The 144,179-nt window shown below is 38.9% G+C and overlaps 3 protein-coding genes and 5 long non-coding RNA genes across 9 annotated transcripts; 3 read left to right on the forward strand and 5 right to left on the reverse strand.

Moving 5' to 3' along the window:
- Positions 1 to 8,372: 8,372 nt before the first annotated feature.
- On the reverse strand, positions 8,373 to 10,014 carry LOC135764997 (uncharacterized). Its single transcript, XR_010540383.1, has 4 exons — positions 9,434 to 10,014; positions 8,795 to 8,888; positions 8,567 to 8,700; positions 8,373 to 8,484 (listed from the first exon to the last, which is right to left on the reverse strand). It is a non-coding gene; the product is annotated as an uncharacterized lncRNA (long non-coding RNA).
- A 4,654-nt stretch (positions 10,015 to 14,668) lies between these two features.
- Positions 14,669 to 26,421, forward strand: LOC135767140 (CD48 antigen-like). Its single transcript, XM_065276770.2, has 5 exons — positions 14,669 to 15,105; positions 21,573 to 21,884; positions 22,538 to 22,792; positions 22,958 to 23,094; positions 24,583 to 26,421. Exons 1-5 carry the CDS (start codon positions 15,054 to 15,056, stop codon positions 24,628 to 24,630), a joined length of 804 nt encoding a protein of 267 aa, XP_065132842.1. The 5' UTR covers positions 14,669 to 15,053; the 3' UTR covers positions 24,631 to 26,421.
- An 8,356-nt stretch (positions 26,422 to 34,777) lies between these two features.
- LOC135767141 (CD48 antigen-like) lies at positions 34,778 to 65,380 on the reverse strand. 2 transcript variants are annotated; one of them, XM_065276774.1, is made up of 5 exons: positions 65,012 to 65,380; positions 64,068 to 64,325; positions 63,761 to 63,892; positions 62,873 to 62,913; positions 61,215 to 62,378 (listed from the first exon to the last, which is right to left on the reverse strand). In XM_065276774.1, exons 1-5 carry the CDS (start codon positions 65,364 to 65,366, stop codon positions 62,295 to 62,297), a joined length of 870 nt encoding a protein of 289 aa, XP_065132846.1. In that variant the 5' UTR covers positions 65,367 to 65,380; the 3' UTR covers positions 61,215 to 62,294. The 2 variants fall into 2 exon arrangements, with proteins under 2 accessions (XP_065132844.1, XP_065132846.1); XM_065276772.2 differs by lacking the exons at positions 61,215 to 62,378; positions 62,873 to 62,913; positions 63,761 to 63,892; positions 64,068 to 64,325 and adding exons at positions 34,778 to 36,620; positions 37,328 to 37,639.
- An 18,671-nt stretch (positions 65,381 to 84,051) lies between these two features.
- Positions 84,052 to 86,812, reverse strand: LOC141282337 (uncharacterized). Its single transcript, XR_012336939.1, has 3 exons — positions 86,675 to 86,812; positions 85,778 to 85,818; positions 84,052 to 85,287 (listed from the first exon to the last, which is right to left on the reverse strand). It is a non-coding gene; the product is annotated as an uncharacterized lncRNA (long non-coding RNA).
- Positions 86,813 to 86,868: 56 nt separating this feature from the next.
- On the reverse strand, positions 86,869 to 96,767 carry LOC135765005 (CD48 antigen-like). Its single transcript, XM_065275691.2, has 3 exons — positions 96,635 to 96,767; positions 87,930 to 88,238; positions 86,869 to 87,239 (listed from the first exon to the last, which is right to left on the reverse strand). Exons 1-3 carry the CDS (start codon positions 96,687 to 96,689, stop codon positions 86,869 to 86,871), a joined length of 735 nt encoding a protein of 244 aa, XP_065131763.2. The 5' UTR covers positions 96,690 to 96,767.
- LOC135765001 (uncharacterized) lies at positions 94,860 to 95,330 on the forward strand. The gene is made up of 3 exons (XR_010540385.2): positions 94,860 to 94,981; positions 95,133 to 95,221; positions 95,311 to 95,330. It is a non-coding gene; the product is annotated as an uncharacterized lncRNA (long non-coding RNA).
- A 2,109-nt stretch (positions 96,768 to 98,876) lies between the features above and the next one.
- Positions 98,877 to 100,831, forward strand: LOC135765015 (uncharacterized). Its single transcript, XR_010540390.2, has 4 exons — positions 98,877 to 99,983; positions 100,082 to 100,214; positions 100,297 to 100,395; positions 100,506 to 100,831. It is a non-coding gene; the product is annotated as an uncharacterized lncRNA (long non-coding RNA).
- A 3,505-nt stretch (positions 100,832 to 104,336) lies between these two features.
- LOC135765021 (uncharacterized) lies at positions 104,337 to 107,806 on the reverse strand. Its single transcript, XR_010540395.2, has 5 exons — positions 107,634 to 107,806; positions 106,822 to 106,973; positions 106,250 to 106,314; positions 106,025 to 106,123; positions 104,337 to 104,433 (listed from the first exon to the last, which is right to left on the reverse strand). It is a non-coding gene; the product is annotated as an uncharacterized lncRNA (long non-coding RNA).
- Between the last annotated feature and the right edge of the window lie 36,373 nt (positions 107,807 to 144,179).

Consider the following 144,179-nt stretch of genomic DNA (forward strand, 5'->3'; position numbering starts at 1 on the left):
ACACGTCAGTGCCGTTTACACTCGGGTCCAGTCTCGGGTCGGGTGCTAAGGGAGAGCGACACGTCACCTCTGCTTTCAGGTTGCAATGTGTGTCTAATTTGGCAGTCGCGTGGTTAACAAATATATATAAAGTGTGTACTGCATGTTGCCAGTACTACTGTGTTACTGCTAATTTTGAGGTTTGGAGCTGTATTGATTCATCCTCATCACTTTCACACTAGCTATCCTGATGAGCATCTTATGTTGCGTCAGCAGTTGCCGACCACCAGTATACTTGCATTGTGCTAGGTAATTTGTTGCATTGTGCTTATCTGCTGCCCTGTGTAGTGCGGCGATAAGGCTTATATGCTGGTTGTGTCTGTATGCTCTCTGTCCTGGGTTGGGACAAGTTTCTTATTGGGTCCCCAGAGACTTAGGCATCCAATCTTCTTCACGTTGACTTGCACCGACTGGTTGGAAACTGTGCTACGTCCTACTGCTACGTATTGCAGTGCATGGGTTTGAGTAAGCTCCACTGGGGCTACTCTTCGCTGTTCTCACGGCGCAGTTCTATACTCCCTTAGCGTCAGTCTCTGACATAATGTCGAGAGATTTTCCTCGAAAGGGAACGTCTCGGTTTCTATCATAACCTCGGTTCCCTGAGAAACGAGAACGAGACATTGCCGTGTCACTGCTTAGATCAGCTATCTGGGGATATGCCTTCAGATGGACGTTATATAGCAACTGAAGCCACGCCTCTATATGGCATGCATTGGCCAGTACACTGCCGTTGTTATATAAAAAAGCTTCAGAAAATCTGAAAAGGGAAAACCTTTCATAGCACCAGCTTCTGACGCAATGTCTCATTCCTGTTTCTCACTCATTTATATGTGATCGTGACATCTCACATGATGCTTTGACCTGCATGCAGAGATAATTACAATATCGTATATCACAATTTATCCCAAAATTGCCAAGATTATGAATTTGCATGTCAAAATGCACTTTGCTATTACTTTCTAAGTAATCCTCTTTTAATTTCCTCTTCTAAAACCCTTTTTCTCAAACTCTTACGTGCACGCGCATCTGGATCTTTGCAATGGCTCACAAAAGCCAATGCAAGTCATTCATTCGCTGTTGCCAAAGTTAGGTATACTTTTATTGTCCAGTAGGAAATTTGACTGCTGTTAATTAATGCATTTGATCAACTAAAGGCAAGGCATCTCCATCAGTCAGGATTTGGCCCAGAAGTTAATATTGATCAGGCCACAGCACTCTTCAGAGGTTATGAAGAAGGGTAAACACTGTAAATATTGACTCTTTGAATATATTGAAAGGTTTTGCAATTAAAGCCTTTTATTGTGAGATAAGAGATTGTTACAATAACTTCACATGAGGTCTTTTCTGTTTAAAAGCAGATGCTATTAGAAGTCTGTTTGTTCGTGAGTTGTACATCTCAATGAAGCATATTGTCACCAATGTCAGGTAAAGATGACAGCTTTCTTTTTTTGATCAGACAGCTTTGTGTTGTGTCCAGCCGGACCGTTAAAGAACGCAACACACACATCTTCCAGAAATGCTGTATAATTCAACCAATCAGACAACAACCTGCTGAGGGTTTCCTGTTAAGTGTACTGTACTGTTTACATCAGACGTTCAGCCAACAGCTCATGGACATGACGTCTGAGGCTGACCCAGCTATGGCTTAAAACAACTCAGCATTTCTTGTGTAAACCAGCTTCCACTGCGTCTGAAATACATTTACTCCATACTCTACAAGATTTTTTACAAACAATGCCTTTTTAAAGCAAATGATTTAATTTAAGTGCAAACAAGCAATACTTCAAATCTAAAAAAAATCATCTCAACAAATTCAATGCAAAAACAGTTGAGGAATCAACAGAATCAACATTTTCTTAAACCACATTATGATATTATGAGACCTATACTGTAATAAATGTTTATATGTCTCTAGAGGAACATTGGTTTTATATAAAACATACACTGAACTGCATTTATTTGGTAAATGGACTGCATTTATATAGCGCTTTTAACAGACCTATGGCCATCCAAATCGCTTTACAATTAGACTCACATTCACCCATTCACTCACAGACAACGGTGTCAGCCATGCAAGGCGCCAGCCAGCTCGTCGGGAGCAGTTGGGGTTAGGTGTCTTGCTCAAGGACACCTCGACACTTGGTCCGGTGGAGCCGGGGATTGAACCACCAACCTTTCGGTTTGTAGACAACCTACATGAACCACTAGGCCACTGCTGCCAAAAATTTAGCTGTTTTAATGGAACAGTTTTCTCTTTGTTATCTGTGTCAGTCATCTAAAACAGTTGTAAACCTTTCCTTTACAAGTATTTTTACAAGCTTTTAGTCTGAAGTTTATCAACCGTCATGATGAAAGCATTAAGGTTTGAGATGTTGTCCTACTGCATGGTGCTGTATGTAACTGTGGTCCAGATATCTTCTGTCATCTTATGTATGTGATTCAGAGTCTTGAATAAAACAAAACAGATTTGTGTGTATTACTAAAGTGTGTTGCTGTGTGATAAAAAAATGTTTCTTATAATGTTTAATACTATAAATTAGATCAGTACATATTCAATGATATCACAACAAAACCAGAAAATTTAAGCTTAATAAAGGTTTTCCTACATCAACACAAACACACTGTAATTTATAACATTACAAAACAATGTTACATTTATTTACCAGTCCTTTATTAAACAATTTCAATTTAGACACCAGCATGTGTTATCTGTAAACAATGATTTTTTTCAAACAATGAGGGGTTATTTTAATCTTACCTCAACATCATCATAGTCTTTATCATCATCCTTATGAATACCTGCGAAGTTTAAAATGAAATGTAAAATTACTTCACACATTACAGCTTGTGAGGAAACATTATGGGGTGGTTTCCCGGACAGGGATTAGCTTAAGCCAGGACTAGACCTTAGTGTAATAATATAACTAGTTTTAACAAACATGCCTTACTAAAAACATTACTTGTGTGCATTTTAAGGCAAAACAAAGGGCACTGATGTATTTAAAGATGTCAATGCAAGTTTTTTTCATTTTGGACAGCTCTTACATTTATTTTAGTCTAGTCTTATCCCTGTCTGGAAAAGCACCCCTATATGTGTTTTTACAAGTTACAACTTACAAGTTGTTGTTTTTTTAAAAGAAAATACTAAATATTTGTATAGGTTAAAGTCAGCTAAAATTGGGAGATTTTTTTTAGTTAATCATGTAAAACGATCAAACTAAGCATGTACAACATCAGATTGTGTTTCTTTTTTGTTATGTCAGATCTGCTGTATCAATTTATATATGTAACATTTAATACAAAATATTGTTTCTCGTCTAAAGCAATTTACTTGTCAAAAGTAAATCTAGATTACAGCTGCACTATTATTAGTTAAATGGGCAAGAAAAAATCTGAACATGCAAATGAATAAATAAACAAATGATTTACTTTATTCTATTAAAAACATTTAAACAATACTAGTTACTGTATGGATGTCTGCTTATAAACATAATATTATAAAAAACGTTTAAACTTTTGTTTGGAAACTTTAGCTTAAGTGTCTTATTTTACCTGAGAAGACCTGAGATTTCAGGAGAAATCTCAACAATGTCACAAACTGAGCTCAGATTTGTCAAATCCTCAATTAAAATTTCAATATGAACTCAAACATTTCTTATCAAATTTACCCAAATCCAAAATTTAAGAGAAACATCTGAGACTTAAGTTTATACTTATTTAAACACAACTGAGAACGTCATTAAATCTCTTGAGCTATAAGAGCAACCACAGAGCAATAATATTTTCCTTTGTGCACAAATGTAGAAATGTCTGGAAAAAATAAACGTTTACCTGCTTATGCACATTTTCTACTGTACAGTGGTTTTATCAGACACTTGTGTGAGCAAATACCTCATAAAAATTAACAAATGTTTTGGTTTCTTAAAGACGAGGAGAGACATTGATCATGAATCACCGCTATATGAAGGGAGGTTTGGCAGCAAATCTGTAGTAGATAACCTTTAAAGTTAAAAGCATATCAAAAGTGCCAAACACCCTTTGCACAGCAGTGATGCATGCTCACCGTCTCCATGCTCAGGTATTTGTTCCATAGGTCAGTTCAGACACTAGCCAGACCAATAAACAAGCACAGACCAGAAGTTAATAAGAAATAATTTGGTGTTTTATGTTTATTTTTTAGTTTGTTAATTACTAAACTAAACTAAATTTTGCTAACAAGCTAATCAATAACAAAGTGCACTAAAAGTCAAATTGAAAAGTGGTCCTTAAAGTTAGTAAATCATTTTAGCTTCCACATTAAAAGCATTTCCTTATAAATGTAGTGATTTTATACAAATTAAATATTGCATTTAGTATACCCAAACACTCTTAGTAATCTGTAACTTCAGTGTCTGCTTACAGAGCTGAGAGAAAGATTAAATTTGTCGCACCCATTTAATCTACATTTGAAGTCCAGCTGAACCCCTTTTTAGCAGACATATATCTATAAAATCACTTTACACATCAAGTAGTTTGTGGTAACAGATTGCAAGGGATAGTTCACCCAAAACTCAAAATAGTTTTCTTTTGCTGACCCTTATGTTGTTACAAACCTGTATACTTTTCTTTGTTCTGCTGAACTCAAAGGAAGAAATTTTGAGCAATGTTTGTAACCAAATCATTATTGAGCACCATTGATTTCAGTAGTAGTATTTTCCCTAATATGAAAGTCAATGGTTCTTCTGTTTCCTGTTTGATTACAAATAACTCTGTTTGTGTTCAGCAGAACAAAGAAATGTATACAAGTTGGTGACAACATAAGGGTGACTATCCCTTTAACTTCTTACAAGAAAAATATGACAATGCAATAATTGTGTACCTTAGATGGCCCATTTGAACTTATATCAAATTGGAAATGCTACGTACCTGTTTTATTCTTGCAGCAACAGTAAAGGAGGAAACCACAAACCACCATCACTCCAGCAACAACCACAACCATCACACTAATAAACATAGATGAACTTTGATTGGGATAAAAGGATAAAATTTCATATCCTGCAATGTAAGAGATCAATAAATAAATAAACTGCATTCATCAGTCTGTTCATACTGAATAAGAAAGTATTTTGCAGTTTGAAGAGTAGTAAACCAAAGAGAGATCTGATTTGTGAGATACATGTGGTTTGTTGGGTCAGCAGAACATTTTTACCTTGACACAGCTGTCTAATGTCTATTCTGTCTGTCTCCCAGCTGACAGGGTTGCTATGGTTACAGATGATGGTATCATTACTACAGATCAGGATGAGAGTGAACTTCTCATGTGATGTCACTTCCTCTGGAGAGCAGTTATCATTATTATAAGTGGAGTGAAGTGTGAGGTCATGAGCTCTACATGTGAAGTTTACAGTACATGAGTCACTGCTGGACCAGTCAGAGATGACAGTCAGCTCAGGAGTCTTCACTGGATCTGAAACACAATTACTTTATTTTTACAACATTCTGTAGTTTAGAGTCTGATAATTTCAAAAGTCATGTTACATTTAAATTAATGTTTTGTTGACAGTAGTAATGCAGTACCTACAATTTAAAACGTATTTTGTATTTTTAAATAATAATCATAATACCTCCACACCTTCATCATTTAACAGACAGAAATTAAATTTATTTAAAAACATTAAGACGAGATAAGAGCTTTATGACAGCACTAAACTACTTTTTACAGGTTCAAGGCAATACCCATATTTTTAATGATATAACATTTTTAACTATTATTTCAGATTGTTACCTAAAGCACATCATTGATTTCTATGGTGGTAGTGGAGGCAGAAGAACCTAGCAAGATAACCTGTTTTATTTTTATTTAATTGTATGAAGCCGGTTGTTATTTTTAGCAAGGATTGCTTTTCATCTGTAATCACTGATTTCTTTATCTCTCAATCACAGATTTACTAAAAGGTAAATATTTAAAAAACGATTTAATCACAACGTTTTCCCCAGGAGGATAGGGCACCACTTGCTGATGTTTATTAGATTTACCAATTTTTATTTCAGTGAATGTTCAACTGTATTGTATGAGATAAAGAAATTAAAATGAACATAAAATAAAATAACTGTCATGCGAAATACATTAAATTATAAACAACACTCACCTATAACAGAGACTCTGTGTTCAGCAATAAGTGTATCAAATTCTCCAGCTGCTATTGCTGTGTAAACTCCACTGTCTGTCTTCTTCATGTTATTCAGTGTTAGAGAGAAACTTTCAGTATTAAAATCCACTCTGACCTTGTAAGAAGAATGAGGTTTAACATATTTTGATACAGAAATATATCTCACAACATTTTCAGATTCTTAATTTCTCCAGGCTATATCATCAAACTCTTTAGGTAGTTTATATCTCTGTATATTCAGATGTACAGGATCTCCTGTCTTTACAAACACAGTGTCTTCAGTACTAAACCCTGCAGAGATAGAAAATAAAATATGTTAGTTTTTGGTTTAATAGTTGTTTTGGTTTAATAGTTGTTGGTTTATATTTTTCCAGTTTTATACCATCAGTTTAGTCAAGTCACTTTATTTATAAATTCATATTAAACAACAGAGGTTGATCCAAAGAAAAAAAAACAAGAGTTGGTGAACACAATATAATTTAAAGAGCACCAATTATGCTAATAAATTAGCACGTTAGCACGTTATTGTAATATCCCATAGTACATACATGTTATTAAAACTTGAACTAATGCACTGTGAGTCTTATAAATTGCTTACATACCTCACCGATTTCTGCATGTCTGGAAAACGCTCGGTTTAGTTCCTGTCTCCGCCTCCCAAAATGTCTAGTGTATTCGGATTGGTCAGATGACTACTCAACTGTTATTGGTCAGCTGGGTTCGGCGTGTGTTTGAAAGGTTACGCCCCTGACTACGCGTGGATTTTCCGGTTCTGACTGAGAGTCACAGGCAACGTAAACAAGCGCTATATTTCTCTATAAACGATGGTGTCTGACTGTCTGTACTGCCTTACCACTTCAAGCTCGATCCAGAGAGTTCAGACGGCCGTTACGATATAAACGATCTCCGTCAATGAACGCGATTGGATTTAACTTTTTTAGGTGTCCTTAGCTCTGCCAGAATGCTAAACGAAGACGAAAATGTGTTGCAAAGACATCCAAAATGTAATTATAACGTACTACATTACTTTGCAAACTATATGGAAACACCAAATGTAGCACATAGAAGGTTTTATTTGAAATGATTATAAAACTATTTCACTTGTTAACATTATTTTACTATAGTAAACTTTATTATAAAAGCCTGCTTACATACTATATTACTGTGCAAACTATATGGAAACACCAAATGTAGCACATAGAAAGTATTTGTTGAAATGATTATAAAACTATTTCACTTATTAACATTATTTTACTATTGTAAACTTTATTATAAAAGACTGTTACATACTATATTACTGTGCAAACTATATGGAAACACCAAATGTAGCACAAAGAAAGTATTAATTGAAATGAATGTTCTACATTATTTCACTATGGTAAAGTTTATTATGAAAAACTGCTTACTTATAAGTGCTATGTTTTTACTTATTAGGTTTTAAGGAGAATGCAACATGTTCCAGGGCCTCTTACCTGCGTGATTCATCATCCAGGTTTTGCACAAATTGTCTAAATCCCTACACACAGAACATTTATTGTACCGACTATAAGCCTTTGAGGTGCAGGACTAGAGTAAGTTTTATTACATTTTTAAACCAATAACACTAAAGTATCATTATAGTAACAAAGTACCCAAAAGAACAAAAGATGTAACTTTAAAGAAAATATAAAAGTCAGTCAAAAGTTTATTTATTACAAATATATATTTAAATGTTAAACAATATACAAATAAACATACTTTAGTAACCATATTGTGCTCTTGTTTCAAAAATTGTTCAATTCATTTCTAACAGCTATCTATTCAGATAAATGGCATATCAAAGCTTTGTCAGCTGGTGCTATCTAAGATGACACTTTAGGGTTATCATCCTGTCGTGTGTTGTTCTCCAGATACGCTTGGAGCTTCCTGATCAGATCGGTCACAATTTTGGCTTTCGACGACCCCTGCACTGAAGATGGCATGCAATCACGTCCTCCTTTGAAGGTCTCTCAAACTGTGATGCCAGGTCCATTGGAATCGGGGTTTCCTTCAGCTTATCTTCAAATACCTCATCAAACACAAGCCTGATCACATCCTCCACATAACTGTAGAAATATTGCAGTCAATAAATCTTTTGTTTTGATAATTTATTTCCCTGCTTCATACATTAAGTTTTTAATTATGAATGTATTTGAAATAAAACATTACTGCTTATGGTATGTCATTTGTGTTTTGGGAACATAGCCTTGTACTTTCCCTCTCCTGCTTTTGTTACGGCTTGGTGACATTGTAATGGATGGCTGCAAGGTACAAATACCTGTAAAATATAAACAAGCAATTAATTTATTGTAAAAGTAAATACTACTTTATTTAACACAGTTACTAAAATACTTAAATACCTGCACAGCATTCCAATAAATGAGAAAATCATTTTTTTTTTGCTGCAAATCTGAAATCTCAGGCTACGGATGGCAAAGGCATCCACTGATGATGGTGATGGAAACATTGTGAAACGATGCTACTGCCTGGGTTCCTATGATTATGCAGAGAAAAAAAACTTTGTCATCATCAGTTATACATTTAAGACCTAGGTTTCACTAGGTAAATACATAATATGTGTTAAACACCTTTGCTCCTCATATGCCAGTCTGACTCCTTGTACTGTGTGTAATGATGTTGCATGTTTGCATACAGTGTAGAAGGATGTGTACAGCTGCGAATCTAGGATATAGACAAATAAAACAAACATGTATTCAGTCAAAAAGACATATTATAACAATAGAGTACAACGACTATAAATCGTTAGACTATTCATTAAAACGTAAATGTATTACATATTACATGGCCCAACATTAGCAACACACATTACGTGTTTACTTCGTTTCAAAATCTAAGAAAGCTTCAAGTAAATACAACAGTAAAATACATATAGCCTAACTTTAAACAAATCATCTGTACTTAGAGTTTCTTGAGTTTGATCATGAGAACAAATTTTACCGGTAACAGTTTAGCTGGCATTTGTATTTGTATTTATCTTAGCAACTTAGCAAGTTTGTAAACATGTCTAAACCAACATCGATAAAAAAACGAAAGCCTGCATAATTCAACATACACGTGTGTAAATATGGTACGTTGTTTATGAAATACAGTATTACAACACAAAACAATTAGCTTGCAAGCTTAGCTCTACACGCACATTATGTTAATCTCCGGTTACCGGTTACGTAATGTACAGTAAAAGGCAAATAATAAACATGAATACTTACAGTCTGTGATCCAGAAGTGCACAGTAATCCAACTTTCAAGAGGAGACGTCGCTCAAATCCAGCTTCGGTTCATGAGAAGCAGTTATTGTGAAAACTCCGTGAACAACTTCTGACTGGATTTTTCCGGAACCGTATTAAACATGATGTCCTCTGTGGAAGTCCATAAAGTGCTATTTTGCCCTCGCATCTAAAGAGACAGCGTCTACTCGAGAGATTTAATCGCTTAAACGATGAAACAAGAGTTTGCAAACAGAGTCAAAGCAGGGACTCCCAACCTCCGCCATTTTAGCTCTCTTCTGACTCGGCGCTCCCCACCCCACCCTCGTCTTTGAGGGCGTACCCAAGCAAAGCAGAGAGGGCTGAACTATGATAATGTTGGTCTTATCTACGTCACTAATCCCAGGAAGTAAACTGTTGCCTACAATCCGAGTGTTTTTTGTAGTCCTCGAACGTTAGAGACGATAACTCGCGTCATCGTTTTCTTTGAGGTATGTACTTTTTGAATATCGTTAGCATGTACTAATGCACACTTACACACAAAAGGATGTTTAAAAACGTGTATCCCATAATAGGTGCTCTTTAAAACTCAACTGATCTAAAAAGTAAAAAAATCTAAATAAAATAAAATCTCAAAATACAGTCTAAAATAAAAAAGGCCTTTAACCTGCCACATCATGTGGCATTGTTTTTTTAGTTTTTCTAAGTGCAAAAATTATGTACAGAATTTCATGAATGATGAACTTGTTATAAGTAAGCAGATGTTTTTACTTCTTGTTAAATATGACTGTTTGTCAGCAACCGAGAGGTTAACAGGAAACTGTGGTCAGTTGCAAAAAAAACTAGTCTTAAAAGTTTTCATGTATTTTTCTCTTCATAACTAATCATACCAGTTTTAAGCTTGTTAAATAAAATGACAGATTAGTCTAATTTATATCCAAAAATTGCTAGTTGGTGAGAAGTGGCAACCGGACGCTTTTTCACATGGCAAGAACACAGATACCACAAAATCATGTAGAGAAAAATATTTAAACAACTCTTATTATTGATCAAATAAACACAAATATAAACATTTCAACTTTTTTTATACAATACATAGGGCAATATATGCCCAGTGTCTGAAGACTTAACTGTATGTTTACTTCATTTTGTGATTATAATCATTAACATTACATTTAATTTAACATTAATTCATTAAGTAAATTAGATGTATTACCAGTGTTAGAGATGAGAAAAATTATGAAGAAAGCAAGAACATTATGATCTTCTGCCATGCTAATGAACTGAAATGAACTTCAGTGTTTGAAACTGTCAGTAGATCAGGAAGTGTTCATCTCCATTCACTGCTTGACCAGAAATACACGCTCTGCTTCCTGTATGCAAATTTTATTAGGGTAAAGTTAAAAGGTAAAAATTTCCCCCATAATTGTGACTTTGCCTGTGAAAGTAATTTTTTCTTAATTTAATGTTTTCTACATAAACTCATCGTACATAATGTAAATAATTTTTTGTGACTATATTTTGTGAATATGACAATATATGAAATATGAATATATATGATATATTTAATATTGACTGAGTAAGGCTTTGTCAAAGATTGAAATCCTAGTAAAATGAATGGTTGAAATCAAACTTTGATGCTTGTTATCTCAGAAATAGATTTTGAAACTTTAGCCTTGTTTTCACAGACAGGCCAGGCAGTGCAGAGACCTTTTGAGGGGCAGGTGCTCAAAGAAAAATGGCACATTAAACATTCCTTGCTGACACACATATCAATATGGATAAAAAAGAATAAAAAAAATATATATATTTTTAGACCATTTTAAATCTAAACTTTTTCTTTATTTTCCTTGCAAATAGAGTGAAACAAAAACATCTAGAAAGAGTTATGTGTGTGTACAATGCAGTTTAATGATGATATCATATATTGCATTGTGACTATACACTGTCAGAAAAAAAGGTACAAAGTTGTTCCTTTTTCTGTCGCTGGGGTGGTACCCTAAAAGGTACCTTTTTGCACCTTTATGGGTATAAAACACATTGAAATGTTGTACCTTATGGGGTACAATATTATACTCTAAGGACCTTATGTGTACCTTAAAGTCGCCATGAAACAAAAGTATCAATTGCCTAATTTTCCCAGTGGTGCCGTATATCCGAGTAAAACCGCCCTCTGAAATGAAATAAGGCAGGGCTGGATTTGAATTTGTTCATCGAAATCTGATTGGATCATTTGAAGTTGGGTCGTGTTGCTAATTGCTAATCGCAGCGATATTCTCCCGGACTCCACCCACCTGCCATACATTTTGACCGGAAGTAAAGAGAGATCGTTTTTAGGAGGGGGGGGAGATTTGCATTTTTGATTAAAGATTATGAGGGCACGTGAATTTTTAAAAATCAATGAAGCTCACAGATAAATCATTTGTAAAAAATACCACAATATTACAAAACAAATTACAGTTTTTTATTTTACTTTTCATTGCAACTTTAAGGAACAATTTTGTACCAGTTAAATTTTAGGGGTACAAAACAGTTAACTGTACTTTTAAAGATACAAAATAGATCCTTAAGGAACAGTAATGTGCCTCAAAAGGTACAACATTGTATTATGTACACCCCAGCGACAAAAAAGGTACAGTTTTGTACATTTTTTCTGAAAGTGTTAAGATATTATTAAGTTTACAGGCTATTGTGGATATTTTTTTTCATTAAAAATATAATTCTGTTCTAATTTTGTTCTGAATTTATCTTTCTTTTATTTGAATAATACAATTCAAAGAATTAGAAGATCAGTACAAGCCAGTTTTTAAATTTAAAAATTTAAACAAAAAAACTGCTATAGTAATTCAAACATAAATAGTTTTTAGTTTAGTAAAATAACATGAAGACCATACCTCTTGAAGCCTGTGAATTTCAATAGTTCGCCTGCGCATTCAGGTCTTAATGATTATTGGTAAACGAACTTGGCTTGCTATCCTCGAAGGAAGCTCTGTACCTGAGCTCTGAACCTTCAGAGAGAGCGAACCTGAGGCCGGGGCTCGAGCCTCAAGATCAAACCCCTGCAACAGAAACTGCAAAGAGGAAGAAAGAAAGAGTAAAGGAGGAGATAGAGGGATGCATGCATCATTGTTTATTGTATGCTGTGTGTATTAACCCTTATGGGTTGTTGAGGATGTTTCCATCCATGTGTCTTAAATTGGCCACAACTTTCTCTGTTTCAGCAAATGGAATGATTTTTTTTTTAAATCTTATGACACATATTTTCAGAAAATAAGTTCACCATGGGCAAATTTAATACCCTTTTGTGCTGTTCGTGGATGAAACCATCCACTAAATTAAACAGCTGTAAAAATTATCAGATTAATATTTTTTTTTTTTTTTTAGCAAAAATGTGTTAATCAACCTCAGTTCTGATCAAAACTACCAAATGTTTACAAAAAAATCCATGATTTTAACTCTTTAATTGTCAAGTTCATAAGTGATGTCACTGATTTAAGAAAAAAACTAAATTGCCCTCATTTATCAGAAGTGCATACACCAAATTTCCCCACCGCTCGCTCAACTCAGAACGCCCTTTGATAATTTGCTAGTCCGAGAATCTGTGAAAACGTCTAGCAATAAATTATGGAATTCAAGCCCTATAATCTACTTGTTGTTTATTTTGCTTGTTACAAGAAATAAACTATTCTAAAAGGACTTTGTTGTTATTGATTCTTAGCTGAGTTTACCAGAAGTTGCGTTTGTTCCACAAAAGCCTTTGTTTATGTTGTTGTTGAAACCGTCTTTACTAAACAAATCCTGTGTGTCAAGACATTGAATTCAATTTACAATGCTTATCATGGTACTGCTCATAGGAAGAGATTTAGGATAATAAATGAAACTCTTTAGAGCAAGAGTTTGGTAGGGACAAAATAAAACGTGGCCAGTGCAAGCAACAGTAACAAACGAACCAGGATTATAGTCATTTAAGCACTCTGAACAAGATAAACTTCTACAAAATGTTAATTCTTTTAAAATTGGTCTTAGCTTGTCAGGCTGAGAGGACCAGCAAAAACCCTACTAAAACCAGCTTAACAAGCTAAAACCAGGCTGGAACACCATAAACCAGTCAACCAGCATAGTTTTTGCTGTTATTTTTTCTGCAGGGAATATAATACATTTTGTTTATAATACACTTTCTTGAACTCAAAGCACCATAATATAAGAGATTATCGATTCACATACAACAGTAAACAAGTTAGTAATAATTAATCAGCAATAGTAAGCTATTTTAAAAGGATAAGTCTTTAAGGATCACTCACATGCTTTCAATAAATTCAATGAAATTAACTTAATTCAATGTCTTTATTCAGTTGCTGCCACTGGCAGGGGTGATATTTAAGTTAAATTACAGGGTTTTTCAGGGAGACTACTTGAAATGCCTAACAATGTTGAAACAGCGCCATCTGCTGTTTTGGATTGCATGGTCACATTTGTACGAAACTCATGGACGTTCATTGTGTTAATCTCTGCTGCAAAACAAAGTACATATTTGTAACACATCTGCATTTTCTCTCAAATTGCCTTTTTCCTTTGCAAAGCAGATTGAGATGAATAAGATTGTTTGCAAAATGCTGGATATGTTTGTATAATTATGGCACAAAATTCACTATACAGCTACCCCAAAAAAAATCACACCTAGGGAAAAGTTTTGTACTTTACGCTATAAGAGCACTAAATTCACTGAATGTATAAATTTCTTTATGTCTTATTAAGTATACAATTATGTTTCTAAAATGACCTTCTGAAATTTAACACTGGCTCAGTGCTGCTGCTCTGCTATTTGCCTGATGTTCAAACATGAAATATTCCCTTTGGATATGTAACTGGCAAATTTATTTATTTCTCATTATTACTCAAGCCTGTTCTGTGTTAATATCGTTTTAACTGATGTTAAGTTTCATAACTTAAATCACATATATTTTCTATAATCTTAACACTAAAATCACTGCCTTTGTACATTAACTGGATTTTATTTAATGTTGTACAAAAGTTTTTAAGTATAAATGTTTTGTATTATATGTATATTTAATTTTGTAGTAAATACATTAAGCAGCGTATGCATTTTATATTCGTTTTACTGTAAAAATAAAGCCATAGCTGCATTGATGAAGTGCTGTTCCAGGAAATATAATCAGACCCACCAGACGCGTGTCCTCCCGTCCCGTTCTGAGTCTGAACTTGCAAGTCCGAACGAAGACACAGTCCGAAGTTGGCGTTATTGGTATTGAGAAACAGCCCTCCTTATTATGCATCCTCGAAAAACTGGGCGGATCAAGATCACATCCGGGGATGTTATGCGAACTTGGCTTGATGTGAACTTGGATTTGGAACAGTACTTTGGGCGCGACTAAAAAAAATAAAGTACTGCAGCCTACAGACAAGAACACATATTGAGAAACGACCTCTTGTTAACAATCCACAGCGGATATCTCTCCGTGTACCTGATATTTGATCTTAAAGGAAAGTTCAAAGTATGGAGTGAAGGTGACATCTTTCTGTTCGAGAGTGGAGCTCCAGCTCATGGACTGCAGCCAGCAACATCTCGCCATTTCACAGATACAAATATTTTCATTCTTTAACAATGGAAGCATGTCATTATTTAGCTTCCTTCATACTTCTTATCTTCATCCCAGGTAATAAACTGTACAACTAATTGTTGATAATGTAATAATTTTATCAAAACGTAATAAAATCTTTAGACTCATGTTATACATTTGTTTATCAATGTAATTTTTTTACATAATGTAATGAGAAATGTATTACGTTATGAACACACTGTGGCAACTACATCGCAGTTTATAAGGTACCAGCAAATAATTAAAAACAACATTTACAATACAATACTTATTTTTCAATAAACAAATGTTACATCGCGACTTGGATTCATGCCATTCTGTGTTCTGTTTTACCAGATGGTCATGAAGTTTTATAATACATACAGTTTATTTTCCCAAACCCTTACTGTCTCACCCAGGGCCGTAGGCACGATTTTATCAATACCGAGGTACAGGGCAGGACTTACCAGGGTGGAGGCCCCTGGGCTTGAATAAATTTTGGGCCCTACACTCTCAGAACAAAAGGTACAAAAGCTGTCACTGGGACGGTACCCTTTAAATGGGTCCTAATGTTTACCATTTAGGTACAGATATAGGTACATTTGTACCCATTATATTTAGGTACAAAGGTGTACTTTCAAAGGGTACCACCCCAGTGACAGCTTGTGTAAATTATCTTCTGAGAGTGCACAGACAGTAAACAACGTAAAATAAAAAATATCATAGAACTACATTTTAGGGAAGTTTCCCGACAGGGTTTAGATTAATCCAGCACTAGGCCTATTGCTAGGTTATATTAGGGCATTCAAGTAGTTTTTACAAACAAACCTTACAAAAAACATTACTGGTGTGCGACTTGAGAGGCAAAACAATGGCAATGAAATATGTTAAGATTTATCAGTGCAAGATGTGTTTAAATTAAGACAGATCAAACATGCATTTTAGGCTTGGACTAGGATAAAACCTGACTAGGAAACTGCCACTATATCTCTAAAGCAGAACATAAGCCCACTGTAAAATTAAATCATGTATTTTTAGGGATGTCACAAATCCACATTAATCCTGCACATTAAAAAATACCCCATAACAACATTTAAAATCATTGTGTTAGACTTAGCTTAAGAAAAGAATGATATGTCTTGATAAACATTCACCTTATTACACACCATATAACGTTATAAACATAATCAACAAGTGTATTTTTTGCATATAGCCTACAAGTGGTGCATTGTTTAACAATGAAAAACAAAAGATTTTAGGATGTTATTTAATAATTATAACAAGACCATCATGTAATATTAGAAACCAAAATCCAAAGTGGAGAAGATGATCATTAATTAATTTTTGCGTCTGATATGAACGTAATACATTAAAACCTTGAACGTAGATATAAAAATGAACACTTTTCAGAAGTTTAAACTGTGATTCTGTTAAGCACAAGCAAACATGCTGAAAGAGAAACTGCAGGTAGGCTAGCTACTGGATTATATCAAAAACCATCAGGACATCAACATGGCCATAATTTAGTGCATCCTCACCTCCAGATGAAGTAATAAACTGGACTGATGATTTAAATGTTGACATAATCATATGTGCGTTGTTAACTCTCCGGATTTTGTTATGTTTCGTAGCTATGCTTCGAAAACTATGGTTACAGTGTCGTGTGAGCTGCAAACTGCGAGCAGATTGGATTTCATTTGGCGCTACGCAGACTGCTTGGTGATGAATACACCTGTCTGCTTTACAGTCACTTTTGCGCCGTGATAATTTGATTTCATATAATGATCAGATCGCGCAGTGCCGCATGAAGTCAAATACACCAAATACCAAATAGCCGACTGCATATGAGGTTCAACCCGCCAAAGTAGCAAGTGGAGCATGCGAATGGTGAGTTATTCAGATGTCAATTTATGAATGAAAGTGTCAAAGGTTTGTCAAACACTGTTAAGTATCCTCACGCTTTTTTAAATGGGTATACGGAAGTCCTTGACCATTCCTAGTGGGTATACTGTGTATACCGGCGTATCACGTTCAGTGGCGGAACTAGAATTTTTTTAATGGGGTGGCCAGGGGGTGGCCAAAGCTACTTTAGGGGGTCCATAGTCCATAAAAGAAAATGACGTGTAACCATGTATCAAGAAAGAAATTAATCTTTTGATCGCATTAGATGTAAACATAATCAATCTAAATAAAATCTTTCTACTGTATTTCTTACATCTGATTTACTGTCTGTAAAAGGGATTCACCCAAAAATGAAAATTCTGTCATCATTTACTCACCCTTATGTTGTTCTAAACCTGTATTTTATTTTAATAAATACAAAAGAAGATATTTTGATAAATGATGGTAAGCACACAATTAATGGTATATCCATTGAATTCCATCATGTTGTTTTTATTCCTACTATGGAAGTCAATGGTTAACAGCTCTGTGCACACCATCATTTATCAAAATATCTTCTTTTGTGTTCATCAGAAATAAGAAATTCGTACAGGTTAAGAACAACATAAGGATGTAAAAATTATTTTCATTTTGTGAACTATCCCGTTAATGAAGCAAAAGATCAGGAAATCTAAACTCCATGATAAACCTTAAACTTACTTCAAATAGCAGAGCTCTACACAAGGATGTTTATTTACGAAGATACAGAAGATGCAAAAGTTTTCTTTTTTCTTTTGATATTTAATTCACTTTAATGACAGAGAGACTTCAACAGGTTAGGCTAAAACCGAATGCAATACAATGTTTATTCGTTTAAGACGTACAGTAACCAAATGTTTAGTATGAAAATCACCAAGACAGCTATTTTGACATATGAGCATTTGTCCGTTTAAGCCAAAAAGACGCGAAGTTGCGAGCATGAAGGCGTTTAAGCTCTTGCTGTGCACGCGCTCTATCAGATATGCGCAACGCTCTTTCAAGTTCAATGTGGCAATCCAGTCGAATTAACAATCATACAGTAGCCTATAAAGATCACGTCAAGAAAGAAAACATGGTGCTGGGTTTTGTTGTAAAAAGAATTGGTAATCTTAGACTTTATTCAGTCCACAAGAAAATTACCACACTTCCAGCATACGGTGAAATCATGTAGTATTAGCATTAGTGAAGTACGACTGCACTTACATCTTTTTAAAGAGATTCCAATTATGTAGACATGACATTTATCTTCTGATGGTATGAAAAGTATTCGTTAAGTTACAGTAATTTTTCTGACGTGTTTTTGAAAAGACATCACGATGGAGAGATAACAGAACGCGCAGTATGTATATTTTCTTAATTTTGTGAAAAGCACAACATTCAGCTTTTATAGAATTACAAAAAATGACACCTTAACGTTTTAAATGATGTATAAATTATATCTGCATGTCCAAAATCAGCAGAGTAATCCAAGTCTCTTTGCGCAGTGATTGAAAAATAAAGAGTTTGTGCCGCGACCGCAGGGAGGGTTAATATTCATAATGTTTTTAACAATGTGCTGCGCTGCCGCATGTCGAAAATAAACATAGGGATTAAGTGAAAGTAGCGCATTAAATTTGGGGTGGCACACGGGGTGGCCAGTGACCTGTCAAGGGTGTCCAGTGCCACCCTGGACACCCCTCTGGCTCCGCCACTGATCACGTTAGATTACAAACAAACAAGAAAAAACAGAGTTACAAGACCATAGCCTTCTCTAGTAATCTTTTTCATACTGAGCGCTTCATTTTCGCGTTGCTCTTTCTCGTTACATGTAAAGCTCATTCATGACTCCCATTTCGCGTTGTGCTATAGCATCTATGGGTTTCAAAAGCAGTAAACGCGTCATATTCAGCACCAAGATGACTGACATATATATATTAACGAATTAAATGCAGCACCAACCAATAGGCTGTAAAATAAAAAATGAAAACGACTGAACAAATCAAACGAACGCAAGCAAGCACGGAGGCCCCTATTGGCCGGGGCCCCTGGGCTCAAGCCCAATCAAGCCCAATGGTAAGTCCGGCCATGCCGAGGTACATGTATTTTTCTAGGGCAGGCACCACAGCAAATAAAGTCTTAAAGAAACAAATAAATATAGTAGGCTACACTGAAAAAAAATCGGTAGAAATTACGTGTTACTGGCAGCTGTTTGCCAGTAACTTATTGTAAATTTAAATTTATGTTATTTACCTGCAACAGTTTGTTCAAAGTTAAATGAACATTAAACAATAACCTTTGTCTTTACAGAATATAACTATAAAATAACAGCCTCATGCCTCAAGCAGGAACCAGATTTCCTCATCACCCTTTTCCTGTTTTTTTTCCTTCAGATTTTTTTCCCCAGAATGCTTTGCTTGAGGCTGTTATTTAAGTTTTATTCTGTAAAGATAAGGACTTGCTAATGTTTCGTGTTCATTTAAATTTAAACAAACTGCTGCAGGTAAATAACATAAATTTAAATCTACAGTAAGTTACTGGCAACCAGCAGTAATACTGTCATTTCTATTGAATTTTTTACAGTGTAGATTTCAAACCATCTCAGTATGCAGAAGACTTGTGTTGGTCATTAGGAATACATTGTAATAACTATTTTACCATCTTGGGCACACTGGGCTGTGTCAGTAAAGTAAACATAGGCTAACCGCCTATAGAATAATTTAAATGAATTAACAGAATGCTACCAAGAATTAGTTTATTAATTACATTAATTACATTCACAATATGCACACACTCATTATACACTAAATAAAACATCAGTAATGCTGTGGCAGAACTAGAATGTGGCCAAGGCTACTTTGGGTCCATAGTCCATGAATGAAAACAACATGTAATTCTTAAAAAAAGCATGAATAAATCTATAATTGCTTATTACTTCACATTACCCAAAATTAGATAAATATTCCTCTTGCCCTGCATGCATTATACTAACTGTAAGATATAAACATAACGCAAGGGTGAATTTTAAACTTCTGACATCTGATTTACTGTCTGTTAATAAAGCAAAAGATCTCATGTTAACTGCAGTAACATAAATGGTTCAGGAAATCAATATCCCATAAACTCAATTCAAATAGCAGAGCTCAACACTAAGGATTGTTGGCAAAAAAGTAATTTATTTAAAAGTAAACGAATGAATTAATCTTTTTTAACGAGGTTACAGAAGTCAGAGTCAGGACCAGTGAGTGATTTTCTCTTTTTTGTTGTTTAAAAATTTAACTTCAATGACTTCAACAAGTACTGTTTATTAATCTTTAAGACTGAATGCAATCAAATGTTTACACTCGGTTAAGACGATACTCACTAAGACAGCTAATTTTACAAATGTTATGTAAATTTGTCCGTTTATTGTATATCTGATAACTTTCTTGCACTTCCACTAATTGATGTATTGCGTACCTGTCCTCCTTGGAGTAGCACCACTGTTTGCCTGGTTTAATTTGATTGGTCAGCTTGAAGTCATTTTGACCTTATCTGATTTGAAGGCGGGATGCATGATCTCTGAAAGCCAATGTTGACATTTGAAATCACCTACTGTATGGGCAACGATGTTGGTTAGTAGACACGCCCCTTACTGCTGATTGGCTACAAGTATGTTTTGGTACTTGGCCCGACTCCCTTTTCCAAAGTGTTTTTTAAAATCATGCACCCCGCCTTTAATGCGGCGCAGCACAGACTAGTTGGCTTGTGACATCACACTACCATGAGATGAATTTGAAAGCATACTGAGCCATTTACTGTCGAATCGCAATGGCGGTGCTAAGATGTCACATGTCGATCGGTCTGTGCGGCACCTCAGGAAGCCAAGTGAGCGCTAAGTGTTGAGTCAAGACGAGCTTTAGAAAATTACTGAGGTCCAGCCCTCGACTAGGCTAGAACTTCTCCAGCTCTCTCTCTGTCTTCTAATTAAACCCGTGCGGCGCGTCTTGTGGGGTTCTGAGTGAGATGTGTTGAATTTACCCGGGCTGTGTCGACCAATCGGTAGATTCAATCGAACACATGTTGACATAAAACAATTGACGTGTCATGCAAATGAGCACTAAAAACCCGATCGCCCATTGCATTTTTTGTCATGGGTGCTCACACATGCCCGGGTACTTGTAAAACAAAGTGCTCGCGCTGTGTCAAAAACTTAATTTGGTCTGGAGCCCTTGGTGCCCCCCTATTGCCTGGTGCCCCAGGGCACTCGCCCAATCCCGTCTATGGATAATTTGGCCCTGACTGTAATGTAACCTTCTAAGTTGTTAAATGTTACATTTACCTGTCAGGCTCCACATGTTATTTATAATAGTCAATTAAAACAGCAAGATGAATTGCTTTTTTAAATAAATTTAGCCTAGTCCCAGACTAAACTGCATGTTTGAGCTGCCTTAATTTGCAATGACATATATTAGTGTCTTGTCTCAAGATGCACACCAGCATGGTTTTTATTAATGTATGTTTGTATAACCTACTTAAATGTCCTTATATAATTTAGGCCTAGTCATAGATTCATCTAAACCCTGTCCAGGAAACAGCCCCTAAATGTTATTGAAGTTAAGTGGTGTTAAAACCAGCAACTACTAATCTGTGTTTCTTTCTCACCACAGGGTTCAGTACTGAAGACACTGTGTTTGTGGAGACAGGAGCTTCTCTTGAACTGAATATACAGAGAGATAAACTACCTGATCAGTTTGAGGAGATATTCTGGCAGAATGAAAAATCAGACACTATAGTGAAATATTATATTCAATTTAAAGCAGTTAAAGTTTACCATGACTACGAGGACAGAGTGGATTTTAATACTGAAAGTTTCTCTCTTACACTGAAGAACATGAAGAAGACAGACAGTGGAGTTTATACAGCTAAAACAACTGGAAAAATAAATAGAGATGTTGCTGAACACAGAGTCTCTGTTATAGGTGAGAGCTGATTAATGACATGAAATGTAGATTTGTTAGGGGTTTGCAGTCTCACAGCATTTAGAATTGAGCACCATGAATCCAATGCAATACAAAACAATACAATACAAGCCTTCATTTATGCTAATATTGTTGTTTTTATCATCACTGTTGGTTATTTGTTGTGTGGTGATGTTTAAACTTCAGCTTTAATTTATTTAATGAGGTTTAATGATTGTCACAGAGTAATGTTGTCTACTACAATAATTTGTACTACACTACATACAAAAATATAGCTTCACTTCTTACTACTTTTTTCCCATCAAAGCCTGATTTCTAAATTATAACAGTATGCTACAGGTTAAACAGTGTATTTCCAATACTGTTTCATGGCAATTCATATTTTACAAGGTGGCTAATTTGGACCACATTTGTACATTTTTGTACACTTTGCTTTTGCCCCTGTGACTTTGTGGGTTGGGTATTCTCATTGTTTTTGTATGATTCATTACGTATGAATTAGCCAACTCATAAAATACTTATGAATTATCATGAGGTCAAGCTGGTATTTCTATAACTATAACTGGATAGAAAAGGTTGATCTTTCTGCAGTTCGTTAGTTCATACTGTGTTGTGTATCTTTGTGGGTTTATATTCTTTCATGTGTGTTTCAGATCCAGTGAAGACTCCTGAGCTGACTGTCATCTCTTACCCGAGCAGTGACTCCTGTACTGTAAACTTCACATGTAGAGCTCATGACCTTACACTTCACTCCACTTATAATAATGACAGCTGCTCTCCAGAGGAAGTGACATCACATGAGAAGTTCACTCTCATCCTGATCTGTAGTAATGAAACCATCATCTGTAACCATAGCAACCCTGTCAGCTGGGAAACAGACATGATAGACATTACACAGCTTTGTAAAGGTAGAAGTTTCCTCCTAGACAACACACACATATACACACACACAGCACAATGCTTTTAATAAAGATGCAACAATAGCAGAAATCTGTTGAATCTAGCAGGATCTCACAGATAGTGAGGTTTATTAGCAGTTTTAGTGATTTTAGTTTGAATTTACTGTGTTACAGTTCATCCAGAGAATCTACATCAACCAAACAATTTCATTACTCCCATCTGGATGGTGGTCTGTATAGTGGTGGTGTTGGTGGTGGCAGTGGTGGTGGGGTTTGTGTTTTTGTCCCGCTGCAGGAAGAGACACTTTAAGGTACATTAAAGATTTTACCATTAAAGCATTCACTACCAATTACATGACTATAAACTTGATTAAAATGTAAAATATAATATAATATATAAACTTGACAACAATACAATAATAACAACAATACTTGAGTACAACACAATGATTGCAGACCTTGCTTGACCTTGTTAGCAGTGGCTGCCGTGGTGGCGTGAATTTAAAATACGTGTTTGTGGTGTCATGTGTGTTGCTTGTCATGACAAAATATGTGTTTGTTGCATAAACATACTGTATGTGCATCATGTGTCATTTCAAAATTTGTGTCTGCTGCACACACAGCGAAAGGGTTTATGATAAAAGAAACGTTGACAAAATACTCACAAAACACTAATTTAACACTAACACTTAACTCTGATTAAACATGAGATTAAGCGAGTATCTGGAAAACATGAGGGTCTCTTTTATCATAAACCTCTTTGAAGGTTTATGATAAGTGTCGTCCACTGAGGCTCGCTCTGAATAAATCCTCTCGTCTCAGTGGAAGATTCTGGCAAAATCAAGTGTCCAAATTCACTCACTCGTTTTCATTTACTTATTTAAGTGAACTATATTAGTGAACTAATGTAAGGAATAGTGAATGAGGGTAAGGGGGCTATTTCATACATTGTCATTGTTTTGATTTACTGTGTGTACAAGCTGAAAGTGACTGAAATGAAAGTAAAAGCGATTCTGATGCCTCTACACTGTCAAAAAAATAAAGGGTCAAAAGCTGTCACAGGGCAAATAATTTAATCTGCATCAATGTGTTATATTTTCTAAAATAAAACAAAAAAATATCTGCCCCCATATGTAATTTTAAGAGTCTGATAGGTCTCAGCTGTTGTGTTCTGCTGACAAGCGGAGTATGAGGGAACAGCAAGTGACGCAACTAGACGTAGGCTAGACCATCTCATTTCAATTCGCTTCTTTGCCTTCAAAGTCTGCTGGCTTAAAAGGATCCAGACCCTGAATTGGGATACACCCGCTTGTGTGACGAATTCGGACTGCCTTCCTTGCAGCCCGGTGATGTAATTTGTCTCCAAATATGGCCTTGGAAGGCTGCAGTCCCTGAATTGGGATGCACCCATTGTGCTCTTTGCTGCCTCCTTTTATTCTGTCACTTTCTATTTCCTGTCAAGTGATTACTCAAATGACAGGTAGACCATATAAAATAAAAGACATACACACAAATAAAAAGTAAGAGATAAAATGTCTAAGACTATAATATGTAAAACCTATTAAAACTCAAATATACATAAAACACAATATATGTATAGAGAGCGGTTTACCATAAAACTCATAAAACATGAGTCTTGTGTTGCAGTGTCACAAATGTTTACTTGCACATTATTTTCAGTTTTGTTGCTTTTATACGCTTATAGGCTGGGACATTTTCTTTCAAATAACTTATCGGCTATAAGCACTTTAGGAAGTGATTTTCTAAATACCAAACTCTTTTATAATATCCTCTTTCAGGCACAAGATGCAACAGGAGAAACCAGCACGATCTTCATCCAACCGTGAGATCAAACTGAAACAACAGCTGGCTTTTATGGAGATTATACAGCAGTTGTTCAGTTGCAAAAATATAACATTTAACCTTTAAAAACAAAGAATATACAGAAATGTACATATATTTCATTCATTGATGGTTTTGCTCTTGAACAAGAATCTAGTACATTTCAAGTTAAGTTGATACAAAATGTTAAATGCAGAAAACACATCTTTTAGCAGCACATGCTTACTCCATAAATCTCTTTACAATTTATTTAGCATCAAGTATTCAGTTAGTAATTATTCTCTAAACAATTAGTATAAAAAACTTGCACCTTTATGTCTTACACCACGCCGTCTCTTATTTAATCCTTCTACCATAAAGGACTTTACTGAAAAATCATTCTGCCAGCAGCATGGTATTTCTGAATGGTTTGAGGCCGGGATTAAGCAGATTTGAGGTGAAAGTATTTGACTAACATATAATATGTGCTGACTGAGAGCATTCTGTCAATATCATTATTTCATTTTTGATGGAGGTGGAATTTAGTGGCTTTTGCATCTGAGCTCTTTATATTTTGTCTGACTGTGCTGAACTGTAATCTGTGTTAATTATTAACATATTGTTTTGTGTTATTCTAAACATTGTGTCATTTTAAAACATTATGGGGCAGTTTCCAGCACAGGGTTTAATACAGGCCTTAGTTATAGTTATATTTAAGTAGTTTTTACAAACAAACCTTACAAAAAACAATACTGGTGTGCATCTTGAGACAAAATAATAATAATGGCGCTTTTCCATTGCATAGAACCCATGGTTTGGTTTAGTTTGGGTCGGGTCAGCCTACTTTTGGGAGCTTTGAACAGAACAGAAACTGTCATATGAGACAGAGGAAGTGATAAACGCGATGTGCAAACAGAGAAATATGTATGTGAATGTACAACAACGCTCTCACTTGTATGATGTCACAGCAGTAGGCAGCGCAAATATAACGACACGCCTATAATCCCTCCCACTCTGAAGTATTACTAAACTCGAATTGATGGAAAAGCTAACCCCGCCAAAGTGAGGTGAGCTGACCCGACCGGACCCAAACCAAACCGTGGGGTACTGTGCAATGGAAAAGTGCCATAACAGTGATGTATGTTAAGATATGTCAGTGCAAGATGTTTTTAAATGAAGGCAGCTCAAACATACATTTTAGTCTGGGACTAGTCTTAAACCCTGACTGGGAACCTGCACCATTATGTCAAAATGTTGTATCCAATTTTGTTGATTTGCAATCTTAAATAATACTTTCAAAATCAATTGTTTGAGAAATTACTTGAGAAAATCATATAGCATTTGGTGTGTTATCCTGAAACATGTTTTTTCTTAATTGCGAGGTTTGAATTTTCTATTGCTATGAAATTTCTGCATTGATAAATTCCTAGGACCCCCATGAAAATGAGATGTTGGATCTCATGGGGTTGATCCTCTAATAAATGTTAATAAATAAATAAATAAAATAAAAAATCCCTGTTGCTCTTTCTATTTTTTGATGAAGAAAAGATTAGTTTATTTGGAAAAATAAAAATATTTGTTATAAACAAACGTCCCATTTTTTAAACTGGTTTAGGAATGGGATCAGTTGGTTTAATCAATTATTTAATCAAGATGTTTACTTACCAAGAATCTCTCTCTTGTTTTAATATTTCTGTTACTCCAAAACATTATGCCATTGTATTTGATGCTATGCCTAGTGGTGTCATTATGTTATTTATGGGCAACAACCATATTTTAAATAATAATAAAAATATTAATTTTCTTTTTTCTGTTGATGACTGTTTCCACTTCTCTTGCTATCATAACATGAAACAGATTATATTGCGTCAGCTTGAAATGTGAAGCCCTATTGGCTTTGTGAGCGATTGTGTCATGCTCTTATGTTGTGCTTTATGTTTGAATAAGATAAGCAAAAACTGACATAAATAATCTGAGTGTCTATTTACACTAAGTGCAAATATGGTCCCTTATTGTCAATGTCTGTCAGTAGCGCAACGAGCCAACACCGGGCCCCTAAGCAGGATTATCAAGGTGGGCCCTCTATTACAGCACGTGATGACGCAATGTCCACAAGCAGGCTACAATGAATAGGACAGGATAGGATCATAGAGACACAGCATAAGAGATGAGATGACTGACAAAATCAGAAATAGACTACGTGCACCACAACAAAAACAAAACACTGGTGACGGCGCACCATAATATATGAAAAAACACTGCTCGTACACACAAATACGTCTAGGTCTAAATGCATAAAAAAGATGCTCACTCACATTATAGGCTATAGCGTTACATTATTACCACATTAAAATTAATAGCGGCATTTTCCGGGCTTCAGTTCTGGATGGCATGATGTAGGTATGTGACAAAATTTTGAACATGGTCAAATGCTAAAACTAGTTGTTCAGAAAGAAAGAGCTTGAAAAAAACTTTAAAACGACACCAAGTCTATGGGTTCAAGAATAACAAAATACTGGCCATTTGAAACTCGAAAATCATCTTTATTCACAAAAACACAGCTCAATCATTACATACGCAGAAAGATCGATCCATACGGGTTAAAATCATCTGTTTACTTACTGCTGCACTTTTGTGCTTTGCTTCAGGTGTCTGGTGTAGTGTTTGAGTTTTTAAAACGTTATTGTTTCTTGTTTGTGTTGAGAAACCAAAAGATACAAACCAGCCGATTTCAAACGTGCACAGAAACTCTGGGCTCTGATTGATTAGGCTCTATCGCTAGCGGTGATTTCATTGGGCGATGTAACCACACAGTTTGCACGTTGCCAAGCATTAAAAACCTGTGAGAAAACCCGGAAACAGAGGATAGTGATGAATATGCGATAGGGCCCCCTGACTGTCAATCAAAATCTTCCAGTTGGGCGGGCTCCTGATTGGTCAGGGCCCATAAGCACCGCTTACCCTGCTTACCGATAGTTATGCCCCTGATGTCTGTTTGGAGCAGTAACATTTAAAAAAGACATCAACAGCTTCAGTAGTGCAGGGATTAGTGTGTATGGCTCGTGGGACTGACTTTTGGCGGGATGTCGATGTTTCGTATCCGCCTTTTGTTGACCTCACTCTTCTCCCTTATTACATGTAGCATCTGTTGCTAAGAAAATATCACTTAGTGTTAATAAACGATGCCTAAATTAATATGCTGGGCTATATACATTTTGTGTTGGATAGTATGCTATTTTCACATGTTATGGTATACTGATGCAATTAAACATTTCATAAGTTTTAAAGGCAAGCAGAAATGCACAAATTGTGATCATCTCAAGGCAAGAATGGATCTCCATCACACAGGATTTGGCCCAGAAGTTAATATCTATGTCAGAGCAAATGCAGAGATTACAATATAAGATTTTAAACAAATGATTACACTTTACTGCAAATGATTTATTAAAACTCAAAAGTGCAAGCAGAACTTTAAATCTAAAGACAAAAATTAACAACAACAACTTTGTTAATGCAAAAACAGGTGGGAATGAAACAGATCAACATTTCCTTTAACAACATTACACTCTTAAAACGAATGTGTTAAAATAACACATCTTGTGTCTAGTTAAGGACAACACATCTAGTGTGTTGTCCTAACTTAACACATCTCTGTGTTATTTTTGTAACAACACACTTTGTGTTGTTTTAACACATCTTGTGTTGTCCCTTCTATTTATTTTAACTCAAAATCAACACAAAATGAAACATAATGTGTTAAATAGGATAACACAAAACACTGTTAAATTTACACATCTCTTAGTGTACTACTGTATGTGACTTGTAATAAACTTTCTATATCAAACGAACACTAAAAACTGCAGTTGTTAAACATATATTGAACTGGCTTATAGATTGACTTAGTTTTGCTTTATAAGAATGACAGCAAAGAGAAATGACAAGCCATTAATATTTATAATTTTTTTAATTTCTATGTAAGTATTGAAGTCCTGAAGTTGAAGTTGTGTTTGTGAGCTGTTCCAGAAAGAGGGCGTGAAACCAAAAAAGCTTTTGGTTTACTTCAGTCTGATCTTTATCAACAGTCATGATGAACACATTAAGGTTTGTGACGTTGATCTACTGTATTGTATGTAACAGTGGTCCAGATATCTTCTGTCATCTTATGAATGTGGGTCTTACAACAAATAAAATAAAACAGATGTTAGTGTATTACTGAAGAGTGATGATGCATTACTGTTTAGTAAAATAATGTTTAATAATATTAGTAGATATTTAATGACACTACTGGAAACAAGCAACAAACACTTTATCTGTAACACTGAAACATTTTAATTTTGAAATGTACAAATTTAGAGACCATGACAGTGTGTATTATCTAATGTTAGCTGTCAGAAGAAAATAATCCCAAGCTGTCACTGGAGTTTAAAAAAGTCCTAATATCTACCATTTAGGTACAGATATGTATACATTTGGCACCAATATGTAACTTTGCGGTACTAATCTGCACTCTATGGTTACCAATGTGTACCTCTGAGGTACTGATATGAACTTTTTTGGTGTGATGTGTACTTTTTGAAAGGGTACCACCCCTGTGATGGCTATATAGGGAGCACTTTTTGAAAAACAATTCTGACAGTACAAGAAATTATATGAATCTTACCTCAACATCATCATAGTCTATATTAGCATCCTTCTGAACACCTGAGAAATATAAAATAGAATTACTTTACACGTTACAGCTTGGAAACATTGGAAACATTATTATGATTGTATGACTTGCACGAAAAAACTGCCTTTTCTGTCCCTGCAGGTACCTTTTTGTACCTTTATGGGTATACAACACATTGACATGTTGTACATTTTGGGGTACAATATTATACCCCAGGACATATTGTGTAAAATTGTTAAATTAGTAATTCTCGTCTCCTGTGTCTGGTAACGCGTGACATCCTTTGTATCGTTAGAACCCCAGTCATGTTTTTGAATGGTCGTGCATCATTCCCCCTCAGTTTCCCCTGTGACTGGAGAAATACAGATTTCAGTGTTGCACTTCCTTCTTTCAATGATGTAAAAATTGTCATTTTGCGTCGTTGAAAAAAGGAACTGCTGTACTTTTGTCGAGGGTCAAAGACTACAGACACTCATTCCTCATTTTTCCATGGTAGGGCTATGGGTGGGACACACTCACGTTAAACACCTATTACAGATCAGTGGGTGGGACTTGCGAAAACACGAACATCCACAAAAAGAAATGATCAGCCACCATCTTTCTGCTAGGCTAAGCTAACAGACGTTGTGGAGCGAGCCAAACTTCATGTTACAATAATAGCGGAAGGTAATCGATATAATATGGAAGAGGGTGATTTCGCAAGCGTGATGCTCTAATCTAACTTTGCGATACTAATCTGCACTCTATGGTGTGGTGAGGAACAGCCAAAGCCTGGAGGGATAAACGGACATCTGACTATAAAGTGAGTGTTTCTATATTCTTTGTTTTACTAACGTGGCATTTATGTACATTATAGCATATCTGAGCGGTGTTCCAATTAATAGGAGTGGCTTGCAGAGCTGTGCATAGTGTTGCATTGTGGGAGTTGTAGTTTTCCATACAAATGTTCCCAAAAGTCACGTTCTGTCTTTTCTCTGTAAAATAGGCACAAAATTCTAAATTCATGTTACATTTTGACTACAAATATGATCAACTTTCAATAAAGATGAATGTTTCTACAGATGAAATGGCCCTTTAAGGTATACAATAGGTCCTGTTGAATGCTTGAATCTGATGAACATTCTTAGGTGTGCAATTATTTTCTGGGAAACGCATGGCAAACATAGTTGCAGGCAGCTCTCTTGACCGCATTACAATTACATATCACTTCGCATAGTTAACTGTAATAAAGGACTAAGGGACTGATCACACCAAAAGCGTTTATGGCAGGTGCAGGCGCCTTTTTGAATGATATTCTATAGGCAGGGAGCATTTGCCGAGCACCTTGCGTTTTTTGCCGCCGGCCGCAGCACGCGCCTTTGAAGGAACGCTGAGAGCAGAGAAGCGCCCGACGTCATTCGCGTCTTTCCATTGTCCAATCGAATGAGGGGAGAGGCGGGCCTTACGTTGTGGTGAGGGAAGTTTACAGTTGCTTTGAAGAACCGGACTACACTCACTCACTCTCTGCTGCGTGTTTGTGCACCTCTCACCCTCAAACAAGGTCAGAGCAAGCGTCCCCTTTTTAAAGTTTCTGCTAATATAACAGTTAACAGCAAAAGAGCGCCCACGCTTCAATATTTGATTGACAAGACAGCTGACTCGGTGGTTGCCTAGCAATATAAAAAGCAGCACTGCACTGCTCTTAAAAAAAAAGGCAGTGCAACGCGCCTTGCGTTTCCAAGGAGGGTTTAAACCGCTTTTGGTGTGATTAGCCCCTAACACAACCATTATGACAGATGATTTTCCGAGGCAGTAACAGCACTGTTGCTCCCGCTCTCTTTGTAATAACTTCATGAATAACTGCATTAGAATGCTATCAACGGCTCAAGCCTCCATTGACAGCTGTAAAATGAAGTTTTGGAACAAGCAAAAGAGCTGCTGGATGAGACGTGGAAGAAATCGTCTTACTCACAATAGCGATTTAAGTACAAAAACCGGACGAATCCCTTTAAATATATCATGTGAAATAATTGACTTTGGGCCGTTGAATTATTGAAAAACAATGCACACCTGACGTAACCCGACGTGTAACATTACCACCTTGGGTGTGCATTATTTTTCTAATAATTCAACAGCCCGTCGTCAATTATTTCTTACCCCCAAAAGGTACAATATTTCAGTGTATTGTATACCCATCAAAGAAAAAAATTCACCTTTGATGGTACCACCCAGAGGTGGGACAAAGTCATTGTTATGCAAGTCACAAGTAAGTCTCAAGTCTTTGCTTTCGAATCCCAAGTCAAGTCGAGTCAAAGATGAGGCAAGTCCAGAGTCGAGTCACAAGTCAAAGCCAACAAGTCTCTAGTCGAGTCCAAAGTCCTACCATTTTAGTTTCGAGTCATTTTAAGTCCTCTTACCACAGAAATAAAATGTGTGCTGTGGACAGGTGGAGGGAGGCCCCTATATTGCATTGCATTTGCAAAAGATCAAATTGGCCAAAAGTCTGTCAGTCATTTGTGCGCGATAGGGACGCAGAATGATGCCACCATGGCTGAAAACTCACTCCACTGGAACACTAGAAGCAAGCACTGCTAAGACTTGTATGGCTACTTGAAAGAGTGAAGGAAGAGTGCCCAGAACAAAAGGGCATTCTGTCCTTCTGCCATGTCAATGTAGTGACTTAGCTGCAGTGGTGTAGTCTAGATTTTTGTTTTCCCTCTCACCCTTATGCTCACTCGTCCTAGCCCATAAGCACCACCACACTCACAGATGCATACAGTATGGATCTTCATGTAACTAAGAGCATTCTGAAAGTGTACTCATGAACACATAAACTGAATGTGTTATCAACATGTCAGTTTATTATAAGAAAAAAAGACTTTAACAGCCAATGGGTTTACAGCTGGGGAAACTGGACTGATTTTTAGACTGGTTTAGTGTTAATTAACATCTAACTCAGAGCCAAAAGTTACTCAACTGTTAATTAAAATTAAATAAACTGTTTACAATCTTCAATCTGTGGCTAACACATGCATTGAAGGAGAAAAAAATATCCACTCTTTCAATAGATATTATCTGACAACTATTGATAGCATTACCATGTGTAATTTAAAGGGGCCATGACATGAAAATCTGACTTTTTCCATGTTTAAGTGCTATGATTGGGTCCCTAGTGATGCTATCAACCTACAAAATTTGAAAAAGATCAACCCAGTAACTTAGTTTTGGTAAACCATTCTCTACAAGCACATGAAAAAATAGGTCGTTGAAATTTGGCTCTCCTTATGATGTCATAAGGAGCTCTTATTATAATAATCCAACCCCTTAATCCAACCACAGCACTGCCATTTAGTGCAGAGAGAAAATAATTCACAGAACAATTGAGTTTCAATTTCAACAAACCACCATCATTGTGATCAGTGTTTGCACTTGATCTGCACATTGTGCATTTTAGAGGACACACCCAAAACGCCACATTTTTGCACACACCTACAAAGTGGCAATTTTAACATGCTATAATAAATTATTTATATGGTATTTTGAGCTAAAACTTCACACATGTGCTCTGGGGACACCAAAGATGTATTTGACATCTTAAAAAAGTCCTGTGACATGGGCCCTTTAATGGTGTAAATGTTTTTAATTAATACACATTTAAGATGACCATGAAGTAAGTCGAATTTGCAAACTGTAGTCATTGATATAAAAAGCTTATTTGCATATAATACAAGCATTGTCTAAAAATGAAAATAGGCTTTTACTTAATTATTATTACAAGATTATCATATTGCCTAATATTAGACACCCAAACCAAACAGAAGTTTAAGATCATATACATCTTGAACGTAGATATTAACACAGAGAAGGAAGTTTAACACTGTGAAGCACAAGCAAACATGCAGCTAAAACCATCAGGATATATTATCATGGGCTTATTTTATTGCATTTGGAGCCTTACCTCCAGATAAAGTAATAAACTGGACTGATGATTTAAATGTTGTTTACTCACATGTTCGTTGTTAACTCTCCAGATTTAATGTTGCAGCACTGCTCCACACGTTCACTTCTCCATATGGACTGTTTGTTTACAGTGTCGCGTGAGCAGCTACACTCCAGGTTCGACTTCATTTGGCGCTAAGCAGACCTCTTGGTGATGTCAAAGTACCGCGAGAGCGATTCAAAGCAGATTTCTCCATGTGATAACTGGAATCGCTCTCGTGGTACTTTGCTGTCACTCGCCTGTGGGTTCTTGTGGTGCCACACCAGTCTGCTCCAGTCACTTTCGCGCTGCTATTGTAATTTGATTTCATACGCCGATCGGATCGCGCAGTACGGCAGGAAGTCAAACACCAAATATATAGCCTAATATGTATATGCATCAACCCGCTAAAGTAGCAAGTGTAGCATGCTAATGGTCAGTGCTTCACATCTAAATTATATGACTAAAAGTTTGAAATGTCACAAAACCATGCTGTTACGCATCCTCACACTATTTTTAGTGGGTATACGGACAGGGACGTGCACAGGGGGGTTGCTCAGGTTGCCCGGGCAACTGCCCATATGCCCTTTTCGACTCAAGTTGCCCTTCCGAGGTGGAAATTTTTTTTTACTTTTACTTCGTTTACACTATGCAGCGTTCCTTCGTTACTGTATTTTAATTAATTACGAAATTTGTATTTTATTTTTAAATTGCTATCTTGTGTTTCTGGCGCATTCGCGAATTAATGACTCGTTTGAGTCGATTCCTTACAAAGTTTTGCAAATAAACGAGTCTTTTGAATCGATTCTTTACAAAGCGAATGGGCCAAACATTTAAATTGATTCGCGAATCAGTTTGAATGAATTGTTCAGATCGCTGCAAAAACAGAATCGTCCGAAGCTGTTTTACTCGTAACCTATGTAGAAACACGCAGAATATAACTATTTTTGGGTGACGTGGAAATGAATTTACCAATCTTTTAACTAAAAGCAAAACTTCACACATGTACCCACGCGACCTGTTCGTCGTCAGACACAGTTAAACGCGTGCAACCTCCAGAAGCATAGTAGCACAGATTGAAGAAAATCCATCGATGATTGACATCTGATTCGCTGTATACTGTACTGTATATGATGTAAGTGATTCTCACAAAACACACATGACATGACAACGTAAGAAAACATGAGTTTTGTCTAAAATAATTTTTATGTAAGTGTAAACTGTCAATGTCCTCAGACCATCTTAGGAAATTTCTAACTTTATACATATGCAAAACTGTTGTCAGCTTACTTGTCTGATATTTCAGCTATAAGCTACATCAACATTGAGACTAGAGTTAATTTGTTAATTTGAAATGCTTGTCTATTCTGTGTTTGTATTCTTTTTTCTGTACTGTTTGTGTATGTTGCAGTTTTACACATACTGTAGAAGTGCCCTTCATAAGTATTCTTCTGTTTGTTGTGGAGTCAAGAAATGTCTAAACATTAAAAGATGAACATGAGACAAATGTACAGAATCTGTCATATTATTTTTTTTTAATGGTCACTGAGCTGTGTCCTGATTGTTTACACATGAAAAGCATAAAATGTGTAGGATCAGTTTGATTCACTTATGTGCATTTGTGTACAACATACATAAGTCAGCATTTAATGCTGTTGTTCTTTGTTGTTAAAGCATGTATGTGTTGAAACATAAACAAAGGTTAATAAAATGTGACATTCTAAACTTCTGACATACTGATACTTATCTTACCAATTTCTGGTCTCCACAGCAAACAGAAAAATCTTGTCTTTACAGTTCTGATACTTATGGAGGGCACTGTATTGTGTGTGTGTGTGTGTGTGTGTGTGTGTGTGTGTGTGTGTGTGTGTGTGTGTGTGTGTGTGTGTTTGTGTGTAACTCGCTTCTTGAGTATTATTTTCATTGCATACTTTTTACTTCTACTTGAGTAATTATTTATTTAGTTACTTGTACTTTTACTTGAGTAAAGTTTTTGGCTACTCTTTCCACCTCTGTTAAAATCTTCATGAATCTAGGCTGAGTTTGCCACGTTTAAGCCTAAATAATCAGACAGATAGCAGCTAGCTACAGCTTGCAGACAAGCAGCCTAGGCTACAATTTTTTTGGTAGGCATTAGGCAAACATGTTTGCTGATTTTAATAAAGACCCTGTTATTCTCAATCCTTCATATAGGCCGTGTTTAAAAAAATATTTAGGGGGGGGGTGCCCTTTATTTAGGTCAGAGCAACTGCCCCTAAAAATTCCTGTGCACGTCCCTGTATACGGAATTCCTTGACAAATCCTAGTGGGTATAAGGCGTGTACCTGCGTATCACCTCATAGACTACACCACTGCTGAGCTGTACTGCTGGTACGGTCCCAATATCCAAACCAACATGGGACTACAGTGATTGGCTGTCGTGCAGGCAGCGCACGTGCTCTCTGCACGCAGGTGGTGCAAATTTTTTTTCATGTGAAGTAGCAAGTCTACTCGAGTCAAAAGGCGCAAGTCCAAGGGAAGTCACGAGTCATTGATGTTAAGGTCCAAGTCGAGTTGCAATTCTTTGTACATTTTGTCGAGTCGAGTCTGAAGTCATCAAATTAATGACTCGAGTCTGACTCGAGTCCAAGTCACATGACTCGAGTCCACACCTCTGGGTCCACCCCAGCGACAGAAAAGAGTACAGTTTTGTATCTTTTTTCTGACAGTGTGCATTTGAGGACTGAGGGGATTTCTCTCAGCTAAACTCATGTAACACAAACTAAACACTTACTGTACAATATTACAATATTTTAGTTTCTGAAAAGAATACATACCTTTTTTATTCCTGCAGCAACAGTAAAGGACCAAACCACAAAACACAATCACTCCAGCAACAAGAACAAGCATCACAATACTGAACACACTATACATTTGTCTGGGGGGGAGTAGATTGTGTCCTTCAATCCCTACTAGAGATTATTAAATAAAAAACTGCAGTCATCAGTCTATTCTTCTTCAGAAAATATAGTTTTAAGATTAGTAAATCAAGAAGAAAGCTTTGTTTTGTGAGACACATGAATAGCAGATAATCTGTGTATATTTGATTGTGTCTGTGGTTTTTGATGATGGGCCAGCAGATAAATATTTACCTTTACAAAGCTGTGTAATGTCTATTCTGTCTGTTTTCCAGCTGATATGGTTGCTATGGTTACAGATGATGGCTTCATTACTACAGATCAGGATGAGAGTGAACTTCTCATTTGATGTCACTTTCTCTGGAGAGCAGTTATCATTATTATAAATGGAGTTAAGTGTGAGGTCATGAGCTCTACATGTGAAGTTTACAGTACAGGAGTCACTGCTGGACCAGTTAGAGATGACAGTCAGCTCAGGAGTCTTCACTGCGTCTGAAACATATTTACTTTAGTTTTACAACATTCTGATAAGAACTGTAGTTTGGGTAATGAATCATTGACGATGGGCCGTTGAATTATTTGAAAATAATGCACACATAAGGTGGTTATTGCACTGTGGGTGTTTATTGTTTTCTAATAATGTAAAGGACCAGAGTCAATGATTCCTCTTATACCACAGTTAACACAGACATTGCTCTAGTGGTTACTTTAAGACAGGTCAGGTGTGCGTTTTACAGAAAAATAATCAACACCAATTAAACTTTTTTTTATCAAAATAAAGCATGCAACAGCCCGTGGTATAAATGATTTTAACAGTACACCTTACATTTAAAACAATGTTTTGTTTAAAAAATTGTTTTTTTTTTTACACTAATATGACTACATATCATTTGAAAGCTTTGAGAGTTTAGTTTTTATATTTCACCCATTTTGCCAAAAGAATAATGTAGTGAGAGTATTTTTGAAAACGGTCACTGATCCACATGTGGGCCATTTGTTGGAGTGGGACAGACACAATGTTTCACCATTATAATAGTTTTGTGTTATTTTTGTGTAATTTTTATAATTTCAAACAGAGTTTTGTTGATCAGTTATCAGTTTCAAATTGCAAGCCCACTGCCATGCTTCTGCGGTCTTAAAGAAAGGCCCAAACAAATGCAGTAACATTAAATCACAACAGACTCTCTATACTCACTCACCTATAACAGATACTCTGTGTTCAGCAACATCTCTATTTGTTGTTCCAGTTATTTTTGCTGTATAAACTCCACTGTCTGTCTTCTTCATGTTCTTCAGTGTTAGAGAGAAACTTTCATTATTAAACTCCACTCTGTCCTTGTAGGAAGGGTAATCTTGTACTGCTTTAAATTTATTATAATATTTCACTATAGTTTGTGATTTTTCATTCTGCCAGTATATATCATCAAACTTATCAGGTAGTTTATCTCTCTGTATATTCAGTTCAACAGAAGCTCCTGTCTTCACAAACACAGTGTCTTCAGTACTGAACCCTGATGTAAGAGAGGAATACAGATGAATAAATGTTGGTTTCATTAACCCTCATGTGTTGTTGGGGATGTTTTCATCCACTACAGAGTTTTTTTTACTCTTAATTTGGCCGTAACTTTCTCTCTGTTTTAGCAAATTGAATGATTTTTGGTGACAAATCTTATATTTACATATATTTTAAGAAAATGCTTTGAATTTTTTTTAAAACTCAACGATATACCGTGGGCAAATTTACTACCCTTTCGTGTTGTTAGTGGATGAAAACATCCACTAAATTCAACGGCTGTAAAAATTTATCAGATGAATATTTTTTCCAAATTTTTTTTCATAAATCTGTTAATCAACCTCAGTACTGATCAAAACTACCAAATCTTCACAAAAATTCCATGATTTTAACCCTTTAATTGCCAAGTTTATAAGGTGTGTCACTGATTTGGGGAAAAAACACACACAAAATGACAGATTTTCAATATAAAAAGTGATTGTAAACTGGATTTTTGTTTACCTTTTTCAGAGTCTTGAACATGTCTAAGATCGGTAAAAACATTGGCTTTGAAACATTTGTAGTTTTTGTGTAGCATCAGTTTTAATTTTTTTCTCCCTCATTTATTGTTATTGGCTGTTTTTGCCCCATTGACTTCCATTATAACCACATTTTTTGATTGCAGAGCTATGACACCTTTTTATGATGCATTTTTGAATGTTGGATTTTTTTCCTTTTGCTAAGAGGTCAAATTTGTAATTTTTACAGTTTATCACCATGTGGCACTATTAACCCTTTAGTAGCCCTGTGCAAAAACAAAGCTTAATTTCTGACTTGTACATTGAGTTATATGGAGTGTAACTCCATAATAAAAGCATATTATTGTGTGCGTGTGTGTGTGTGTGTGTGTGTGTGTGTGTGTGTGTGTGTACCTGGTAATTATCACGTTGTGGGGACCAATTGTCCCCACAAAGATAGGAATACCAGTGTCTTTGTGACCTTGTGGGGACATTTTGATGTCCCCATGAGGAAACAAGTTTATAAATCAAACAAAATGATGTTTCCTGAAAATGTGAAGTAGGAGAAGGGTTTTTGTGATGGTTGGGGTTAGGGAAATTTTCTGTAAAAACCTTCTCTGCATCGGATTTATGAACATCATTTATTATGAACACAAAAACAACTTCAAATAAATTGAACAATGAAGCAAGAGTAGAGGATGGATGGAGAACTAAACAATCAAACTAACTTTTAGTGTGTATGTGTGTATGTGTGTGTGTGTGTTCAGTATTTCCAGCAGGACTTGCAGCATATCACTTGGTGCTCTCTGCAAGTGTGTCCACCACAACAGATACAAGTGCTGACATGTTTGTTCTTTGCACCAATTGCATGTTCCCCTCTTCACTCCTGAGCTGCTGGTGCTGCTGGTGTCTGTGGGTTTGTGTCTAGAGAGACAGCTGCAGGAGACTGAATCTCTCTCACCAGTGCAGTAGCAAGTGGTGTGCGAGGGTGATGCTCTCTCCTCAATATTGCTGCAGAGATTTTCCCAGGTCTTCTAGGAAAGCCTTCTCCTAAACAGCTTTTCACCTCCCTCGTGCATGAGTTGCTGTCCCTCCAGACAAACTTGCAGAGAGCACCAAGTGATATGCTGCAAGCCCTGTTGGAATGACTAAACACTTATGTGTTCATAATAATGATGTTCATAAATCTAATGTCTAATGCAGAGAAGATTTTTACAGAATATATTTTTTTCATGCACATACACACACATACGCACACATACGCACACACACACACACACACACACACACACACACACACACACACACACACACACACATACGCGCACACACACACACACGCACGCACGCACACACACACACACAAATATGCTTTTATTATGGAGTTATACTCCAGAAAACACAATGTACAAGCCAGAAATTAAGCTTTGTTTTTGCACAGGGCTACTAAAGGGTTAATAGTGCCACATGGTGATCAACAGTAAAAATGACTAATTTGACCTCTTAGCAAAAGGAAAAAACACCAACATTCAAAAATGCATGATAAAAAGGTGTCATAGCTCTGCAATCAAAAAATGTGGTTATAATGGAAGTCAATGGGGCAAAAACAGCCAATAACAATAAATGAGGGAGAACATTTTTTTAACTGATGCTGCACAAAAACTAAAAATGCTTCAAAGCCAATGTTTTTACCAATCTTTGGCATGCCCAAGACTGTGAAAAAGGTTTAAAAAAATCCAGTTTACAATCACATTTTATATTGAAATTCGGTCATTTTGTGTGTGTTTTTTCCCCAAATCAGTGACACCACTTATAAACTTGGCAATTAAAGAGTTAAAATCATTGAATTTTTGTGAAGATTTGGTAGTTTTGATCAGTACTGAGGCTGATTAACAGATTTATGTAAAAAAATTTGAAAAAAATATTAATCCGATACATTTTTATAGCCGTTGAATTTAGTGGATGTTTTCATCCACTAACAACACGAAAGGGTAGTAAATTTGAACAATGCACAAGGGTTAAGCTTTACAAGTTTTACACAAGCTTAAATTAAATATAACATGGATTAAAATAGTTACAATGTTTCATTCTCTGCTTGGTTCAGTTCCCTTTCAAATGGCAAAGTTTTAAAATGTGCCAAAATTTGTTAATAAAACTCACGTGAGATTAAAGTGTCATTTTATTGGTTAGAATGCACTTGAGTATGCAAAGCATATATAGCTCTATTCAGGGTGGATTCCACTTGAAAGTGATCATCGCCCTGTTCCCTTTGAAGATTAAAACTCTTAATGTATATATTCTAGGGGGAGTTGCCCAATTGTGTCTCATATTGTGACTGATTAACTGTATACTTGGTGAACAATAAGTAGTAGAACTAGAAGAAACTTAATTTCTCTATATCCAGAGTCAGTGTTTATGTGGCGTCCCCTTCTCGAAGTGCCCTTCAGAGGGGAAAATATCCCTTTATGTATAAACTTTAGAGGAAGTTGCACAATTGTGTATCATGGTGTGGCCAAATTCACTTGGCAAATAGAGCAATGAAATAAAACGTCATTTTCTTTTTATTTAAAGTGACTGTTTTTGTGATGTACTCTTCCTGTAGTACCCATCAAGGGGGCATAAACACCATTTGGACTTCACCCTAAATGTCAAAACAAGTGAAAGAAGGTAGTAGTTACTGTTTGAACTGAGCGCTGACCATCAAAGAAAACATCAAGTTACGGTTTGCGTCTTCAGCTAAATGCTTCAGCATGTGAGTATTTAGTTATATCTTAGTCGTAGTCTGTTTAATGTTTTGAAGAGTTTGTTGTTAGTTTTGTTAAGTTTAGTGTTGTATTTTCCTTGTCTTGTTTTGCTCCCTCGTGGGTTTTGTTTTCCTTTTTTCCCCTGTTATGTTAATAAATTCCTTTCGTTGTCACGTCTGCATTTGGGTTCGTTTCTTGTTAAAATCCCTCACACCCTTTAAAGTATTTTTGAAAAAAGTTGACCTTTATTCGTTTCTTTAGCCCTATTTCTTTAATTTTCTCTTTTTCTCCCAAGTATCTACAACGTTTGATTAGTCCCGATGTAGTCTGTGTTTAAAATTTAAAGGGACAGTTCACTCAAAATGTAAAGTACTGAAATTGTTATCAAATGTTTTGACAATCAAAATACATTGTAATACATAATAAACTTCTAAACACAGCTACAACTAATACATTTAGTAATAAAATTACGCAGCGAGGGCGCCCTAAATAAAATTCTCCTTAGTGCCCCATAAAGGCATGGGCTGGCATTGTGCATATTTTGGGGGATTCTGCTCATTGTAATCTGTCAGATAACAGCTGCAAGTTTATTGTTTTGTTTTTTGTAGCTGTCCTTATATTGTTTAATGATTTTAATAGCAGCACTGTTACACTGAGTGATTAAAGCTCATCTTCTCAAGATACTCACTAAACTCCTTGTAAATTGTGTGAAGTATGTATTTGCAAAACACACTGCTTGTACCCTTACCCATCATATTCAGCCTGGTTTGTTTGTCCATTAGGTCAGATTGCTTTCTCACCACAGGCTAATCACTTTGTTTGCATTTGGGGTGAGATATTTGTACACAATCCTTTAAACTTTACAAAACTCATTGCTTTTAAAGTATTTTTCCTCAAATTTTTACTAGTCATTGCTCATATTATGACTATTTTTCTCATTTTCTGGTTTGTTTTACTGGAAGCATACATACAGTTCAAATAAACTTCCATATTTTCTGCGAACAAAAACAACAAAACAGTACAAAATTATAGTTTCTTCTGAAGTTATAAAAAAAGTTTCAGGTCAAAATACTCAAAAGATAATTTATTATAACATGTCCAAAATGCCCCTATTTGGGTACAGTAGGAGCAAAAAAAAGCGCTGTTTTCATGTTTGTACCTTTTAATGCAAATTCACTTAACACTTTTGGTTAAAAATATATCTGATTCAGAATTTTATACAGAATTTACAGAAACAGCGCAGTTTACCTTTACTTCCTACATGCACAGTATTCACTGAGAAATAAAATAGGTTTATACTAGTTTACTTTATTGAATATTTAAGTTACATGACTTGATGAATTTCTATAAGAAGGCAGATTTTTGACCGCTTCTTATTGAAAAACTAAAATGTTAACGGTCATTTGTCAACAACTCACATATAAACAGGAACCTGCTTTCACTTTACAAGAACATGGAAACTACGTTATTATGCACTGCAAAATTATTTTAACAAACCTCATTATAGATAAAAAAAAATGGAAACAAACATGGACATTTAATTATTTCATATAATACATACCATAGCAATATATGATAAGTGGTGTAAACACTGCTGAATATCGCCATCAGTGTTATGATAATCTTTAACAATATTTAGTTTATTAACATGTCTTTAGTCATTAATTAAATAAAGTTTATTACCTGTGTTAAAGGTGAGCGATAAAGAAAGCAAAATACTGAAGATCACCCATTCTATCAAACAGAAATGAACTGAAATGTCTGATTCTGTCAGTAGATCAGGAAGTGTTCAACTCAATTCACAACTTGACCAAAAACTGTCAGACTCTGCTTCCTGTATGCAAGTGGTTTAGACAGCTACTTACCAGTTGAGACAGCATTGATGTGCACAGACCTCTGCTGGGGCATAAACTGATGTAAATAAACCATTGGGTGACATAAATTTTGTGTTTTGCAAAGTATGCTTTTTCAAATGTATATATTTAAGAGAAAACAATGAAGCATTTCAAAAGTTTTAAAGGCTTTTATTGGCCATAGAGAACCTGTGGTCAGACCTCAAAATGTCAGTCGACAAGCAAAAAAACACAAACTGTGATCATTAATAAATCAAGAATGGATCGCCATCAGTTAAGATCTGGCCCAGAAGTTGAGATCCAGCCTGCAAGAGCAAACTACAGAGGTGATGAAGAAGAAAGGTCTTTACACTTTAAATATTGACTCTTTGAATATATTGAATGTTTTTGCAATTTTATTGTCAGAGTCCAGCGATATGAGGAATTTAAAAGCATGTAGCTGCTTTCATTATGTGTGCTTGTTCATCAGATAGACAATAAAACAGCCACAGTTTAACTGTATAACATTTTAAACAAATGATAACACATCGAACAATAGCATAGTCTTTTTTACAAACAAACCTTACAAAAACTACTGGTGTGCATCTTGAGACAAAACAATTACACTGATATGTGTTAAGAAACTTTACAGTACAATAAGGTTCATTAGTTAACATTAGTTAATGTATTAACTAACATGAACAAACCATGAGCAATACATTTGTTACAGTATTTATTCATCTTTGTTAATTTTAGTTAATAGTAATAAAGTTTTTAATTGTTTTTTGATGTTAGTTCACAGTGCATTAACTAATGTAAACAAGATTTTAATAAAGTATTAGTAATTGTTGAAATTAATATTAATAAAGATGAATAAATGTTTTATAAGTGCAGTTCATTATTAGTTTGTGTTAACTAATGTAGTTAACTAATGTTAACTAATGAACCTTAATGTATAGGGTTACAAAGATGTTTTTAAATGAAGGCAACTCAAACATGCATTTCAGTCTGGGACTAGTCTTAAGCCCTACTGCACCATTATGTCAAAAATCAGTTTTTATCCAACAGCTTCAGTAATGGGGGTATTAATTTATTAGTAAAGCTTTATTAGTATGATCTATGATTTTCAAAAACAAATTCCCACAACCAATAATTTTATTTGTAATAATAAGAATATTTGTTATAAACAAAAGTCCCATTTTTTAAAACTGATTTAGGAATGGGATCAGTCGGTTCAATCACTTATTTAATCAAGATGTTTACTTACTGTCAGGATCTTGTCTTGTATTACATCTAGTTCATTGTGACAGGGTTCTGACAGTAACATGTTTTGTGTGTGAACAATTGGCTATGAATTATTTATTATCAGGTCACGTGTTTTAATTGTCCTGTCACTTTTTACCCGATCCCTTACCTGTTATGATTTTCACCTGTTCCCCTCATTAGTTCTCTTATTTAAAGTCCTTTGCTGAGTCCCAATTCGCCTACTTATACTACGACCTAAAAGTATGTACTGTTTTTGTGAGGAAAGCGTAGATACTTTTGAGTGTGTAGCAAAAGAGTATGCACGTTCTGGGACATACTTTGATGACGTCATGCAACGTGAACGAAAACGTGGTTGCCTAGTTACGCACACCACGACTGTTAACAATACTTCATTCATTCTTATAACTTATGTCCAATATAATTTTATTTACTATTACCATCTTTTTTAAAATGTGTTCGATCCAAATTGAGGAATGAAGCAGACCGTCATCGTAGAACCAAACACAGGTCGTTTGTGAGGCGGCTGGTTCTGACGTTCATGTGCAATGTATGTAACGAAAGCTACTTATTTTAAAGTCAAAATATTTAAAGTTTGTAGTATAACTATTGTTTAACGTATTTTATACTTAATTTTATACTTTTGTATATAACTCAAAAATATCTAGATTAAAATGAATCATGCTTTTACTATAGTAAAAGTGTAGCAACCATGTTTCTTTTGTTGGACATTTGTACAGCTACAGTATTACTACAAATACACAAGAGGGTCCGTGTGGTTAAGCTCCTCCCTCCCGCACGCAATGGGTTGTGGGCAATATTAGCCATTAGAGTGTGGATTGATCTGCACTTCGAATTCTAAACGGAAATAGTAGACCGTCCGGGTATCTTTGGGATACTCATTTCAACATACTATGATTTGGGACGTACTGATTCTAGTTTCTCATACTGTTTAGGACGGATAGTATGCAAATTGGGACTCAGCACATGACTTGTGTCTGTGCCCGTTGTACATCTTGCTGTAAGTTGTTAGTCCAGTGTATTCCTAGTCTAGTCTGTTTTTGTTAATTGTAAGTTCTTATTTATTTTATGTCAAGTTTAGTGTTGATCGTGTCTTGTTTTGCCCCCTCGTGGGTTTTGTTTTCCCTTTTGTTAATAAAGTTCCTGTTTTGTTCATCCCCTGTCTGCATTGGGTTCATCTGCCCCCAAATCCTCACACTTACTTACCAAGAATCTCTCCCTTGTTTCAATATTTCTGCTACTCCAAAACAGTATGCCATTGTATTTGGTGTTATCCCTAGTGGTGTCATTATATTATTTAGGGGCAACAACTGTATTTTTAAATAATAATAAAAATATGAATTCTCTTTTTTCTAATGACTGTTTCCACTTCTCTTGCTGTCCTATGGAACAGATTAGTGGAAAATATTTTATGTAAGCTTGTATCATTACATCAGCTTGGAATATGAAGCACTATTGGTGTCATGATTTCGGTCTTCCCGGCTGCTGGGTTTTTGTTTCCCTGTGTTTTGTGTTCTGTTTTGACAGCTTCACACGTGCGCGTCTCTCACATGGGTGTCATCAGTGTGATTTCATTCACGTGTGTCACTTCACAGCTGCCCCTCATTTTGATGCCCAATCGGTTTGCTATTTAATCCCTGCGTGTTTTGTGTCTCGTTGCAAGTTCGTCTTTGTATGTGCTCGCCAGTTTCTAGCCCCGTCTAGATTCCAGTCCTGTCGTGTCGTGTGTATTTATCTAGTCTGTTGATTGCTTTTTCCAGTTTACTCTGTGCTCTCTGCTGATCGTGAAGATTTGGATTACCGTCTCTGATTTCATCTGATGTCTTCTGCATTTACCATCGCACTAAAAAAGACTGCCTTTCTCTCCATCTCCGTGCAGAGGAATCCCACGCGGCTTTGCCGCTGCCCAGCTGGGCGGTGCTTCGCCTCAGGAGCTGTCCAGCTTCTCTCTGTCCAGCACTCAGCACCACTAACGCTCTCGCTCTCTCTGCCCGCCACAGGATCATTTCTCACCCGCCGTCTGCCGAGTGTGGTGTTGTGCTCAGACGTGTTGTGGATTTATCTTTCCCAGTGTGTATTCTCATTTCTCACCTGCCGTCTGCTGAAGTGTGGCTTGTGCCCTGACGTGTGTGGATCTCTCCCTGTTCCAGTGTGATTATCTCCTCTCACCCGCCGTCTGCCTCGGTGTGGCCTTTATGCCCAGACTTGTCGTGGATATTGACTTTCATTAATAAACATTTTCTGATTATCTGCACTGGGATCTCTCTGTGTTTTCTCTGCCTAACAATTGGCTTTGTGACTGATTGCGTCAATCTCTTATGTCCTGTTTATGTTTCAATTAGACAAGCAAAAACTGACATAAATTAATCGTGCAAATAGGGTCCCTTGTTAAATGTCTGTGTAACCCCATCATCCCACAAGGGGATGAGGAGAACATTAAAATTAAGGGCAATTACTACAGTGTGTTTCTTTGCAAAAAATGAAAAGGTTTATTTTACAGCATTCAGAAGTCGCATCACAGACAATCAAACATGGCAAAAGATCAAACAAACAAAAAAGAGAAAAAACTACCTTGTAACCACTACAATACACAAGGGGTTCAATCCCATCCAATTGTTATTACTCTGCAATTAAGTGCACACTCAAATTACAAATAAAACAAAAACCTGTTTAATCTGCACTCCACACCAAAAGTAAATCACCTCAAACCACTACAAGTTGTTTCCACCCACATTAACAGAGTACACCATATATGAGGTAAAGGAAACCCAACGGTCATTAGTTGGTCCAAGATAAATAAAACAAGAAAAACAAATAACAAAACACACTCTCCACAATAAATCACTTTGCCACTTCAAAATACAAGACCCAATTCAACATTTAAAGTGATCTCTCAAGCAACCATTAAGCCATCAATTCTTTCAATAACAGTAAATGGCAATCATGCATCATCTGTAAAAAGACAAAGAAAATACAAATTTATGATTGCCCTATACCGGCCATTCCCAAACTGTGGTCCCCAGACCACTAGTGGTCCGTGAGGGTACTGCAGGTGGTCAGTGTAAAGGCAAAATAAGAATCTGTATATTTTAATATACAAACTCGTTCATATTTTGGGTGAACGTGAACTGAACGTACTGTATTGCTGTCTAATGAACGTAACTGTGAACTCGTTTATTCTGGTGCCTGTGAACGGCCCGCTCTCTCAGTTTAACGTCGTTCAATAGGGTGCCAGATTTTTATATTCTTCCAAGCGAAAATCCGACTAAAGGCCTTAATGTATAGCGGAAAAAACACCCAATCTGGCAACACCGCCACCACTCGGTGTTCACCAGTCACGCTGCATGCATTGCGTCATCAAAACAACACAGACGCTGCTGAAATTCCTGCCACGGCACTCAAATAGTTTAACATTAAATAACATCATATTTGTCTTAAATCGTTAACGATTAACATAGGCTGCTAACGCATATTCTGGATCTTGAAATAAACTTTGACTAAGCTCACGCTATTTAACGTGCACGTTGTCATACACGCAATACCTCGCAGCGCTTCTCGCCCGGGGTGCGACCCCCACCCGACTAGCCTTTCAAGGTATGTACAAGCAAATACAAAATTTAAAAGACAGTCAATGCTAATGTAAACCCTGGTTGGATAAGTATCTAAAGTTGGATATGAAGATGAAATCTGACACATTTAGCTTCAGTGTTAAAACTGATCAAATAATTGCTGTCTGTGTTGGTTCTATATGGGCTATAATGGCAATCGTTTAAAAAAATTATAATTAGTTCATGTAGAAAGTGAACTTTCCCAACACTGAGAATATGTATATAAATAATACTGATATAAGGTTAAGAAACCTGTTGTACTGATGTGATAACCAGTTATAGTTTTAGTGCTAGTAAGACTATAGATGTGCACAAGGGCGTAGGTTTGATTCTGGCATTGGTGGGGACATAAATAAAATGGTTGCATTGCAAAAACTGTTTATCACCGTTTACTTGACACAAACAACAGACAACTCAGTATGCACTTTACTCAGTAACATCTGACTCGCCACCCCCGGCCATCCCAAATTTATAATAAACAATTCGTTATGTCCTAGAGCCTAATAAACAGTAACTGTTTAAGTCTTTGTCAAAAAAAAAGAAAATCACATTGTAAGATATAACCATATTTACTTTATAACAATGAAGAATATGCAATTAATATTTAATTCTTAATTTAAATTTGCCAAAAAAATCCCAGTGTTGAAGATGGTATGTATAGACCCTTTGCACGTGACGTCACGGTCTACTCGCGCGAATTATGGACGCCATGACGGACGGCGGAAGTGCTATATTGTAGACGGACGGCAAGCCGAACAAGTACGTGTTTGTGTTCGTTAGGGTCATAAAATGGTTATTTCGTGTTGCTATGATGAACCTACCATTACAGAAAAGTGGCATAAATACATTATTTTTACATGAATGTTATTGTTTAATGCTGCAGTGACACCATAAATCATAGCTGCTAACTCCCACGCATCGCAATTGACCCCATTCTCACGCCACACATCCATTTTCACGATGTAAGTAGCTAAACCAGTGCTCGCAGTACTGACACTTTTATATTTTAGCATACCTTCACTGTCTTTTGCGTGCCACCACTTCTCATGTTGCTGGTACTTTGCTGCAAAGAGTCAAAGAGCATTTCACTTTATGTGGCGCTGCGCAGGAAGTTCGGCAGCGAGGACATCAGAGTACCGCGAGAGCAAGTCGAAATGTTACAAAAGGGTCCGCCTTTACCTTTGCTCTCGCGTTACTCTGATGTCATACGCCGATCAGTCAGCTCCGCACCAGTCGAACACACAAAGCGTCAAGGTCTGGATGAAAAGCAGAGACCTGCCCGGATTCCACGCACGCAGATACCCTCAGAAAACAGCAATTTTAAGCAACCATCACTCGCGTGTGCATGTTTGCAAGCAGTACAAGCCTGCGTGATGTTTGCGGTGACAGGTTTTAATAAAAAAAGTCAATTGATATTTGACATCTATAAACAATAATATATACGAAATATAATTATATGGTCTTGACATACACATTATCTGTTGCTTTAGTTTAATATAAACTACTCATTTGGTTTATTTGATTTTGACAGTCCCTCTATCACAAATCATCACTTTACGCTTCTCTTTCTCAGTGGATAAACTGAATCAAAGCTGCTGTTATCTGCAGTTATACATTTTACAGAGACCAGTAGCCCATTCATTAGATTTTATCAGAAGAAAAGCATAATAGAAATGTATAAAATAATAGTAAAGACTCTAATCTCAGGCATTTAAACTCAGTAAAAGCTTTTATTTCAATTTAATTTCTAAAATATGATTCGATTTGTAGGCTACTGTGAACCATTTTACCGCAGTCTTTTCCAACTATTTAACACAGAAATAGCTAAAATCCACACTATTATCAATTGGCAAATGGTTAGGACTCAGAAGTTGGCAGCTCTGCAGACTTTTAAAAGCCTTAAGATCAGCACCAGTGTATGGGGATATCCCCTTTACCACATAGTGGTACAAATCATGCGGGCTGAAGTCGGGCAGATTCGGCGATTTAATGAGGTCCGTGAAAATTGAAGGAGGAAGAAGGTAAGGGTCGGTATCCAGTCCCGCTATCTCTAACTTCTCTAAATAGCGCTTTTTGTGAGGACCTACCAAATGCCCTACCTCGACCGATAACGGCACAACAACTTCCTTAATATAAGAAGCCATGTATTTTAGTGTAATATATATTTAAACTGTTTAAAACTAATCAAAAATCCCGCTCGTCTATTACTAATCAACCTAGTGCGCCAGTGATTTTGCCGTCCAGCATGGCGTCGTCACGTGGTCTAGGTCACGTGTTTGCAAAGGGCTGTTTCCTGAACAACGTTTATTAACGTTTCTGTAGTTCACATTAAATCTTCTTTTCATTAACAGACAGTTAATCAGTGTGAAAAAAATAATTTTAAGTTTAAAATGCAACCTTACATTATGTCTACATCTGTGCAAGTAATGACCACAGTGCAGTAATGTAAAGTATTCAGCAATCATGACATGAATTCATGTTTTTACCATGTTGGGGTTATTTTCTTTCATGGATTAGGGACCCCCTAAATAACCTTGCTACCCCATTTATAAAAGGTTGACAAAAGTTTGCAACTCCTCAGGTTAACATGGGATTGTCGTGTATTGGTGAAAATACTTTCCTTGAATCATTATGTGACACAACTTGTTCCGTATTTTGTGAATGAAACAGTTACAGTGGGTATAATAATACTTTCTTCCTCACTTACCTGTAGCCCGAATAATCACGCGCGTCTTGTTGAGTGAACTTTGGCGCGTTGTACAAAGTGAAACCATTGTATTACACGTAGCGAGTAAAGACAAGCCCATAAAGTGATGTGATTTAGAGAGGCGGGACTCAAGAAATGCTAATCCAACCATATTAGCAATAAGATTAGAGAGGCGGGACTAAAGAAATGCAAAGCCAATCATATTAGCGATGTGAGTTACGGAGGCGGGCATTGCAGAGAACGAAAGCTGTTAACCGTTTGTGTACCACATAGAGCGTCATTTTTACAGAACGGGATTGCAAAAGATTTCTAGTCTCATTTAAATGATTCCTGAAAAAATATAATAAGTAACAAATAGAAAACACAAGAATAAGAAGGACATTAGTGGTTATATATAAATACAGATTAATTGTTTGGTCGAAATTATTGCTAGGGACAATTCAGTCTTCCCTGAATATTGCTAGGGACATGTCCCTAGCGTCCCACCCTAAATCTACGCCCATGGATGTGCAGATATATTTTATAATAAGTATTATGAGGTGGTCCGCGAAAATTCTTGATTACAAATAGTGGTCCACACACACAAAAAGTTTGAAAACCCCTGCCCTATACCATATTTACCAAACATTAAAAACACAAATTACAGTATAAAAAGCTTAAAACCAATTCTCTCCACCAAACATTTGCTCCATTAGTCATTGAAAAGTGCTTGGTCCATTCCAAAGGCCAAAAGACATCCGGAAAAATTCAAAGAGTCCAAAAGGAGTACAGAAGGCAGTCTTGGTGCAATCAGCTTCAGCCACTGGCACTTGATTGTAGCCACTTGCTAAATCTAATGCAAAAAAAAAAACATTTTGCCCCAGTCAATGCATCTAATGACTCCTCAATGCGAGGAAGAGGATAAGTGTCCTTTCGAGTTTATGCATTAAGCTGGCGATAGTCTACGCACATTCTTAAGGAACCATCCTTTTCTTTACCAGCACAATTGTAGATTAATATGGACTACAACTCTCCTTGATGACCTGGCTCTCCAAAAGCTGCTTAATGTGAGTTTTCACTGCTTCCAACTGACTAGCGGGAATTGGCAGAGGTGGAATGTAACGAATTACATTTACTCCCGGTACTGTAATTGAGTAGTTTTTTTGTGTACTTTTACTTTTTTGAGTAGTTTTTAAAATCTGTACTTTTACTTTTACTTAAGTATGTTTTATTTAAAGTATTGTATTTCGCTATATTTAAATCATATCCGTTACTGAGTAAAAAACATTTAAAAAAGCAAGGTGATAAAGACACGCAACAGATGATTGATGGGCGGGGGAACGCGCAAAAAGAACCATGGAGACGGACAAAGCAGGCGCACGCTAATGCAGACCCGCCTCAGTTCAAATCTTATGAAAGAAACCCCTGGTCATATTTAAGCGACCACTTTCCACTGACGCGAAGCGAGGGTTTCTTTCATATGAAAGGTATGATTCATGCTTTTGCCGACCGGGTTTTAACCGCTCATTTGCACGACGCGTTTTTAATAACATGCGCATTATCTTCCGAGGTCTAGTAGCTTCGCGTCAAGTCAAACACAACTTAAGAACGTCCTCGAGAATGCGCAGGTCATTACACATTGCAGATAGAGCGAGAGAGAGAGAGAGAGAGAGAGAGAGAAAGAAGAATAAAGGTCTGACATCAGGTACCCAGGTCAGGGAAGCTAGAAGACAATAAATGTGACAAAAGTATATAGCCATGGCACTCATCTCATTATATGCTCATTTAAACTATATATAGTTTAATAAAATAATGTATGTTACCAGCAATACATAAATTACAACCTTACTATAGTGATTGTATTTACTAGCTGCTGACCTCATATTATTTTTGCTTTAAAAGTGCATAACTCACATGTAAAAATCATTAAACATTTCCATAAATGTTTCTTAGTTTAAAAAAGCTTTTTATTTCATTAACTTTTTGTTATTGCACTTTAATTGTAAAGATATTCCTACAATTAAATATTTATATTTCTATACTAGAATCCTCCACCTCTCCCCGCTGTAAAAAAAGTAACTTTTACTCTGAGTAAAGTTAAAATGACTTTTTACTTTTACTTGAGTAGATTTTTAGACAAGTAACTATACTTTTACTTAAGTAAAATATTATTAAAGTAACTTTACTTTTAATTGAGTACAATATTTTATTACTTTTTCCACCTCTGGGAATTGGTGATGACGCTGATGCAATGGAACTGTTATGAAGTGTGAAGGACGAACCCAAATGCAGACACCAGTGGATGAACAAAAGACTTTATATATAATAAACAGAAAATAATACCCACGAGGGGGCAAAACAACATACAAGATACAATACAGAGGATAAGATAACTAAACAGGACAAGAACTATACTACACTTAAACACTAAACAATGAACAAGACTAAATACATTAAACTCTACTAGACAAGACCTTTTAACCCTCTGGGGTCTAAGGGGTTTTTAGGGCCCTGGGGAAGTTTTGACATGCACTGACATTTGTGCTTTTTTCAGTTGCTTGAAAACATATTAATGGCAAAAGTCTCATAACACTGTGTTCATCACAAACTGGGCTACAATATCATATAATCAACATGTATGTACATGTTTGTATTTTTGAGAGAAAAATGTTTATGCGTGGTTTTTGAAAAAGCAAAATTTTTAAGTCACTGATATAACACCACAAAACTCATTCTAAACATGTTTTCCCAAGACTTTTCAAAATAGGATCTAGTAGTCTAGAGTTTTTTCTTCAAAATGATGTGAAAATCATATGGCCTACTCAATCACATAAAGCAATACATTGATTTACAATTTCTAAGACACTTTTGCTTGGGAAAGGCTGTATGCGTGGAGGCGGGAAAGCTCCTGAATAATCAGTGATTGACAGCTGAGAGACAAAAGAGTTGAATAATGAGCCACATAATGAGCCTTGTGGGGATGTTCAACAGGAATGTAACTTCCTCAGTAGTAAAACCATGATAAGGTTTACTTTTCAATATAATGTAAACACACACACACACATTATATATATATTTCTATTGAAATATTTTCTATTAATATCACAAGTATAAGTTACCTTTTAAAAACCATAGTAGCCTAATCATGGTAAAGGTACTGTTTGGCCATCATAAAGTGAACACAGGGTTTGTGTTTGGTTGGCCAGCGAGAGGTTTACTTTTGTGCAGTAAAAAGCTCAAAAGAACAACTGCCTATCGTTGTCTGGACTCCTATTTGTGTTTTTGTAATCATTATAGTAGAAACACAACCAGGGACACGCGTGATAAACTTATCAATGTTTGTTTACAGCCGCCGCCATTACATTACCTCACGTGTTGATCATGAATGCAAACGTGTGCACATGCGAGTGATCCTGTGTTTAATAAAATTGCTGTGCGGAGATATGCGCTTAGACGCAACTAAAAAAGGATTGTACTGTTTGCAATCGCGTATTTTATAAGAATACCAAAAAGCGCGTAGAGTTTCCTGAATCGCGTGTTTGTGTATGTGCGTTCCCGTCACCTCAGCTGTTTGACGGAAGACAAAGAAAACACTCGCGTCTGGAGAAACTGACACACATCCGCAAGTAAATAAGGATTTAGATGTCGGACATCGATCCGGTCACACTGACGAAGCACACACACTCGCGTCTGTCTGGAGATATAGGCGCAAGTAAACAAGTATGTGATGTGTGCAATCGCATCTTTTATAATGATACCGCAAAGCGCTTCAAATATGAGGCATTGTGTGTTTGTGTGTGCGTTTGGACGTCAATCGAGTCACACTCGCGTCTGGAGATAACTTTAGTTACAGTCACGAGTAAACAAGTAGATGTCATGTTTCCAGCACTCGGATTAAAACTTAACACAGCAGTGAATGGCTGCAGAGACGGAATGTCCATTGACTGTGGGGTTGACTAATGAATATGGATGATCTCTGCTCTTTTCTTCAATGGAGCGGGGCGTGGCTCATTATAGATAATGAAGCAACAGAAGAAAGACGGTACATCTCTCTCTTCTAATACAGTTAACAACAAATTACAATATTTGTTTTCGATTTCACTTACATCTTCCAAAAGCAGACATTCCAAGCATTATGTAGACATTTATCTTTTGTTTATATGACAAATATTCGTTAAGTTACAGTTAATTTTTTCTGACGTGTTTCTGAAAGGACTTCACTGAGGGAGAGAGAACAAAATGCGCATCATGTTTATTTTCTTAATTTTGCGAAAAGCACAACATGCTGTTTTTATTGGGAGTGGACAGAAAAAAACTAGACAATTTAACGTTTTAAATGATGTATAAATCATATCTGTATGTCAAAAATCAGCAGAGTTATCCAAGTCTCTTTGGGGAGTGATCGAAAAATAAAGAGTTTGCGGCGCCCGCGCCGCAGCCGACCCCAGAGTGTTAACAATGTACTTACAGGTATGGACACACAATGCACAAGCACAGGACAATGAATACAAGAGGATTAAATAGGGGAGCAAATCAAGAGGGGAACAGGTGATATAAATGAAACAATAATGAGGAGGCTAACAAGGGACCGGGGTAAAAGAGACAAGACACAGGGAACACGTGGTCTAGTAAACCAATACAGAGACCACGTGAACCCACACAAAACATTGGTCTGTCATGATTCTGCCACAAGACTAGATTAAACAAAGGACAATATGGCAGAACCATGACAGAATCCCCCCTAAAGGAGCGGCTACCAGACGCTCCCCAGGGGAACACTAGACACGGGACAAGACAGACTGACAGACAGACAAAAAAAAGAAAACAGACGGCGGGGCTGCGCAGACGGCAGGGGCTGCAGCGGGGGCTGCGCAGACGGCAGGGGGCTGCGCAGACGGCAGGGGCTGCAGCGGGGGCTGCGCAGATGGCAGGGGCTGCAGCGGGGGCTGCGCAGACTGTGAGGTCAACCCCCTTCTCCTCCTCTTCTTTCTCAGGCGTGGTGCAGAATCTGTGGCAGGTGAGGTGAGGACAGTGGTGGGAGCAGCAGGCTCCAAAGAGGACCCCTCGGATGGCGACTCCCATGATACCCTCCTCTCGCGCTTTCCAAGAAGGGGCATAGGTGGGGAGGAGCTCTCTGGGGCTGGAGGGGAACGTTCTGGGTCGATGCCCTGGAGGATACCTGAAGCTCCTCCCAACACAACTTGTCCACCACCTCATGGAACGGGCGGCGGATCAGCTCCTCCCGTTCAGGCAAGGGAGGAGGGACGTTGAGCCCCGCGATAAAATAGGAGTTGAGGAGGGTCTCTGGCAACAAAACCCTCCTCGCTTCCACCGCCTGGGCATACCCCCTCAGGGACCTCTCTTGCTGGGGAGGAAATGGGGTCTTGCCCATCTTCATGTCGGCGGCAGTCGACTGCCACCACAGTTCTAGGTCAGCCGACTGCCGCCTGGCGGGATGACACGGGTTGTCTGCTGGGTTCTTTTGTGGCTTGTGCATTCTGTTGTGAAGTGTGAAGGACGAACCCAAATGCAGACACCAGTGGATGAACAAAAGACTTTATATATAATAAACAGAAAATAATACCCACGAGGGGGCAAAACAACATACAAGATACAATACAGAGGATAAGATAACTAAACAGGACAAGAACTATACTACACTTAAACACTAAACAATGAACAAGACTAAATACATTAAACTCTACTAGACAAGACCTTTTAACAATGTACTCACAGGTATGGACACACAATGCACAAGCACAGGACAATGAATACAAGAGGATTAAATAGGGGAGCAAATCAAGAGGGGAACAGGTGATATAAATGAAACAATAATGAGGAGGCTAACAAGGGACCTATGGAGCGAGATATGCGTCTTTATTAAATGCGATAAATTAAATGATCTGAGAGAAATAAAACTATTTGAAAGAAAAAGTTATCACACTGATAGCAAAGAAGCATTTCATGAGAAAAAAAAGAATATTTGAGAGAAAAAGTTTTCATACCAATAGCAAAAAATTATAATATTTGAGACAAAAAAAAAGTTTTGAGAGAAAGTATTTTATCATGATAGAACATAAAAAATATAAATTTGAAATTTTTAAAATTATTTCTGAGAAAAAAAATCTCTCAAGAATATGTTTTTTGCTATTAGTGTGAAAACATTTTCTCTAAAAAAAAAAGTGTTTCTATCAAAACGCTTTTCTTTGCTCTCGATGCAATTTCTTGCTCTCGTGTCAGGATTTTGCTTTCTCTGTGAAAATTGTGTCATGGGCGGGGCCACGTTCCTATTGGCCAGTCGGGTAAGCATCGTCTTATCTTGGGAATCGAACTGAATCATTACACCGTTGTTCGGTTCACCTAGATAGGCCCTGTCCCAAATGGCACACTCCGGACTTGTGGTCCTTCTCAGAGTCCACACTTTGATGACATCACGTAGTCCAGACTTTAGGGACCCTTGATGCGAGTCCACGTGGGTGCACCGGAGTCGTATTTTGGGACAGACTCGAGCATCACACCGGAAATAGGTAGAGAGGTTGCCCGTCAGTGTGAACTCCTCCCTTCCGTCGTCTGATTGGTCTGATTGCCTTTTCGCAAGGACTTCTGGGTTGGCAAAGTGCGCAAAGCCTGCTGCAGTGCGGGCTTCACTGAAGACCGCATCAAGGGGGCAAAGGAGGCGCTGATGAGCACACTTCAAAGCGTAAAAATGACATATGGGACACCCTACGGACTCGTAGACTAAGCGAGAACGCGCAATTTAAGGCCACGAGACCGAAAGTCCACATGAAGTGCGCCATTTGGGACAGGGCCATAGATGCCTTCTCTGCTTTTAGTTGAGCACGGACACTCTAATGTTTGAGTAAGATGACAAACACAACTCGATGGATAGCTGGCTGAGCAAGTTCACATCACTGAAGATTAAACATTAAAAAATGAAATGGTACTCTTATTCATGAATGAATGTGTATTATATTATTAGCTTGCTAATCGCTAGCCATCATGCTATAGGTAAACTTGCAAATTCCAAATGAATGTTTTGATTCACTCCTTATTTAGTGAGTAGTGATCTAGTTTCTACCTTTGCACTTGCTAGCCTCAAAGCACCTGAAGAGTAACTGCTTGTTCATCATATAAAACCTCCTGTATAACTTTCAACCAACGTAGTGTGCATGGAGGAAGTACACGCCTAGCTGCCGCAGCGCGGGGGGCCACACACGTCGGGGCTACGGTGATCACAGTCCCGATGTCGTACGTGCCAGTGGTGGTATATCATAACTTAAATGTGTTTTTTTGTTTTCATAAAAATATTAACATTGATACCATTATAATAAGATAGCTGCCTATTGAAATCAGTGTGAACAGATGCACTCAGTCTCTCAATATCACAACTATGGTCATATTGAATACACAGCTATGACAATAAATAGGGCAACAAAGTAATAATAATAATAATAATAATTTGTTACACTTATTTAGCGCTTTTCTGCAACACTCAAAGCGCTTTACATATAAAAGGGAGAATCTCCTCAACCACCACCACAAAAAATAAGCTTTGGAGGAACTTGTGAGATGTGAACCATATTTTTATTAATTTATTAAATTAACAGATCCATAACTTAGTAATTATAGATTAAACATATGCTTTGATACTCAAAATAGTATTGGGGAAAAAATACTCGAGTCACACACGCATTTCAGTCAGTTCACATGGTCACACACCACACCTTGTATTTCTCACGCTGAGAAGACTTAACTTTTCCTGCTATATACAATTAATGGACGAGGCGCAGGTTCTCTGTCAAGTTCATAGCTGCCTCGAATTTTTCTTGCGCTCCTCTGATGTCATTCACTTGGACTTGATTTATTCAAAAACTCCCCAACTGCTTTGCAATAAGAAGCTTAAGCTTACCTGAAACTATAAGGAAAATAGACTATAGAGGCTTTCTGAAATGAATGAAAGGAATAGAGATGACTATTGGAGCATGTCAGACATACTTTTTTTATAAGTGTAATTCTTGTCACTTGTCACAATTTAACACATCAATAATGTGTTATGTTTGTAACAACACTGGGTGTGTTAATTTTAACACATTGTTTTGTATTAAACTATTCAACACATTATGTGTTATTTCGTATTGATTTTGAGTTCATGTAAATAAAACACTAGATGTGTTGTCCTTATAAGAAAGATGTCTTAATTTAACACATTCGTTTTAAGAGTGTATGTAAAATACGGGACAAATCGCGTCCCGTATTGATTTGATACGCGTCATTTTGCCCGTAAATACGGGACGATTCCGTGTTTCACGGGACGGGTGGCACTGCCACCTGCATTGCATACAGTTGGTTGAAAGTTATACAGGAGGTTGTATATAATGAACAAGCAGTTACTCTTCAGGTGCTTTGAGGCTAGCAAGTGCTAGAAACTAGAGGTAGAAACTAGATCACTACTCACTAAATAAGGAGTGAATCAAAACATTCATTTGGAATTTGCAAGTTTACCTATAGCATGATGGATAATTAGCGATTAGCAAGCTAATAATATAATACACATTCATTCATGAATAAGAGTACCATTTCATTTTTTAATGTTTAATCTTCAGTGCTGTGAACTTGCTCAGCCAGCTATCCATCGAGTTGTGTTTGTCATCTTACTCAAACATTAGTGTCCGTGCTCAATTAAAAGCAGAGAAGGCATCTATCTAGGTGAACCGAACAACAGTGTAATGATTCAGTTCGATTCCCAAGATAAGACGATGCTCACCCGACTGGCCAATAGGAACGTGGCCCCACCCATGACACATTTTTCACAGAGAAAGCAAAATCCTGACACGAGAGCAAGAAATTGCATCGAGAGCAAAGAAAAGCGTTTTGATAGAAACACTTTTTTTTTTTAGAGAAAATGTTTTCACACTAATAGCAAAAAACATATTCTTGAGAGATTTTTTTTCTCAGAAATAATTTTAAAAATTTCAAATTTATATTTTTTATGTTCTATCATGATAAAATACTTTCTCTCAAAACTTTTTTTTTGTCTCAAATATTATTATTTTTTGCTATTGTTATGAAAACTTTTTCTCTCATATATTCTTTTTTTCCTCATGAAATGCTTTTTTGCTATCAGTGTGATAACTTTTTCTTTCAAATAGTTTTATTTCTCTCAGATCATTTAATTTATCGCATTTAATAAAGACGCATATCTCGCTCCATAGGGACCGGGGTAAAAGAGACAAGACACAGGGAACACGTGGTCTAGTAAACCAATACAGAGACCACGTGAACCCACACAAAACATGGGTCTGTCATGATTCTTCCACAAGACTAGATTAAACAAAGGACAATATGGCAGAACCTTGACAGGAACATCGTCCAACAAAGGGATTTGATGCTCTGTTAATTTAGTACAACCCAAGTCACAATCATCCTTAGCAAAAACATACTGATAAAGAGGTGCCTAACCACTTCCTTTTCAGACTCTGAAAGGCCTGGTAACTCTATCCTACCCAGCTCACTGTGGTTTGAACTACCCAGTCTCACAAAGTTTCGTGATATAGTCACGTATTTTTTTGATTCTTTTTTCGTGCTATTATCACGAAATTTCGTGTTTTTTCGTGATCGTATAACGAATTCCTGTTTTCGTGTGATTATCACGTATTGGTTACTCAACTGCTTTTTCCTATTTTTAAACCATTGTCGCTTCGGTTTAGGGTTAGATTTGGTGTTTGCATTAGAAAGTCACTTTATATATTGGTTTATACAATTTTTTCTGATTTATTTTTTTATATGTCGCCTGGCGTTGGGGTTAGAGTTGCACTGTAAAAAAAGTCCGTAGAAATTTCAATGTTATTGCAGCTGGGTTGCCGGTAATTTACCGTAGATTTACATTTATGTTATTTACTGGCAAGAGTTTGTTTAAAGTTAAATAAATTTTAAATATTAACAAGTCTTTATCTTCACAGAATAAAACTATACAATAACAGCCTCATGCAAAGCATTCTGGGAATCAGAAATCATCATCAACCTTTTTCTGTTTTTTGCTTCAGATTTTGTTTCCCAGAATGTTTTGCTTGATGCTGTTTTTTTAGTTTTACTCTGTAAAGACAAAGACTTGTAAATGTTTAATGTTCATTTAACTTTGAACAAACTATTGCCAGTAAATAACATAAATGTAAATCTACGGTAAATTACCGGCAACCCAGCTGCGATTTCTACGGAATTTTTTTACAGTGTGGGTTTGGTTAGGGATGTCATTTTATGTAAATCTAACCCTAAACCGAAGCGACAATGGTAAGAAAATAGGACAAAACAGTTGAGTAACCAATACGTGATAATCACACGAAAACAGGAATTCGTTATACGATCACGAAAAAACACGAAATTTCGTGATAATAGCACGAAAAAAGAATCAAAAAAATACGTGACTATATAACGAAATTTCGTGAGACTGGGCTGGGTTTGAAACAGACGCTGATGTCTGGCACTGAATAACCATTTCAGTAACATTACCCTGCAAATATTTCTTAAAAAAAAATTCTTGCTCAGATTGATAGACCAAACCCAACTTAGCTTTTGCTGGTAAATATGCTGTCTCTTTGCTAACATTAACCACAAGTACACAGATTGCATTTTGGGAAGACTGTAACAATGCTGGAGAAATCAAAATACCTGCAGGTAATCCACCACTACCATCATTGCTCATAGGTTCTAGTAGAGTGACTGAATTTGACAAACTCTAGGGACAGTAAGCGGTAACTAACCTCATTGTTCCAATTCAGTTCTAGGCTGCTATACTGTTCATTAATCAATTGGTCTTTTCATCTGCATTACAAAGCCTTGAAAAACAGCTTTTTAAAGCACATGGTACCACACAGAGGAAGTCACACAAAGTTTGATTTTCTTTTATAGTTTATTGAGTCCTGGGATTTGTAGTCCACCTAATTTGTAGTCCTACCCTTCTACCCCATTACATCTGTTTGGAGCAGTAAAGTTTAAAAAAGACATCAACTGTATAAGTGAAATCTGGAGCTGCATCTAAAACACATTCAATTCAGTTTTATAATATAAGAATTTAAACAAATGATTTACAGCAAAACTCAAAAGTGCAAGCATCACTTTAATCTAAAGACAAAAATGAATAACCACAACTTTGTTAATGCAAAAACAGGTGGGAATTAAACAGATCAACATTTCCTTTAACAACATTGTATGTGTCACGTACACCAACTCTTTCTACTACACAATATAATGACGAGGAAATAGGATTCTTAATATATTCTGGAACTTTATTCAAAAACACACAACGAAGATGAGGATCATCATAACATTGATGATAAACACATGAGAGCAGAATTTAAAGGTTAGTGATTAATCAAACATAACAATTACATTTATAACATTTTTCACAATTGTAAAGTGTTTCAAAGCAGCTTACATTAATAGATTTAGGGAAAAGCATAGAAAAGCGAGCGAAGTAATAATGTAACGTATACAGTAAAGTTTAAAGTTAAGTCAATGGTGGCGGACTTTTAAGGGGATGAAAAAAACCCTAGGAGAAAAACCCTCCTGGCTAGTCCAGGGGGAAAAAGGTGATCAGGTGTAAGAACTTAACTAGAATTAAACACAGGTGAAACTATTCATGATAAAATGAGATAACAAATGAACTAAACAAGATGATTAACAATGAACAGAAATTAATGAAACACAAAAACCCTTACAGTATGTGACTTAATAAACTTTCTTTATCAAACATACACTAAAAACTGCAGATGTTAAACATACATTGAACTGACGTATAGATTGATTTAGTTTGTAAAAAGTTTTAAAAGAGAAATTACAAGCCATTCATATTTATACTTTTTTAAATTACTACGAAAGTATTGAGGTCCTGAAGTTGAAGTTGTGTTTCTACTGTAAGCTGTTTCAGAAAGAGGGCGTGAAACCAAAAAAGCATTACCAACAGTTTATCAACATTATTAAAGTTTATCAACATCATGATGAACACATTAAGGTTTGTGACGTTGATCTACTGTATTGTATGTAACAGTGGTCCAGATATCTTCTGTCATCTTATGAATATGGGTCAGAGTCTTTAACAACAAATAAAATAAAACAGATTTTATTGTATAACTGAAGTGTGATGATGCATTGCTGTTTAGTAAAATAATGTTTTTAATAATATTAGTAGATATTTAACGACACTACTGGAAACAAGCAACAAACACTGTATCTGTAACAATGAAACATTTTAATTTTGAAATGTACAAATTTAGAGACCATGACAGCGTGTATCATCTAATGTTTACACTGTCAGAAGAAATGATCCCAAACTCTAATTGGAGGGTACCATTTAAAAAGGTCTTAATATCTACCATTTAGGTACAGATATGTATACATTTGCGGTACTAATCTGCACTCTATGGTTACCAATTTATACCTCTGAGGTACTGATATGAACTCTTTTGGTGTGAATGTGTAGTTTTGAAGGGAATCCGCTCCAGTTACAGCTATACAGGGAGCCCTTTTCGAAAAAAAAAAAAAATTCTGACAGTGTACAACAAATGATGAATGATATGACTCTTACCTCAACATCATCATAGTCTATATTGGCATCCTTCTGAAAACCTGAGAAATATAAAATAGTTTTACTTTACACATTGGGGGAGAGCAGGGGTGAAAGTAAAACTTTTCAGAAAAACATTCATTTTAAAAGCTAATGTTTCAGGAAAAATATATTTTTGCTGTGGTCAATGACTCACAAGTGGTCTATGGATACCAGGTGAATTTTTGATGAAATGAAAAACGACTTCAGTATAATTTCACTTTAAACATAACTAGCGCATTGTTACTTTTGACCCTGACAGCTGGGATGAAAGTAACACAACAGAACAAGATAGATTTAAGTAAATATAAATGACTATGACCTCGTTAATATGTAACATATTTTGTAATTTATCTTTGTAAAAAATAATGAAATGAAATTTTTATTTTAAATTTCAGTTTCTTCAAATGTTTCAAAAGCAACCCGACAGTACAAACTTCAATTTTTGAGAATAAAACATTTTTTAACACTTAGAACACAATAGAAATTAAATTAAATCAAATAAGAAAAATAAAAATTTTCAACATACAACCAGCAGCGGGACAAAAGTATACTTATTCTTTTATTCTGAAAAACTCTGAGAAGTCAAACGTCAGGATGTGTTAGAGCACTAAATAACCTGTAGATTGATCAGTATTGTAACACATGAAAGCAGAAACACAACGCATTATAAGAAAAAATGACCGCTTAAGAAATTGACTTATCATGGTTAAAAACAGCTTTCTGGACCTACACGCACAGAACGTGATATTTGTCAGCTCTGTCAATGTGTCAGTGTGCATTTGAGGACTGAGTGGATTTCTCTCAGTTAAACTCATGTAACACAAACTAAACACTTACAATATTTTAGTTTCTGAAAAGGATACATACCTTTCTTATTCCTGCAGCAACAGTAAAGAACCAAACCACAAAACACAATCACTCCAGCAACAACCACAACCATCAAAACACTGAACACACTATACGTTTGACTGGGGGGGAATCGATTGTGTCGTTCATTCCCTGCAAGAGATCGTATAATGAAAAACTGCAGTCATCAGTATATTCATACTGAAGTTTTAAGATTAGTAAATCAAGAAGAGAGCTTTGTTTTGTGAGACACATGAAGAGCAGATAATCTGTGTATATTTGATTGTGTCTGTGGTTTGTGATGATGGGTCAGCAGAGAAATATTTACCTTTACAAAGCTGTTTAATGTCTATTCTCTCTGTTTCTGAGCTGACAGGGTTGCTATGGTTACAGATGATGGCTTCATTACTACAGATCAGGATGATAGTGAACTTCTCATGTGATGTCACTTCCTCTGGAGAGCAGTTATCATTATTATAAGTGGAGTTAAGTGTGAGGTCATGAGCTCTACATGTGAAGTTTACAGTACAGGAGTCACTGCTGGACCAGTAAGAGATGACAGTCAGCTCAGGAGTCTTCACTGCATCTGAAACACATTTACTTTAGTTTTACAACATTCTGAGATGAACTGTAGTTTGGGTAAGGAAAAATTGACGACGGGCCATTAAATCATTTGAAAATAATGCACACATAAGGTGGTTATTAAGGGACCGGAGTCAATTATTCCTCTTATACCACGGTTAACACAGACATTGCTCTAGTGGTTATTTTAAGACAGGTCAGGTGTGCGTTTTACAGAAAAATAATCAACACCAAATGAATTTTTTTCAGCCAATCAAAATAAAGCATTCAACAGCCCCGTGGTATAAATGGTTTTAACAGTACATCTTACGTTTAAATCAATGTTTTGTTTAAAAACTGTTTTTTATTACACTTATATGACTACATATCATTGGAAAGCTCTGAGAGTTTAGTTTTTATTTTAACCATTTTGCCAAAAGAATAATGTAGCGAGAGTATTTTTGAAAACGGTCACTGATCCACATTTGTTGGAGTGGGACAAACACAATGTTTCACCATTATAAATTTGTGTTAAGTCTTTTTTGGAACAAATTTATTTTTGTGTAATTTGTATCATTTCAAACAGAGTTTTGTTGATCAGTTATCAGTTTCAAATTGCAAGCCCACTGCCATGCTTCTGTGGTCTTAAAGAAAGGCCCAAACAAATTCAGTAACACATTAAATCACAACAGACTCTCTATACTCACTCACCTATAACAGATACTCTGTGTTCAGCAACATCTCTATTTGATTTTCCAGTTATTTTAGCTGTATAAACTCCACTGTCTGTCTTCTTCATGTTCTTCAGTGTTAGAGAGAAACTTTCAGTATTGAAATCCACTCTGTCCTTGTAGTCATCAAAATATTTTACGTCTTTAAATTTATTATAATATTTCACTATAGTGTCTGATTTTTCATTCTGCCAGAATATCTCCTCAAACTCATCAGGTAGTTTATCTCTCTGTATATTCAGTTGAACAGAAGCTCCTGTCTTCACAAACACAGTGTCTTCAGTACTGAACCCTGAGGAGAGAGAGGAATACAGATGAATAAATGTTGGTTTCATTAAGCTTTACAAGTTTAACACAAACTTAAATTAAATATAACATTAATTAAAATAGTTACAATGTTTCATTCTCTTCTTGGTTCAGTTCGCTTTCAAATGGCAAAGTTTTAAAATGGGCAAAATTTTTTAATAAAACTCAGATTAAAGTGTCATTTTATTGGTTAGAATGCACTCGTGAATGCATATATAACGCTTCTCAGGGAGGATTCCACTCGAAATCGATCATCCCTATGCCCTATTTTCTTTGAAGATTAAAAGTCTTGATGTATGCAATTGTGTCTCATAGTGTGTCCGAATACACTTGGCAAATTAAGCAATGAAATAAAACGTCATTTTCTTTTTATTTAAAGTGACTGTTTTTGTGATGTACTCTTCCTGTAGTATCCATCAAGGGGGCATAAACACCATTTGGACTTCACCCTAAATGTCAAAACAAGTGAAAGAAGGTAGTAGTTACTGTTTGAACTGAGCGCTGACCATCAAAGAAAACATCAAGTTACGGTTTGCGTCTTCAATAAAATAAAATAAAATAAAATAGATTTTTGTGTGTGTGTCCTTTTAAATGCAAATGAGCTGATCTCTGCACTAAATGGCAGTGCTGTGGTTAGATAGTGCAGATTAAGGGGCGGGATTAATACATCACAAGGGGAGCCAAATTTCAATAACCTATTTTTTTTCACATGTTTGCAGAGAATGGTTTACCAAAACTAAGTTACTGGGTTGCACAGGTGGAAAGTAACGAATTACATTTACTCACGTTACTGTAATTGAGTAGTTTTTTTGTGTATTTTTACTTTTTTAAGTAGTTTTTAAAATCTGTACTTATACTTTTACTTAAGTATGTTCTGTTTAAAGTATTGTACTTCGCTACATTTTAAATCATATCCGTTACTGAGTAAAAAAATATTTTAAAAAGCAAGGTGATAAAGACGCGCAAAGGATGTAAATGGGCGGGGCCCGGGGAACGCGCAAAAAGAACCATGGAGACGGATGAGACAGGCGCGTGCTAATGCAGACCCGCCTCAGTTCAAATCTTATGAAAGAAACCCCTGGTCAAATTTAAGCCACCACTTTCCACTGACGCGAAGCGAGGGTTTCATTTCTATGAAAGGTAGGATTCATGCTCTTAAGTACGAAATTGCACGACGCGTTTTTAATACCATGCGCATTATCTTCCGAGGTCTAGCAGCTTCGCGTCAAGTCAAACACAACTTCAAAACGTCCTCGAGAATGCGCAGGTCATTAGACATTGCAGAGAGAGAGAGAGAGAGCGAGAGAGAGAGCGCGCGCGAGAGAGAAGAATAAAGGTCATCAGGTACCCAGGTCAGGGAAGTAAGAAGATAATAAACGTGTCAAATGTATATAGCCATGGCACTCATCTCATTATATGCTCATTTTAACTATATATAGTTTAATAAAATAATGTATGTTACCAGCAATACATCAATTACAACCTTACTATAGTGATTGTATTTACAAGCTGCTGACCACCTTCAAAAGTGCATAACTCACATGTAAAAATCATTAAACAATTCCATAAATGTTTCTTACTTTAAAAAAGCTTTTTATTTTATTAACTTTTTGTTATTGCACTTTAGTTGTAAAGATGTTCCTACAATTAAAAACAACTAGTTTGAGATTTATATTCCCTTGTCGTTTTTGAACTATACTAGAATCCTCCACCTCTTCTCGCTGTAAAAAAAGTAACTTTTACTCTGAGTAAATTTAGAATGACTTACTTTTTAAGTAAAATATTATTAAAGTAACTTTACTTTTACTTGAGTACAATATTTTAGTACTTTTTCCACCTCTGCTGGGTTGATCTTTTTCACATTTTCAAGGTTGACAGAAGCACTGGGTACCCAATTATAGCACTTAAACATGGAAAATGTCAGATTTAAATGATATGTCCCCTTTGTCAGGATCCTGTTGGAATCATGTCTTAAATTATATCTAGTCTTTGTGTTGGGGGTCCTGGCAGTACCATGTTTTATGTGGGAAATGCGTGGTTTTAGTTTTGGTTTATTCTGACCACGCATTTCCCGGGTCTCGTCACTCGCTCCCTTATTTGTTATTGATTTCAGCTGTGTCCCTCATTAGTTGTCCCTATTTATTGTCCTTGTGTTTGATGTTCTGGGCACGTTCGTCTTGTCGCATTTCCTGTTTTTTTTTGCCTGTGAGTATTTAGTTATATCTTAGTCGTAGTCTGTTTAATGTTTTGTTAAGTTTAGTGTTGTGTTTTCCTTGTCTTGTTCCCTTTCAGTCGGTCACTACGACGTCACGTCGTGACCGACGAATTGGGAACTCGCTTAGAGAGACCAATCTGCTTCGAATACTACTAAAACGCCAATGAACTTGGCATTGAGATATTTGCATAATGCTGGCGCCGCCCCGCCAGGTGCGTATATAAGCAGCAGGTGCAAATAGGGAAACGAGCGTTGTCTTTCGTGTTTGGGCATCGAGCACGCAGAGGCAGCGTTCGCTGGGGGTAAGTGTTCTCACTGCGAGAACATGTCCCTTGTGGATTTGCGCAGACGGTTGTCTTTCCTCCGGGAAAAACGCAACCCTCGTCATGCGAGTGCTGAACGCCGCCACGGTGCGGCTGTGAAGCTCTCTAAGGACGACCTGCGCATCACTGTGCTGAGCCGAGCGGGGGATTCGTCCTCAGGCTCTCAGCCTCCTCATCCACAGCCGGTTGATGTGCCGATGGAGACTTCAGCGTCGTGTTCTACGATGTCTCTAGAATCCATCGCGCCGCCCTCCGGGTCCACCGACGCCGCAGCATCCGAGGGTGGGCCTCCTTCCCCTGACGTGGACCCCGACGCCCTTCCTCCCTCTGGTCGGGTTGGGACGCCGGAGTTCGATCCAGAGATGGTGGCCGTGCTCGCTCGAGCGGCGGAGACCGTAGGGTTAGAGTGGGTTCCCCCCCCTCAGCCCGAGCCGTCCCGCCTGGATGATTGGTTCTTTGGAGCTGCCCGGGTGTCACAACCCTCTCCACCAGTGCCTTTCTTCCCCGAGGTGCACGAGGAGCTGACTAGAACCTGGAAGTCGCCGTTTTCCATGAGATTACGGCCGTTTCAGCCCTCCCCGCTCACCTCCCTCACCAGCGGAGCCGCTAAGGGTTACACGGGGATCCCTCCCGTGGAGCGTGCTGTCGCGATGCAACTGTGTCCGGCTCACGCTCCCTCTTGGAAGGACCGCCCAACCCTCCCCTCTCGTGCCTGCAGACAGTCCTCCGGTTTAACGGGCGCTGCCCACCAGGCATGTGGAGAGGCGGCTTCAGCCCTGCACGCAATGGCGTTGCTGCAGGTTCATCAAGCGAAGGCCTTGAGGGATCTGCACGAGGGAGGACACGACTCGCCTGTCCTTTCGGAGCTCCGGGCTGCCACTGATCTGGCTCTTCGCGCTACGAAGGTGACAGCGCAGGCGATTGGTCGTGCCATGTCCACGATGGTGGTCCAGGAACGCCACTTATGGCTATGTCTGGCGGACATGTCGGATGCGGAGAAGAACAAGTTCTTAGACGCTCCCGTGTCCCAGGCTGGTCTCTTCGGTGAGTCGGTGGAGTCTTTTGCCCAGCAGTTCTCCGCCGCCAAGAAGCAGACGGAGGCGATCGCTCAGATCATGCCCCGGCGCAAGCGACCTGCATCTCGCCCTCCAGCGCCGGCGGCCCCGTCTGCTCCTCGCCGAGGGCGCCCTGCGGCGGCTGCCTCCACCCCCCCCACTAGAACATCTTCCAGGCCACGGAGGGGGAACAGCCGTCGGCAGCCCGCCCCGCCCGCCCCACCCGCTTCCCGTGGTAAACGGAAATCGAAGCGGTCCTGAGACGGGCGACCTGGATTCGGATGGGATCACTCTACGGGAGACGGTGATGGCATCGCTCCCTCCACCGGTAGAGGGCCGGGTGGAGAATCTTTGGTTTCGTTTTGTTCTGTTCCGCCGGCTTCTCAGCCGGCACCCACAAAACCACAAAAAGAGTGCATTCCTATTCCTTCTCCAGGTCTTCAGAGGATCGAGAGAGATGTGAGCGGGCATTTACGTGCTCTTCCTCCCTCTCCTCTATCGCCAGCGGGTGTCCTGAGGAGTTCCAGCTCTCCGCTGAGGAGACGGGACCACCAGCACCCTCCTCGGAGTCTGTGCTCTCCGCTGAGGAGACCAGACGACCGTCACCCTCAGCGGGCTCAGGTCAGTGTCACACACACATACTGTAGATGCTTATGCTGTCACAGCAGACGCACCGGCAGTCCCACCTGTCTCGCTTCGCTGCCCCACCGCGGGTACTTCGGTAGTGTCGTTAATTCTCCTCGTACGGTGCCTGGGTGCTTGGCTTCAGTTCCCAGCCCGTTTCGTTGGGTTTTACGCACAATCCGCCTCGGTTACAAGATCCGGCACACCCCAAAATTCTCGGGCTTTCGTTTCACTGTGGTGAAAGCGCCCGATGCACATGTACTGCGTGCAAAGTTCGATATCCTGTTGGCGAAGGATGTATCGAGCCGGTCCCTCTTACCGAGATGATGATGATGATAGGGTTTTTCCAGCCTTTATCTCATAGTACCCAAAATACGCGGCGGGTTACGGTCGATTTGATTTACGCACCGGCTTTACAAAGGTGTTCTTTTGGACGATAACGCCGAGGCTCGTATTTCAATATTCAGATCGTTTGCAGCCTTAGACCTGTAAGACGTGTACTTTATGTGTCCATCTCCCCTCGCTTTAGACGTTTTTCGCTCTGCGTCGTGGGGTGGGCATATTAATACTAAGTACATCATTCGAGCTGTCTCTCTCTCTCCGTGTCTCCATGTGCTAGTCACGGCTTTAAAATATCAGAGAGAGGGTTGTTCGCATTCTGCTTTTATGTACGTCGACTTATAATAGCCCGTTCTTGGCAGACGTGCGCGAACACAGAGTTAATGCTTCGGCATCTCGCTCGTTTATGTCTTCAGGTCGACTGGGAAAGAGTACTTTGCCCTGTGCAGAGGATCCTTTTTCTCAGTATGGAAACTAGACTCGATCGACTAAATGGCGTGTTTTACAAGAGCGCGCAACCAGTCAGTTCTGACTTGCCTCGGTTTAATTCGAGGGAAGTACGCGGTCCCTCTGAAACAATTTCAGAAGCTCCTGGACATATGACAGCATGCTGCGGCTGTGACACCGCCCGAGCTGCTTCATATGAGACCGCTTCAGCGTTGGCTTACGATCGAGTCTCGAGGAGAGCGTGGCGCACCGGCATACACCGTGTAAACATTACACCTGCGTGTCATTCCAACTTCCCCGTGGTAGACCCGGCATTTCCGATAGACAATGCGCCCCTGAAAGGTCTCCTGGCATTCTGTAGCATGTATGCCCTTAGCACGGGATGATCGCCACGTATGACGGGCTTGCAGTCTCAGGGGTGTGCATAGCACCCCAACTGCCGCGAGCGGTGCGCTGTATATCTGGGAGTTGTACGCTCCGCTGTGGAGATGCGAGGGAAGGATGTATTAGCCGACACCGACAACATTGCGACTGTTGCGTTATTTACCGTTAAGGCGGTTTTGCGCTCTCGTCACCTGTCGCATCTCGCTCGTCATCTCCTCCTTTGGAGTCAGAAGCATCTGAGGTCCCTTCGTGCCATTCACATTCCGGGCTCGCTCAATACAGCAGCGGACGCGCTTCTCGAGCTGCGCGCCCCGGCGAATGGCGACTCCACCCCCAGACGGTCCAGCTAATTTGGAAGAAGTTCGGTCGTGCGCAGACAGACCTGTTTGCGTCGCCGGACGATACCCACTGTCGCCTATTTTATTCACTAACCGAGGGCAGCCTCGGCGTGGACGCATTGGCACACAGCTGGCCTCGGGGGATGCGCAAATACGCATTCCTTCCAGTGAGCTTAATCGCACAGACACTGTGCAAAGTCAGGCAGGACGAGGGGAGCCTTTTATTAATCGTCCGTACTGGACGACTGGGAATTGGTTTTTCATAGTTAATGCTCCTCGCGACAGCCCTCCCTGGCGGATTCCCCTGAGATAGGACTTTCTTTCTTAGGAAGGGGCACATTATGGCACCCGCGCCCCGACCTGTGGGATCTCCATGTATGGTCGTTGAGCGCGCGCAAGGTTTAGGTGATTTATCGCAAACGGTATCTAACACCATCAACGCGGTTCGAGCACCGTCCACAAGACGGGCTTACGCGCTTAATGAAACCTTTTTCGTCACCTGGTGCTCTTTGCAACGCGAGGACCCCAGAGAATGCCCCATTAACATTGTGCTTTATATCTTCAACATAGGTTAGATGGTAGGCTGTCCCTTCGCCATTAAAGTTGATATCGCCGCTATTTCTGCTCGTCACTCACTCACTTATCAACGGCAGATCAGTTGGCCAGCATGATTTGGTTATTACACTATAAGAGGCGCTCGCAGGCTAAACCCCTCGCGCCCTCCTTCTATTCCTCCTTGGGACCTGTCCATGGTGCTGAAAGCCCTTCAGGCCCCCCCGTTCGAGCCTTTGCAGTCTGCGAGTCTGAAGCTTTTATCAATGAAAGCTCTGACCCTGCTAGCTTTGGCCTCAGTGAAGAGAGTAGGGGATTTATATGCATTCTCTGTTGACGATTCGTGCCTTCAGTTTGGTCCTGCTGCCTCGAGTGTAACATTGAGGCCCAGACCAGGCTACGTGCCCAAAGTTCCCACCACTCCTTTCAGAGATCAGGTGGTGAGCTTACAAGCGCTGCCCCCGGAGGAGGCAGACCCAACCATGGCTTTGTTGTGCCCCGTACGCGCACTGCGATTCTACGTGGTCCGCACGCAAAGCCTCAGGACCTCAGACCAGCTCTTTGTTTGTTATGGTGGCCAGCAGAAAGGGAAAGCTGTCACTAAGCAGAGGATGTCTCATTGGATAGTTGATACTATCGCCCTGGCTTATAATCTTCAGGGTATTCCTTGCCCCTTTAATTTGAGAGCGCACTCCACACGGAGTGTTGCCTCATCTTGGGCTCTCGCTCGTGGTTCCTCGCTAACAGACATCTGCAGAGCTGCTGGTTGGGCGACACCTAATACGTTCATTAAATTCTACAGTGTTCGTATCGAGCCTGTATCCTCTCGTGTTCTTTCCTCACCAGGGGGAGCACGGAGAACAGTCTCGCAGGTCGGCTTGCAGCCTCCAACTGATGCTTCATAACTGTGTCAGTATGGAAGGCCTTCAGAACAAAAATGCGTAATGGTTTGAATTGTTCTTCCTCCGCTGCCTTGGCAGCCTTTGTTGCGGAGCATTGGCTGTCAGCCTTTCACTAGCTGTATCCTCGCGAACCTACGTGTCTGGCTCGGGCTCCACATTGTGTCCCACCGGGTTCCATTGTGAGTATTTTTCCGTGGGGTTAATCCTACTAGCCCACGTTTCCCTTAGCAGAGCACTGCTTTGCTTACACAGCCACGGCTGTCTTATTTCCTCAACTACGGTTGACTTTCGCCCACCATTAGCCCTTAAGACGGGTGGTGGCTTCCGCAGCGTTCCTATCCCGCTCAGGTAGGGCGCTTCCCAGTCGCTGGCACTTCTGTGGGGTTAAAGGAACATCTAGTGCCCGGCCTTCTGCCTTAAAACCTACCTCCTCCTCCTTAAGTGGAACCGGAGGGCTTTTACGCAGTCACTGGAAGAGGTCAGCCCCTAGTGGCGTTTTGATAGGGATTCCCAATTCGTCGGTCACGACGTGACGTCGTAGTGACCGACTGAAAGGGAACGTCTCGGTTACGGATGTAACCCTCGTTCCCTGAAGGAGGGAACGGAGACGTCACGTCCCGTCGCCACAGGTGCTGCCACCTGCTGTTACGGCCGGTCACACTTTCCGGCTTTCTCAGCGAATAAGAAGCTAATTTCCCTATTTGCACCTGCTGCTTATATACGCACCTGGCGGGGCGGCGCCAGCATTATGCAAATATCTCAATGCCAAGTTCATTGGCGTTTTAGTAGTATTCGAAGCAGATTGGTCTCTCTAAGCGAGTTCCCAATTCGTCGGTCACGACGTGACGTCTCCGTTCCCTCCTTCAGGGAACGAGGGTTACATCCGTAACCGAGACGTTTTGCTCCCTCGTGGGTTTTGCTTTCCTTTTTTCCCCTGTTATGTTGATAAATTCCTTTCGTTGTCACGTCTGCATTTGGGTTCGTTTCTTGTTAAAATCCCTCACACCCTTTAAAGTATTTTTGAAAAAAGTTTACCTTTATTCGTTTCTTTAGCCCTATTTCTTTAATTTTCTCTTTTTCTCCCAAGTATCTACAACATTTTGATAAGTCCCGATGTAGTCTGTGCTTAAAATTTAAAGGGACAGTTCACTCAAAATGTAAAGTACTGAAATTGTTATCAAATGTTTTGACAATCAAAATACATTGTAATACATAATAAACTTCTAAACACAGCTACAACTAATACATTTAGTAATAAAATTACGCAGCGAGGGCGCCCTAAATAAAATTCTCCTTAGTGCCCCATAAAGGCATGGGCTGGCCTTGTGCATATTTTTGGGGGATTCTGCTCATTGTAATCTGTCAGATAACAGCTGCAAGTTTATTGTTTTTTTGTTTTGTTTTTTTGTAGCTGTCCTTATATTATTTAATGATTTTAATAGCAGCACTGTTACACTGAGTGACTAAAGCTCATCTTCTCAAGATACTCACTAAACTCCTTGTAAATTGTATGAAGTATGTATTTGCTAGGGGTGTAACGATTAACCGTGCAAATGCGCGTTTTCTCATTGAATGAACCTGAAGTTTCAGGTCAAAATACTCCAAAGATCATTTATTATAACATGTCCAAAATGCCCCTATTTGGGTACAGTAGGAGCAAAAAAAGCGCTGTTTTCATGTTTGTACCTTTTAATGCAAATTCACTCCCCTACCAACAGACAGTGAACACTTTTGGTTAAAAAATATATCTGATTCAGAATTTTATATAGAATTTACAGAAACAGCGCAGTCTGCCTTTACTTCCTACATGCACAGTATTTACTGAGAAATAAAATAGGTTTATACTAGTTTACTTTATTGAATATTTAAGTTTAACATTAAGTTACATGAATTGATGAATTTCTAAGAAGGCAGATTTTTTGACCGCTTCTTATTGAAAAACTAAAATGTTAACGGTCATTTGTCAAGAACTCACATATAAACAGGAACCTGCTTTCACTTTACAAGAACATGGAAACTACTTTATTATGCACTGCAAAAATATTTTAACAAACCTCATTATAGATAAAGAAAAATGTAAACAAACATGGACATTTAATTATTTCATATATAATACCATAGAGCAATATATGATAAGTGGTGTAAACACTGTGCTGAATATCGCCATCAGTGTTATGATAATCTTTAACAATATTTAGTTTATTAACATGTCTTTAGTCATTAATTAAATAAAGTTTATTACCTGTGTTAAAGGTGAGAAGAGCGATAAAGAAAGAAAAATACTGAAGATCACCCATATTATCAAACAGAAATAAACTGAAATGTTTGATTTTATCAGTAGATCAGGAAGTGTTCAACTCAATTCACAGCTTGACCAAAAACTGTCAGATTCTGCTTCCTGTATGCAAGCTATATCAAGAAAACATATCGCCTGTTTGTAGGAAAGTGTTTGAAGTTAACAATCAGTGGTTTAGACAGCTACTTACCAGTTGAGACAGCATTGGTGTGCACAGACCTCTGCTGGAGCATAAACTGATGTAAATAAACCATTGGGTGACATAAATTTTGTGTTTTGCAAAGTATGCTTTTTCAAATGTATATATTTAAGAGAAAACAATGAAGCATTTCAAAAGTTTTAAAGGCTTTTTATTGGCCATATAGAACCTGTGGTCAGACCTCAAAATGTCAGTCGACAAGCAAAAAAACACAAACTTTGATCATTAACCCTCATGTGTTGTTGGGGATGTTTTCATCCACTACAGAGTTTTTTTTACTCTTAATTTGGCCGTAACTTTCTCTCTGTTTTTAAATTTTTTAAAAACTCATCGATATACCGTGGGCAAATTTACTACCCTTTCGTGTTGTTAGTGGATGAAAACATCCACTAAATTCAACGGCTGTAAAAATTTATCAGATGAATATTTTTTCCAAAATTTTTTTCATAAATCTGTTAATCAACCTCAGTACTGATCAAAACTACCAAATCTTCACAAAAATTTCATGATTTTAACCCTTTAATTGCCAAGTTTATAAGGTGTGTCACTGATTTGGGGAAAAAACACACACAAAATGACCGATTTTCAATATAAAAAGTGATTGTAAACTGGATTTTTGTTTACCTTTTTCAGAGTCTTGAACATGTCTAAGATTGGTAAAAACATTGGCTTTGAAACATTTTTAGTTTTTGTGTAGCATCAGTTTTAATTTATTTCTCCCTCATTTATTGTTATTGGCTGTTTTTGCCCCATTGACTTCCATTATAACCACATTTTTTGATTGCCGAGCTATGACACCTTTTTATCATGCATTTTTGAATGTTGTTTTTTTTCCTTTTGCTAAGAGGTCAAATTTGTAATTTTTACAGTTTATCACCATGTGGCACTATTAACCCTTTAGTAGCCCTGTGCAAGCTTAATTTCTGACTTGTACATTGAGTTATATGGAGTATAACTCCATAATAAAAGCATATTATTGTGTGTGTGCGTGTGCGTGCGTGTATGTGTGTGTGTGTGTGTGTGTGTGTGTACCTGGTAATTATCACGTTGTGGGGACCAATTGTCCCCACAAGGTCACAAAGACACTGGTATTCCTATCTTTGTGGGGACAATTGGTAAAAATCTGTAAAAATCTTCTCTGCATCGGATTTATGAACATCATTTATTATGAACACAAAAACAACTTCAAATAAATTGAACAATGAAGCAAGAGTAGAGGATGGATGGAGAACTAAACAATCAAACTAACTTTTAGTGTGTATGTGTCCCTGGGGTGTGTTCAGTATTTCCAGCAGGACTTGCAGCATATCACTTGGTGCTCTCTGCAAGTGTGTCCACCACAACAGATGCAAGTGCTGACATGTTTGTTCTTTGCACCAATTGCATGTTCCCCTCTTCATTCCTGAGCTGCTGGTGCCTGCTGGTGTCTGTGGATTTGTGTCTGGAGAGACAGCTGCAGGAGACTGAATCTCTCTCACCAGTGCAGTAGCAACTGGTGTGCGAGGGTGATGCTCTCTCCTCAATATTGCTGCAGAGATTTTCCCAGGTCTTCTAGGAAAGCCTTCTCGTAAACAGCTTTTCACCTCCCTCGTGCATGAGTTGCTGTCCCTCCAGACAAACTTGCAGAGAGCACCAAGTGATATGCTGCAAGTCCTGTTGGAATGACTAAACACTTATGTGTTCATTATAATGATGTTCATAAATCTAATGTCTAATGCAGAGAAGATTTTTACAGAATATCTTTTTTTCATACACATACACACACATACGCACACACGCACACATACGCGCGCACACACACACACACACACACACACACACACACACACACACACACACACACACACACACACACACACACACACACACACACACACACACACACAAATATGCTTTTATTATGGAGTTATACTCCATAAAACACAATGTACAAGCCAGAAATTAAGCTTTGTTTTTGCACAGGGCTACTAAAGGGTTAATAGTGCCACATGGTGATCAACAGTAAAAATGACTAATTTGACCTCTTAGCAAAAGGAAAAAAAACCAACATTCAAAAATGCATGATAAAAAGGTGTCATAGCTCTGCAATCAAAAAATGTGGTTATAATGGAAGTCAATGGGGCAAAAACAGCCAATAACAATAAATGAGGGAGAAATAAATTTAAACTGATGCTACACAAAAACTAAAAATGCTTCAAAGCCAATGTTTTTACCAATCTTTGGCATGCCCGAGACTGTGAAAAAGGTTTTAAAAAATCCAGTTTACAATCACATTTTATATTGAAAACATTTTGTGTGTGTTTTTTCCCCAAATCAGTGACACCACTTATAAACTTGGCAATTAAAGAGTTAAAATCATTGAATTTTTGTGAAGATTTGGTAGTTTTGATCAGTACTGAGGTTGATTAACAGATTTTGTAAAAAAATTTGGAAAAAATATTCATCCGATACATTTTTATAGCCGTTGAATTTAGTGGATGTTTTCATCCACTAACAACACGAAAGGTAGTAAATTTGAACAATGCACAAGGGTTAATAAATCAAGAATGGATCGCCATCAGTTAAGATCTGAACCAGAAGTTGATACCCAGCCTGCAAGAGCAAACTACAGCGGTGATGAAGAAGAAAGGTCTTTACACTTTAAATATTGACTCTTTGAATATATCGAATGTTTTTGCAATTTTATTGTCACAGTCCAGCGATATGAGGAGTTTAAAAGCATGTAGCTGCTTTCATTATGTGTGCTTGTTCATCAGATTGACAATAAAACAGCCACAGTTTAAAGTGCGTCTTGCAGGTTAACCACCATTGTCGATTAATGGGTACATAAATCACTCAAGATATGTGTATAATTTTTAAAATGTCTCAAAAATGGTCTTAAAGACCACTTTTTTTTACGTTTTTGGTATTAACGGTTTTTTTACGCAATTCTGCGATGACGTCACGTTGGGGAGAAGTGAAGGAAGCCTCAGCCAGAGCCATAGAGATAGATGAGACATTTATTGCTGTTTAATACTTACGTATACAATTTGGAAATCATATATACATCGTAGTAAATATATAATGTGTTATACTGCAAAGTTACCATGATAATTATTATTTATGATATCTGTGGAAATAAATAAAACTTCGCAAATCTGCTGATTTGATCCATTCATGTCCTGACCACCAGGCTAGAGATTTTTAAACATCCTTAATCCACATTTACTAGTCTATCAAATAATATCTCAAATATATTGTTTTGTGAAATAAAAGAATGCTTTGTTATATTGTTTATGCGATAACGAATCACACGATCATTTTATACGCAGCAGTCAGCAGCTGCAGCACACTCGGATCCGACCGCATACATACTGTAATAAACAGGCGTTCGGCGGCTTTTTACATCACGACAGACTATGCCATTTGAGGAGGAACCGCTCATTGATCACCGTATTTTTATAAATCCTGTACATGTTTGGACCTGCCGAACAGGTTGAGCACTTTTATATACTTTGTTTAGCAGAGAGGTTGAGCACTTTGACCAGCGGGCTGCGGGAACCGGCGCATATCACGCCGCCAGACTGTGTTAACTCGAAATGTATAACTATTATCAGATCGACCCACCGGGAAAGTCCAGACTCTCTCGATTGCCATTCCGCTACTGGTTGTAAGAAAGTGAGTGCGTTTGGGTCGCTGGTCCCCGCGAACAGATGTGACGTGCCTCACTCAGCTTCCAGGATTAGAGACATGCTGCCAAAACCGTTTGTGCTGAAGATCGCATAAAGTTACACCCATTTCAGGCAGGATCATGGACCCCCTCAATCCAGCATGCACGAGTATGTTAATTGTTTGTTTACTTTCTACACCAAGATATGTTAACGTTATGCTATCTGGCTGTCTGTCTGCCTATCTCTCTATACTAGCCTATCCATCTGTCTGTCTGTCTGTCTGTCTGTCTATCTATCTATCTATCTATCTATAATCTGCGCTATCAGAACTGTACTTTACTCGTCTTTCTATAGTCATTCTCAATGCTCTCAATGCGGCTTTGGTAAAATCTCTCCCCAGCGTGACGTCATACAGTGCGTTGTGGGGGAAAGGAGAATCATTGCAAACCGCTGTACTTTTTCATACTTTTTCGGGTTTTGTGATACCCAACAACATAAAATACAATGGATAACAGTTTAAATGTTTATTATCAACAAGCAAATTGCACAAATTCGTTGAAAAATTTTACCTGCAAATCGCCCTTTAACGGTATAAGATTTTAAACAAATGATTACACTTTACATCGAACAATAGCATAGTCTTTTTTACAAACAAACCTTACAAAACCTACTGGTGTGCATCTTGAGACAAAACAATTACACTGATATATGTTAAAGGGACACTTCACCCATTTGCATTAAGCTTTGTATAGTTAGAACCCCAGTCATGTTTTTGAATGGTCGTGCATAATTTCCTCAGTTGCCACTGAGACAGGAGAAATACAGATTTTAGTGTTGCACTTCCTTCTTTCAATGATGTAAAAATCATCATTTTGCATCATTGAAAGAAGGAAGTGCTTTATCTTTGTTGAGGGAGTGAGACTACAAACACCCCTTTTCTCGGTCAAATAGGCACCAAATTTGAAATGTATGTTACATTTCGACTATAAATATGATGCACTTTCAATAAAGATTAATGTTTCTACGGGTGAAATGCTCCTTTAAGAAACTTTACAGTACAATAAGGTTCATTAGTTAACATTAGTTAATGTATTAACTAACATGAACAAACCATGAGCAATACATTTGTTACAGTATTTATTCATCTTTGTTAATTTTAGTTAATAGTAATAAAGCTTTTAATTGTTTTTTGATGTTAGTTCACAGTGCATTAACTAATGTTAACAAGATTTTAATAAAGTATTAGTAATTGTTGAAATTAATATTAACAAAGATGAATAAATGTTTTATAAGTGCAGTTCATTATTAGTTTGTGTTAACTAATGTAGTTAACTAATGTTAACTAACGAACCTTATTGTATAGGGTTACAAAGATGTTTTAAATGAAGGCAGCTCAAACATGCATTTCAGTCTGGGACTAGTCTTAAGCCCTACTGCACCATTATGTCAAAAATCAGTTTTTATCCAACAGCTTCAGTAATGGGGGTATTAATATATTAGTAAAGCTTTATTAGTATGATCAATGATTTTCAAAAACATTTTCCCACAACAAATTATTTTATTTGTAATAATAAGAATATTTGTTATAAACAAAAGTAATAAATAATAATAAAAATATGAATTCTCTTTTTTCTAATGATTGTTTCCACTTCTCTTGCTGTCATAACATGGAACAGATTAGTGGAAAATATTTTATGTAAGCTTGTATCATTACATCAGCTTGAAGCACTATTGGTGTCATGATTTCGGTCTTCCCGGCTGCTGTGTTTTTGTTTCCCCGTGTTTTGTGTTCTTTTTTGACAGCTTCACACGTGCGCGTCTCTCACATGGGTGTCATCAGTGTGATTTCATTCACGTACGTCACTTCACAGCTGCCCCTCATTTTGATGCCCAATCGGTTTGCTATTTAATCCCTGCGTGTTTTGTGTCTCGTTGCAAGTTCGTCTTTATGTGCTCGCCAGTTTCTAGCCCAGTCTAGAGTCCAGTCCTGTCGTGTGTATTTATCTAGTCTGTTGATTGCTTTTTCCAGTTTACTCTGTGCTCTCTGCTGATCGTGAAGATTTGGATTACCGTCTCTGATTTCATCTGATGTCTTCTGCATTTACCATTGCACTAAAAAAGACTGCCTTTCTCTCCATCTCCGTGCAGAGGATTCCCACGCGGCTTTGCCGCTGCCCACCAGGGCGGTGCTTTGCCTCGGGAGCTGTCCAGCTTCTCTCTGTCCAGCACTCAGCACCACTAACGCTCTCGCTCTCTCTGCCCGCCACAGGATCATTTCTCACCCGCCGTCTGCCGAGTGTGGCGTTGTGCTCAGACGTGTTGTGGATTTATCTGTCCCAGTGTGTATTCTCATTTCTCACCTGCCGTCTGCTGAAGTGTGGCTTGTGCCCTGACGTGTGTGGATCTCTCCCTGTTCCAGTGTGATTATCTCTTCTCACCCGCCATCTGCCTCGGTGTGGCCTTTGTGCCCAGACGTGTCCTGGATATTGACTTTCATTAATTTTTTTTTTTTTTTTTGGACTTTCATTAATAAACATTTTCTGATTATCTGCACTGGGATCTCTCTGTGTTTTCTCTGCCTAACAATTGGCTTTGTGACCGATTGCGTCAATCTCTTATGTCCTGTTTATGTTTCAATAAGACAAGCAAAAACTGACATAAATTAATCGTGCAAATAGGGTCCCTTGTTAAAATGTCTGTGTAACCCCATCATCCCACAAGGGGATGAGGAGAACATTAAAATTAAGGGCAATTACTACAGTGTGTTTCTTTGCAAAAAATGAAAAGGTTTATTTTACAGCATTCAGAAGTCGCATCACAGACAATCAAACATGGCAAAAGATCAAACAAACAAAAAAGAGAAAAAACTACCTTGTAACCACTACAATACACAAGGGGTTCAATCCCATCCAATTGTTATTACTCTGCAATTAAGTGCACACTCAAATTACAAATAAAACAAAAACCTGTTTAATCTGCACTCCACACCAAAAGTAAATCACCTCAAACCACTACAAGTTGTTTCCACCCACATTAACAGAGTACACCATATATGAGGTAAAGGAAACCCAACAGTCATTAGTTGGTCCAAGATAAATAAAACGAACAAGAAAAACAAATAACAAAACACACTCTCCACAATAACGCACGCGTTTACCAAAATGATTTACCAAACATTAAAAACACAAATTACAGCATAAAAAGCTTAAAACCAATTCTCTCCACCAAAAATTCGCTCCATTAGACATTGAAAAGTGCTTGGTCCATTCCAAAGGCCAAAAGGCATCCGGAAAAATTCAAAGAGTCCAAAAGGAGTACAGAAGGCAGTCTTGGTGCAATCGGCTTCAGCCACTGGCACTTGATTGTAGCCACTTGCTAAATCTAATGCAAAAAAACAATTTTGCCCCAGTCAATGCATCTAATGACTTCTCAATGCGAGGAAGAGGATAAGTGTCCTTTTGAGTTTATGCATTAAGCTGGCGATAGTCTACACACATTCTTAAGGAACCATCCTTTTCTTTACCTGCACAATTGTGGATGAATATGGACTACAACTCTCCTTGATGACCTGACTCTCCAAAAGCTGCTTAATGTGAGTTTTCACTGCTCCCAACTGACTAGGGGGAATTGGTGACTGGAACATCATCCAACAAAGGGATTTGATGCTCTGTTAATTTAGTACAACCCAAGTCACAATCATCCTTAGCAAAAACATACTGATGAGGTGCCTAACCACTTCCTTTTCAGACTCTGAAAGGCCTGGTAACTCTATCCTACCCAGCTCACTGTGGTTTGAAACAGACGCTGCTGTCTGGCACTGAATAACCATTTCAGTAACATTACCCTGCAAAAATTTCTTTAAAAAAAAATCTTGCTCAGATTGATTGACCAAACTACCTAACTTAGCTTTTGCTGGTAAATATGCTGTCTCTGTGCTAACATTAACCACAGGTACACAGATTGTATTTTGGGAAGACTGTAACAATGCTGGAGAAATCAAAATACCTGCAGGTAATCCACCACTACCATCATTGCCTCTAGTAGAGTGACTGAATTTGACAAACTAGTAAGCCGTAATTTGACAAACTAGCAGTAAGCCGTAACTAACCTCATTTTTCCAATTCAGTTCTAGGCTGCTATACTGTTCATTAATCAATTGGTCTTTTCATCTGCATTACACAGCCTTGAAAAACAGCTTTTTAAAGCACATGGTACCACAAAGAGGAAGTCACACAAAGTTTGATTTTCTTTTATAGTTTATTGAGTCCTGGGATTTGTAGTCCACCTAATTTGTAGTCCTACCCTTCTACCCCATTACATCTGTTTGGAGCAGTAAAGTTTAAAAAAGACATCAACAGCTTCAGTGGTGCAGGCATTAGTGTGTATGGCTCCTGGGGATGTCGTTGTTTCATATCCACTTTTTGTTGACCTCACTCTTCTCCCTTTTCCTATCACATATAGCATCTGTTGCTAAGAAAATATCACTAAGTGTTAATAAACGGTGCCTAAATTAATTTGCTGGGTTATATAAATGCTGTGTTGCATAGTATGCTTTTTTTACATTTTATGGTATACTATGATGCAATTAAACATTTCACAATTTTTAAAGGCCTTAAAAGGCAAGCAGAAATACACAAATTGTGATCATCTCAATGCAAGATGGATCTCCATCATTCAGGATTTGTCCCAGAAGTTAATATCCATGTCAGAGCAAATGAAGAAGAAGAGACAACACTGTGAATATTTACTCTTTGAATATACTGTTATTATATTGTTATTACCATTAAAAGCCTTTTGTTATCAGAGTCCAGGATGAGAGATATGAGGTCTTGTCTGTTTAAAAGCAGTTGCTATTATTACTGTATAAGTGAAATCTGGAGCTGCATCTAAAACACATTTAATTCAGTTTTACAATATAAGATTTTAAACAAATAATCACAGTTTACAGCAAATGATTTATTAAAACTCAAAAGTGCAAGCAGCAATTTTAATCTAAAGACAAAAATGAATAACCACAACTTTGTTAATGCAAAAACAGGTGGGAATTAAACAGATCTACATTTCCTTTAACAACATTGTATGTGTCACGTACACCAACTCTTTCTACTACACAATATAATGACGAGGAAATAGGATTCTTAATATATTCTGGAACTTTATTCAAAAACACACAACGAAGATGAGGATCATCATAACATTGACGATAAACACATGAGAGCAGAATTTAAAGGTTAGTGATTAAGTAAGGGATAATGTAGAGGCAGCCGGTAGTTATTGGGAAATAAGCCCCGACAGTGTGATCAGGACCCGACGCGAAGCGGAGGGTCTTGTATCACACTGAAGGGGCTTATTTCCCAATAACTACCGGCTGTCTCTACATTATCCCGCTTATTACACGGCTACTTGCCACATAAGAAAAAAAACTGGACATGAATATGAATTTGAAACACTTTATTGGCATATTTGTTTTAAATTAACATGTTTATCCTTCCGCGAAACTTTGCACAGATGCATTAAATGATCGTAATACCTTATTAAGATCCTCTGCTTCATACTTGTCTGTCTCCATTTTTTTCTCTTTAGCCAGTCTTTGAGAAGTTTTAATGCCCATTCTGTATTTTTTGTGTGTTGGCTTCGTAGCTGTCATGCTCTATTTTGTCAAGTTCAGTCTCAGTAAGCTCTCTGTGTCTTGTCGTGGTTGTCGAGTGTTTGTCACAAGATGGCGCCAAACAGACAGTAATCTTTATTGATCTTTATTGGCGCGGAGCGATTTTACTCGTGGAAGTAGTCCGGCTATGCGTTATTATTTTGGAGCGGTTATTATTTGAAAAGAACGAACCTGCAAATGTCTCAACTGACCAATCAGAATCAAGCATTCCAGAGAGCCGTGTAATAATCAAAAATAACAATTACATTCAATTTTATTTATAACATTTTTCACAATTGTAAAGTGTTTCAAAGCAGCTTACATTAATAGATGTAGGGAAAAGCATAGAAAAGCGAGCGTAGTAATAATGTAACGTATACAGTAAAGTTTTAAGTTTAACCAATGGTGGCGGACTCTTAAGGGGATGAAAAAAACCCTAGGAGAAAAACCCTCCTGGCTAGTCCAGGGGGGAAAAGGTGATCAGGTGTAAGAACTTAACTAGAATTAAACACAGGTGAAACTATTAATGATAAAATGAGATAACAAATCGACTAAACAAGATGATTAACAATGAACAGAAATGAATGAAACACAAAAACCCTTACAGTATGTGACTTGTAATAAACTTTCTATATCAAACATACACTAAAAACTGCAGATGTTAAACATACATTGAACTGGCGTATAGATTGATTTAGTTTGTACAAAGTTTTAAAAGAGAAATGACAAGCCATTGATATTTATACTTTTTTAAATTACTACGAAAGTATTGAGGTCCTGAAGTTGAAGTTGTGTTTCTACTGTAAGCTGTTTCAGAAAGAGGGCGTGAAACCAAAAAAGCTTTATCAACAGTTTATCAACATTATTAAAGTTTATCAACATCATGATGAACACATTAAGGTTTGTGACGTTGTCCTACTGTATTGAATGTAACAGTGGTCCAGATATCTTCTGTCATCTTATGAATGTGAGTCAGAGTCTTTAACAACAAATAAAATAAAACAGATGTTAGTGTATTACGGAAGTGTGATGATGCATTGCTGTTTAGTAAAATAATGTTTTTAATAATATTAGTAGATATTTAATGACACTACTGGAAACAAGCAACAAAGACTGTATCTGCAACAATTAAACATTTTAATTTTGAAATGTACAAATTTAGAGACCATGACAGCGTGTATTATCTAATGTTTACACTGTCAGAAGAAATGATCCCAAGCTGTCACTGGGGGGTACCATTTAAAAAGGTCTTAATATCTACCATTTAGGTACAGATATGTATACATTTGCGGTACTAATCTGCACTCTATGGTTACCAATTTGTACCTCTGAGGTACTGATATGAACTCTTTTGGTGTGAATGTGTAGTTTTGAAAGGGATCCACTCCAGTCACAGCTATACAGGGAGCACTTTTTGAAAAAAAAAATTCTGACAGTGTACAACAAATGATGAATGATATGACTCTTACCTCAACATCATCATAGTCTATATTGGCATCCTTCTGAACACCTGAGAAATATAAAATAGTTTTACTTTACACATTGGGGGAGAGCAGGGGTGAAAGTAAAACTTTTCAGAAAAACATTCATTTTAAAAGCTAATGTTTCAGACAAAGATATTTTTGCTGTGGTCAATGACTCACAAGTCTGGTCTATGGATACCAGGTGAATTTTTGATCAAATGAAAAACGACTTCAGTATAATTTCACTTTAAACATAACTAGCGCATTGTTACTTTTGACCCTGACAGCTGGGATGAAAGTAACACAACAGAACAAGATAGATTTAAGTAAATATAAATGACTATGACCTCGTTAATATGTAACATATTTTGTAATTTATCTTTGTAAAAAATTATGAAATTACATTTTTGTTTTAAATTTCAGTTTCATCAAATGTTTCAAAAGCAACCCGACAGTACAAACTTCAATTGTTGAGAATAAAACATTTTTTAACACTTAGAACACAATGAAAATTAAATTAAATCAAATAAGAAAAATAAAAAATTTCAACATACAACCAGCAGCGGGACAAAAGTATACTTATACTTTTATTCTGAAAAACTCTGAGAAGTCAAACTTCAGGATGTGTTAGAGCACTAAATAACCTGTGGATTGATCAGTATTGTAACACATGAAAGCAGAAACACAACGCGTTATAAGAAAAAATGACCGCTTAAGAAATTGACTTATCATGGTTAAAAACAGCTTTCTGGACCTACACGCACAGAACGTGATATTTGTCAGCTCTGTCAATGTGTCAGTGTGCATTTGAGGACTGAGTGGATTTCTCTCAGTTAAACTCATGTAACACAAACTAAACACACACAGTATTACAATATTTTAGTTTCTGAAAAGGATATATACCTTCCTTATTCCTGCAGCAACAGTAAAGAACCAAACCACAAAACACAATCACTCCAGCAACAAGAACAAGCATCAAAACACTGAACACACTATACGTTTGACTGGGGGGGAATCGATTGTGTCGTTCATTCCCTGCAAGAGATCATTAAATAAAAAACTGCAGTCATCAGTCTATTCATACTGAAGGTTTAAGATTAGTAACTCAAGAAGAGAGATTTGTTTAGTGAGACACATGAATAGCAGATAATCTGTGTATATTTGATTGTGTCTGTGGTTTGTGATGACGGGTCAGCAGAGAAATATTTACCTTTACAAAACTGTGTAATGTCTATTCTCTCTGTTTTCCAGCTGACAGGGTTGCTATGGTTACAGATGATGGTTTCATTACTACAGATCAGGATGAGAGTGAACTTCTCATGTGATGTCACTTCCTCTGGAGAGCAGTTATCATTATTATAAGTGGAGTGAAGTGTGAGGTTATGAGCTCTACATGTGAAGTTTACAGTACAGGAGTCACTGCTGGACCAGTAAGAGATGACAGTCAGCTCAGGAGTCTTCACTGCGTCTGAAACACATTAACTTTAGTTTTACAACATCCTGAGATGACCTGTAGTTTGGGTAAGAAAAAATTGAGGACGGGCCATTAAATCATTTGAAAATGATGCACACATAAGGTGGTTATAAATGGACCGGAGTCAATTATTCCTCTTATACCACGGTTAACACCGACATTGCTCTAGTGGTTATTTTAAGACAGGTCAGGTGTGCGTTTTACAGAAAAATAATCAACACCAAATGAATTTTTTTCAGCCAATCAAAATAAAGCATTCAACAGCCCTGTGGTATAAATTATTTTAACAGTACATCTTACATTTAAATCAATGTTTTGTTTAAAAACTGTTTTTTATTACACTTATATGACTACATATCATTGGAAAGCTCTGAGAGTTTAGTTTGTATATTTTACCCATTTTGCCAAAAGAATAATGTAGTATTTTTGAAAACGGTCACTGATCCACATGTGGGCCATTTGTTGGAGTGGGACAAACACAATGTTTCACCATTATAAGTTTTGTGTTAAGTCTTCTTTGGAAGAAATTTATTTTTGTGTAATTTGTATAATTTCAAACAGAGTTTTGTTGATCAGTTATCAGTTTCAAATTGCAAGCCCACTGCCATGCTTCCGCGGTCTTAAAGAAAGGCCCAAACAAATGCAGTAACATTAAATCACAACAGACTCTCTATACTCACTCACCTATAACAGATACTCTGTGTTCAACAGATATTTCTTTTTTTCCAGTTATTTTTGCTGTATAAACTCCACTGTCTGTTTTCTTCATGTTCTTCAGTGTTAGAGAGAAGGTTTTGTTATTGAAATCCACTGTGTCCTTGTAGTCATCGTAATATCTTACTTCTTTAAATTTATTATAATATTTCACTATAGTGTCTGATTTTTCATTCTGCCATAATATCTCATCAAACTCATCAGGTAGTTTATCTCTCTGTATATTCAGTTGAACAGAAGCTCCTGTCTCCACAAACACAGTGTCTTCAGTACTGAACCCTGAGGAGAGAGAGGAATACAGATGAATAAATGTTGATTTCATTAAGCTTTACAAGTTTAACACAAACTTAAATTAAATATAACATTTATTAAAATAGTTACAATGTTGCATTTCTCTTCTTGGTTCAGTTCGCTTTCAAATGGCAAAGTCTTAAAATGGGCCAAAATTTGTAAATAAAACTCACGTGAGATTAAAGTGTCATTTTATTGGTTAGAATGCACTCGTGAATGCATATATAACGCTTCTCAGGGAGGATTCCACTCGAAATTGATCATCCCTATGTCCTATTTTCTTTGAAGATTAAAAGTCTTGATGTATGCAATTGTGTCTCATAGTGTGTCTGAATACACTTGGCAAATTGAGCAATGAAATAAAACGTCATTTTCTTTTTATTTAAAGTGACTGTTTTTGTGATGTACTCTTCCCATCAAGGGTGCATAAACCATCTGGACTTCACCCTCAATGTCAAAACAAGTGAAAGAAGGTTGGAGTTACTGTTTGAACTGAGCGGTGAACAATCAAATCAAAGAAATGTCAAGTTACTGTTTGCGTCTTCAGCAAAATACCATATAAATTTTTTGGGTTTGTTTTTTTAAATGCAAATGAGCTGATCTCTGCAGTAAATGCAGTGTCATGGTTGGATATAGTGCAGATTAAGGGGTGGTATTATTATTATTATAATAAGATCCCCTTCTAACATCAGAAGATCTTTTACACATTTTCGAGTTTGACAGAAGCACTGGAGAACCAATTATAGCACTTAAACATGGAAAAGGACTGATTTTAATGATATGTCCCCTCTAAAGTATTTTTTTTTTAAAGTTTACCTTTATTCGTTTCTTTAGCCCTATTTCTTTAATTTTCTCTTTTTCTCCCAAGTAGTGATGGGATTTATGGCTCTTTCAGGGGATCCGGATCTTGGCGATCCGTTCCTTTCAAAGAACCGTTCAAAAGAACGGCTCATTTGGCTCTTTTTAAATATTTAGTCAGTTTTAAGAAGCCAGCTTGGGGGCATCTCAGTTTATCCTGTAAAACTGTCAATAATCACTGGGAGGAATGATGAGGTTAGATTTGTAGTCAAATCATTAAAACTCAGATATCACACACCAATATCTGAGTTTGAATTATTCTGAAATATTGATCATTACCTCATTTGTCGTGTGTAGACTATATTCCATAGGGTTTCACAACATTAGACAGTGATATCACTATTTTGGATTTATCTTTAGTACAAAGTGTAAAGCTACGTTGTCTTATGTTATTCATACAATACCTGCTCACAAATAAATATCAAAACAAAGCCTGCTGCAATGAATTTCTGTGCAAAATAGCTTTTACTACAAACACTTCCACAATTTAGAATAAATAAAATGGAAATGTCTACATACAGTCCAATATTACTACTATTACTAATGTAAACTTTGCAAATAGGACATCAGCCCCTTCAAGTCTTAAATGAACAACCCCTCCGCTGGGTGTGCACCTCCACCTATAACTGTTCTGTCTCGCTGAGGAGCTAATTTGTGTGCATCTGTGTGAAACACGCATAGGAAAAAAGAACGACAGAAAGAACGGCTCCCCTCCAGCCGCGACTCGGCTCCCATCGTTCATGTTTGTGAGCCGTTCAAAATAATCGGTTCGTTCGCGAACGTCACAACTCTACTCCCAAGTGTCTACAACGTTTGTATGATAAGTCCCTGTGGAGTCTGTGCTTAAAATTTAAAGGGACAGTTCACTCAAAAAGTAAAGTACTGAAATTGTTATCAAATGTTTTGACAATCATAATACACTTTTAATACATAATACACTTCTAAACACAGCTACAACTAATACATTTAGTAATAAAATTACGCAGCGAGGGAGCCCTAAATAAAATTCTCCTTAGTGCCTCATAAAGGCTTGGGCCGACCATGCCCATATTTTTGGGATTTTTATCATTGTCATCTGTCAGATAACAGCTGCAGGTTTATTTATTAATTTTTTTTAGCTGTCCTTATTATATTGAATCATTTTAATAGCAGCACTGTTACACTGAGTGATTAAAGCCCATCTTTTCAAGATACACTCACTAAACTCCAAACTTGTAAATTGTATGGAGTATGTATTTGCAAAACACACTGCTGCTTGTACCCTTCATTCAGCCTGGTTTGTTTGTGCATTGAGTCAGATTGCTTTCTCACCACAGGCTGATTGCTTTGTTTGCATTTGGGCTGAGATTTGGGCTGTGAATACAGTCTGGGGCTGTTTACACTTGGTATTAAGATGTGTTTTCATCGATCGGATCACAAGTGGACGAGAGAGACACATTACGTTTACACCTGGTATTTACGCTACAAAAGCAATCCGATCGAAAGGGGTTTCGACTACCTCTGAATGTGGTTGAAAGTGGTCGAAAGTGGACGTGTTCAAAACGTTTTGAACACTGTTTACACCTGGCATTAACGTCGTCCACTTGTGATCCAATCGACCTAAACGCATGTTAATGCCAAGTGTAAACAGCCTCTCTGAGACAATAAGATCTTTAGCCACATTCAGCCCCGCCGCTCCCATAACGCGCATCACGCGCTGTGCGTAGGGCACCAGGTGCTGAGAGGGCACCAAAACAATAGCCTAATGAAAAAAAATTATAATGCTGATAGAATTTCATTAGTCCATTGAAATATTATTAGGCACTTTTTATCCATGTAAATGTTACAAAAAAGGGGGGACGAGATAATTTAATTGCGCTAGTATAGAAAGTATGCCCCACAGCCTTTGATGGTCCGTGTCGGTTGATCGCGCGGGCGCCTGACGAAGTTTGACAGAGGCCGTTTCTCAATCCGAAGCCTGCAGCCTCCAGAGGTCGCATTTCTAGACTGCATACATCATCAAAACGTTCTTATTTCGTAATATTAACGATTATAAAGTTGACTATTATTCTTAGTTAATCGTAAATTGTTTTAATATGCTTATGACTTGCTAATTTAATGTTCAGTTAACTAAAATAAACCAGCCTTGATGACGTATGCAGCCTGCATATGAGACCTCGCGCAGGTTGCAGCTTTCGGATTGAGAAACGGCCAGTAGGCAACTTTTGGAAATGGCCCGAAAAGACAGCAGGGGTCAGGATCGGAAAAAGAAAAAAGATGAAACTGCGGGATGATGCCCGTGCATCACTTGCAGGTAAGTCCATCATGTTTAATCATTTCTTTATAAAGGGAAATGTGCATGGGCTGCAGCTGCTGCTAATCGTAATGCGCCTCGATCTTGCTGTGCTGATATTAATGTTAGCAAACTATGTTGTTATAAGTTATAACTTCAGTGCAAGCTAAATTGAGATTTTACTGTAAAACATTACCTATGCATTTTACAAATAACTGACGGCAGCTGTTACTTTCTTTACTACGTTTTTTTTAGATATTGAGCAGTTAGTTTATTTTGTGGTTTATTTTGACGTGACGGTGGTTAATACTTAGTTAATGTTAGCAGTCAGTGCACATGGTAGGCTAACAATTCCTGACCGTTAAATATATATAAATATAAAATGTCATGATATGAAGCAAACATTACTGTGACACTAAGTTCTCTAAATCTTTGTAATATTTAAGAATTTTGAGTATTCTTGTTATTGATGTTTATTTGATGTAATTTATTTATAGTGACATTGTACTTGGGAAAAACATGTCTGGATTATTTTGATAATTTAAGTTTGGTATTTGTTCTATTTTGCTATTCTATAAAAGTTTGCACTTTCAAATGTGTAGTGTGTGTTGACTAAAGCTGTGAAGATTTTACTTTCTGCTATTAAGTTATATGTTTGCTAATAAAAAGTTAAACTGGCAAAAACAAACAAAAAATTTCTCAGGGTCGGGGGCATTATAAAGGAATTATGCTTAGGGCACCAAAATGGCTAGCAGCGGCACTGGCCACATTATTGCTATAACATGCTAATAAACACAAGAAAAGCTTTTGGGTAAAATGCGATCTTGGGCCACAAAACGAGTCGTAAGCCTCATGAGTATATTTGTAGAAAAAGCCAAAGATACATTGTATGGGTCAAAGTCATTAATTTTTCTTATGTGTCAGTGGCTGTGGGCGGGCTTTGTTAATTTGACATCACATTACAAAAAATACTTTTTGATTTTTTTTCATTGTTGTGTTCACACACTTCAAACACCTTACACACATGGACACACGTGTAGAAATTCCAATATACAGAAACCGCACACTTTGCCTTTACTTTCTACTTTCTACAAGTATTCACTGAGAAATAAAATAGGTTTATACACTCTTAAAATTGATGTGTTAAAAATTTACACAAAATATGTGTAAAAGGATTCTAACACATTTTTGTGTTGGAACTGACACATAATGTGTAAATATTATGCTTAACTGCTTACACACTGAATGTGTAAAACACTTTAACCAGTAACGTACTTTACACCTGTGAGCGGCATGACGAGACAAAAGACGGTAAAACTCATTAATAATCGGTGATGCTGTACATTCTGGATGATGCACAGCCACATTTTATAATACTGTTTTTTATTTTCGTGTCGCGCCGCTCGCGTTCAATATAAAGTTAGACAAGAAATTAATTACTGGGAGAGTAGTGGTCTAATGGTAAGAGTCGAACTTCATGAACCTTTCACTGCTAGCAGTAAGGCTAAAGTGCTACGTGAATAAGATGGGTGTACTTTTGTGCTACTAGCTGTAAAGTGTTTTTGTACTATTGAGTTATAAATACTGCCCAGTAATACTTAACTAGATGTAAATCACAATTCTTGTGTCAATGTTTGTTTGTAATCTTTTTCAGCTATCCATCTGAAAAATAAAAGCTGGCACTCTCAAAGGAGATTGTGTTGTTGGATTATGGTCTCATTTGGTCAAAAAGAGGGACGTACCGTAAGGATGCTTTTACATACTTCATTTATGTGTTTGAAATTACTTGACAATGTGTATAAAAACTGTACTTGACTCAAACTAAGTGCTATTTTTGCATTGATCATGATAGGAGCATTTTTTTTTTTTTTTTGATTGGCCATCACACAGTGGATTTATAAAAATGAGATTACAGAACATCAGACGGTAGCTTCAACAGAGTTGAAGTGGGAGGACATCATCAATAAAGAATGCCATTGACCAAACCTTCAGTTATCAAAGAAGATTGATACAGGTAATGACAAAATCACCAATTATTGGTGAAATCTTTAAGGAATATCCCCAATTTCTGGACATGCCAGTGTTTGTAATATACTTAAAAGCGGAGTGCACAATGTTTGAAAGCCAATGTTGATATTTGAAATCACCTAAACAAACACGCCCCTACCCCAATAGAATCTGGACCTTCTTTTAAAAGACCCGCCCCACACATACGCAACCCGGCAAGGATGTCGGTTAGTAGACACGCTCCTTACTGCTGATTGGCTATAAATGTGTTTTGGTAGTCAGCCCGTCTCCTTTTCCAAAGCGTTTTTCAAACATTGTGCACTCCGCCTTTCAGAGGCGATTCTAGGGTCTATGGGGGCCCCAAGCAGAAAATTCCCTGTGTACAAGAAGTGTGCAATACTTCTATATAATATCCTTTGCCACTATTCTACAGTGCAATAGTTACTGCGAAAGATACATATAATCCTCATCATACCTAACATTATTAACATGTTTGGATGCATAAATGGCATAACATGTTTGGAAATAATGACAGCAGAGAAATATTTTCTACATTATACAATGATAGCAATGATTAATGACTTATTTTTACAAGAATATTTTTACAAGAATATTTTAAGAAACCAGTCATTTTATTACTGCTACTAAATAATCTCAGTCATAGTTACTGCTAACTGTTATGTAAGTTAGTGTCCTAGAGTTAAATATTAGTAAACTAAATATTAATTTCATATCTGAAAATACAGAACAGTATAACACATAAATCTGTTGATTTTCTCAGCAACAATGCAATTCTACAGACTTGACAAAAGGTTTTCCTGAGATTTGTTTGATAATGTTTGAGACCTGACAGGGTGGGGATGTAATTTGTCTTACCTCCCTTAATGAACTCATCATCTCTCCTTTCTGCTTCCCTTTCCCTGCTTTGCACAAAACATTTCTGATGTATATCTACAGAAGCCAATAATGATCGAGTCAAAATAAAATTAGCATTGTTATTTAGAAACTTCCTTTAGTCTCATCATGTTTTCATAAGCTAACTCACTCGCGTGGCGTCTTTTGAATGCGGTTGTGCGCGAATGAACGCAAAGACGCGCGCGGACATGAATACGTGCGTGCACGCGTCATTGCGACTGCTTCGTCGCTTTTACAAGCGTAAATTGGGTAACTACATTGCATATAGTTCCGTTTTTGCCGCGATTGTCTTTGTAAAGGATTGCACTAGTTAACTGTTAAAATTTAAACTTGAGATTTACACCAGAAGATTTACACTTGGGCACGTGCCTGACTGGAGCTGGACCGGGCACATTAAACCACATGTGGGTACAGAGGGCTGCTCACTTTAGCGCCTTTTATATGCGGTTAAATTGTTTTAAATCACTTGAGTGTTATCATTTGCAAGCCTTTGAAACACGTGCAAATGATAAACTTTTCCTATTTAAATTTGAAGGGGGACATCAAGTTTTCCAGACTTACCGATGGGAAAGAAGAAATGGGAATGTGACAATAATTGAGAAACTCAGGGGAAAAGCATCTTTAGAGAAGAAAATGGACATCAGACATTTATTGAAGAAAGCTGACAGTCAACATAATGGTATGATTTCCTATCTCTGTTCCAAATGTTTAATTTGGAAAATGATGTTTAAAATGTAACATTCAAAGTACGATATAAAAGTAATCCTTTTTTAAGAATTTTTTCTCATAATTTATATTTTGCATGTGACCTGCATGTTTACTACACCCAGATGAGAGCTGTGTTATACAATGTTAAGGAGACTCGTTCATCTTCTGCTTTGTGAATTCTGCTGTGTCAGTCCTGTGGGACTTGATGCCGGTAGGCTTTGTGACTCTAAACTTTATATAAAATAAGTAATTTTCATGCAACAACATTTTCTAATGATGTTCATTGTTTCATTTGTGTAGGCTGGTACCAGTGTGACGTCAAAGGGTGTCTGAAATCAGCTCAGCCACAGTTGGTTTCCAACGGTTCTTCAGGACATGGAGGCCACTACGTAACTGTTGCAATAAACGATTCTTTTGCCTTTCCACCTGATGTTGATAATCTGACCTGTGCGGTACTGAAAACAACTTGCACTGACATATCTTAAAATATATCAGTGCCCTTTGTTTTGCCTCAGAATGCACACCAGTAATGTTTTTTGTTGAAACCAGTTATATTTCCTAATTAAACTAAGGCCTAGTCCTGGATTAAGCTAATCCCCTGTCCGGGAAACCGCCCCTAAATGTTTTGTGACGGAAATTTATTTGAATACACTTGTCAAGTTCATTTGAAGTATTTTTCTAAATGTAAGATAACATGTTAATGTTTCAGGACAAGTTACAATTTTTTGATAACTTGCATGTTGGAAACGATTTCAGACATTGTTCTATTCAACATTTTTAACACAGTTGCTTTTAAATTCAATGAATTATTTTATAAATAGTGTTTTAAAACGTATCAATGTAATGTATGTTTGAAGTAATTATACTTGCACTTACCTTTATTTAAATTAGCATACATCTAGCAACATAAAGTACTAGCATATTTTCATGCAAGCATTAATTGTCAAATATTTGTTATTTTACAAATAAATAGTTTGTGATCAATATTCAATAGTTGTCTGCTTGATTTCATAATTTAAAGTTTACAAATCATATGTTTTTTTTCTCTTTAATATTAAAACTAAACAATTACTCGGTAACACACAGTTGTGTTAGATTAATAGAAAGTTACACATTAATGTGTTTACTGAAGCAACACATTTTTGTGTTGCATTTTATAACACATATTCTGTGTTAAATTTAACTCAACATGTGTTGTCCCTGCACACACTCAGAACATGTGTAAAAAATAACACATGTTGTGTTGTTTTTAACACATTTGTTTTAAGAGTGTACTAGTTTACTTTATTGAATATTTAAGTTACATGAATTTATGAATTTCTAAGTAGGCAGATTTTTGACCACTTCTTGTTGAAAAACAAAAATGTTAACGGCCATTTGTCAACAACTCACATATAAAGAGGAACCTGCTTTCACTTTAAGAGAACATGGAAACTACGTTATTATGCACTGCAAAAATATTATAACAAATCTCATTATAGATAAAGAAAACATACAAACATGGAAATTTAATTATTTCATATACAATACATACCATAGAGCAATATATGATCAATTGTGTCTAAACACTGTGCTGAATACCATCAATTAATTATTATAGTCATTATTAAATAAAGTTTATTACCTGTGTTAAAGATGAGAAGAGCGATAAAGAAAGCAAAACAATGAAGATCACCCATTCTATCAAACAGAAATGAACTGAAATGTCTGATTCTGTCAGTAGATGAGGAAGTGTTCAACTCCTTTCAAAGCTTGACCAGAAACTGTCAGATTCTGCTTCCTGTATGCAAGCTATATTAAGAAAACATATCCCCTATTTGAAGGAAAGTGTTTGAAGATAACAGTCAGTGGTTTAGACAGCTACATAACAGCTGAGACAGCATTGATGTGCATAGACCTCTGCTGGAGCATAAACTGATGTAAATAAACCATTGGGTGACATAAATTTTGTGTTTTGCAAAGTATGCTTTTTCACATGTTTATATTCAAGAGAAAACAATGAAGCATTTCAGAAGTATTACAGTCTTTTATTGGCCATAAAGAACCTGTGGTCAGACCTCAAAATGTCAGTGAACAAGCAGAAGTCCACAAACTGTGATCATTAATAAATCAAGAATGGATCGCCATCAGTTAATATCTGGCCCAGAAGTTGAGATCCAGCCTGCAAGAGCAAACTACAGAGGTGATGAAGAAGAAAGGTCTTTACACTATAAATATTGACTCTTTGAATATATTGAATGTTTTGCCAGTGAAAGCCATTTATTGTCAGAGTCCAGCGATCTGAGGTCTTTTCTGTTTAAATGCAGCTGCTTTTGTAACACAGTCTCACCCCATTTCGTCAATATTTGACGACACTTGACCATTCGTCATATGTTGACGTGAAGGGTATACCTTTCGCGTCATTTTTTGACGAACTGGGGACTTCAATACTATTACGTCGGTTGCATTCTCTTTCCTATTTTATTACCATTTGCGCGTCGGTTTAGGGTTAGATTACGCAAAATTAAACAGTGTACGCGAAATTAAACAGTGTACGCGAAATTAAACAGTTGTCACCTGGCGTTGGGGTTAGAAACAGTTGTCACCTGGCGTTGGGGTTAGAGTTAGGTTTGGGTAGGGATGTCATTATGTAGATTACGCAAAATTAAACAGTGTACGCGAAATTAAACAGTGTACGCGAAATTAAACAGTTGTCACCTGGCGTTGGGGTTAGAAACAGTTGTCACCTGGCGTTGGGGTTAGAGTTAGGTTTGGGTAGGGATGTCATTATGTAAATCTAACCCTAAACCGACGCGCAAATGGTAATAAAATAGGAAAGAGAATGCAACGGACGTAATAGTATTGAAGTCCCCAGTTCGTCAAAAAATGACGCGAAAGGTATACCCTTCACGTCAACATATGACGAATGGTCAAGTGTCGTCAAATATTGACGAAATGGGGTGTGGATGTTCATATAGCTGTACATCAGATTGACAATACAAGAGTCACTGCTGCTATCAGTGAGAGATAACAATGACATCTGGAGCGTTCACTGCATCTAAAACACATTTAATTCAGTTTTACAATATAAGATTTTAAACAAATGATTACACTTTACAGCGAATGATTTATTAAAACTGCAAGCAAGCAGAACTTTTAATCTAAAGACAAAAATTAATAACAAAAACTTTGTTAATGCAAAAACAGTTGGGAATTAAACAGATCAACATTTCCTTTAATAACATTACTACTGTATGTGACTTGTAATAAACTTTCTATATCAAACATACACTGAACTGCAGATGTTAAACATACATTGAACTGGCGTATAGATTGTTTTAGTTTGTACGAAGTTTTGCTTTACAAGAATGAAAACAAAGAAAGTAAGCAAACATCTACAAACAGCCTAGAAACTGACAGAAAATACAAACCATGAACATTTATAAAAAAAATATATTTATGTAAGTATTGAGGTCCTGAAGTTGTGTTTGTAAACTGTTCCAGAAAGAGGGCATGAAACCAAAAAAGCTTTTGGTTTACTTCAGTCTGAAGTCAACAGTCATGATGAACACATTAAGGTTTGTGACGTTGATCTACTGTATTGTATGTAACAGTGTTCCAGATATCTTCTGTCATCTTATGAATGTGAGTCAGAGTCTTTAACAGCAAATAAAATAAAACAGATGTTAGTGTATTACTGAAGAGTGTTGCTGCATTAGTGTTTAGTAAAATAATGTTTTTAATAATATTAGTAAATATTTAATGACACTACTGGAAACAAGCAACAAACACTGTATCTGTATTATTTTAAAGAGCACCTATTATGGGATACACGTTTTTAAACATCCTTTTGTGTGTAAGTGTGTATTAGTAGTCCTACATGCTAACGATATTCAAAAAGTACATACCTCAAAGAAAACGATGACGCGAGTTATCGTCTCTAACGTTCGAGGACTACAAAAAACACTCGGATTGTAGGCAACAGTTTACTTCCTGGGATTAGTGACGTAGATAAGACCAACATTATCATAGTTCAGCCCTCTCTGCTTTGCTTGGGTACGCCCTCAAAGACGGGGGTGGGGAGCGCCGAGTCAGAAGAGAGCTAAAATGGCGGAGGTTGGGAGTCCCTGCTTTGACTCTGTTTGCAAACTCTTGTTTCATCGTTTAAGCGATTAAATCTCTCGAGTAGACGCTGTCTCTTTAGATGCAAGGGCAAAATAGCACTTTATGGACTTACACAGAGGACATCATGTTTAATACGGTTCCGGAAAAATCCAGTCAGAAGTTGCTCACTGAGTTTTCACAATAACTGCTTCTCATGAACCGAAGCTGGACGTCTCCTCCTGAAAGTTGGATTACTGTGCACTTCTGGATCACAGGCTGTAAGTATTCACGTTTATTATTTGCCTTTTACTGTACATTACGTAACCGGTAACCGGAGATTAACATAATGTGCGTGTAGAGCTAAGCTTGCAAGCTAATTGTTTTGTGTTGTAATACTGTATTTCATAAACAACGTACCATATTTACACACGTGTATGTTGAATTATGCAGACTATCGTTTTTTTTTATCGATGTTGGTTTAGACATGTTTACAAACTTGCTAAGTTACCAGCTAAACTGTTACCGGTAAAATTTGTTCTCATGATCAAACTCAAGAAACTCTAAGTACAGATGATTTGTTTAAAGTTATATGTATTTTACTGTTGTATTTACTTGAAGCTTTCTTAGATTTTGAAACGAAGTAAACACGTAATGTGTGTTGCTAATGTTGGGCCATGTAATATGTAATACATTAACGTTTTAATGAATAGTCTAACGATTTATAGTCGTTGTACTCTATTGTTATAATATGTATTTTTGACTGAATACATGTTTGTTTTATTTGTCTATATCATAGATTCGCAGCTGGACACATCCTTCTACACTGTATGCAAACATGCAATATCATAACACACAGTACAAGGAGTCAGACTGGCATATGAGGAGCAAAGGTGTGTAACACATATGATGTATTAAGCTAGTGAAACCACTACCAGTCTTAAATGTATAACTGATGATGACAAAGTTTTTTTTCTCTGCATAATCATAGGAACCCACGCAGTAGCATCGTTTCACAATGTTTCCATCACCATCATCAGTGGATGCCTTTGCCGTCCGTACCCTGAGATTTCAGATTTGCAGCAAAAAAATTTGATTTTCTCATTTATTGGAATGCTGTGCAGGTATTTAAGTATTTTAGTAACTGTGTTAAATAAAGTAGTATTTACTTTTACAATAAATTTATGCTTGCTTATATTTTTACAGGTTGTACCTTGCAGCCATCCATTACAATGTCACCAAGCCGTAACAAAAGCAGGAGAGGGAAAGTACAAGGCTATGTTCCCAAAACACAAATGACATACCGTAAGCAGTAATGTTTTATTTCAAATACATTCATAATTAAAAACTTAATGTATGAAGCAGGGAAATAAATGATCAAAACAAAAGATTTATTGACTGCAATATTTGTACAGTTATGTGGATGATGTGATCAGGCTTGTGTTTGATGAGGTATTTGAAGATAAGCTGAAGGAAACCCCGATTCCAATGGACCTGGCATCACAGTTTGAGAGACCTTCAAAGGAGGACGTGATTGCATGCCATCTTCAGTGCAGGGGTCGTCGAAAGCCAAAATTGTGACCAATCCGATCAGGAAGCTCCAAGCGTATCTGGAGAACAACACACGACAGGATGATAACCCTAAAGTGTCGTCTTAGATAGCACCAGCTGACAAAGCTTTGATATGCCATTTATCTGAATAGATAGCTGTAAGAAATGAATTGAACAATTTTTGAAAGAAGAGCACAATATGGTTACTAAAGTATGTTAATTTGTATATTGTTTAACATTTAAATATATATTTGTAATAAATAAAAAACTTTTGACTGACTACTATATTTTCTTTAAAGTTACATATTTTGTTCTTTTGGGTACTTTGTTACTATAATGATACTTGTGTTATTGGTTTAAAAATGTAATAAAAGTTACTCTAGTCCTGCACCTCAAAGGCTTATAGTCGGTACAATAAATGTTCTGTGTGTAGGGATTTAGACAATTTGTGCAAAACCTGGATGATGAATCACGCAGGTAAGAGGCCCTGGAACCTGTTACATTCTCCTTAAAACCTAATAAGTAAAAACATAGCACTTATAAGTAAGCAGTTTTTCATAATAAACTTTACCATAGTGAAATAATGTAGAACATTCATTTCAATTAATACTTTCTTTGTGCTACATTTGGTGTTTCCATATAGTTTGCACAGTAATATAGTATGTAACAGTCTTTTATAATAAAGTTTACTAGAGTAAAATAATGTTAACAAATGAAATAGTTTTATAATCATTTCATCAAATACTTTCTATGTGCTACATTTGATGTTTCCATATAGTTTGCACAGTAATATAGTATGTAAGCAGTATTTTATAATAAAGTTTACTATAGTAAAATAATGTTAACAAGTGAAATAGTTTTATAATCATTTCAAAAAATACTTTCTATGTGCTACATTTGGTGTTTCCATATAGTTTGCAAAGTAATGTAGTACATTATAATTACCTTTTGGATGTCTTTGCAACACATTTTCGTCTTCGTTTAGCATTCTGGCAGAACTAAGGACACCTAAAAAAGTTAAATCCATTCGCGTTCATTGACGGAGATCGTTTATATCGTAACGGCCGTCTGAACTCTCTGGATTGAGCTCAAAGTGGTAAGGCAGTACAGACACCATCGTTTATAGAGAAATATAACGCTTGTTTACGTTGCCTCTGAGGCTGTGACTCTCAGTCAGAACCGGAAAACCCACGCCTAGTCAGGGGCGTAACCCTTCAAACACACGCCGAACCCAGTTGACCAATAACAGTTGAGTAGTCATCTGACCAATCGGAATACACTAGACATTTTGGGAGGCGGAGACAGGAACTAAACCGAGCATTTTCCAGACAGGCAGAAATCGGTGAGGTATGTAAGCAGTTTATAAGACTCACAATGCATTAATTAAAGTTTTAATAACATGTATGTACTATGGGATATTACAATAACGTGCTAACGTGCTAATTTATTAGCATAATTGGTGCTCTTTAACTACCAGTTCTTTATGAATCAATATAATTATTTACAGTGTTTTATGAAACATTTTAATTTTGAAATGTACAAATTTAAAGACCATGACAGTATGTATTATCTAATGTGAACACTGTCAGAAGAAAATGATCCCAAGCTGTCACTGGGGTGGTACCATTTTAAAAAAGTCCTAAAATCTACCATTGAGGTACAGATATGTATACATTTGGCACTAATATATATACATAACACAATGTATCAGACAATACAAAAAGACCCACAACGCATTTATACAGCCTGATAAAGGCATATGATACCGCACATGCTTACTTTACACAATAGCATATGCAGTAGCACATTTAAAATAAGAGATTATTTAAAGCAGTCACTGCTAATGTAATAAATGAACTCTTATAGATATTCCTTTTTGCCATTGGCACAAGTACTGTAATCTCCACCCTAAGGGGAGAACCTCAAAGCAAAAAATTGGAGTGAATGAGTTTGATCTGAGTATACAGCGATTGCTTTGTCCTTCATAAAAACAGAAAACGCTTAGGTTACTTACGTAACCCCGGTTCCCTGAAATAACGGGAACGAAGCATTGCGTCAGTTAGCTGACGCTATGGGGGAAACTCCTGTTTACTCCGTGACTGAAGCCTATTGGTTAACGTCTGTACAAAGTACAGACCAATGACGTTTGAACCCGCGCGCGGGATGCGCACGTCCTTATATAAGCGCGGTTCAATCGTCAGGAGCTCATTATTATTCGACTGAAGCGCGCAGCCGAATAACACTCGCTGCGTAGACGTTTGTAGCACGGCAAGAGACGCAATGCTTCGTTCCCGTTATTTCAGGGAACCGGGGTTACGTAAGTAACCTAAGCGTTCCCTTTCAATACGGTTCACTTCGCATTGCGTCAGTTAGCTGACGCTATGGGGGAACGTAATCCCATCACGCCGTGCATACACAACGTACTGAAGTGCCTTACCGGAGAGACACTGCGTGTGGCCCTATACCCGGCATATTCACAGCTTTAAAGCAAATGTGTAAGCACCATATAAATTGTTGACGCGCACACGGTGGGGTTTTAAACGCACCGCGGGCACATAACATAGCACACGACGGCGAGGTACCGAGCGCGCCGCGGCTGTGTGAGATAAGTAAATTCAGAGTCACGTTGGTGAGCTCGCTGAGCGCACCGTGGTGTACACATAAAACGCATGAGCGTGCATGATTGAGCCGAGAGAACCTGCGCTCGTAGGGCAGGGATGTCTAAGCTGTACAATCTGAAAACGTAGACTGCGAAGACCAGCCGGCCGCGTAGCAGATATCAAATATAGATATAGATACCCCTGTAGACCAAGTTCATGAAGAAGCCAAACTCGCACAGAGTGGGCCCTATTTAGGACATAGCTCATAGAGGGGCGTGAGCCAGTGCGATGGTTTCAACGATCCATCTAAATAACCACTGTTAGCAACAGACATACGTAGTGAGTGATCTGCGAAGCTCACGAACGGCCGATCTGACTATAATATGCGGCAGAACGGTTCGTAGCGTGGGATTATACAGATACCACAATAGTGTGAACCCAGGTGCACCCTCGAGCGCATCGGGATGCATATAGGTAGTATTATAGTGCACACCCAGCAAGCAATTTTGCGGCTAATAGACGTCTAGTAGCCGTCTAAACACCCCCCTGACGTCTAGGCTAAAACAAGGCTAATTTTGGGCTGTCAGTGAAAATCTAGTAGACGTCTATCATAGCCCAAGAAATAGACTAGTCATCAAATAGACGGCTATTAAACGTCTACATATATATACGTCTAATAGACGGTGAATGTGGGTCTAGGCTAAAACAAGGATAATTTTGGGCTGTCAGTGAAAATCTAGTAGACGTCTATCATAGCCCAATAATAGACTAGACGTTAAATAGACGGCTATTAAACGACTACACGTGTGTGTCTAATAAAGAACAAAAGAATGGCTAAATAATTATTTTTAATCCATTAAAAAAGGTTCTCATAAACATGCAATCATGCAATTTATTACAAAAAATATTGTTAATACAATAGAAATTCAGATAAGACAAAATGAAGAAAAACTACTTAACAAAAAGAATAAAAACAGTAACAAAATAAAAGCATATATAACAAAATACAATTTTAAAAATGAAATAACATCCAAACATTAACAAACTATCTTCAGTTCACGTCAACTTATTAATTGTACTAATTTCCATACCCCCCCCCCCCCCCCGTGCTGCCTGGTGACTGTTTGAAATGCCCCCATTGCATCCTTCACTTCCAGTTCTGTTGCTGCTGGGAAGTTGTTCAACACAGCATCTGCCAAATATGAAAAGAATGCATGAGACAAGTATTTCTGCTTTATGTTAAATGTGATAGTCATTCTCTTTTGAAGAAGTCGTATATAAATATTGACAGGCAACAGTAATCATACCGTTCTCATTACTAACAGAAGTGCATGTTTCTCTGCGTGTGTTTAATGACATTTTTGGAACTAGCAAAAGAGGCTTAAAGGCAGGGTATCTGATTTTGATCCAGAATTTTTTTTAGTTATGCTGGTTGAAAGTCTCCTCAAATATTGATAGCTCTCACTATGTTAAGTTGTCTAAATGTGTATTTTTATATATTTGTGTCACCTGTAAAAGGCGTAGGACCAAAAAACGTTCAACAAATCATTGAACCCTGACCGAATGCAATAATTGGACGTGGGCATGGGCCAGTTACCGGTTTGAAGGTATACCGAGATTTTCAGAGTCAAGGTTTTAAAAAACCACAAAAATTTTCTGTGATACCGTTTTCAATGTATGAACTGTGTTTACACAAAGTGAATTAAATCATGTAATTGAATTCATGTTTACATTTACAATTGAAAGAATATTATCATTTAAAGGCTTTATTTTTTACCTGGCATAAATGTTGTTTGTTGCTTAAAAATAAAATGTATTGTGTCCAGTTGAAAAGTTGATGTTTTAATACGCAGACATTTGAAAATAACACATTTTAGTGTCACAATGGCAATACCACAACACCGTGGTATTTTTGCTTACGGTTTTCATACTGCCAGAACTTCATTCCGGCCCATAATTGGACGCATAACATTTTTGCCCCTCTTCTGTGAACGTGTTTTGCATGCCACTTCACAACCTGTTCACGCTCTGTAAAAATAGAGAGAATCAAATAAACCTTCCTGCTGAACAGGAGCTACAAAACGTAAGACATTTTGAAACAACAAAAAAAAAACATCTGGATGAGCAAAGAGCAAAAACCCAAATTAACATTGGTAAGTTCACTGCTTTTCTGCAAGATGGAAACAGCTACAGGTCTGAAAGGGTCGTTGCAGTGTTTCTTTTGGAAAGGTAGGTATGCAGTGTGATTCTATTTTGATGGATTCAGATTGTATTTTAATGAAACTTGTTGCTTATGTAGTTTGTGTTCCTTTACGAATTAGTGTAATGATATTTATCTTTTCAAATTTCTAAACGTGCTGTATTTATATCGGATTAAAAACAGTTGTTTATGTTGGTTATTTTGGTAATGTTATTCACTTTGTCAGTCTTACTGGTTAATGAGATAGGAGTGTGCTTCTGGTTGGTGCGTGTAGGCTAAAGTTAGTATTTTTTAAAAATCAAATACCCTGCCCTTTAAGATGCCAAGCATAAAATATTCACAATACAATCTTATTGACATAAAACCTGTCAAATGTCTAACAATAAAACATCTAAACAATATTGTATGGACGAGTAAACTGTTGTTTCGGCAAAGAGTAATTTAATCTGGGGCTTTTAATATTAAGAAAATATTAAGGCAGTACTGGACTGTCGTCAATTACTCCTCACATAACCTAATGTCATATTAAAAGTACTATTTTGTGAAACACATTCAGCCTAAAACTACATACAAACACACTTACCTTTAATAACTGAGAAGTGATGTTTTTTCAAATGCTTGCTTCTGCAGTGGACCACCACCATTCATGTTGAACTTTGAAATTAATGAATTTTAGTGAACTCTAAAATACAAAAGACAATGTCGTTAACAGTTGCAGACTGAAATATTTTCTGATTTTTTGTGACCACATGAAAGACTGTGTTGACACCACAATGTCGGATTAATATTGCATGTTTATAGAATTTACCTGTCCAGCATTCTTCCGGCACGGTCTCTCAAGTTTCTCCCTCCAGTTTCGCACAGCTTTGACACCTGAATAGCACATGCCTATGTCAGTAATTGTACAGTATTGTATGCTTCAGTGTACAAGTGTTTACCAACCTTAAAGGTTAATGCCCACTGACCTGCAAGTTTTCCCTCACTAACACAATAAAACTCTTTTTTCCAACAGACTGAAGGCCTGTAAGTTAAATCTATATGGAGGAATAGCTTTCCCCCACAATCTATCTCTGCATGCATAATTGTAAAGCACAACACTGCCTACATTACTGTAAGCAACACAGTAATAACTAAGCTAAGTTACTGCTGTTACTAAAAAGCAGCCTACAAATCACTCATGTTGATCTTCAGTGTAACGTTACATAGACTCATTTACCTCCACTATTTTATTACATTGCAGGTTGTACTGTTTAGGTTTTATAAAACATGGGTTTACTACGTTATACTGTTAAGTTACCCGCAAGAATGTCGCGATTCCAACAACAAATAAAGTAAATCAATTTTAAACACATGTAAAATAAAATAATACAAAACACTTACAAGACCAAACGAGTGTGGTACATGCTTTCCTCATGGCTGCTCGCTGATGTTGTTGCTTTTCAAACAGCGGAAATCTTTCTCGTGAGATTTGGCCCCGTGTTTGTGTACTGCTGCCATCTAGCGGTTCGGAGTTGTAACTGGATTTTGTTTATCTTTGAAATACGGTCAAATAATGAATGTTATGCGTGACAGCAGATATTCAGATAAGATAAATAAAACCAAACATCTTAATTTCACTGGTGTCTTTGCATGCCTGATGAAATATCATAAATCTTGCAAGTTTTTTGGCAAAAACAAAATTTTATTAAATTCGGGGTTATTTTGGGCTAAACATGGTTTGTTCGTAGTCGGTCTATTTATGAGCTAAATAGTGGCTATGTACGACGGTGCATAAAACACTTTAAAGAAATTAAACAAACCTTGTAATCGCTGTTAACTTTGCTTACAATGAAATACCATACATCTCACAAGTTATTTTGGCAAAACCCCCATGTAATTAAATTAATGGTTATTTCTGGGCTAAACGTGGGTTATTCGTAGTCGGTCTATTTGTAAGCTAAATAGTGGCTAAGTACAGACGGTGAATAAAACACTTTAAAGAAATGAAACAAAATACCTTAATTGCTTTGAACTTTGTTTACATTATTAAATATCATACATCTCACATATAATTTTGGCAAAACAACATGTAATTAAATTCATGATTATTTCTGGTTTAAACGTGGTTTATTCGTAGTCGGCCTATTTATGAGCTAAATTATGACTACGTACAGACGATGCATAAAACACTTTAAAGAAATGAAAAGAAATACCTTGTAATCGCTGTTAACTTTGCTTACATGATAAAATAGCATCCATCTCACAAATTATTTTGTCAAAAACCACATGTAACCAAATTAAAGTTTAATTGGGCTAGAAGTGGGCTAGGCACAGCCCGGCTATATCGGGTCTATACTGAAACGAGACGTTGAAATGACGGCTATTGCTTGCTGGGCAGATCGGTGAGCTTTCCAAGCGCGCCGTAAATGTGTATTGACTATAAATTGCACGGGCACAGGTGAACACTTGAATACATCGTGAATGCATATAGATGAATCAGAGTGTTATAAGGCACAGGCCGCCAAGATTCTCGAGCGCGCCGTCATGTGTTCTGATAATAAATTGTGCGCACACGGGTGAACTCTTCAGTGCACCGTGAATGCGTACAGTATAGATAAATCAGTGCACAGAACGCGCCGTGAATGTGTATAGATATGATTGATGAACATAACGGTGGGCACCCAACGCACCATGAACGTACACAGATGAACAACAATGTATGTGTCACAAAGCATAACACAGCTGTGTATACAGGTGAGCTTTTCCAAGCGCATCTTATTGTATACCAAAATGTTATAGCGTGTACATGTGAGCTTCTCTAAGCGCACGGTGGACGCATATAATTAAAAACTATATCTTGCATACAGGTGAGCTAATGGGCGCACCTTTAATGCAACAAACCTCAGTAGTGCGCGAAGCAGGGATGTCGAAGCTGTAAACTGACAACGTGGACGGTGGGGACCAGCCGGCCGTGTCACAATTGTCAAATGAGAAACCTCTAAGACCATGCTCTAAGACAAGTGAGCATAATTGTCACGGGAGGTGATAATGTCAACGATCCATAAATAACCTGTATTGACAGGTGCTCTAGTGAGTGATCTGTGACGCAGATGAACAGCTGATCGTCTGATGTACGTCAGACGTATCTGTCATACAGGACCTTGGACAGTTCCAGAGCGCTGTGCCTCGGGCACCGTCCGCATCTGAGAAATGACAGGCTTATGAATAAAGTGAATGGCCAGCCGTAAAAGCATGGTTCGCTGTTACCGCCGCCGTCCGCATCTGAGAGATGACAGGCTTGTGAATTAAATGAATGGTCGGTCGTAAAAGCTTGGTTCACTGTTATCACGGCCACATAGATATAGGTAGGGAAGAGAGCCGCCGTGCCTCTTTAGTGAGGAGAAAAGTGTTCCACCCACGATTCGCGGGGGGTATAGACTTTCAATGTCACTAGACAGAATGGGTCAGACTTTGCATAAGGACGCCTCGTGAAAGGGGTCCTAGCAGCTTGTGTCAATGTGTCATAAGGCACGTAATGTAGGTCGTGTCCCACGGATGCCATCTCCGCACGCCCATCGTAATGGGTTAATATTTGAATCTTGGTAGTTTAAGCATGAGATGCGTATCACTCTGATTGAACATAGCTTATAAAGCGATGCAATGAGTTTATAAAGGAGATGACTCGTCAGCTTGTTCAGGGGGCGAGATCTCAGTCTGGTTCGGTAAATAATGAAACCACCGTAGATTGCCCGACCGCATTATCACAATAACACGGTCGAGAGTGCTGCAGTGCTAAATCATCCCCTTAATGTACCGTATTCACAGTACAAGGTGATTTATATGAGACAAACGGCGTTCCACGCGCCGAAGGCTGATTGCCGTCGTAAAGCGTGTTCAACCCACAGCAGATGCTGGGCTAGCTCGTAATGACAACACTTCATGCAGCCGTGTGTAACTTAAGCAGGCTTCCCGGCCGTCAGCTCGGGGCGGGACCTTTGCTTAGTCAAACTGAAGTGGGCTTATGAACAGAATGCCACGATATTCAGCTTTCTGAGGCTCGTTAGACGAGTACGTGTGCCCGTCTTAAACGAGATGCCGCGCGTGTCTGACTGTGCGCGTGCTTTGAGCTTTGAAACTTATTGTGGCGGGTAGCAAGCTCACTTGAGGTTGCTATTACCCTTAATATCTCCGAGTATTGGAGCGGAGGTGTGAGCGTCTTCGGATCCGCTAATATAAATCAGCTATATGGCCGAAAAACGTCATAAACCGCTTGGCTGTAAGCCTTTGAGTGGCTGTCCGGAGAGGGCGCAATTCAAACGCTTGGAGCCATGCAAAAGTCTGAGGCTGTCCTCTCTCTAGGAAGAGAGAATAACAGCCGTAAGACCGTGCTCGTTTGCGCCATCAGCATCGTAGCAGAGAAACTGAGGTGGGCTGCGAGCGAATTTGGCAGAAAGGTGTTAGAGACACCGTACAGTCGTGGGGTGTCAATACACAGTATATGGCCAAACCGGGGTTTTTTCGGCAAGCGTCGATAGAATTATGGACAGCGGGCCGTGTGTGCGTATTATTGATTGCTTGTCAGTAAGGCGATAAAGTGTTTAGAGACACCGTACAACCGTGGGTGTCAATACACAGTATAGTAAGCACGGAAATTACTCTTTTTAGAGGAATTAAATACCGTTCACCACTATAGTGAGGTCGCATAGCCGACAGTATTACACAGTATGTTTGGATAAGCAGCACACAGAAAACATTTCAGGGCAGTCCAGCCGAGGCGCGACATAACCCCTTTTCTCCCAGACAGTTTTGTTCTCTGTTGATGCAGCTGTGCTGCGGAGACCAGAGCTCAGCCGTTCAGGTGCACAAGCCTCAGTAGTGACGGTGACCGAACGGCTCACGGAGCAGGGCAGTATGTCTAGGTGGTTTAATGTCAGACTGAACCCATCGCAGAGAGGAAGTCTGCCGTGAGGCCCGCGGTTTTGCCGTTTATTAAAAGGGCAGAAAAACCGGGTATATAAGAATGTACCAATATTCAGCGCACTGATATAGGACGGGACTGAATAAAGGGAGGTATTCGGGCCTCAGTATATTATAAACAAATTCGTTCTGCCTCTGATTCCGTCTAAACCAGAGAGAAATGACCAGGCAGACGAAGAGTGAGCTATCCGAAGTGAGATAAGCTCAGGCCAGTAAAGCTCTGTAATAAGTGTTTTAGCGCTCCAATAGAGGCGTGTCCGCCTTATCGAGCAGACGAATGAGATCGTGCCGCTCCAGGAGGGGAGGGGCATGAAGCTCTCTTATAATGAGTGTTCTTGGTGCTCCAATAGCGGCGAATCCGCCCTATCGAGCAGACGAATGAGATCGCGCAGCTCCAGGAGGGGAGGGGCATGAAGCTCTGTAATCGTTGAACACTGGACAGCTGCATTTAGAGGCAGCGAGCCGTAATACCGCGTGCTAACTAAGCCGTTAAGAGACCTCACCACTGTGGGGAAAGGAGCGAGGGACTCCGCGAGCGTGGAGCACGAGTGGCTGTGCTATGACAGAGAACAGGGGCAGACCGCCCGTGTTTGCTTGTCGTATGCATCTATCCAGTTCTACGGTTCCCTGCTTGTTCATCTCAACAAGAGAGGAACGGCAGAGGGGAGCAGCAACACAGACAGAACAGCCATGCGTCGTATGAACGGTATCACCCGATGCACTCGGGGGATTAATATATGTGCCAGAGATCTCGCCACTGAATGTGAGAGGAGCGAAGGGACTCTGTAAGCATGAACGGTTGCGGTGTGACAGAACACAGGGGGGGTTAGTCCGTGTGTGCTTGTCTATGCATCCATCTAGTCTCATGGCTCACCGTGTGTTCATCCCGGCGAGAGAGGAACAGCAGGGGGAGCACGAAACATGGATAAGACAACCAAAGCATAAGCGCGGTCCCGGCGTGGGAGGTGCCAGACCGGTAACGCGCTCGGAGGAAATTCATAGCAGAGAGGCTCACCGAGCCGCTGTGCTGGACGCTATTACAACAGCGCCTGCTCTTTTAGCTTATAGCTTCATATTAAAAATATTGATCTTACCGGGCGGCCGCAGGGGAGACCTCGTCCGGCATGTGTCCGCTGCACAGGGCTCGTACCACGGCAAGCGAAGGCTATCTTCGGTTCTCGGCCGGAAAGCGGCAGGAGAAGACGCTAGACCTGGACTCTGCTATCTTCGGTTCTCAGCCGGAAAACGGCAGGGGAAGACGCTAGGCCTGGACTCCGCTGCAGGGCTTTTGTCAACGGCGAGGTAAGGCTTCTTCTTTTTCTTCGGAGCAGCGAGAGGTTCGCGCTGAAGGAGAAAATAATGAGCTCCTGACGATTGAACCGCGCTAATATAAGGACGTGCGCATCCCGCGCGCGGGTTCAAACGTCATTGGTCTGTACTTTGTACAGACGTTAACCAATAGGCTTCAGTCACGGAGTAAACAGGAGTTTCTCCCATAGGGTCAGCTAACTGACGCAATGCGAAGTGAACCGTATTGAAAGGGAACTAATCTTACATTGTACTCTGCTTCTGGACAATAATCTTTCCGGCATCAATGATTACTGGTATTAATTTACCTTTCTGCTTAATTGTTTAAGTTTTAAACCATGATATAATATTCAATCATTGATCTGTAAACAATATTTAGTTTCAACATTAAAACTGCTTAATTTCCTGAGCAGACCAAGATGCTGTCTTGCTTTTTTGTGCATATAATCCACATTCTCCTGAAATAAAGGGTTTGCCATCAATGATTGTACCCATGTATTTAAAATGAGATACTTGCTCTACTGTACCATTTCTACTCTGATAGTGACTTGCTCATAAGAAATTCCTGCTATATCCCCCCGGTTTTGACTCCCACAACACAGATCTTGAAGATATTCAATTGTAGGTAACTGCTGTTGAACCAATTTCAAGTGGTAAATGGACTGCATTTATATAGTACTTTCATAGACCAATGGCCGTCCAAAGCGCTTTACAATTTGCCTCACATTCACCCATTCACTCACCGACAGTGGTGTCAGCCATGCAAGGCACCATCCAGCTTCGTCGGTGTTAGGTGTCTTGCTCAAGGACACCTCGACACTTGGTCCAGTGGAGCCAGGGATTGATCTACCAACCTTCCGGTTTGAAGACAACCTACATGAACCACTGCCAACCCAGTGATCAATGTACTCAAAGTAAGTTGGACAGTTCATAATTGTTTGGAAAGAGATCAGAGCCAAGTCTTTGGCATATTTAATAAGTGTCTTCCCTTTTGCACTGAAGTTCATTGATGTAAACAGAGAAGAGTAGTGGTGATAGTCCGCATTCCTGTGGTAACCCAGAATTCAAGATTATACAATCAGATTTTATTCCATTGATGCAGAGTCGTTGTGGGCTACTTCTTAAAAAAACTCTCAATACATAAAGTCAGCCACCTGCTCACACCTAAATCTTGTAATCTGCTTTTTAAGATTTCTGGTTGTACAATGTTGAACACTGATGTAAAATCCATAAAAAGAACTCTAGCATTAGCATTTGTTTTGTCTAAGTGCTGCTGAACTTCGTGGTTACCAATCTGTACCTCTGATGTACTGATATAAAATCTTTTGGTGCAAAGTTAGGGTACCACCGGTGACAGCTATAGAGACCAGTTTTTGAACATTTTTTCTGACAGTGTGCAAAAAAATTATGAGTGATATGAATCTTACCTCAACATCATCATAATCTATGTTGGGGTGGTACAATCGAAGGACCTTTATGGGTAAATATCACATTGAAATGTTGTGCCCTCAGGACCTAGTGTGCCTTTAACCTCTCAAGCACAGTGGCTATTTTGGGGATTTTCGCCTGGATTTGGTCTACCCAATTTCAAAAGCTTCCTATACCCACATGGAGAGGTTTATGTCACCAGGTGACGATCTGTGAGGGCAGAACCAAAAGTGTGGAAGATGGGTTCCGCCCGGACCACTATCTCGAGACACCGGGATTTCCGGGGTTTCCCCGAAACACTAAATCAAGCCGAATTACGCGCAGGTGAGGGCAATTGACACAGCGATTCCTGATAGGTTCATCAGGGGACTAAGCAGAGTACAAAAAGGCCTTTGAGGAGATCCGAGGTGTGCTTGTTGGTGTACTTTGTACACGCTGCGTTTGCTGCTGTGTGAGCTGCCGTATGGATCTACGCCGAACCCTTGGGGAGAAAAAGAGGCAAATGGTGACTAGGTGAAGAGGTTTGGACACGGATGTATTTGTAATGCGATGATTCAGAAACTAATGAGTGCAGTGGAACCCTAGAGTTTGAGTACAAACAACGAGTGAGTAACCGCTGGTGTATGTGTATGCTGCATTGATCTAAGGCTGCCATTGTGTATTCTGAGTGTGTTAAAGGTACTGGGCCCCACTGTGAAGGGAAGCGTGGGTGAGCCACGTCACAACCGGAAGTACAACCAGGTTGTGAGATTCAACAACGAGTGAGTAACCGCTGGTGTATATGCATGCTGCACTGAACTAAGGCTGCCATTGTGTACTCTGAGTGTGTTGACGGTACTAGGCCCCACTGTGGAAGGAAGCGTGGGTGAGCCACGTAACAACCGGAAGTACAAACAGGTTGTGAGATTCGACAACGAGTGAGCAAGGCCGCGTTATCCTAATGGGCAACATGGGCTGCAGCCCAGGGCCCCGAACACTAGGGGGCCTCCGAGACAATTCTATTTTGAGTTTTTAAAAACATTTTGATTGACGTAATTATGCGTAAGTGCTACCTAGAGCAGAGGCCCCCAACCACTGGGTCGCAAGAATGTTCTGAAAAAAAATTGTATAATAGCTACGTAATAGCTTATGGGATATTTTGTCCTTTAAGAGCCGACAAATAACATCGATCATTTCCACTCTTGTACAAGGCCGCGGTCTCTCTGGGACCTTCAGCCCACCAGGAAAAATTATAAATGGAGTACTAGATTAAAACCTTGGATACTGTACATAATCTATGCGGACAGCATCCAAGACATAATCTATTAAAGACTTCTCCCTGTATTAATTTCGTGTAAGAAGGCTGTGTCTTTATTTCTTTGTGTATGGATCGACTTTTTTCTTAGTTTAACTGTTGGATGGATGCATGAATAGCCATCTTCTGTGGTAAGTCCTTACATTAAAAAAAATGTATATGCAAAAGCGAAGTTGTAAGATAAGGCAACATGCATGTTTATTCTGTTTCATGTTTATTTCGTTTCGTTTTGTATAGCCCTTTTTATTTTTTTATTTCTGCACCCGTTGCAACTGCAAGCAGCAGAGCAACCTGCCTTCGCTTTTTAAAAATAGTATGTGTTGATAATAAACGTTTAAACTAACATTGTGATATGCTAAAAATATTTATTTAAATAGTTGTTATTATAGGCAAGTGTTGATTTGAGAGAATCAATTCATCATACATGTCGTCAACTTGCTGTCGGCCGCTAACCACTAGTTATCATAAAAACTTTAACAAACAAAAACTGCTCTAAAATGTAAATAAAAAAGAAATATAACTATTTTTGCAATTTAAAACAAAACTGAACTGCTTTAATTGCTGCAAGAGTACAGCTGTACAAGCTGTGTAAGCAGTAATTTTTTGCTATTTCTGCGGATTTCTTTTGCAAAATCTATGCGGAATTTTGCAGAATGATTTAAAATGTTTTAAAACGATCCGAGAGAATGTGTGCTGTGAATATTACAAAACAATAAAATATTTTATAACATATTATACATTTTATTAAAGGATTACCCTGAATTAAACTAGACCAACATGAACCAACAGATAATGGATAATGTGCTTTCACGACCATAGAGTTTTTTATTATATACATATATTACTGTCTACAGTGTAACAGTAAAAAGAAAAGGCTTCTCATAATAAATATAGCGTATATAGCAAGATAATTTCATCAGTTTAACAACACAATGTATATATATTTATCTTGTAAACGGATTTGAAATAATAAATAATTGTCGCGTCACGTAGCAAGAGAGACGATAGAGATCTCATTAACTTCTCCGCAGTAAGTTTTATTTCAAATTCAAGTTTTACATATTAAATAGACTATTAAAAAGTTTGTGCTGCTCTCATAAAAACCTCACTGCAGACAGCACAGACTTCTACTCACAAACATACGCGATGCAGTAACTATATCTGCGGAAACAGATTGCTAATGGGGAGAATTAAAAAGTTCGGACTCGGGCTGAGAATTCTGGGCTCTTCTACTTTTGCGTCAACTTGATTTTAATAATTTAAATGAGGAATTATATTTAAAGAAGAACAGACAGAAGCACTTTTAGTTGTGAGTTGCATTTAATAAATTTTATTTTCTGGGCTGTTTCTGATTGTAAAATTATTACTTGATAATATTGTTTAATTTATTTAAATAATTTCAGCCTACTTTTGCGTCAACTTGATTTTAATAATTTAATTGAGGAATTATATTTAAAGAAGAACAGACAGAAGCACTTTTAGTTGTGAGTTGCATAAATGTTATTTTCTGGGCTGTTTCTGATTGTAAAATTATTACTTGATAATATTGTTTAATTTATTTAAATAATTTCAGCCTACTTTTGCGTCAACTTGATTTTAATGATTTAATTGAAGAATTCTCTTTAAAGAAGAGCAGAAAGAAGCACTTTTTGTTGTAAGTTTTATTAAATAAATGTTATTTTCTGGTCTATTTCTGATTGTAAAATTATTTGATAATATTGTTTAATTTATTTAAATAATTTTAGCCATTTAATGTTGCACATACACTGTAAAAAACACTGGATTTACCAAAAAATATAGACAGTGCATCGTTTTTGCATCCCTTCTTTTTTAGTAAGTTTTACTAAAAAAAAATTCGCAATGGGGCACTTAGTAAATCCAGCCTATTTTTTTCAGTGTATATTGGGGGGGCCTCAAACCAGCTAGCCCAGGGCCTCACAAAGGCTTAACCCGGCACTGCGAGTGAGTAACCGCTGGTGTATATGTTATGTTGCATTGATATAAGGTTGTCATTGTGCATTCTGAGTGTGTTAAAGGTACCTGGCCCCACTGTGAAGGAAAGTGTGGGAGAGCCGGGAGACAATCGGAAGTGCGAACAGGAAGACGACGTAGGAGCTGTTGCTGTAGGTTACCTGGCCCTGCGGATATAAGAAGTGTGGGTGAGCCAAACGGGTAGCAAATAACACACAGGGGTTGTACTGATTTCTTTCATTGTATTACCATACTGTTTCTCCTGCGGTGGGAGCGAAGCTCAACGGGCCTCACTGACCGGTCGAGGCTAGGTGGCCCAGCCTAGAAATTCACGTGAGAGTGTGCCGAGTGCTGTGGGGTGAGTGAACTTATCTTTTGGTGTTTACACAAAGCTTGCTGTGTGTGTGCAGTGTCTGTAGTGACAGGAGCCGCCCCCGCCTCGGACGGCTCGTGAGGAAGGAACAACACGTTGTGGCTCGCGCCCCGTGTGAAGAGGAGCCTAGGTCTATCGGCCCCCCTGTGTGTTGGTATTGACCATTCTATTTTTGGAGCAGACAGTGGTAAAGCCCAGCGCCCCGTGCAAGTGAGTAGCAAATTTAGTGTATCGTATGGAGTTCAGGTCACGGCATCCTCTTTGGGATTTATTCCCCAGGAACCTTTTGGTGTGGTCATCGAGAGTTCGCCCCAATTCGTGGCCCCAAGCGTTCAAGCAAGGAGGGAGAGCCAGGGAAGCGTTCGGCTCCGCCACATTTGACCTATTAGTCCCCACGACACCCCGAAGGCATAAGCAGACGGGTGGAGGTATACGGTACATGAACACTACCGCCAGGGCCTGCTGTCTGCCGTATACGAGACGTTCGTACCTTTTGAGTAACCTATTTGTGTGATGTGTTAACCTACCTGTACTTACAGCAACGCCCCAGCTGGAAACCGAACAGCGAAGGAAGAGAAAAACACTTACCTTTGTCCTAGTGCACCGCCTCGAGCGAACGGGATAGTCCAGCCCCGTGAGTAACTTACCTGTGTGATACATCAGTTCTGTCTGTGCTTAAAGCAACGCCCCAGCTGGAAACCGAACAGCGAAGAAAGAGAGAAACACTTACCTTTGTCCTAGTGCACCGCCTCGAGCGAACGGGATAGTCCAGCCCCGTGAGTAACTTGCCTGTGTGATGAAATAATTGTGAAATAACGTGTCTGTGTGATGTGTCTAACCGTCTGTGTTTACAGCAACACCTGGGGGAAGAAACGACCTGTGGAGAAAGAGTGGAATACTTACCTTTGCCCTCGTACACTGTCCCGAGGAGAGCGAGGGGCCCCAACTGGAAGAACCTAAGGGCGTAGGAGAGACGGGTGAAAAAGCCGGCAAGTGAAGTCCCGTGCGAAATACTTAGTTCACTTACAGTGTTTTACTTGTTTGCCTCCAGGAGGAAGCGGAGGGCGCCACGGATAGTAGGACCAAGCCAGGAAGGAGCCTCTGTCCCCATCTCCTGGTCCAACCTGCCCCTGGAGACAAGAAGATAGTCATTAGTTTTAATTGCCCTTTCCCCTTTCCCTTTTCTCTTTTTAACTATTTAAATAAAGTGATACTTTTAACCGTAGTATACTCGTCTGTCTGGTCATTGGAGTGGTCTTGGGTACCTCCTCGAGGTGGAAGTTAGAGAGGGGCGTGGCCTTTTAGTTACCTTTGGGTCCGCCCCCGGCCGTGACAGATTTTGGCGTAGTCGGCAGGATCCCACCTCGAGTTGAGCGACCAAGGCCCTCCAATGGCCGACGACGAGTTGCCCGAAGCCCCACCCCGTGTTGCGCCCGAGTTGCCCGAAGCCCCACCCCGTGCCATGCCCATATTTCTAGGGAACCCTTGGGTGCAGAAGTATGGCGGAGCCGAATCCGAGGTCCGCCTGGCTGAGTGGAGGGCCCAAATTGAGTATATGGCCGGCCTTCAAGGGCTGAGCGCCATTCAGCAACAACAGTTCGTGTTGAACTCACTAGAAGGAGAGGCCCGGCGTGAAGTACAAGCTGCCCCCGAAGCCGTTCGAGCCACCGCCCAGCCCATATTTAAATTCCTCGCCGACCAGTACGGTGACACCACCCCTGTGGCCGTCCTACGGGCTCAGTTCTTCAGCTGCAAACAGGGCCCCCACCAGCCTATTCGAGCTTTCGCCCTGAAACTTCGGGAGCAGTATACCCGCCTGCAGAAACGTCGAGACCATGGGTTGGGAGACGAAGAGACCCTACTGAGGGATCAGTTCCTGCTAGGGCTAAGGGAGGGCCCCGTACGCCAGAATTTGAGGGGACAATTCCGACGTGACCCAGAGCTTACATTCGACGATCTGAAGGAGGCAATGGCCCTAGAGGGCGACCAAGCTGAGCTGAAAGAGGCCCCCGTATGTGCAGCAGTGAGCGGGCCGGTGGTGGCGGCCCCAGAAGTAGCAGACTGGAAACAGGCCCTGAAGGCGGAGCTTCTGAAAGATGTACGAGACCAGATGGCTGAGTTAACGAAGACCCTGGTAGGTGAGCTGCGTCTCGGGCCAGGAAGGAGAGCGGAGGGACCTGTCCCCCGAGAACGAGGATACTCCGAACGAGGCCGAGAAACGGCGAGGCGGCCCTACCAAGTCAACCGGCCCAGGTTCGAGTGGGACGAGCAGGGGAGGCCAATTTGCAACCGATGCGGAGTCGCAGGCCATGTGAGTCAACAGTGCGGCCCGCGAAGAACCTCCGAGGGGGATTTTTAGGACGACCGGCCACAGTGGGTCATGTGGTCGGAGCCCCCCAAAGTGACCCCCCTAGAAGAATAGAATTTAGAGATGAGATGGTCGGGCTTAGCCCAACGGTGAAAGTGCATGTATGCGGCACTGTAGTGCGATGCCTCGTCGACACCGGGTCCCAGGTCACCCTATTCTCCGAGAGCCTGTCCCATGAGTTGTTTGGAGGCCAACCTGTGTGTGCGACGGAGGCTCCCTGGCTTACCCTGAAGGGGGCCAACGGATTGGAGATTCCCTATATTGGATATAGGCTCACGGATTTTGAGCTGTATGGAGTACGAGTACCACAGAAAGGGGTCGTCATTGTACAGGATCACTGCCTTGGTCGTCATCGAGCCCTCATAGGTATGAATGTCCTCTCGGAGTGCTGGGAGGAGCTATTTCGGGCTAGGCCCGTACAGACAATACCGAGGGCCGAACGTCCAGGCTGGGAACGTGTGGTGGCCGACTGTCGGCGAGTGCAGATGGCCAAGATCCAAGACAGCCGTGAAGAAGTTGGGCGAGTAGCATGCCGGTTTGCTTTATCAGTGCCAGCGAGAAGCGAAGCACTAGTGTGGGCCAGGGTGCCCCAGCGACACCAGAGGCCTGGGAGCTGGATGTTAATCGAACCCCATGGGGATTGCACGCAGGTAGGAGTAGCCCGAAGCTTAGCGGTGGCACAGCGAGGCCGAGTACCTGTGAAGGTCTGTAATGAGAACCCCTACCCGGTGCACCTGTACAAGCATCAGCGGCTAGTGACAGTGACGCCAGTCGAGGGCCATCAAGTGCGAGACAAAGAGAACGTGAGCTTTCGCCAGGTATGTCCCGGGGTGGTCGAAGTAGCATTGACCCAGGCAGATGGGGCGCCTAGGGCAAGGGAGAAGAGGATGCCGGGCCACTTGACGGGTGACTCCCTGCGGGGGGAAGACCTGGAGCAGGAACAAGCGGAGAAGCTGCAAGAACTCCTTAGGACAGGGGTCGGCAACAGGCGGCCCGCGGGCCAAAATTGGCCCGCCAGTAATATTTTCTGGCCCGTCGGATTAATTTAAAATCCGTTTTTTTTTTTATCACACTTTTTTATTTTAAAATAACAGTTTACAAAAATGGCCCCGTGTATCATTCCTTCATTCGTTTTTTCAAATCAAAACCAAAAAAAGAAAGAAAGAAAAACGACTTGTTTTTCTATTATTTATTTCCTGAACTAAAATCAAACGACTCGTTTTCTGAATGTGCGCTCAGATCAAAAATAACAAAAATGAATGAAAACGGGTTCGGACAAATTTTAATTGAACACCTTAGCAGACCAATGAAATAAATTTAAACAGATCAGGTACTAACAGATTACATTTTAATAAGGGTTTTAATAAGGATTTGAATAGAAACCTTTCCGGTAAGTCTCATTCGCTTACAGTCCGACTTTTGAACTTTTTTCATTATTATTTATTCGCGTATAACACACTGACAAATAATATGTATTACCTGATAAAAAAATATTTGCGTCGTGGACAAGTTGCCACCGGCTCGCAAGAATGTCCTGAAAAAAATGCGTATAATAGCTAGTTTAATCTTAACCGGCCGCTCTTTCTCGTTCTCTTTCTCTACCAGCGCATCCGCGATCATAACTGTCATTAGATCTTGAACATACTTCTAAAACACAATCAATCAAATAATTGCAGAGGTTTGACTTCATGAATCATTTGCAAATTTACCTCGTAAATCATGTCAATGCGTCACGCGTGAAGACGTTAAACTCCGTGACATTGCAAATTACTGAAAAGTAATTGCAGGCATTTAGAAACCACTACACAAAATATGATAAAATAAACTCTTTTACTGCAGTAATATTTTAACTATTACACTTTTAACGTAGATTTTAAAGGAATCTACTGTACTGTTCTGTTACTTGAACTTGGGGCTCAAGCCCGACCTTAGGTTCAACAGCAAGTCAAGTTCGTTTACCGTTAATTATTAAGACTAAATGGGCAGGTAAATTCGTTAAAAAATGAAAGTAATCCGCCAAAATATGGTTTTACATGTCTATTAAAATAAAGCCATTATTAATTTTCCTAACGCATAGTTCTTTGATCTTTACCTCCTTTTAAAAATAAATTTGGCAAAGGAGGATTTTCAGCAATTTGTTTGAACAGCAACTCTGCAACCAACACTGTAAAAAGTGTTTCTGTGCCTTAGTAGATTTAACAAAAATAAATTGAGTAAACTGTATTAAAAATTTTTAAATCTTGTTTTTTAAATCAAAATGTGAGTTAAAATAAAATAAAAATTGGAATAAATTGATTAATTCTAAATGAACACATTATTGAGTAAATTCAACTTAATTTTATTATGTATAATCGATTTCAATTTGTAAGAAAGAAATTAATTTAATAATTTTGTGTTAAAACTACATGAATTATTTTAGTAAACACAACTAACTAGGCAGTGGACTTGCAGTTCCCAGCATGCTTTGCATGGGACTGCATTTGGAGAGTGAAATTTGAATTGAAACTTTTTTTGTTTTGTTTTTAACTAAAAAGAAAGACTTGTTAGTGTTTAATGTTCATTTATCTTCAATATTTGGAAGAGTTTCTGTTTCTTCTTTGAGTTTTGTAGTTACCATTGTTCAGAAGACTGGTGCTTGTGCATAGACTGCATACTGAAGTATGTCGCGCTTTACAGCTGCCCAAAACCAAACTGAGTGGGTGCGTTGTTTGAATAAACCTCATCTCACTGCATAAAAAACAACAACTAACCATAAATATGCTACCTGTACCAAGAAAAGTAGGTTTATCTAACTGAGTAATACTAGTACAATTAGTTAACTCAACTCAATTGTATTGCATTCATATTAAGTAATGTTAGTGTGTTCAATATACTTAAAAAAGATTGCAAGTTGACTCAACCTAAAACTTCCCATGCAGTCACTTGCCTCACTTTTTATAAGTTAGATCTAGGTATTACTTTTTACAGTGAAGGGTTTCGGTTTGAGTGAGAGGCTTTTTCCTATTTAATTTATTATTTTTATTTCATTATTTTTTTGGTGACATTTTTTCTCTGCTAACAATACAATGTTAAAATAATATTTATATTGGCACGAACACAATTTTTGTATAACATTTATAATTGTTATAGGCTACTTCATCTCTCTTTTTTCGTTAGAGACATTGAATTTGAGATTCTGGGAACGAGATCTAACGTTAAGTTTTGCGGACCCGTCAGGTCGGGAAATAAAGCGGGTGAACACAGAGTGTATTTTAAGCGGTTTACTGAATAGAACCTTGTCGGAGCTGGACAAAAAGCGGAGACCTCCTTAAACCTTAGGTGTGTATGTGTGTGTCCCGGATAAATATTAATAAAAAAAGGAATACAGTTCAAAAGTCGGACTGTAAGAGTCTTTCATGAGAGCATAAATGCCTGTAATGTTACCACTAATAGTACTTGATCTGTTTAAAATGATTTCATTTATATATTATGCCTATAAAGGTGTTAAATAAAAAAATTGTCTAATCCAGTAATTAATTTTTTATCTGAGCACACAATCAGAAAACCCGTGGTGGTTAATTTTTTCATTTTTGTTTTTAATTTAAAAAACGATTGAACGAATGATACACAGACCCATAACCATGTTTTTAGCCATTTTTAATGCCGTCTTGCGTATTTTAAATAGGAAATAAAGACAATGTTTCTTGACAAAAGATCAGATAGCCTATACTAGGCTAATTCAAAATAAGACGTAAGTGTGCCAACAGCAGTTGGCCCGCCATCTACTGGCTAAAAAAAATATTGGCCCGCGACCAAAGTTACTTGCCGACCCCTGCCTTAGGAGATGGCAACATGTCTTCTCTACCCACGACGAAGACTATGGGTGCACTACGGTGATCCGACATAGCATCCCCACGGGAGAAGCCGGGCCTAGTCGGGAGCGGTACCGTCCGATACCCCCCCCCCTGTACACAGAGGTCAGGACCTTGTTACAAGGTATGTTAGAACAGGGGATCGTATGGGAGAGCAGTAGTCCATGGGCGGCGCCGATAGTGTTAGTCCAAAAGAAGAACGGTGCATGGAGGTTCTGTGTGAATTACAGGAAGTTAAACCAACTGACCAAGAAGGATGCGTTCCCGCTGCCGCGTATCGAAGACTCACTGGCAGGCCTGACTAGATCTGCTTGGTACTCCACGCTCGACTTGGCCAGTGGGTATTGGCAGGTACCGGTAGAAGAACGGGACCGGGAGAAGACTGCCTTTACTACACCGTTTGGTCTCTTCGAGTGGGACCGGATGCCCTTCGGGCTCTGCAACGCTCCCGCCACCTTCCAGAGGCTGATGCAGCGATGCCTCGGAAGTCAGTTGATGGATTTGGTACTAGTTTACCTTGATGTAATTGTGTACTCCCCAGACTTCGAGACTCACTTACAACATCTGGAGAGAGTATTTTGAGAAATGGAGAAGTATGGCTTGAAGCTACAGCCCGAGAAATGCCACCTACTGCGCCGCGAGGTGAAGTTCCTGGGCCACGTGGTGAGCGCGGCTGGAGTGGCCGTAGACCCAGACAAGGTATCCGCAGTACGAGACTGGGAGGCCCCTAAAACGGTACGACAGGTGAGATCCTTTTTGGGCTTTGTCGGGTACTATCGGCGGTATGTAAAGGGGTTCTCGAAGATCGCCAAGCCCTTGAACCAACTATTGGCAGGGACCGGACGACCACGGGGGTGGGGGTCCCCCATGGTAGAATGGTCCACAGAGTGTGAGGCAGCCTTTAGGGCATTGAAGCAAGAGCTGTTGCAAGCCCCGATCTTAGCATATGCTGATTTCTCTCAACCCTTTTTATTATACACAGACGCCAGCAACCTTGGCCTGGGGGCTGTACTCGCACAAAAGCAGGACGGAGTGGAAAGGGTGATCGCTTATGCTAGTCGGAGTCTCCACCCTGCGGAACGGAACGACGCGAACTACAGTTCCTTCAAGCTGGAACTGTTGGCACTAAAATGGGCATTGAGCGAAAAGTTCAAGGACTACCTTTGGGGAGCCAAGGTAACCATCATCACTGACAATAACCCCCTAGTACACTTACAGACGGCTCGGCTAGGAGCAGTGGAGCAACGATGGGTGGCCCAGCTAGCCAATTATGACTACCAGCTGCAGTACCGCCCCGGGAGGGAACATACCAACGCGGACGCATTGTCTCGGCTACCGACAGGGGGAGATTCGAGGGACCCAGTTCGGCCCAGAGCGGGGCAAGATGAGGAGGGACTGATGGTCGGGGTGGTGGAGGCACCCGGGAGCCAGAGCGAGGCTGTGCCCGTAAGCTGGGGATGGGATCCCCAGCACTGGAGGACTAGACAACAGGAGGATGAAGAGCTGCGGAACCTAAGCGAGTGGCTTAGGCGGGGCCGGCGACCGACCCCCGCCGAGAGACAGAAGCAGACAGAGGTGGGTCACAGAATACTGGGACAGTGGGAAAGATTGAAATTACGGGACGGTGTATTATGCAGGGCTATTCGAGATCCGGGGCCCGACGAGGAGGTCAGCCAGATCGTGGTACCACCCAGCCAAGTGCAGGCGCTGTTGACGGCGTACCACGACCGGATGGGGCACCAAGGACAAGAACGCACGATGTCCTTGCTACGCAGACACTTTTATTGGCCAGGGATGGAGATGTCTGTGAGTACTTTTATACAAGCATGCCCTCGATGTACTCTTTTTAAATCTCGACAGGAACCACGAGCGCCCATGGTCCCTATCCATGCTAGAGCCCCTCTCCACATCATGGCGATGGATTACCTGACGTTGAGTCGTCCAAAGGACCGATATCAGAACATCTTGGTCGTTACTGACCTGTTTACTAAGTATGCATGGGCCATCCCTACACTCGATCAGACGGCGAGCACCACGGCCACAGCACTATGGAGGGCGGTCTTCCAGCCCTTCGGGTGCCCGGAGTTCCTCCATTCCGATCAGGGTCCAAACTTCGAGTCCCGTATCATCCGGGAAATATGCCAGCTGTACGGCTGTACGAAGACCCACACGACCTCATACCACCCCCAAGGGAACGGGGGCTGTGAGCGGTTCAATCAGACCCTGTTAAACCTGCTGGGGACCCTGGACCAGAGGCGCCAGGACGATTGGGTGAGTGCCTTACCAAATTTATTGCAAGCTTATAACAACAGCATACACAGTACCACGGGCTATGCCCCCACTTACCTGATGTTTGGAAGGCACATTCGGTTGCCCACAGACCTTCTGTTAGGAACAACCGGGGGCGAAGGAGGAGGGAGTGTGACCGAGTGGGTGGGACGACACCATCACCGTCTCCGTTTCGCATACGAGCAGGTGAACAAGAGGATCCAGGCAGCTGGGGAGAAGAATAAGAGGCTGTACGACAGGACGGCACGGGACGCCCCATTGCTCCCAGGAGAGAGGGTCCTAGTACGAGACAACTGGCGGCTCGGAGGAGGTAAGCTGAGTGATCGGTGGGAGGCCAGGCCGTACGTGGTACAACGGCAGCAGCGGCCGGGACAGCCAGTGTACACGATCAGGCCGGAAGGGAAACCCGGGCCTGACCGAGTGGTCCATAGGAATATGATCCGGCCCTGTCCAAACTATCCCCCGCCACAACCGGAAGTGGCTCCTAAGGAGCCGGTGGCCGTCGTTCCTTGGATTGGAGGGTGGGCTATAGTTCCAGGAGGCCCAGTGGGTGAACCGGTTCAGGCGGCTCCAGGGGACCCAGGGAACTTACCTGCTGGAGTAGATCCGGCGAACGAACTGGTCCAGGAGGCCCCAAGGGAGCCAGAAGATCTGCCCGCTGTGGTAGAGCCCGGGTCCCCTCCATGGCGCCCCCAGAGAGAGAACCGGGGACGACCGCCAGCCCGGTATGGAGAATGGGTTACAGCAAGCGGTTCTAGGCACTAGAACCATTCCGGCGGGGGAGGATGTCACCAGGTGACGATCTGTGAGGGCGGAACCAAAAGTGTGGAAGATGGGTTCCGCCCGGACCACTATCTCGAGACACCGGGATTTCCGGGGTTTCCCCGAAACACTAAATCAAGCCGAATTACGCGCAGGTGAGGGCAATTGACACAGCGATTCCTGATAGGTTCACCAGGGGACTAAGCAGAGTACAAAAAGGCCTTTGAGGAGATCCGAGGTGTGCTTGTTGGTGTACTTTGTACACGCTGCGTTTGCTGCTGTGTGAGCTGCCGTATGGATCTACGCCGAACCCTTGGGGAGAAAAAGAGGCAAACGGTGACTAGGTGAAGAGGTTTGGACACGGGTGTATTTGTAATGCGATGATTCAGAAACTAATGAGTGCAGTGGAACCCTAGAGTTTGAGTACAAACAACGACTGAGTAACCGCTGGTGTATGTGTATGCTGCATTGATCTAAGGCTGCCATTGTGTATTCTGAGTGTGTTAAAGGTACTGGGCCCCACTGTGAAGGGAAGCGTGGGTGAGCCACGTCACAACCGGAAGTACAACCAGGTTGTGAGATTCAACAACGAGTGAGTAACCGCTGGTGTATATGCATGCTGCACTGAACTAAGGCTGCCATTGTGTACTCTGAGTGTGTTGAAGGTACTAGGCCCCACTGTGGAAGGAAGCGTGGGTGAGCCACGTAACAACCGGAAGTACAAACAGGTTGTGAGATTCGACAACGAGTGAGTAACCGCTGGTGTATATGTTATGTTGCATTGATATAAGGTTGTCATTGTGCATTCTGAGTGTGTTAAAGGTACCTGGCCCCACTGTGAAGGAAAGTGTGGGAGAGCCGGGAGACAATCGGAAGTGCGAACAGGAAGACGACGTAGGAGCTGTTGCTGTAGGTTACCTGGCCCTGCGGATATAAGAAGTGTGGGTGAGCCAAACGGGTAGCAAATAACACACAGGGGTTGTACTGATTTCTTTCATTGTATTACCATACTGTTTCTCCTGCGGTGGGAGCGAAGCTCAACGGGCCTCACTGACCGGTCGAGGCTAGGTGGCCCAGCCTAGAAATTCACGTGAGAGTGTGCCGAGTGCTGTGGGGTGAGTGAACTTATTTTTTGGTGTTTACACAAAGCTTGCTGTGTGTGTGCAGTGTCTGTAGTGACAGGAGCCGGCCCCCCTGTGTGTTGGTATTGACCATTCTATTTTTGGAGAAGACAGTGGTAAAGCCCAGCGCCCCGTGCAAGTGAGTAGCAAATTTAGTGTATCGTACGGAGTTCAGGTCACGGCATCCTCTTTGGGATTTATTCCCCAGGAACCTTTTGGTGTGTGCGGAGCCTCATCGAGAGTTCGCCCCAATTCGTGGCCCCAAGCGTTCAAGCAAGGAGGGAGAGCCAGGGAAGCGTTCGGCTCCGCCACATTTGACCTATTAGTCCCCACGACACCCCGAAGGCATAAGCAGACGGGTGAAGGTATACGGTACATGAACACTACCGCCAGGGCCTGCTGTCTGCCGTATACGAGACGTTCGTACCTTTTGAGTAACCTATTTGTGTGATGTGTTAACCTACCTGTACTTACAGCAACGCCCCAGCTGGAAACCGAACAGCGAAGGAAGAGAAAAACACTTACCTTTGTCCTAGTGCACCGCCTCGAGCGAACGGGATAGTCCAGCCCCATGAGTAACTTACCTTTGTGATACATCAGTTCTGTCTGTGCTTAAAGCAACGCCCCAGCTGGAAACCGAACAGCGAAGAAAGAGAGAAACACTTACCTTTGTCCTAGTGCACCGCCTCGAGCGAACGGGATAGTCCAGCCCCGTGAGTAACTTGCCTGTGTGATGAAATAATTCTATTGGTGCTTAAAGCCACGTTCTGTAGAGGAAAAGGACGGAGCAGAAAGAGAGGAATACTTACCTTCGTCCTAGTGTACCGCCCCGAGGGGAACGAGACGGCCGAGCCCCGTGAGTAACGTGTCTGTGTGACGTGTCTAACCGTCTGTGTTTACAGCAACACCTGGGGGAAGAAACGACCTGTGGAGAAAGAGTGGAATACTTACCTTTGCCCTCGTACACCGTCCCGAGGAGAGCGAGGGGCCCCAACTGGAAGAACCTAAGGGCGTAGGAGAGACGGGTGAAAAAGCCGGCAAGTGAAGTCCCGTGCGAAATACTTAGTTCACTTACAGTGTTTTACTTGTTTGCCTCCAGGAGGAAGCGAAGGGCGCCACGGATAGTAGGACCAAGCCAGGAAGGAGCCTCTGTCCCCATCTCCTGGTCCAACCTGCCCCTGGAGACAAGAAGATAGTCATTAGTTTTAATTGCCCTTTCCCCTTTCCCTTTTCTCTTTTTAACTATTTAAATAAAGTGATACTTTTAACCGTAGTATACTCGTCTGTCTGGTCATTGGAGTGGTCTTGGGTACCTCCTCGAGGTGGAAGTTAGAGAGGGGCGTGGCCTTTTAGTTACCTTTGGGTCCACCCCCGGCCATGACATTTACATACAAAAGATTGGTATCATTTTACAGAAAACCCTTGAAAGTACATAAAACACTGTTGAAAGTGCTAAACATGGTTGTGTGTGTTGTCAGTCCCCTAACAAACACAAAAATAAACAGGCGCTTTTTGATGTTTTTTTTCCAAAAGTCTGTATTTGAAAGTCTATAACTCTGGCCCTTTTGTTTGATTCCATCTAATATCAGCTTACAGAAATTACACAAATCTTGTTATTAATGACGGGGAATAAAGCTATCCACTCATAGCAGCCCAGGTCTTCAATGCGGCACGTCCCTTCAAACGAACAATTCATAAGTAACGTTAGACCTCAAATAACAGTATAAAACAATAAAATCGACAAATTCATGGCCCCTTTGTGAGTGCTGTTTTTGTCAAGGTCAAATTACACGTCATGATTTTAATGTTTGTATGCTATAACTTTTAATGTGCGTGCAGCAGAAGTCTATCATCATTTCTTTAGTTAGCGTAATAAAATGAGACGCAGCACGTTTCACATAGTCAAAGGATAACGTTACCTGATAGAAGTGTTCGTTCTTCATTCAGGGTAGAGTGCCAAAAAATGGACGTGTTTAAGCAAAATCACCCTCCACGACAGAAAAACATTATCAAACAATCGTTTTTGTGAAGCACCAGCCCAGCGCTGATGAGACGTGATCTGCAAAATAAATAACTCCATTTGTGTTCACACATCTTCTATCTCTTCAGCAATACTTAACTCATCAAAAAAGTACTACCAATCTCTAAAACGGTAACTTAAAAAAAAAATACATATTCAGAATATAAATCAGAAAATCCACGCATTATTACATTAAACGTAATAATATAACATAATAATGTTAAACAATTATATTTATAGTTAAAACTGTTCACAAAATAGCTCCTATAATCCTTTCTAAGAATCAACTCATTATTTATTCAAATACAACAGCCAATAGCAAGTCTCCAAGTGCACGCACCCTTCAATATTTACACACTTTTACCACAAAAACATGGTTTATTTTCGCAAGGGAAGTGTGCTTCATGAACATTACATGCCTCTCTTTTAAAAAGAAAAGCCTAAAAGGGGAAAAAGTCTGCAGGTTGTGCAGAAAATAACAGAGGCATGAGCGCTTACTAGTGTTGCCAGATCTTGCACGAAAAAAATAATTAATCCCATTACAAACCGAAATAAATCAAATTGCTTTACTCAAAGATCAAAATATTGCGATCGGCACATTTCCACTCATTCAACTTCGCTTTATGAGCCAAAGCCTTGCGCCACAACGGTAGCTTATGTAATTCCACTCCCCAAAAAAGACGTGAACCTGGCAACTTTGCCGGAGACAGCGCTGAGAGAAGCACAAATGTGTCTCACAAATGTGTGCAGCACACAACGCCAAGACGAAGGTTTATTGCAAAACATAACGCTGTAATATTATTTTGGTCAAAGCAGTGAGTATTAGCCACGCGAGAAGGCAAAATTGCAAAAGTTTGCAGGGTACGAGAGTGGTAACGAGAGTGCGCTGTTTACGCAGTCATCATCATGTCTGCTTACACAATAAGTTAACCCAGGGTTTAGTAATGTAAACATATATATGCATTGTGAAACGTGAGACAGATAACCCAGGAGTCAGTTTACCCAGGGTTTACTTGTACTGCAGAATCATGGTTCTTTAATAATAATAATAATAATAAAGAACCAATAATATAATCGGTTAAATAGTTTTCTCATAGACAAATACCATGTAATTATTTTACAAGAAATAAAACTGCATGCTTTAGGATTCATTTTGAACTACGCTGAGCCGCTTTAAACCAGATTTTTTTTCTTTTTCTCTCTCTCTCTCTCTCGCCCTGAAGCAGATGACATCACATTTATAATTGGTGATGTCATAGAGAACGCTGCTCTCATAAAGCGCTGTTTGCAGTGTGTTTGGTCATTCTATGGTGAGGCTCAGAACAGTAAAGGTTGACAACACTCGGGAAGACACTGCAAGGGAGGTAGGAAAGGAAACTTACCAAGCATTACAATACAAACTTGGCACAACAAAGTCTACATTCAGATAAATTAAACACATACTGTACAGAACAGTCGGCAGAGGTTTGGTGTCCTTGCGTAATTCAGCCTGAAGGTGGCACTCTAATATTGCTTGGCAGATTTTACAATCATGTATAGACAGTATTATTGTATTTGGATATTTTGTACATGTACATTTGTAAGATGCTGAGTTGGTTACACAGCTACTGATGTAACCAAAATAACCTGTTACATATGTGTTACAGACTTGACACAATGTACCTATATAAGAAGTACTACATTTACACATGATAAATTTATACTGTATTATATTCAGTGGCCTACTGTTGTAACTACTATTACATGCTGTTAAGTGTAACAGGAAGATTCAGATTTGTATTATTTATTTATTTATTTTCTTAAAACACTGTTACATCAGAAGAACAAAATCTTGTCTTAAAAGGCAAAAATCCCAACAGCATGGTTGTATATTTTCCTTTTATATTGTAGTTGGTTAAAAGCACTTTTTATAATTTTGTGTGTGTTTTATATTTTGTGTCTCTGTCAAGATATGCTATACCTGTTCAGGAAAAGCTGCCTGCAAGGGAATTATAAACAGATCAATTACCCATCAAGATCTCTATTATCAGGTATTGTGCTTGAGTATGCTTAATTTGTATCTACGTACCTTATCTATCTGTACCTTAGTTTATATAAACTCACCAGTACATAGCTTAAATACTTGTAGTGACTTCCTAATCACATCGGCATGACAGAATATTATATAGTGATAAGCTACGTAAAAAGTGTATAGGGGTTGTACTTTATTTAAGTGTACTTCATGTGTATCTACATACAGTACCAACACTGCAAAAAATTACTTTCTTACTTAGTATTCATGAGTTGTTTATGAAAAAGTAAAACTTATTTCAAGAAAATGTTTCTTATTCTATTGGCAGATTTTTTTGCTTGTTTTAAGCACTAATTTACTTAAAAGTCTACACATTTTAGCATGTAGTTAGAGATCATTATACTCTGTCCAAGAGGCACCCGGAAATTATACCTGAAGGCCTCACGCTTTTAGAAATGAAACGCTGATACGTTTGATGATAAGTTGGTGATGATAAATAAACACCATGACGCAGCGCCTCGTTTCTTTCACAGGGAGCCTGGTGATGTGGCTGAGACGTTGCGCGGCAGAGGATCTGAAAAACCTCCGCGGGACTCCTCGCCCCCTGACAGGACCAAGCGATGACATGGAGAGCGTTACGGCCCACCGTGAGTAGTTCCACTTTTCTTTTTTCTTTTATTTTACAATCTCAGAAACATACTCACATATACACAAATACAACATAAGAAAGAAAATAATAAAAAAAAGAAAGAGAAAAACAAGAAAATAATGATACATATAATACTTGTACAGAGATTAGTTAAATCAATAATTTCATGAATTGTAATGATGATTATTATTAATTCAATTTCTTTGGTGAAGAGAAATAGATAATAACTATACTAAATAATGAAATAGTATTATACAGCATCAACACAATTTCTAATAGGAGGTGTATACTATTATTATTATACAGCGTATTTTTAGATATAATGTCTAAGTATAGTTTTCTTGGCAACAGCTAGAGACATGAGTTAGGGTGTTGAATGTTTAAAAGATGGGTTAATTTAAGAGGTATTGCCCAAGAGGCATAGTACAGGCAGCATTGGGACTGGTGGTGATAACCAAATTGCATAAAGGTAGGAGTCATGTGTATTTAAGTTGCAATTGGTACATCTGTCAGAAGTTCCCAGGCCCATTTTAAACATCTTGTGTTGTGTAATGTATGTTCAATCAATGTGTGTTCTTAATACTGAATTAGTTGGATATTTGTGTTAGTGCTTATAATTAATCTATTTCTGCAAACTGTTTTCCAAAAGTCCTCATCTGTTTGTATATTGATGTCTTTCTCCCATTGTTTAACTGGAGCTGATGTGTTTGTGTCTATAGATGATATTAAAGTTTATAGTTTGGTTAGCATCTTTACTTGATTACTAATTGTAGTGATATGTTTTAAGATTGTGTGTGTGGGGGGGGGTGCAATATCTTTGATTCCAGTTGTAGTTTTAATAGAATTTCTGATTTGTAGATAGTAATAGTATTGTTCTTTTCCTAGATTAAATTTCTGCATTAGTTGTTAAATGTGATGAATGTGTTACCCGGAAACAGGTGAATTAAATGTGTGATGCCTTTCTCCTTCCATTTGGTATTTTTCAGCGGACTATGGTTGATAGTAATGTCCGTGTTATTCCATATAGGTGAGTTGATATGTGGAGTGAGCTCATTATTTATCAGAGTATTAGTTTGCCACCAAGCGTTAAGAGTTGTTTTAATCATTATATTTGTGTATAGATTATGTTGTTTAATTTTTTTGTGAGTGATGGGAGATCAGATTTCTTTACATTCTGCCTGTTCTAACTCTAGCCACGGGTTATAGTAGTGTCATATCTTATCCATTTGCAAAGATATTGTAAATGAGATGCTAAGTAATAGTGTAAAAATTTGGTGCTGCTATTTTTTTTAGTTTTTGTAGACTTATTTTAGGTTTCTTGTTTTTCCAGTAAAATTTCCTTATTGTTTGATTTAGTGATGTAAACCATTTCTTAGTGGGCTGGACAGGTGTCATAGTGAATAAATTAAGGACTTTTGGTAGTATACACATTTTAACTGTTGCAATGCGACCTATAATGGAAAGTGGTAACTTCATCCATCTGGTCAGGTCATCTTCTATTGTTTTTAATAGTGGAATAAAATTAAGGTTAAATAGATCTGGTATATCTTTATTACTAAATATGTAATATTATTTATTGTAAATGGTGTACCCTGTATACTTGTGTCATGCGGATTCATATTTAGTGGTAACATTTTGGTTTTGGTCCAGTTTATGGAATAATCTGATATAATAGAATATTTATCAATGAGTCTAATTGTTTCTGAGAGTGAGACTTGAGGATTTTTTAGGAAAAGCAATATGTCATCTGCATATAGTAAGATTTTATGATTACTGAAGAGTAATGGAGATAGGGGATAACCTTGGTGAGTCCCTTGCTGAAGCTGAAACTGTGAAGATATTATACCGTTTGTTATGACAGAAGCTAGTGGTGTATTGTAATGTTTTGATCCAATGGATGAAGGAGTCTTTTTTAGTGTTGTATTGAGAAAGTACCAATTAACTTTATCAAATGCCTTTTCTGCAGTGATATAATTATTGTTTATATATATTCGTTATATTAAATAATCGTCTGGTATTATTAGATGATTGACGTCCTTTAATGAAACCTGTTTGATTCGAATGTACGAGGTATGAGATTACTGATTCTAAACGGGTTGCTAAGGCTTTGCTTATTATTTTAAAATCTGTATTAATAAGAGATAAAGGGGTGGTTTCACGGACATGGATTAGCTTAAACCAGGACTAGGCCTTAGTTTAATTAGGAAATATAACTAATTTTAACAAACATGCCTAACTAAAAACATTACTTGTGTGCATTTTGAGGCAAAACATAGGACAATGATGTATTTTAAGATATGTCAGTGCAAGTTGTTTTCAGTTTGGACAGCTCTTACATTTATTTTAGTCTAGGACTAGTCTAATCCCTTTCCGGGAAACCGCCCCAAAGGGCGATAACTAGTGCATAATGTTGTGTCTTTATTTGGTTTGAGTAGAATTGTAATTAATGTCGTGTTCATATGTGCTGCAATAAATAAAGTATTTTAAATTTCTGTTGTCATTTGCACGATTAATGGGGATATTGTTGTCCAGAAGTGTTTATAAAATTTAGGTGGATATCCATCTAAGCCTGCGGCTTTGTTATTTGATAGTGAGTCTAAATCCTGTTTATATTCGATTTCTGATATCTTATGATTGTCTTTGGGTTAACGTTAGAGTTAGGTTATTGAGGTATGTTATTTGAAGCAAAGACTGGTTGGAGGAAGTCCGATATGTGCCAAGTACATAACCTTATTGCAGGTGAGGTGTCGGGTAAATTATTTGTTTCCATGAAGAATGCCCATTCTTTTAAAAGTATTCATTAAAGTCTTTGGGCTCTATCATACACCCGGCGCAATGCAGCGCAATGCGCGACGCAAGTGTCTTTTGCTAGTTTCAACCCTGCGCAATTACCTTTTTCACGTTTAGCGCCACGTTGTTTAAATAGCAAATGCATTTGAGCCCATTGGCGTTCTGGTCTGAAAACGAGGTGTGTTCAGGCACATTGTTGGGGCGTTGCTATATTGACTGCAATGTTTTTGCTGATTAATAGCCAGCCCTCTTTTCTTTGAATTATAAGTTGCAGAGTATATTTTATGTTCTGATTCCAAAAGATGAGTTTCTTTTTGAGTTTTTTAAGGTAGTTTAAAATTTTTGGTTTTTTACCTGGTGAGTTGATTCAGGGCTATACGCTAACCTTTTTCCCGAGGAGTACATGTGCTCCTAAATGAAAAAATATAGGAGCACACAAAGAAATATAGGAGCACAGTGAAGTGGTAGTTGTGTAGGCTGTCAATGGAGGAAAATAATTATCTCAATTGCGTTAAAACGTTCTTCATTTGGGTTCCAAATATCAGTAAAAGTCTTGCAGGTTTGGAACAACATGCTGGAGAGTAGGCCTAATAAATGACTGAATTTTCTATTTCGGTAAACTACTGCACATGTTTAATAATTATCCAAATATTATTTTTAGACTACTTTAAAATATATTAAAAGAATGAACACCTCAACAAAATATAAAATGCTAAAAACAAAATTAAATAATGAATATGAATGTGTGTTGAGTGTCTACGACAGGGCTATTCAATTAGTTTGTCATGGGGGCCAGTTCACGAAAAGCATCTCAAATGAGGGTCCGGAGATATATCAGTGATGATGACTACATGTTTCTACATTGAATCATACTCATGTTGTATTTTCAAACTGCATACAACAAAATTAGTGCATTGTTAGTGTCCAAGGAGGCTTTTTCTACATCCAGACATGTTCGTATGTTGCATTTTAAAACTGCATAACAACATAAGTGCATTGTAAGATGCCCAAGTAAGCTTTATTCTACATTCTAAAGGGGTAAAAAGAGTCATATAACACTCATTGGAAGAATATAACAGTAAATGGAAGAATTAACATGAATCTCTTCAATTTTAAGTTGATTAGAAATCAGATGACAACAGAGGCAGCTATACATTATTTTCATTCTATGATTTTAACACACATATCATATTGCTTGACCAACTGGTCCCAAGCAAATGTAACAATTATGTCATTAATGCATAGGGCCCTATTTTAACGATCTGAAACGCATGTGCGAAGCGCAACGCGCAAGTGAGTTTGTGGGCGGATCTTGGGCGCTGTTGCTATTTTCCCGGCGTGAGAAATAACTCTTGCGCCGGGCGCAAATCAATAAGGGGTTGGTCTGAAGTAGGTTCATTATTCATATGTGTGGTTTGGGCGTAACGTCAAATAAACCAATCAGAACGCTAGCCAACATTCCCTTTAAACGCAAGGGCGCAAGTTCCATGGCGGGTTGCTATTATTATGACGGATTTACCAGGCGCACGCCAGGAGCGGTTCACAGCCGAGGAGACCGACGTCCTTGTACGGGGGAATCCCACGCTTGCCAGCATAAATCGGGCACGCCGTGTAACGGGAGGTGGATCTGCCTCAGGACTTGACGCCAGCAGAGGACATCGCTGCGTCCACCCTCACCGCTGAAAGGGTTTGGGGGCTTTGAAATCGGACCCAAGAAACGCAAGCAAGGTCCAACCCCAAAGTACTCTTACAAATCAAGTTCATATACATTAAGGTTTCTTATGAAAACATTTTAATTATTATTTACATAAAATAAACGTAATACAGCCACACAACAAAGTTATGAAAATATTTTAATCGTTATTTGCATGAGAATAAATAAAAACTATCACCACAATGCTCACCACTATGATTCCCCTTATCTCGTGTATTAATATTTTTAAGTGTAACAATTTATGATTTGCAAAAATAACTGTTGCATCTGTGTAGATTAGATAAGCAAAGTGTATGCGCGTTGTGCACCCTATACATTATGGTCAAGCATGCGCCCTTAAAATGGCATAATGAACAACGCGCAACGCGCCACTGACTTTAAACTTTTTTTTCTGGTCAGTGGCGCAATTGTTTTTTGAAACTGCAAAATAGCATCAGGGATGGTTTGCGCTGGAACACGCCTCTTTTTTTGCGCTGAACCACCCAGGGAGCGCAAGTTCATTCCCTAGTTTGCCGACGTGCTTCTGTGACGGGAAAAACCCGCTGTGCGCCGGGGCAAAATACGAATGAAACATGCGTCACGGACAAAGTCAATTGCGCTGGGTGCAAGATAGAGCCCATAAAGTATATAAACAAGCACTGAAAATTTTGGACAAAAAAATCTTATAGTTATCATCATACAGAAGTATGGTTAATTTACTTTAGACAACTTTCTTTTTTTTTCAAATACTTGTTTATTCTTTAAAATTATAAATAATCTTGCACCACCACCTTTTAAACAATTTGTGAGCTTGCGTGGACCCACAAGTAACATAAGGACCACAAGAGCACCATTTAGGCGGGATTGCACAAGTGTGTTTAGGTATTTCACCTTTGGCCAAACCGCTTTCTCAGTGAAAACATCAGGTTTGTGGAATAGCGTCCCTGTTAGTATTAGACAAAGCGCTACACTCACCACCTTTAAATTAGCCTTTAAGAAATGGTTAAAAGCAAACCAGCATTGTGAAGATTTCTAGTCTTTGATTCTTGTCTCTGTGTTTATTTTATTTTATGAATCATTTAGTTTAATTAAATAAAAATTAAATAATTGTATTACTATTTGACCTATAACATCAACTCCTGTCCAGGGACAACAGATGTAAATGAGCCTTGTGGCTATAATCTGGTCCAATTATATATTGTGCATTGTCCCTGTCAAATAAACGTAAATAAATAACTTATTTACACATAACCAAAAACTTTACAGTATGGAACATAATATTGTTTTATGCTGTTTTTTTGTCAAAGCTTATTATTTCATTACCCCCATTTAAACTACAACACCCATCTTAATAGTTGGCAAACATAAGGCTAGCTTTTAATAAGAGAAATTATACTTTTAGAGCAGTAAAATCAGGTTTATGTTTGTCAGCGCGATACACATACAGTGGTGCAGGTGCTGGGCTGTGAGCGATGGGCGATTAACTGTTACTCGTTTTAATTGCATTCTTGTGTGAGAACGATGACTCGCATAATATTTGAGCGTTTGCCTGCTTTGAATTTCAGAGAAACGCCAGTATCTTTTTCCCTACTTCACAAAATCATTTCAACGCGTTTCCTTTATTAAGACATCTAATGTGGATAAGCAAGTCATCATTGAGCTGACATATCAGACAACAACTGTAAAAGTTGGTGTTGTAAGGTGGAAATACAACAAATAAAATTAAAACAGCCATAGTCTCCTAACTCACCACTGTCAGTCATAGCATCTTGAGACACGGGTGCGATCGGGAAGGCTCGTGTTGCGGACAAAATCGCGAATATTAACACGTGACAAAGCTGCTCGCGCCGGTCACATGACTCGCGCTCTGCATCTCATCCTGTATGAAATGAAACAGATGCACGTGCATCAACTCGTAACTGTAATTGTGACCCCGTCTTCTTGCAATGCTTTCCATGTGAAATCAATGGTATGCTTCGCTTCATTGCGCTGTTGTTCAGTGTATTGAGAACAGCCCGTTACTCGCGCACAATTTAGGAGCACCTAAAATATTTTACAAGTTCGCACATAACTAGTTTTAGGCACAAATGCGAGTGAAATACTCTGTAGAGCCCTGTGATGTCCCGTACATTCCAGCTTACCAATTTTAAATTTTATGTAAGGATCCTTTGTTGCTTTTGTTCAGTTAGTTTTAACATCTGTACCATCTGTAATCTATGCATAAAAAACACATTTATGCATCAACACCATGACGCAGCGCCTCGTTTCTTTCACAGGGAGCCGAGTTACGTGGCTGAGACGTTAAGCGGGGAAGGATCTGAAATCTCCCCGCGGGACTCCTCGCCCCCTGACAGGACCCAGCGATGACACTGAGAGCGTTACGGCCCGCCGTGAGTAGGTCCACTTTTCATGCATCGGCGTACAAGAGATGGGCATAAATTCATGGAAATGTTATTGCCTGTTATTAAATGTCCTAAAACTGTTTCTGCAAGTCAAGCGCAAAGATGGTTATTTTCAGAATGTGCCCGGTTTACACCGTTGTGCCCTGTCCGCCCTCAGGTTAAGGTCGCTCCAAGGTGCTGCCATTAGGTTCGCTTGTTTCCTAGCTCGGGATGCAGCGCCCTGGGCGGGACTAGCGGCTTGGCTGCCCCGGCTTTATGCCGCCCGCTTGACGCGCACCCTGCTTGCGCAGACAGCTGTGGCCTGTACCGCACGTGGATTGCGGTGCAGGGCGGGCCGCAGTTCACCCCAGGGTCTCATTTAAGAGTTAGAGCAGGGCCTGCACTGTAAGGTGGCGGGAGGGAAACAGGAAGGGCCCTGCTTTGGAAACACAGAAGCGTCTAATGGTAAACACCTTGTTTTATAACATCGGTGTTAAACCATGTTCATGCTTCATGCATTAAATAGCTTCATACTTAAACATGCTAACAGCTAAACTAAACTTCTGCCAAACAGTTTTAAACGTTCAGGCAGGATTCGTCAAGCCAATGCAAAGTTTGTCTACAAACTTTAGCATGTAGTTAGAGGTCATTATACTCTGTCCAAAAGGCACCCGTAAATATAACCTGAAGGCCTCACGCTTTAAGAAATGAACCGCTGACACGTTTGATGATAGGTTTGGTAGTTGGGCTATACATGCTTTTGAAATATCTCCCATCTCTGGACATACCGCAGCGTCATGGTGTTGATGCATTAAGTCGGGTGGTTGGGCCATACATTTTTTTTGAAATATTGCCAATCTCTGGACCTACCACTGCGTCGTGGTGTTGATGCGTCAACACCATGACGCAGCGCCTCGTTTCTTTCACAGGGAGCCGAGTTACGTGGCTGAGACGTTAAGCGGCGAAGGATCCGAAAACTCCCCGCGGGACTCATCGCCCCCTGACAGGACCCAGCGGTAAGACTGAGAGCGTTACGGCCCGCCGTGAGTAGTTCCACTTTTCATGCATCGGCGTACAAGAGATGGGCATAAATTCATGGAAATGTTATTGCCTGTTATTAAATGTCCTAAAACTGTTTCTGCAAGTCAAGCGCAAAGATGGTTATTTTCAGAATGTGCCCGGTTTACACCGTTGTGCCCTGTCCGCCCTCAGGTTTAGGTCGCTCCAAGGTGCTGCCATTAGGTTCGCTTGTTTCCTAGCTCGGGATGCAGCGCCCTGGGCGGGACTAGCGGCTTGGCTGCCCCGGCTTTATGCCGCCCGCTTGACGCGCACCCTGCTTGCGCTGACAGCTGTGGCCTGTACCGCATGTGGATTGCGGTGCAGGGCAGGCGCGGGCCGCAGTTCACCCCAGGGTCTCATTTAAGAGTTAGAGCAGGGCCTGCACTGTAAGGTGGCGGGAGGGAAACAGGAAGGGCCCTGCTTTCGAAACACAGAAGCGTCTAATGGTAAACACCTTGTTTTATAACATCGGTGTTAAACCATGTTCATGCTTCATGCGTTAAATAGCTTCGTACTTAAACATGCTAACAGCTAAACTAAACTTCTGCCAAACAGTTTTTAAACGTTCAGGCAGGATTCGTCAAGCCAACGCAAAGTTTGTCTACAAACTTTAGCATGTAGTTAGAGGTCATTATACTCTGTCCAAGAGGCACCCGTAAATATAACCTGAAGGCCTCACGCTTTAAGAAATGAAACGCTGACACGTTTGATGATAGGTTTGGTGGTTGGGCAATACATGCTTTTGAAATATCTCCCATCTCTGGACATACCGCAGCGTCATGGTGTTGATGCATTAAGTCGGGTGGTTGGGCCATACATTTTTTTTTAAATATTGCCCATCTCTGGACCTACCACTGCGTCATGGTGTTGATGCGTCAACACCATGACGCAGCGTCTCGTTTCTTTCACAGGGAGCCGAATTACGTGGCTGAGACGTTAAGCGGCGAAGGATCCGAAAACTCCCAGCGGGACTCCTCGCCCCCTGACAGGACCCAGCGATGACACTGAGAGCGTTACGGCGCGCCGTGAGTAGTTCCACTTTTCATGCATCGGCGTACAAGAGATGGGCATAAATTCATGGAAATGTTATTGCCTGTTATTAAATGTCCTAAAACTGTTTCTGCAAGTCAAGCGCAAAGATGGTTATTTTCAGAATGTGCCCGGTTTACACCGTTGTGCCCTGTCCGCCCTCAGGTTTAGGTCGCTCCAAGGTGCTGCCATTAGGTTCGCTTGTTTCCTAGCTCGGGATGCAGCGCCCTGGGCGGGACTAGCGGCTTGGCTGCCCCGGCTTTATGCCGCCCGCTTGACGCGCACCCTGCTTGCGCTGACAGCTGTGGCCTGTACCGCATGTGGATTGCGGTGCAGGGCAGGCGCGGGCCGCAGTTCACCCCAGGGTCTCATTTAAGAGTTAGAGCAGGGCCTGCACTGTAAGGTGGCGGGAGGGAAACAGGAAGGGCCCTGCTTTCGAAACACAGAAGCGTCTAATGGTAAACACCTTGTTTTATAACATCGGTGTTAAACCATGTTCATGCTTCATGCGTTAAATAGCTTCGTACTTAAACATGCTAACAGCTAAACTAAACTTCTGCCAAACAGTTTTTAAACGTTCAGGCAGGATTCGTCAAGCCAACGCAAAGTTTGTCTACAAACTTTAGCATGTAGTTAGAGGTCATTATACTCTGTCCAAGAGGCACCCGTAAATATAACCTGAAGGCCTCACGCTTTAAGAAATGAAACGCTGACACGTTTGATGATAGGTTTGGTGGTTGGGCAATACATGCTTTTGAAATATCTCCCATCTCTGGACATACCGCAGCGTCATGGTGTTGATGCATTAAGTCGGGTGGTTGGGCCATACATTTTTTTTTAAATATTGCCCATCTCTGGACCTACCACTGCGTCATGGTGTTGATGCGTCAACACCATGACGCAGCGTCTCGTTTCTTTCACAGGGAGCCGAATTACGTGGCTGAGACGTTAAGCGGCGAAGGATCCGAAAACTCCCAGCGGGACTCCTCGACCCCTGACAGGACCCAGCGATGACACTGAGAGCGTTACGGCCCGCCGTGAGTAGTTCCACTTTTCATGCATCGGCGTACAAGAGATGGGCATAAATTCATGGAAATGTTATTGCCTGTTATTAAATGTTAAATACCTTCGGCTGGATGCAAAAACGTCAAGCCAACGCAAAGTTTATCTACAAACGTTAGCATGTAGTTAGAGGTCATTATACTCTGTTAAAGAGGCACCCGTAAATATAACCTGAAGGCCTCACGCTTTTAGAATTGAAACTCTGACACGTTTGATGATAGGTTTGGTGGTTGGGCTATACATGCTTTTGAAATATCTCCCATCTCTGGACATACCGCAGCATCATGGTGTTGATGCATTAAGTCGGTGGTTGGGCCATACAATTTTTTTTAAATATTGCCCATCTCTGGACCTACCACTGCGTCATGGTGTTGATGCGTCAACACCATGACACAGCGCCTCGTTTCTTTCACAGGGAGCCGAGTTACGTGGCTGAGATGTTAAGCGGCGAAGGATCCGAAAACTCCCCACGGGACTCCTCGCCCCCTGACAGGACTCAGCGATGACATTGAGAGCCTTACGGCTCGCCGTGAGTAGTTCCACTTCATTCATCAGCGTAAGTAGTTATAGTAACCCCCTAGCTGTCAAAATATGATTTATTACCCTGTCAATCACATTTGACAGGTAGCGCAATGATCAATCAAAATCTGTAAAAGCTGTCCAGTTTTGAGTGTCGTATTTTATGGGTTTTTAGACGGCTGTCCGGAGCAGAGTTTGTTTTACGACGTGTCAATCGGTGCGTTGTTTTTTCAGTCCGTGTGTTTTTTGTCACGCGAATGTTGTTATATTTATACAAAAAACACACGCACTGAAAAAACAACGCACTGATTGACACGTGTCGTAAAACAAACTCGGCTCCGGACAGCCATCTAAAAAACCCATAAAATACGACACTCCAAACTGGACAGCTTGTACAGATTTTGATTGATCGTTGCACTACCTGCCAAATGTGATTGACAGGGTAATAAATCATATTTTGACAGCTAGGGAGTTACTATAACTACTAGCGTACAAGAGATGGGCTGCAGTTCACACCAGGGTGTCATTTAAGAAATAGAGCAGGGCCTGCACTGTATGGTGGTGGGTGGGAAACAGGAAGGGCCCTGCTTTTGAAACACAGAAGCGTCCTAGATCCTAGATAATTTACTCACTCCCATGTCATCCAATGTTGATGTCTTCCTTTGTTCAGTCAAGAAGAAATGTATTTTTTTGAGGAAAACATTGCAGGATTTTTCTCAATTTAATGGACTTTATTGGATCCCAGTTTACAGTTTAAATTGCAGTTTCAACGCAGCTTTAAAGGTTTCCAAATGATCCCAACCGAGGCATAAGGGTCTTATCTAGCAAAGCGATTGCCAGTTTTGGCAAGAAAAATAAAAAATATGTACTTTTAAACCTCAACTTCTCATCTTGCACTATCTGTGTGACGCACCAACAGTAAACAATAAACTAACATAAGGACATTAATTAATATCATTCCACATACAACAATGTCAGAACGATTAATTTCTTCTCAACTGAACAAAGAAAGACATCAACATTTTAGAAAACATGGGGTTGAGTAAATTATTGGGATTTTTTGTGGAGTAATCCTTTAATCTCAGATAAATGTATCTTCAAATAATGTGTTTGCTTTGTCTCTCCCCTAAGCTTCTTCATCTGGTTAAAAATAAAAAGATGTATAAGTATTTCGCTTCCTCGTCTTATTTTTGGGGGCATTTCTATCAGTGATTAAAACAAATGAATAATCTGTGTATCACAAACATATTATACAAATGAAAACTGTTTTGGCTAAGGCAATGGTGAATTGTAATAACATTATACTTCCCTTTCTTTTCAGAATTCATTGTCAGATATTAATAAATATGTAATTCCTAATGAGGTCAAAACATCCTGATAGCAATCATTGTCTAAATGTATTTTTTATAAATATACACCGATCAGCCATAACATTATGACCACCTGCCCTGCCTAATATTTCCCCCAAAACAGCCCTGACCAATCAAGGCATAGACTCACTAGATCTCTGAAGCTGTGCTGTGGTGAAGTTAGCAGCAGATCTTGCTGCATGTATTATATTACTTTTAATTTTTAAAGGTCACATAACACACACAGTTTCTGCCAATATCAGGTTAATCTTGGATACCTGTAATGTATTGAAGACAGGAAACTTCATGTTGTTGAACTGAACTGGCTTTTACTCATGTCTGCCTATATAATAAGATGGTAACGCCTCAAAGAGTTCACTCAATTACATTACAACATATACACATACATTACATATTCCCTTAATTTATTTTTTTAAACATTATTAGCCTCCTAA

Source organism: Paramisgurnus dabryanus, chromosome 6 (assembly GCF_030506205.2).
Source record: "Paramisgurnus dabryanus chromosome 6, PD_genome_1.1, whole genome shotgun sequence".
NCBI classification, from domain to species: Eukaryota; Metazoa; Chordata; class Actinopteri; order Cypriniformes; family Cobitidae; genus Paramisgurnus; species Paramisgurnus dabryanus.

Excerpts from the sequence above, each read along its gene's own strand:
- LOC135767140 (XM_065276770.2), top strand. The coding sequence starts at position 15,054 with ATGGAAGCATGTCATTATTTAGCTTCCTTCATACTTCTTATCTTCATC. Across the intron at positions 21,885-22,537 it reads ACACAGAGTCTCTGTTATAG|ATCCAGTGAAGACTCCTGAG; the intron begins GTGAGAGCTGAT and ends TGTGTGTTTCAG. Across the intron at positions 22,793-22,957 it reads CATTACACAGCTTTGTAAAG|TTCATCCAGAGAATCTACAT; the intron begins GTAGAAGTTTCC and ends ACTGTGTTACAG.
- LOC135765005 (XM_065275691.2), bottom strand. The coding sequence starts at position 96,689 with ATGGGTGATCTTCATTGTTTTGCTTTCTTTATCGCTCTTCTCATCTTT. Across the intron at positions 88,239-96,634 it reads TCTTCTCATCTTTAACACAG|GGTTCAGTACTGAAGACACT; the intron begins GTAATAAACTTT and ends CTCTCTCCTCAG. Across the intron at positions 87,240-87,929 it reads ACACAGAGTATCTGTTATAG|ACGCAGTGAAGACTCCTGAG; the intron begins GTGAGTGAGTAT and ends AATGTGTTTCAG.
- LOC135767141 (XM_065276772.2), bottom strand. The coding sequence starts at position 65,366 with ATGAAACCAACATTTATTCATCTGTATTCCTCTCTCTCCTCAGGGTTC. Across the intron at positions 37,640-65,011 it reads ACACAGAGTATCTGTTATAG|GGTTCAGTACTGAAGACACT; the intron begins GTGAGTGAGTAT and ends CTCTTACATCAG. Across the intron at positions 36,621-37,327 it reads ACACAGAGTATCTGTTATAG|ACGCAGTGAAGACTCCTGAG; the intron begins GTGAGTGAGTAT and ends AATATGTTTCAG.